The sequence below is a fragment of the Falco peregrinus genome, chromosome 1 (assembly GCF_023634155.1).
Source record: "Falco peregrinus isolate bFalPer1 chromosome 1, bFalPer1.pri, whole genome shotgun sequence".
In the NCBI taxonomy this organism is placed as follows: domain Eukaryota; kingdom Metazoa; phylum Chordata; class Aves; order Falconiformes; family Falconidae; genus Falco; species Falco peregrinus.
The window spans coordinates 73,566,567-73,710,745 of record NC_073721.1 but is presented as its reverse complement, the minus strand read 5'-3'; the positions used below and the strand labels follow the sequence as shown (position 1 = coordinate 73,710,745).

Here is a 144,179-nt window from a genome sequence, read left to right as displayed (position 1 = left end):
CTGATTTTATTTATTGCATTATTTTATGATTAAACTGCACTTTTTCTTCCTTCCAATAGTCTGTGGAAGTGGGAAATGAGAACGCATTGAGACATAGAAGACAGGGAAGCAACTTGGTGGCAAAATTAAATAATTTGTAATCAACGGGAAGGAATTGGTCTCAGAATCTTTGACAAAGCCTGAGAAAGTACTTTTATTTTCCTTCATGTTTGTAAGGAAACATACAAACTGCTGTAAGCGGTGAAGTCCATAGAGTGAACTGTCATGCAGTCATAAAATAATCTCTTACACAGTATATTGATACTAATTTACACAAAGTTGCTCAGGAAGGCAAATGCTCCCTTGAACAAATTATTTCATGACAACAATATTCCTGCCTTCTCCTTTTCATCTACTCATCACCTTCAGATAATTCTGGCTATTACCTAATTCAATTAAAGCAGTTCCAAAAAGAATATGGCTTATTATTCCTCACAGGAGAGTCTACTCTGTTTGAAAAGTAATGGTGACCAGGATTTAAGACAAGGAATGCTTATGAGAGATGAGAAATTCCATTAAACATTGCATAAAACTGAAGAGAGGTCAGAATAGGACAAATCCGATGTATAATGGCCATTTTTAAGTAGTGGTAGTTTCTGAGAAGCTGCCTTCTTTATTGAAACTTAAGAAATTAAAAGTATTAATGAACTGTGCCTTCACCAAATCACAGTATCCTTTCCAAAATATCACCTCTAAAATTATACTGCCGTAATGTTAGGACAGTCAACAGAAACGCAACTGATACAGAAAAATAACACATCAACTTGTCCTGCAAAAATTAAATTATTATTGTTTTTAAGTGTGGTGCCATGGACCAGACAGGACATGTATTTAATTTTCTTTTGACAGCTTGGAATCAGTAGTTTAGTTTGTTTTCTAACAAGTGTTTGCTGTAGAAAATATTTCATTCTACTGAGTAGACATACTGTTGAGCAATACTAAGCAATGTTGGCTTACACAGTATGTGTAAAGCTGTGCTCCAAGTGTTAGATACTGACCTGTCGTGTGGTAACTAGAACTTCAATATCATGTAAGTATATGAATCTGTATATAAAACAAAATATATAGTCTACCCTTACTATGAGACAATTAAGCGTTGCTTATTAAAATGGTTTTAGTGGCTGTGACAAAGACCAAAGACTAAAAATTCAGTATTTTTTGTAATGCTATGGCTTTAGGGAGACTTTTCAAACATTGCATATCTAAGACTAATTTTGAAAGTAAAACAATAGTAATGTATGCACATGACCTGTAGTCAAACCCATGAAATAGTACTGGTAAAGTGGAATTCTGTAGGCTGTGCGCTAAGAATTCATAACAGTAGTGTAACCAGTGGAGCATTATCAAAAGTCAGTGATGTGGTTGTATTGCATATGCTTAAGTCTTATTTCTTATTGTCAGAACTAGTATTAAAGTCATACTTCCATTATCCTTCCTAATACAAATGTGTCAAACATGGGATAGCATAGGCATATGCCAAACTGTATCTTTCTCTATCACAGAGTATATTCTCTGATATTTTTTTCTAACATAATGGGCTAAAGCTAGCAATGTGGAAAGCATGCCAGTCATTTGCATTAGGTGAGGATAACATAAATTTTACAAGTACTTGAAGAATATTGGTTTTACAGTGAGGGTGGTGAAACACAGGAACATGTTGCCCAGAGAGGTGGTAGATGCCCCATCCCTGGAAACATTCAAGGTCAGGTTGGACAGGGTTCTAAGCAACCTGATCTACTTGAAGATGTCCCTGCTTATTGCAGGGGAGTGGATAAAATGACCTTAAATGTCCCTTCCAACCCAAACTAGTCTTGATTCTATGGTAAAAGTTGAAAAGGTACTCAATCTCAAAATGGTTCTTGCTAAAAACATTGAAATTTTACCATGTGGTAAGTCCGGCATTTTTTATGTCTGACTCTATATGAGGAAGTGATAATTTATTTTTTGTGTGTTCATAACAGATAGTTAATATTGGGCCTTTCTGCAAAATTATCATGGATTTCCTTTAACAATAGTGATTCCTTTCCTGGAGTTATCTTAAGGCAGGATAGCTTTGCTGTGCTCTGGCTCACTGACTGTATCTAGAAGACATTTTCATTGATTCAAAAGGTGACAGAACTGTTGGGATTGAAAGACCGGTTTCTGATTGATGGTTAATCAATCTTGAACCAAATCAGAAGAAAAAACAAAGGCTGCCAGCTGGGTGGTCCTCTTTCAGTCCTTATCATATGTGGCTGTGTGAGGTTGATTTCTTTATATCCCACCAGCCAATATAGTCTCTTTTTGTAGGTGATTACAGCTACATCTAGGATGGTGTAGTGCCAGAAAACATTCCCAGCTGTCAGCATTCTCTGTTCTGTCCTATGCAGTTCCCTCTTGCAGCACTTTGTGCAGTTTTCAGGAGGGTTTGGGGCTGGGCAGATAGCAGGTCACTTAGGTCAGACTCCCATTTGCATCAGGTATACATGTTTTCTTCAGTGCTTGTTGAAGCCTTATTGCACAGCCTTGGGGTCATGATCACCTCCTTGAAATTACTGGTTTTACCATTGACTTAGAATGGAGTCAGAATTTTTTTTAATCCTGTTCCAAATTCAAAGTATTTCTTGCATTTCTTGTACTGATTAGTGTTTGCCTAGAACAGATTAACAAGTTCAGTATCAAAATCATCACCATAGAATCCCATACCTACAGAGGACAGTATATGTGAAAGAAGAGAGCTCCAAAAACCATGCAGATCTTAATGATCCACCTACAAGTGTCCCCAGTCCAGATTCAATGTGTTAATGGCTTTTCTTTAACACTCTCCTATGGCATCCCTGAAGGCTACAAGCATGACCTTCTGCAGTCAAGCTGCTACTGCATGCAGCTATTGAAAACTCTTTAGTTGAACCCCAGAATACAAGAAGTAGCAACCTCTTTTGTCAGATGCTTTATAAATGTGTGTGTGTATATATATAACTTTTTTGGTTTTTTAGTAGGGCATTTGGGGAAATATATCACCAAGTTAGTACCTCTTACGTTCACAAAAGCAAATGAAGGTTTACTTGGTGACCCTTAGTTAATAATTATGTTAGCTAAAGCAGAATCAGTATATTTGTCTTAGCTAAATGTGGTTCTTTAGGGCTAAAATTATGTGCATATAGCTTACCTAACGGTGTATATATGAAAAACTTACTTTCTATGGTGTATCCATTCGACTACCTCATCTACACACTGCCCACCCAATGTCGGCACTAAGACGACCATTGCCATGCATATCCTTGGGCAGACTTAAATAGCTTGTTTTATTTTAATTGACATGTCAGAGAAATGTTTGTTTTAAACACTTAGAATTAAGCTTGGCCTAAAGTCTAAATTTAGCCCTGCAGCCATGATAAATGTGAAGACCAATCACTTTTATAAGGGTTTTGAAATGCTTTCACAGTTGCAAAGATAAGAGGAAATGCAGACTACAAAGTAGCAAATCTGGGTAAGAAGCTTCCAGTTTATGTTGCTCTTTTTCTGATTAAACTGCTTCTAATCTATTTCCTATAAACTTCTTCCAAGCTAGAATCACTGAATGCCAAACTTCTGTATTCTGCACCTTTTTAAAATTAAACTCTTGAGCAATGGGAGTGACAAGGAAAAGTTTACTAGACAAAGAAATTTTAATATATCTCTCAACAAAGTATGTCTAAATCGTTCTGCTGTTGCAAGCATTACATTTTAGCTTTATTGTCTTTTATGAACACTGATTAAATTTCCACTTGAAGCTGGTGTTTTAAGAATGGAAAATCATTCCAGAAGATTTTGAAATAGGAAAGATTAACTGATTATTTAATTATTTAATGTAAGGGACTGTGCAATGAAGTTGTCTTCACCAACAACTCAATTAACCAGAGGTCCATTTAAATTCTGTGTTGCTGTTCTAAACAAGAGTGATGTGATTCACAGCTGCCTGGACACCTAGGATAAGATCAATTTTGTCTAACCGCCTAAAAGAAGTTAACTGTTTTGTTTAACCTAATGACCTAGGTTCTTTTTGTTGGGTGACAGACACCTCCGAGGGACCCTTCATCCTATAGTGTATTTTTAAATGGGATTAATAATCTTTTTGGAACAGAGGGCTATTTTTCATTAGATGTCCAGCTTTTTAACTGTTAAACTACATGAGAATAATTCCATCCCAAATTTAAAATAAAATCTGTAATTGGTGCAAACCATTGGTTTTGAATTTGAAATTTCATGTATTAAAAATGGTGTTTATAACACTCATGACTAATATTAATGAATCACTATAAATTCTTGTATAGTCCTCCTAGATGCAATCAAGTCAGAATTAAAACAGTAATTGTGAATAGTGTGAATTGTGCCATTCATTTCAAGGGACATATCATTTTGGTAGATCTGCGCTGAAACCTAAAGCTGTCACTGCAGGTATCAGCCCTACTAACTGTTCCGTGTCTTGATTCTTTTACAGAAGAACTCAGCTAGTAACTTTATTCTGCATCTTAAACAGCCTTAGTATTCTCTCTCTCATCTAGCTGCCACATTTTCTAGCCATTCTCGGACAGCTTGACAAAATTATATGTAAGTAACGAATACTCGGGTTCTGAAAATGTGGTGGTAGTATAAATTACATTAATTTTACACTTGAGTTTTTTGCAGTATATCTGATTACATTATTTTGTAAGGTAAAAATAATATATTTCATTAGGGAGCTGCAGAATTCAAGCCTTAAGAAATATATTAGGTCTTGAGTTTAACATGCCTATACAATTGATTTGTAACTATTTAACTGGAAAAAAAAAATTCAGTCTAATCATTTTTAGCGCATGAGTTATATTCAGCCTGTAAACTCCTTATTATTCATACACAGAGGGATGTGTCCAATGATTAAGACCCCAAGGATTTGGTTGATAGAATAATCTGCATTTCTGAAGAAAAAATAAGCAGTAGGGTATTTAATTCTTTAAAGGAAAAGTTGTGATGCACGTCAAAGCATAACATTGACTCATAGTTTTAAAAACAGTTATCTGCTACTTGCTTTTCCATTGGCTGGTACACTCATATATCTATAATGTACAGTCTTGATCTAATAATTGCTAATTATGCAGTTGTTTATCAGCTCATTTGAAACATCCTGAAATTCAGTCTAGCTCAGCAAATTGCTGTGCTTAAGGCGTTTTTACATTCTAGGAAATTATAATATCCCCAGAAGGCAAAGAATTAATAATAAAAATCCTCTTTTGTAAAAGATTATCATTGCAGAGCAAATGGAGCAGATCTTCCCTATCTTAGTGCATTTAATATTCTCATTTTTTTCTATGAAAGTTTGATGGAAAGACTATGTGGGGATCACTGTTTTATTAACTTGTTAAGAGACAAATTTACTGAACCAGTGCAGCATATTGATTTCAATGTCTGCTATATGGAAAAGCAGCAATAGTAATGGATAACTTCTAGACATTTCCATAAGGAAACTAGCTCATTCTTTAGATGTTTCGTGATCTTGATTTATCTGTTTGGGCTGGCATTAATGATTAAAATTACTAGGATGCTTTTTTGTTTATTACTTAGAAGTTTTTCCTGCCTTCCAAATGATTTCTTCCTAATATGCCCACCCTTATTGAATCCTTTGTAAAGGATTACAGAGGCAAATGCAAAGATTGTCTCATTCTATTGGAAACAATATTCTGGCCAGTAGATTTAAGGTTTGATAAGCAATAAACAGAAATTAGAACACTACCTGCTGCATATCTTTGATCAGTTATCAAACATTATTCAACTGGTCAAGCAAGCAACCATCTCTGGGGTGGGAGAGCTTAATATAATTCTTAAAATACATCAATTACAGATGGCTTGATCTAATAATCTTTGTAGCTACAAACATATAAATATCATACCTAAGATATGTAATGAGGACAAGAAAGGTAGCCGTCAAAATAAATTGAATTGCTATCCTCTAGGTACTTATCATGAAGTGTCTCAAGTGCATACACATACTTATGCACATTTTTTTGCTTGAGGGTTTTTTTTTGGGGGGGGGGGGGGGGGGCGTGAGGGGAATCTTTCTGCTTAATCTAGGAGTCCAGTGCTGGGCTCTGTATTTCCATTATTCATTTTGGCATTGCATGACTCAAGTATCATTAAAAAAATCTCAGAGAGTATGCAGACATCTGTGGTACTTCACCCTACAAAGTGAGTGATCCATGTAGGCAAGGGCTGAAGTCTTAGCAACGCAACTCAGAAACTAATATTCATATATCTGCACTCTTACCATAGTTTTGGACAAATAGAAAAGTTTGTAAGGTTTTTCTTCTCAGCTATGTTGTATCTCTTAGGAGTCACAAGCTGCTTTCCACTAAGAAATCTTAACCATGTAGGGAAAGAGCCTTTGTATTAGGAGCAGTAAGACTACACAGTTAAGTGATTTACAGGAATTGATTGGGGGGGGGGGGGGGGGGGGGGGGGCGCGCCATCAGAAACAGCTTCTGGAGATTTTTATCAAGCCTGACCTTAAAAATGGAAATGGTTTACCTCTGTAAGTTATACATGATGCCTTCTTTTCTATCAATAGTCTCAGCATGTTCAGTGGCACATTTTGTGTGGAAATGGTTTACTGCACTAGTTGATGAAGAATCTGTACCACAGCTAGTTGAAGTTTATATCCGAAGTTTCAAAAATATGAACAATTACTCCAGAAATAGATACAGATGTAGCATTCCCAAGTCACTAAAATTTACTTTTGATGTAAATTTAGATTGATATTTATTATTTTTATTTATATTATCAGCAAAGGATTTTTACAAGTAGCAGACTTGTGTGTTCCTATGGATATACAGTGATCTACTTTGTAGATGTGGACAGAACTGTGTCTGTGAAGGTATGTAAAGTGGGTCTGTAATGTAAAAGGTAGTTTTAAAAAGTCTTATTGAGGGATGCATTGAAGCAGCATCTTTTGCATAAGCTGTCATATATACTAAGACAGTAACAGTTATTCAAGTGATCTCAAAGCATTTCACAAAGGCATGATGGAAAAAAATGGAAGTATGAAATTCAGAGACTGATTTTACAAAGCATCAAGAATTGCAGTTGCTCTGAAACACGAAAATCAGGCACAAAGGTCTTGCCTAAGACTTAAGGAGACACGTGTCTTTACAGCACTGGGAGCCCTTGCAAAATTGAATAAAGCATAACTCCATATGCATTATTGAAGCCAAAGGAAGTTGCCCAAGGACTTCCAGCAACTCAGTGGCAGAGCTGGCAATGGCAATCCTGCCCCTTGGTTCTTTTTGCTGGGTCCTTTCCCCTCAACCACCACCTCATCAGTACATTGCCTGAAATGTGAAATCATTTGTTTTTCCTGTATCAACGTTAAAATAAAATGTAAGGAGAACTGATTATGAAGAGATGATTCATTTGAGGAACACTGACAAGATCTGCTGTACGCAAGTGAGCCAGAAGCACTTTATGACACGTTCAGAACTTGGAGACTGAATTACAGTCTTAGTAATCATCAGTTCCCCTTCTTCTCTGTCATTTCTTTGTTTAATATATTGCATGGAAGAGACTTACCGTACAAGTTTTATAAGCTTGCAATAAAAATATAACAACTGTTGTATTAAATTATTTAAGTTGTAAACCATTGTAAAAAGCAGGAAAAGTTATATCGACATGGAGCCAGAAAAAATGATTATGATGGAGTATAAAATATATTGTGCTGATTACTACAGAATTTTTGCCCAGTTTAGCATATTGTAAATCTTAACTGGTCTTAAGAATGAAACTGCGAGTAGATTTTTCTAAAGGATTGTGGCAAGTAGTTTAAGAAAAATGAAGCTAAAATCAGATTTGTAATTTAAAGACAAATCAGCAAAAATGTGGCAGCAAACAAAAAATATCTGAAAGGTCAAAGGAGAGAATAGTGGCGAAGCAAAGGATCAATGAATTCAAAACTTCCAGATTTCCCTTGAGAGAAAGCTAGAATTCTGGAGGAATAAATAAGCAACTTTTATATTTCAAGCAAGTAGATTATTATTTTATTCTCTTGTGCTATGTTTTACTAAAAAGAGGTGTGCCAATAATTTTGAATCTGGAAGTACTGATGTTAGTGGCTTTTGAAAGTGCTAGATTTACCTAAATTAGTTGCTGAAATTAAAAATGGAAACATTTCCAGGAGGGCACAAATATATCTAGCATGAAGATCTGACTATACATGATAAGATCCAGTTAGTTTTCCTTTTTTCTGCCTCTGCCTCATTGCTCTTGGTAAGTCAAAAATGGTGATGATGATGATGATAATAATAAATTAATAATAATAACAACAACAATAATAATCCTTTAGCATCTTCATGTTTCACCTTTTTGCCTTAGCAGATTTTTTAAGGCTTTAATGACCCTAAGTGTTCTTGTGGCAGGTTGCAGATGAGTTTTCTTTGCCCTGCAAAGTGATTTGGCAAAAATTCAGCTAGGCTGAGCATATTTTGTTGCCACCTTTTCTACCAACACGTGCTTTCTGCAAAAGAGAAAAAGAGGTGGTGGCCTGATTCTAATGAATCTTCCTAGAGCGATGTAATTGAAAAAATACCTTGAAAGGGAAGCCTTTGTAAAAAAAAAAAAAAAAAAACAACAACAACAACCAAACAAACAAAAAAACCCTATTCATTCAGCTAACGTAGTGTGGAAAATACTGGTAAGGCCACTCCAGTGATGATGTTCCTGGAGAGGAGTGGCTCCCAGTGAACAGATGCTGATGGTTTTCCATTGCCTGTCCTTCTCACTACCGTGTTTTGCAATGCAGCAGGTATGATATTCCCTGACAAGTTAAGGCCCATGGCATAAAGTATCAGTGTTGACCAAAGAGAGGGCTGTGTGGGCATCTTTGCTTTGCTTTAAAACTGACATCTCTTCTTGAACAATGCGTTTCCCTCTAGCAGTACTGCAACATTGTTAAAACCAGATCTCATACCTCAGATCACATCTTTAAAACAGAAGGAGGCACAAGGATAGATCAAAAGCATGTTTCGCCGTGCCTTATAGTTTGGCCTTCTGTTTGTGGGAAAGATAAAGGTCACCCTTCCATCAGTCACACTTCATGTGTATTGAAAGTGGTTAGAGCATCACATCCATTTTTCTTCTGAGCATTTTCAATTGCATTAATCCAGTATCTCTTTGAGGTAACATAGTTTTTCATGGAGATGTGGCTTAAGGCTCCAGAAGCAGAAATTCCTGTTGAAAGAGCCAATGTTCAAGCAGAACTGTCAGTGCTGCTGACTGACTGCTCACCTGTGGGTGCTGGCCCACTTGGGGGGTCTGGGGACTGGCCCACCTGGGGGAACCTGGAACCCCTAAGCCACACACCAGATGTGGGCAGCTTTTCCATTCACTGCTGGACTATGCTGTGTACTTTACCTGTCACCCACGCAGCTATAAATCACAAAATGTACAAGAGTTACAGAAGGCAGAGCAGTTTGTATCATTCCAATAGGTCTTCTCCAAAAGTTTTTTTAAAAAAACAGGTGTTTAGGACCATGTATTTTGGTAATGAAACATTCTTCTTCTATATATATGTATATATACACTTTTGTGCAATAATTTAACTTTATTGCAGCCTTTTGTAATACACTTGCATAAAATATATAGTAATGTTTATTAAGCACTCATAAGACAGTCAGGTGTTATACTCCTTTGACAGGTATGATAGACTATTTTGGCATAAAGCCCACAGGTAACTTTCAAATAACCTGTAAACCACCCCAGCTGTTGATGGTGGAAGAATAGCAGAGGCCTCTGAGCAGTGAAGTTGCTTGACAGCAGAGCAGGTGGAACACGTGCAGCAGTGCTCCTCTGGGGCTGTGATTTTAACTTCCAGAGATCCAGAAACAATCCAAGGAAAAGGATGACTCTGTTCTTGGCCACTGTGGTGGTGCTCATAAGTGTGCTCACTGTGGTGTGCTCTCAAGAGGAAGAAGAAGTATATGGGTGGTCAGAATTTGGGATCAGATGTTGGTTTTTCCACAAATCACCTTAACAAATCATACCATTTTAGCAGAGTTTTCTATGACTCTGTTTCCTATCTGTTATACATTCCTTTCAGCTCTCTATTTTTCTGTGTTGATGGTAAACTTTTTGTGGTAGGCCTTGTGTGTTATTTAGTGTTTATTCAGTGCCTGATAAAATGATACGTGGGTCTGGCTGAAAGCTTTTATAACTTATGCTGTTAATAACTTCAAGTTAGAGCAAAAATGACTTGCAGCTCACGTCACTATGTGGCCGAGTTTCAGACCCTTTTTCTTTCATTTTGCTGTCGGTTGACACAGTTGAATGACTCTCCCAGTCTCCCGTTCCCAAATCTGTAACAAACTATGAGCTCACATTACACTGGAAGCACTAGCAGTGAGATTTATTTGTCATCCTTGGAGGCCATGAAGAGGAACAAAAGGCTTTCATCTCTCTCCCTTTCTTCCTTGACTGTAGGGAATAAGAAGGTACTGATACCTTGGGTTGCTGCCATACAGGATAAAAATCCAATTAATGTAAATCTGCCAGATCAAGGGGAGGTAGTTGTGTGGCTGCCAGGAGCCCACAAACTTCTGGGTGCATCATCAGCAACCTCTGGCAGCATGATTTCCCCATTAAAACAGAAGCTGGGTTTTGCTCCACCTCCACATGCTGGGTCTACCCTTCTTTTTAGCCTGCACCAGTTAATTTTGCATAAGTTGTCAGATGCAGCAATAATGAAAATTTAGTCATTTGTAGACTCACTCTAGGATTAAAGTAGTGACCTCATGATGAAAGGCAGTGAATGCCGTGACCACTCTTTGTTACCTCTTCCAGGCAGCTTTGATTAAACTGTGCTGTGAAGCCAGACCTGGATCAATATGAATGATCTTCATCAACCTAATAATGTATTTAAGATGTTCGGTGCACTTTTATCTGGTTTTATTACGATGAGTTGTTTACATTAGTGTAGCAGATTGATTTAAAGTTTCAGAGCTCTTTACAATGGTAAACATCTAGAAATAACCTATGTAATCTACTATGCAAGCACCTCAGAGGTGTAAATTAGCATAGCTACAATTTATAGCAGTTGAGAATCTGGCCTAGAAACTGAAAATGATTATTCCATCAGTGTTATTTTAAATGATCGCAGCTTAACTTGACATAAAGCAAGGACCATATGATCTTCTCCGTACCCCATCTAAGGATGCTTACCACAAAATCTTTTAGAAACCTTTTCTGGTTTTTGTAGACTAAATTCTCCCACCAGCAGATGTACGTGGTGTCCACTAGTTATATAAATATCTCTTCAGTCAGGCATTTCTGATGCACTGTGTCCAGTAAGATATTTCTTAAACCCATTGGTTTTGGAGACAGTTTAGCAGACTTGAATAAACGAACAAATGTGGAAGCTGTACCAAACATCATTTGGGGATGTCAAAGCACTTAACAAACATTGTTACAACCGAGTCCATGTGTAACCACTGAAGGACATATTTGCTTCAGTATGTCTCATGACAGCTTCTTTAAAAATATACTTAAGTGAATTTAACACTTGTGAAGGGTGCCAGATTGACAGGCCCCAGAGATAAAAGTTCTTGAATTACCAGCAGGCACAGCCGAGCTTCCCACACACATTGCCCCACCAGTGTCCCCAACCCTACCTGGAGGGCACAGCGACCAACTGTCCTGCAGCTTGCAAATCTGCGCCATCTTGTGCTCTTGGACTGTGGGCCAAGAGTCAGCAGCTGTAATGTGACCTAAAGGTGAAAAAGCAAGTTCCATAATTACTGCACAGGTGCTGTTGCAGTTGATCATTTTCACACCAAGTTTTCAATTAATCTGGGGGGTGGGGGAAAGTGCACATTTATCTGATTTTGCATACAAAAAAAATGCGTGTGTGAGTCTCTAGTGAATCCTGCAGTTTTATCTGTCCATGTAGGCACATTCAGATGACCATACGAGAAAAAATGTGAAGTGCATTCTTAGATGCCTTTTGAAAAATGGGTCCTTACTGTTTCATATGTTTGTAATAATCTATTTCCATTCATAACTCATCCCTGCTTGGTGTCATTACAGCCCATCCTCCCCAGAGATCCTGAACACAGCTGGCATACAAGTTCAATAACCATCCACCCCATAAAGAGATTGGGTCATTACAGGGTTGAAATATAACACACAGGGAAAACAGGCTCGTGATCTTTGCACTCTGTCATGGTTTTAGAAAAAGCACAAGTTCTTCCCTGAGTGATTATACTCGGAAAGTTCAGTCCTCTGTTCTCTTTGAAATTATATTTAGACCTCACTGTGAGTACTGGAAGGGCATGCTTAAGTGTTTCTTTATTTAGTGCAGAAGGTTAATGACATTTTAAACAAAGGGGCACATTTATAACCTTGTATAGGCTGATTCTCAATCTCTATATAGGACACAGCTAAAAACAGAACACTGGAAAACACAAAGCAATGAGTTTTCATGCTCTGCTGTTTTCTAAGCTATAGCCGGCAGCTTGATAGAATTATTGTGGAAGCTAAATCTTAATTCTTTCTACTGAGAAACAGCCATAACTAATATGCAGAGGAGCTCAGCAACACTTGTTTATCTTTTAGAGTCACATTTCTTTGTGCAACTTGCCGTTGATGCACTTGATAACATACCTAATTCGACTGGTGCTGTGTGTACTTTGCGAGGTAACTTCTGTATATCCCGAGAGAGGTAGGTGACGTGTAATTGTCTTAGGGATGGCATTGAGATTGAAATTGTAATTGTTATACATATTGGTATAAAATCTCATCTGATGATTACAGTTGCCTGATTTGCTTACCTCCTCAGCACTCCTGGTGCATCTGTCACACTGTAAAGCTTTGGGAAGAGTCCATACTAGCCTTCAAACTAAGCTGAAGTTCAGGTTTCAGAATTTTGGAGGAGGGTCAGGAGAGAAGGTATACTTGGGAGAGGATGTTTTAAGATGGTAGCATCCATGAACTCTGCTTCAATACCTCACCTCATCCAGTCTCAGTTCTCCTGTGCAGGGTGTCCACTGGAAAAAAGGGATAGACTGGTTTAGGTCATCTTCTTCACAGGTTTCTTCTCTTTAGTATGTAGTTTCATGTTCTATCTAGTCTAGTTTCAAATATCCAATGTAGCTGAGTCAGGTTTTGTTTTGGGCTGTGTTTTTTGTCTGCTTTTATTTGCATGTACCCCAATGACATTTTCATTTCAGTCGTTTTACTACATAGTTTGTAATTTTAGCTATATCGTGTTATAAATTCCACTTCAATCTGCTGCTTATTACCTGCAAGTACTCCTAAGTCTTTTTTCATCAACCACCTTTTTAAGATTTTTGAGCTAGTAGCTGGCTTTTCACTTGCAGAAAAGCAAAAGGCTTTTCTTGTCTGCAAATAAAGAGGGAAGGAGGGGAATGCCAGGGACCTTCTCTTATAGAATGACAATACTCCCAGGAAAATGAGAGGAAGGGAAATAGATGTTTACCTGTTTTTCCTAAGATATGCAGTAACTTGGGCATCACTGAAAACATTATTTAGAAGCAAAAGCTTCCTAAATTTTGCGTACTCTGTTCTGAAGCTCTCTGGATGTGTCTCAGTTCATTAGTTTGAAAAGTCTTTATAGATGTGAAGTAGTATTTTAATTTTGTTTAGAAAAGGCTGAAATTAGAATTCCATATTAGCAAAGGAAAGGAGAGGGGTTCTTTCATGACTGAGTTAAACAGAAGCCTTCAGAAGAATAGAAAGGGGTTGGTTCATTCCCATCTTCGTGTAACTTGAATTACAGGGTTTAGTAAGTGAAACGGATCATAAGCTAAACCCCGCAGAGTCCAGAAAGCTCTAATTAACGCCCACAGTGAGTAACTTTTCTGAAATTGGTCTTTAATCAAACTTTGCTCTGAAAACAAAACAAGGTATCGTGGCAGCTTGATAAAAGAGACACATTGCCAAGGCTGACAGGCCCACAATCAAACCAGCACTAAAAATAACTGTTTTGTCTGCTCATTTTCTTTCAGATGCTAAAAAAATGCATTAGCTGCAGTCTAAAAAAACTTCCATAGTTACTCAGCCAAGTGACTCAGCTCTAGAAAAGTGAGGGTCCTATAAATGTTAATGCCTTTCCTAATGATGAGTGGGCCCTCCTTCCTTCCCACACCCTCCCATCGAAGCAGAGGAACAGCAGAGAGGTTGGTGAGGCTGGGAGGGGAAGAGGCAACTATTGGGTTCCTTCAGAGCTGGTTGTTTGAGGCCAGCTATCCCTCTCCTCTGGCTGCTGGTGGTGCAGAGCTCAGGCATCCTCACTGATAGTTTGGATTAAGATAAGCCTGTCATTCATCTTTCTTGTATCTCCCATGAACAGTAAGGTCCACGGCTGCTAGCTTGTGCACACACAACTTCTCCTCACTGATTCTGAGGGCAGGAGTTGTCAGTAAGGCACACAGAAACACAGCTCATTTTCCTCTTCCTCTGCTCAGCTGTAGAAAGAGTTGCTCCAACTCCTGTGGGTACTTATCCAAACCTACAGTGACCTTCGTTATGTTTTCACCATAGCCTCCATAAAAACATTGCTAGCACTGTTTTTTCAGGTTCAGGATAGATTCTAAAGGGACAAGGATCCACTGCACAAACAGGACTAGCAGTAAAATATTAAAAAAACATAGTCTTCTCATTATAGCACATTTTTATCTCAGTACAAGAAAGACATGGACCTGCTGGAGTGAGTCCGGAGGAGGGCCACAAAGATGCGCAGAGGGCTGGAGCACCTCTGCTGTGAAGGCAGGCTGAGAGAGTTGGGGTTGTTCAGCCTGGAGAAGAAAAGGCTCCGGGGAGACCTTATTGCAGTCTTTCAATACTTAATAAAGTGCTTATAAGAAAGATGGGGACAGACTTTTTCATAGGACCTGTAGTGATACAACAAGATGTAAAGGTTTTAAGCTAAAAGAGGGTAGATGCAGACTAGATATACAGAAGATATTTTTTACTATGGGGATGGTGAAACACTGAAGCCGTTTGCCCAGAGAGGGGGTAGATGCCCCCTCCCTGGAAACATTCAGGGTCAGGTTGGACGGGGCTCTGAGCAACCTGATCTACTTGAAGATGTCCCTGCTCATTGCAGGTGATGTTGGACTAAATGACTTTCAAAAGTCCCTTCCAACCCAGGATGCTCTATGATTCTATGATTTAATTCGGTGAATGATTAGCTGGATGAAGTGTTACCCTGTTTTGTACCTATCAGTGCCTACAACTCACAGTATTTTATGACCAAAATGTCAGTGTCCTATCAGTTTGGATTCTAACAAACATGTCCTTCACAGAAGAGGTTGCAATCATCTGAAATGGTTCTTTGGTGTTAGGGATGAGCCGAAAGAGGATGGCTAACTTTGGCTTTAGTGGTTCTGGTCCAGGCTGTATTTTAATCTGGTATGTGATTACTTGAAAAAGACTTTTTCATTGTTACAATTAAACTAATCTGGTGTGAAAAGCAGGAAGCCCTTCAGATGGGTCCATAAGTGCAAGACAAACTGAAATGAAATGCGACAAAAACCTTGGAGATACATTTTTATGGCATAATTGTTTGCAAATACAGACATGCAGATTTCAGTGGCTGCTTTGGTATCTGACCAGGCATGTGTTTGTAGAGACCTGAGTTCCAAATGCAACTGTAACTCCTTCTGTAATTTCTTTTTTTTGTTATTGTTTTTTTGGGGGGAAGGGTGGTTATGTATACTTTAGAAATAGGCCTGAAACAGTAAATTGGGGTGGGTGGGTGGGGGGGGTGTGTGTGTGTGTGTGTGAGGGAGGGGTGTTAAGTTTAAGTCATGCCAGTTACTTTTTAAATTTTTTTAAACAAATATTATTATGTATTTACCATTCAACAAGAAAGCTCATTCATCAGTTGTTGACTTAGAAAGAAGGGAGAGAAATCTAGACACAGCTTAAGCAGTCTTCACAACACAGACTGGATTTTCAAAGTTATATAGCAAAGAACACAAATTCCTTTATTGTCATAGTTTCAAAAACTGGTTTAAGTAATCACAGGTTTAAAGCAGTTTCACAGCCTTATCCAAATTCATATTGGCCATTTGTCTCATATATCATGGCAACAGACTTCTGCAATTCAAAGCAGCTGCTTAACTCATATTCAGATAAATATCCCAGGCCAGAATGATTGAAGTGCATCATCAGTATTGCATGAAGGAGCTTATATCATCTCTAAAGCTGTGCTTAATGTGATCTGCCAAAAGGTGCCACCAAACTCCCCTTGTTACCAGTCCTTAACAAAACTCAGTTACACCCTGATCATCATTAGAAGTATGCAAATCGTCACTATCCTGACATTATAAATAAGTCAGGATAAATAAGGCAAAGACAGACTAGAACTCACTCAAAACCAGGACCAAGGGAAATCAGCGTAATAACCAGGATAAATAATCAGGAGTGGTTGGCCTCCAAAGCAAGATCCATTTCCATTCTCCTAAGTTTAGTTATTGTTCATTTCACTCCTTTTGTGGATATGAATATTTCCCACTTGGAAAAAAAAAATCAAGACTTATTTCAAATTTCTGTAATTTTTGCATAAATTTATAAAAACATTGACTAATCTTGGCCACTTTTCTTTGGCCACAAAGACAAATCTTTGGCCACTTTTCCCTGGAACTGGTAGGCTCTTAGTATTTTTGAAGATTAGCTGATATGTTTTGAAAGTGTTGCTTTACAAGGTGTTGCTTCCATTTTTGCTGTGGGCAGAGTGGTTTTGAAAACCCTGTCCCTTAACAGGGAAATGACCCATATGACCAACGTGAAATAACGTGATCGAGAATACTGAAGAAAATGATGAGGTACCATGTGAAAAGCCAAGTACTGAATTATGCAAAATGTCCACGTTATTGTCATTTAAAATATTCACAGCTGCAGCAAAAAATCAGCACAAAATCATATTTGCAAAGGGACTCACTTTTATATTCCAACAGTATATTTTTCTTTGCTGGGCTCATTTTTATTTTGCACAAAAAGGTATTAATTAAAATGAAGCAAGCAAATTGTACAGGTTTCATTTTAAAATCTTATATCCCACTGCATCATTTTATATTATCTGAAGTAAAAGTGTGGGGAAAAAACCTGAATTGTAAAAACTGGCAATTTTTTTAAAGCATGTTTTCCTTCCTTGCTGTGGTTGTAAACCACAGAGACAGTCAGCTGGATGTTTAAGAAAGGGAGGGGGTCTCCAGTTCCTCGTGTTTCACCTTTTCATTGCACTGCCTGATCATTTAAGACAGAAGCTTGTTCCGGACAGCTTTAATTAAACTATGCTGTGAAACTGTATATAGATCAATGGAAGTGATCCATAACAAGAGGCTAATCATGTATTTAACAGTGTTCAGTCCAGTTCAGTCACCTTCTACCATTTCTGTGGCTTTACATTCATGTGGCAAAGCCCTGAATGTGTATATGTATTTTTTAATCCATCTCATTAGTGACCATATGCTTTGGCTTCAAGGGAGACAAGATCTGTCTGCAATCTGCCAGGGATTTAGGGACATCAATAATTTGTGAATAGTCATGTTGGTACTGGTCGAAGGGTTAAGTGTTCTGCACACCAGGGGCACATCTTTTGGGACTGGAACTCTTAGTCAACTGTTAGGAACCTGATCCCCTGTGACGCATCTTTTCAAAGTACATGCTGCATGTCAGATCTCTGCAGCTGAAGCAATGGAGCTTTATTAGCTCAGGGATTTAAAAACCTGCTCTAAGCAATGTAACAATATCTTTTGGTTAAAAAGTGAAGGAAAGATAGTAGTTGTAATATGAAAGTGATTTTTTTTATGTGCTGAGCTAAATATGATCATCCTTTTTGTTACTATTTTCCTTTTCAATATAAACTATTAGATTACTCCTCCCCTGCAAATATCCAGTGAAGCAAGAGTACCCCAGCAATAATGGGGAACTGATTTTGGAAACATAAGTAGATTCTGTGGCCTCACCTCATACTGCCTAAATCCTGCTGAAGCCAATGACAGCACAGATGTAAAAATCGTCTTCCTAATGTTTTGGAATGGCCCTTGAGGGGCTCCCAGGGCACTGTTTTCTCTACTTAATGTGAAAAGCACCTTTAAAAACAATAGCTTACGGTGTTAGGTTGTGCCATGTTATATGGAAGGGCTGCAAAGTCAGTGTGAGAGATCATCAAATTATTGGATCTCAGTATCATGTCCCTACAGAGGAATGGCAGAAACAGATTGTAATGCCAGAACTTCTGGTGAGAAAGACTTGGAATTCTTGTTGTTCATTTTAAGTTTTGGCTATGTCCATATCCCTCAGCTGTACCCAGGTCAGTAAAAAAACGCCATAGTGGTGCAGAAAGAAACTCTGTATGGAACCTGTGCCCAGAACTTCTGCCGATCAGTTGGGATTCAGTGGGATACATCTTACAGGATGAAGCTTGCCTGCTTTCAGCAAATTTCTTGTAGTAATAATAATTAATGGGAACCGTCACAGGAAATGAAAACATGCAGAATACACATCAGTTGTTTGCTGCTTGCTCATCAGCTGGTTTTGTTTGTACTTTAATAAATGTTCTGTATCAGGACAGAATAAGTAACTCCAAGATCGACATCAATCATGTATAGCTCATGACTGAGGCTCTTATTTATCTAAAAGCATAATTTACATAAGTAAAAAAATATAGATTTTGATTTATTAGTGTCACATCATTAAAAATATACAGTTAGCATTGGAGGATTTAGAGTAATTTATTATAGCAGGTAAAATATATAGCTGTCAAATTTTGGATTGTGTCAGCTATGATTACCTAGGCCACCACAGATTTACTAATTGTGTATTGTCTTCTGTGGGACCTTAGAGTACAATTTTGCTGTTTTAGAAGACCCAGTCTCCTCTTTCCAGAGGAAATTTCCATAAGCAGACTTTTATCCACAATTTTTTAATATATAAAGATGCATGTCTAAGGTAGAATGCTTTCATATGAAACTATTTGATTTATAAGTATGATAAAACATTTAGAGGCATATGTCCCAGATTTTCATCCACATTTCAATTATACGTGTAGGCTTTGCTGCAGCAGTTTGCATTTGCAGTAGAAAAGGTGGTGGTCTTTTGGAAAGGTTGCTCTTTCTGGCTGGCAACCAGGTCCTCTAGGGCAGGTTCAAAAGTAAATGTTTATCGCTATTTTGGCCACCTCAAAAAAACAGAGGAATGGAGTTATATTTCCAGTTAACCTCACTTTCAAATTCTCCCTTTGAAATTAATAGCTGGTTTTGTTACGGTAGCTCTTAGCACTGTTTCACAGCTTTTAGGCCTGTGAAAAAAGTTAAAGACTAAAATTATATTTTCTCAATTTTAATTGAGGAAAAAGGGAAATGTAATTTTAATCGGGTAGAATCGGTGATTCTTGAAGTGGCTTGCCTTCACCCACTTCTGCTTAATGGCCTGTGAGCCAGCATAGCTATAAAGTTTTCTGAAGTCAAAGCTGAGAATGAAAATGTTAGCTGATGCTTAATTACTGGGTCACTTACTGATGAGTATTTGCAATACATAACCTGACTACCTTTTTACACACAATGTCAAGTCCTCTGACCTTTCCGCTGACTGTTGATCTTTGGATCACCCTTGCCTGTTTTCACCTCTAGTGTCAATGATACCAATACGAAAGGAAGTCAGCAGAACTTGAAAGACCGGTACTGTCTTTGCAATATTTTGTAGGTAGCAGAGCCTGTATTACATTACTTTGTGCTACTGCTGCCAGGTAACAAGAAAGAAGATTTTTGGCTTCAGTGAATACAATTGCAGAATTCCTGTTTTATCCTGGATAAGGTAACACTTTGACTGAACTGCCTATTCACAGTTTCACAGGCAGTGATGCCAAAAAAAACCCTCTGACAGTCTTCAAGTTCTGCCCTCTTTACACTCTCTCCAACCAAGATTGCTTAGTGTTATAAAGAATTGCCATAATCATAGAAGCTGCAGACAGAAATAACTTAATGAAACCAAAACCTATGCAGACCATACCTTACCATTAGGAAACTGTCTTTTGTAGGGTCATTTGGAGAGCTTTCAGCAGTCTTCTTTAAGGGTTCTGTGTGGCTGGATTTCTAGCATGTCCATTCCCTGCAACATGACCAAAAATGTCTTGATACTGAGGTTTAAATTTTCCATTCTGTAGTTTTCTTCCATATTCTACTAACTAGATCTTCTTTCTCTATTATTAATTCTGTTCCCGTAAAGGACTTGAAATTTACAAACTTCTGCCACACATACCAGTCTCTTTAAAGCTCTTTATAGCTAGATTCTGTATTCTTAGCAGTTTGAATCTCTCTATAATTCTAAATATTCAGTCGTATACGTTGCCATCCCTGTACTTCCTCCATTGTATCTTCAGCATGGCATACTTCTACTGATTTCAAATGGAAATCATGTTCATAATGTTTTAAAAAATGGCTCCTTTTAACTTCTAGTAGATTGATGCACCACAGTGGGACTTGAGAACAGAATTTCGTTTACAGACAACTACGTGCTGATCATCCCAATATCAAGTATGACAAAGAACTGAATTTCAACTAGCCTTTAGTTATTTTTACTACCTGCACTTAGTTTCAGGTTGCTGTGTCTGTAACCAGCAGACCACTCACTCACTCACTCAAGGTTGAGAAACATGCTTTTAACTGTGTTGCTGAATTATGGCCTTAGGCAACGTGTAACGTTAATCTCAAATTAGTCAACAAGGAGGTGGGAGATGATGATTTTTCCTTCTATATAAAGTGAAAACTTCAGAGTTGCGTTTCACTTCCTTTTGTTGCTTGCCACTCCACAATAACTTTCAAAAATGTATTTAGAAATCATTTCTAAGAGATAACACAAAATAGAAAATGAGACCAAAAGGATTCATTAATTGTTTTGTTTCTATTTTAGGACTGCAAGAACATCTTGAAAAATATTTGGACAAGAAGAAACCAGCTCTGATTTTAGTACCTGTGGTGGATTTACCTGGCAAGGAAGTTATTCATATATCGTGCTGGCTAAGCTAGTAATTTAAAAGAGATGAGCTGATACCAAAACACACATTCAATCCAGGAGAGAACAAAGAAAAGAGTTGATCATAACTGTGTTAGATACTTTCATTAAGCTATATTGTTTGATTTAAGCAAAGTCATATTTAGCTTTTTAATGATGCCTCACGATATGTGACAGTGCCTGCTTTGTATGAACAATAAAGGTTTCTCTACAAATTATTGTGCTTTTTTCTCACTTATTTTTAGATCTGTTCTGGTAGTAGCAGGTAGTCTTTGGGAGATGTCATTTGCTCTGATTACAGTTGTTCTTTTGTTTGATATATTTAGGCCTGGTTACAATAAACTGATTATAACTTCAGATCTTTTGGATGAAGATGAAACCGGAGTATTAGCTCCAATACTGCTTTAAAGACTTGATTCCTTTCAATTCTGTTATGAATTTACTGACTTCTCTCCAACTTCTGAAGACTTTATTTGTGGCCAGATTTTAACCCTTATCTTGCACCAGGAAAGAATTATTCCAGGGGTATTCAGGATGCACATTTTACCAAAGCAAACAATAGAGATGATGGCCACACTGTAGGATCTGCCATCTTGCTTTCTGGGGCAATAGCGGGTATCTTTGTGCTTTACATCTGGTAGACAGCTCTTATTAAAGAGATACCAGTATCTCCCCCTTCAGAAGACTTGAGTCTTCTCCAGAAAATCAACATGAGTTCTAGCACTACTTTCATTAAAACAGTCTCAAACCACAGTCAGCTGTGTGTCACCTGCTCCTATCAATTTCATTGCAACTGATATTTTACTCATAAGATCAATATAGGAGAGAACGCCTTTTGGACTTTGCTTGAGGCAGTAAGGCACTGTAGAGAAATATTTTCAGACAAAGGCTATAAAGTTACACCTTCAAGAAAGAGTATCAAACCTTTTCCTTGCCTCTGTTCTCCATCTATATATTCTCATATCTTCTCTTCCAGTGTGTGTGCACTATAGCTACATGACCAGCACTCCAGCTGTCTTTCTCTTACACCACTGTGTACCTGAGGTACCACTACAAAAGTCAACTGCATGGCAGTATGTTTACGTTACGGTTACTATGAGGTGGACGTAGCACTCCAGTTTTATTTTCTTACCCACAAATATGCACTTGGCAGTAGCTGATACAAAACCAGTGACTAAAGGTAAGAGGATCTTCCTCTGTTAGATGCTTTGCATGTCCAGCATACTATGGTGATGATTACTTGAAAACAGAAACTGTTACATGTTAAATCCTCAATATTATATCAAGTAATACAGCAGAGCTGCCATACTTTTTAATAAGAATCACTCTTTCCACAGTTATTCAAATATTTTAGAAGGTGGAAGGCAAAAAGCTTTTTATATACCAGTGTATAAATACATGGAGGTATTAAATTAAATTTCTTAATAGAAAACGGAAGAATCTGTTAACAATACAGTAGTTCATTAACGTTCTGTATCATTTTTATGTTAAATGTATTTGATCCTTGTTCTTTCCTATGACCAGAAAAGAACTTGTTAATACTTGGATATGCCTGTTTTGTTTGAATTCCACTGTTTTAGAAGGCTAAATTATTTTCTTACTTTTCCCTGGAAATACAAGTATTTTATTTCTCTCGGTGTGGAGTGCCCACAGACCAGACGCACAAGCTGGACTGAAACAGAAGAGAAGGAGACTACTTTCAGAGAGCTGAGGATGAAGCTTAATTTTTCATCTATTTGAAGCCAAAGAGATGGTATAGTTTGACTGTCTCCTGTAGCAGTCATGTTTTTCATAGGGAGTTTAAAAAAGATACCGAAACATGTTGATCTTGGCTTTTGTACTGTGCTGCATATTTTAACATGACAGGATTTTTGCTCCTAAAGAAACCAGCTTTTCCTGCAAGTTTTCCTGCAAGACTCGTGACTCAAACTATCTTTTTCCCCAGTAAAGGTGCATTGAAAAACGATAACACAATGCATTGGTCTGTAAAAGTATGATCTTCTTTTTTGTCTCAACAGAAAGCAAACCTTTTCCTTTTTTGAGACAACCTGAACTTCAATGGGCTTACTTTGTGAATAGCTAAAGAATACTTTGCTGACTTTTTCTCCTTGAGAGGCTTCATGCAGCTTCTACGTGGTGTGAGTAACTAAAACTATAAGCTGGGTCTGCAGTGTTTTAAGTATGAACAAGGCAATTTCTTCAACATTGATATGCAAGGTAGGTGAGTAAAGTGCTGCTCCAGATAGAGACCTAAGACTTTTATAATAGAAAAAAATAACATAACACCATTTTATCTGCCTTATGCTGTCACACTTTCATCATAATTACTGGGTCCTACTGTGAATAAGTTGTTTCACAGAGCTCTTTTTCATTTTCTTTGTAACAGAAGTGCTAGCTGAAGATGGGAGGTGGGGAGATAGGCGCACACACACACATGCACACACACATACAGGTGTTTTAGTGAAAAGATGGAAAGACATCTCATACTCAAAATTTACAGATGCAGGGTTTGTTTGGTTTGGTTTAGTTTTTTTTCCCCCCACGATTATCTTTGTTGAGTGGGAAAAAAACCAGCAGGTTTTAATCTTAAGACTGTAAATTCACATCTGTGCTAAGACACCAGTTTTGAGGACTCTCTGTATTACAAAAATTCTTCTGTTTCTCTGATTTTTACTAAGCCTGCAGGAAAATGTTTCGTATGCATATTACAACACGAAAAGTTGGCTGATCTAGGTTCCAGCACTCAGAATACAGAAAGGCTATGTAATAGGTGGGAAAACGTCTTTAAAAATGTAACCTTAGGTTTTATTTTTAACTTCTTTGCTGTAACAAGTGTTAGAATATGGCTTGCACATCTTTTCTTCTTTTTTTCCCCAAAAGAAATCTGTCTTGTTATAGTTCTCTGTGACAGTAAAATGTTGTCTCCTGCCTCCTTTAAAAATCTCTGTATGTCAATTTCTTTAGTTGTTTGAAAGCACGTTAAAGTGAACTGGCCAAATAGGACTGTAAGACCAAAACTGATTTAATAACTTTGCATTTTACTCATTTCAAAACCCAGTGATGGCTACAGTACCAGTGAGTCCTTACAATGCACATGGCTAAGCTGCTATAAAGGCACCAGAGCTGATCTTCCTAAATAGATTTTAAAATGACATTGAGATATTTTAAGCAGAGATTATTTAATTTTTTTTCCCTGTGAGTTTTATAGTTAGGTGATTCGGGAGCTGATTTGTTACACCAGATAGCACGGGTGCATCTTTCCTCTTAGACTTCCGAAGTCTGACAGGCATTGGAAGCAGGATGTCTCCTGAGTATTAGAGAGGTGATCTGAAGCAGCTCTTCTCCTTCAAGGACATCCTGTTCATTATCTCCTGTCTATGTGCAGTACTCTAGTCAATCAAAATACAGTGACTGAATAAAACTTTTATTTCAAATAAATTAATGCATTGATTTAATAAAAGGTTTGTACTGCATGCTATAACAGTTCTCTAAATGAACACTGAAATCCTAAAATACAGAAACTTTTCATGTGTCCAAGTTAAATCTCTGTTACTTCTTTCAGGATGAGTTTGCTGCAGCAAACCTAGTTTATTCTGCCTCTTAAAGTAAAACTGTTCTGAGCTCTCTGAGTACTAACTGGCACTTATTATGTAAGTAACCTCCTTTTACTATTATAAATGTCTGGCATTGGGAATACATATTAAGAATACTTGACAATTTACTAATTTATGATCTCTTTAGTTGTATTTTAATATTTTTGGCAAGCCAGCCTGTGTTGATGTATTAGCCAAACATTCAAAATACAGACTTGAGATCTTGAAAGCTTCTTTTTTTCAACTTTCATCTGAACACTGAATATTTTTGACATATTTTAAATTTTAATTTTAAAAAACAGACTGGGTACCTGTGAACTGAACCCGTATGTTACATGCAAGTGCCCTTTTACTGATGACTCACTGCTCACAATCTCTTGGCTTTGACTTCTGTTGGATTAATTCACGGCTAGAATTTGCCTGTGGTTTCCTGCTTTTCTCATTTTTTAGAGCAATGTCTGCTTTTTCCCCGTATTCCCAAATAGAGAGGTTGGTCTGAGGAAATTCTCACAGGATATGTCACTGGAAGCAGTCTCCCTGTCATTGCCTTGACTCTCCATTTCATTTGCAATGTTTGGAAACCATTTCTTGGATATGTCTGCTCATTCTCCACCTCCTATTATATTGCTATTTGTGATTTTATTATTTAATCTTAAATCACTTTTAAATACTGTTTGCATAATTTAATCCAGTTGACAAGACTTACTGTCCACAGTAAAAACAGGATGTGCTCAAAATAGGTCAGATCTCACTTCTGCTTTTCCCAGCTTTCAGAGATTCCAGCTCTTCTCTAAATTATCCAGATCTCCAGTTCAGAGACATTTCAGAACAAAAAGATAAGCTGAACTAAATGCCCTGAACAAATTTACAGGTGTCCCTATCTACTAACCTCTTAGGGGACACCAAAGCCAGGAGGCATGGGTCAGGATCATACCACCCCTTTCCTGGGTAGTTTAAGCGTATCCATTAGTTTTCTTGGGCCTCTATTTCCATATTTGTATGTGTTCTCACCCTTTTAAAGATGTTGGCAAAGAGATGCTATGTTGTACTCATACAACCTGGAATAACAAAAAGTTTAGACTGAGTGAGCAGCACACGAGAGTGTGAAAGTAATGTTGTAGTGGGAACCAGAATGAATGTGATCACAGATAGCGATTTGCATGAGCACAATCTGGAGAGCTTTTCTCTCACCACACTGCCTGCAGCAGTCTCAGATCACAGGAGAAGTCTGTAATACATCTAGTAACATTAATGATATGTTTTACAGCATGATTCATCCCCAATGATCCCAAAGTGCTTTACAAGTCCATTGCATAAAACGTGCTTGGGCCATCGCTAGGACACCCACGAGGCCTCCCCTGCAGGTGTGGATGTAGGCAGGTCTCTGCGGTTGTGTTGCTGGCAGAAGAGCTCCTCCGCTCTCTGCAGTCCCCTGAGCAGGGGTATTTGCTTTGGCAGAAGCACAGTTACCGCCGAGAGATTTCAACCTCAAAGCCACATCACCAGGCAGCTAACATTATTACTTTGTTAGTCATGAGAAGACTTGTTCCACTTTAGATTTTGCCATGATAGAGGGGGAAAACTCCCTTCTGGGCTCCGTCAGGCAACAGCCTATATTCTCATTCTGCAGCTCCTACTACTGACAGCTGTTGACAGTACTCTATAACCATAACATCTATGGTACATCAAATTATTGCCATACCCCCACTTTAAAAGAAAGACATCGTTTGCCTGAGATAGGAGTTGTGACATTGCATTAGAGGTGAAAGTTTGCGCGAGCATTGCTTCACCTTCTCCGATTCCTGTGATTTTGTTGGTAGCTGCGTTGACAGTAGTTTATTTTGTTGCTTATAGAAGAACAGAGGTCCAGAAGGAAGAAGTACATTTCTCTGATGTAAGAGTTATCTCGTTGCAACAAAGTTCAGTCCTACTCCCACACAGACCCAACCGTTCTGCAGCAAGACCCAGATACATGCAAATGTAGAGCCTTTTGTAACTGAACCAAATTTCCACAGCTCCAGAGCCGGATCTGTTAAGGTTCAAAGCAGGAGGTGTTAAATGATATGAAATAATAGAAAAGAAACACAGACAAGAAGTCAGTGCCAAAGGAGTGGTATCATTAGGAACCGGTGAGGGAGCCAAGCTAAAAAGGCAAATAGGTCTAGGAAACTGAGGGGTTTATTCTGTATTTATAGGATGTCTGTCTTTGAAGGAACGGACCCTGGACTGCCTTCTCACTGTTGCTAGTTGTAACTGTAAAAGATTAACGTATGAAGAACAAAGAGGAATAAATAAGAGTTTCCAGGAAAGAGATCCAGAAGTTTGCTTTAGAATGCATCTCTCGTCCTTTCAACAAGGTATAAAATGGTAAATGATTTGACTACTTACTGTGTGCTTTGGTCTGGCATCCGAAGGTGCGGATGCCTGACATGAGGGTAATATGCAAGAGGAGCCACCAGCTGTGTGCCATCCTGCTGTTAGGGGACATTTCTCCTGGGCACTGCCACAAGGGACCTGGCTAATAGGTCTTGACTGGAGGGCTGTAGCCCACAAATGTGCTTCTCATTTGTACTCCTCGTTCATCAAGGCACTACAGCATACCAAGACATTGATTCGGGACTTGCCTTTCATTGTGATGGATCTTGTTTAAAACTAACTATTTAAATACTAAAAGTCACAATATCTCATATTGCTGCTCAGATGAGGCAAGCCAAATGTGATTCTCTTTACACAACAGTCCCCAGTGCAGACAAAAAGCTTTCTCAGGTTGAGATCCTGCCACTCACGTAATTATTTAGAGAAAGACAGCTCCACTACTTCAGCTCTGGTACTTCACAAGAAGAATGGAAACATTAGGAAAAGTTTTTTCTTTGATGTAGAATATGCTGCCAATTTTTTGTTATTAAAAGAGGAGCTAACTTTAAATAAATAAAATTTTGCCTGGAGGCTTCTGAAAACTAATGTTGTGTTTTGACAGTGTCATTTTTCTGATTCCTGAAAGCATTATGTGAGTTATCTCAGGACTTCATCATGATTTTTATTCTGTGCTGCATATAGTGAATTAGTTTTTCAGCTCTGGATTTTATTTGATTTCTGTTTCTCTCTCTCACACACACACACGCAAAGTCATATCCCTGTGCAACTGACAGGTGCTCCCCAAAGCTGTTTTTTCCCCCTTTTAAGGGACAGGTGGATCAACCCCATGTAGAGGAAGTGAAAGACAGGGTGTAGTAAAGTGGAGGCAACTACCATTATTTTTTATTGGGAAAAGTGGATGACGAGCAGTCATCTTTGAAAGTCTTTGAAAAGGAAAACAAACTAAGGAAATAGAGAAAGGTCACACAAAAACCCTGTGAAAAGACAGAGTTTTGTTTACCAAAAAAAAAAAACCAAAACCACAAACCACACATGCTACCTTCAATGTGCCATTTCTATGCAATGCCTTTTTAATTGAGATTGTAGCTTTAAATCCTCTGAATTCATGCTTTGCCATAAAGGATATTGCTGTAAGGATGATATAGGACTTTAAGAAGAAGCAGATAGTCTTCAAATAACAGCTGATTTGAGACCCCAGTCTTTGATGATAATTTATGGCCCTCTTTAAAAAAGTAAAAATTCGTTTAGGTGTATGCTCAACTAGAAAACTCAAATAATATGTGCTTAGTGAGAGAAAAAAGATTGCTAACAGCACAATGTGTCTTACAGCATAAAGTGCAACCCTAAAATTGCACATTGCTGAGCATTCTTAATGTGCTGTGAGCAATTTCGTACACCACATTTCAAACACTGAGTGCACACTCTAATATGTACATATATCAAGGGTGGCCAAACTTTTTGATATGTGTCAAAAAATGATTTCAAGAGAGAAAAAGAGCTGGCCAAAGGCCCTCAATTCCACTTTACAACAACTATCAAGGTTTCAAATTCATATTTATTTCCTGTGTGAATGCAAATAAAAGATTAAATGGGCATTTTTTTGGTCATGGTTGGTTGGGGGTTTTTTTCCCCAGAAAAAAGGAGTTGGGTCAAAATGTTTATTTTCTTATTGAAAAGGTCAGATTTTCTATTCAGATTCTTTTTTTTCTGAAATTACCAGAAAGTGTTGGACCATGGAAACCTTTCTGTTGCAGAACTTGTTGCAATTTACATCTCTTAAAATGTTTAGCTGGAATGCCAAGTGCTATTTAAAAGGTGGGTTTTTTCTATGATACTTTAAGACACCTTATTTTCAGTAGAAAAAGAATCTCCTCTCTGGTGTAGAGTTCAGAGATGTAAGCACAGTCCTTAAAGACAAGAACTCTTGAATTCTGATGTTATCATTGAACTTTGCAATAGTTGCAAGTAATATATTTATGACCTGTTCCTCCTGTAAAATTAAGACAACAGTAATGGATTAGATTAGATTGTTGTGAAAATTCTCTTGTAGGGAGTGATAGGTCTACAGTGAGGTATCTTGTAAGTGTTACACGTCATCAAAAAGGAGAATGTGTCCAATGCTCTTTAATTGATAAGATGGATAATTTTGAGTCCTGAGTCAGCTGTAGATTACAGAGACTTTTTAAAATACAACACTGAGAGTTTTTCACTTGCTTTCTGGTCTACATTAGGAGACTTCAGGGTGGTATGGGGGTGCTCTTGCAGGTACAGACTGGCCCAGGAGCCTGGAGCATAGCCCAGGCTCGTGTACCCTGTACAGGGGCAGGGTAACTGTCTGGACTGTGTCTGGATTTGTTTGTCTCTACGCTACACAGCAGCACGCAGCATAGGCATACTTTGACTTTGGGGCTTCTCTTGCGTTTTCATGGGTTTCGGTGTATCCTCAAAACTAGAAAATAGTGGGTTTAATATTACTGAGATTTAAAAAAAAAGCTTTTATACAGAAGCTGGGGTTAAAAACTGCAAGTAGGGCAGGAGGACTGAGAAAACTGCTTTTTCTCATCTGTCATCACACACTGTACACCTTTCGTCTTTGGAAGACTTCTCCTTTGCTACCACTGTGTTTCTCTTTTCTCCCCTTTCTTTCCCCATCTGTGTTCCTATTTCTCCTTTTTTAGTTTCTTTTCTTCCTTCTCTCCCTGATACTGATTTATAATGTCCAGTGTCTGTTCAACAAAAGGAAAACCCCATGTGAGCTCTTCTTTTGCAGTCACAACTAAGGACCTTAAAAACCCATGATGAGAACCATAAGCCTAAGTGAGATGGCACACAGAAAAAAAAATTGGCCCCACTGGCATCAGGTGTATCTGGAAATACAAACTGTGAAGTTACATAGATCGAGGTAAGGTAAGCAAGCCTTCCATGCTTTTACTCAGGTGTTACCTGCATCTGAATAATGTGACTCTGTAGTGAAACATCATCTGTTGCCTTTACCAAGTCCAAGCACTCCACATACATTTTTAAAAAGCACTGAAGTGACTGGGAACAAAATTTGGATTTTGACTGAGTAAAATTTATGCTCCCTAGCCATGTAAGCACCTTTGACAAAATGTTTCTTGGGAAGGCAATGTTTTAATATGTGGTAGCTTGAATGGAGATTTGCAAAGTTTACCGGAGCAGACCTTCTAGATAAACTGTGCTGGCAATCTACTGCAAAAGGTGCTAGAAAAATTCTCATTATTCCTTGTCTCTTTTGCTCATGATATTGGGGGGGGGGGGGGGGGGGGGGGCGGTTGAGGGGCTGCACGAAGAGTGCCACCCCACCTAGGCTTGCTGTCGAAGAGCAAAGCACTAGCACGGTCGCTCGGAGGCGCCGATTTCCTCAGTGGCCGCAGTGCTGGGGCAGGCGGCCTGGAGAGGCGGTGGGTGCCCCATGCTGGCAGCACCGAGGGCATTTGGGCAATGCCCCAACTGTCTGCTGTGGCCAGCCCTGAAGCGGTAAGGGTGTTGGACTAGATGATCGTTGTAGGTCCTTTCCAACTGAAATAATAGTCTAGCGTATTGTGTTGTGTTTGGTTCGGTTCTGGTTTTCTGAGACTACCCGGCCTGGTTCCAGAGTACCGAGCAGCCAATGTCTGCGTCTGTTGTTCAGTGTAAGGCCCCAGGTTTTCCGTGAGTATCTTACCGGTTAAGCACCTCACAAGTTAAAAATCCTGGTGAAAGCCCTTGTGCCTGTCCCCAGGCAGGGGTGTCACTGTCGCTACAGTGATCGCTGGGTGCTGGTGCCGGCCCGCGGGGAGGTTTCTCTCTTTTTTTTTTTCCTTCGTAAACTCTCGCAGCCTCCCCCGAGAGAGCCGGGCGGTGCCGCTGCCCCCGAGCACGCCGCACGGAAGCCGCAGCTGGGCGCGACCCGCCGCAGACGCGGGGATTCTCCCTCCGCCCGCCCCGCTCCCGGCCCCTTCCCGCCCGCCGGCGGCCCGCGCGCGCCGCCATTCCGCGGGCAATGCTGCCCCCGCCCGCTCCCGCCGCGCAACTGCACCGCGCGCTGCGGGCCGCGCCGCGCCGGGGGACAGGGCTGGGGACAGGGCTAGGGACAAGGCGGGGGGACAGGGCGGGGGGACAGGGCAGGGGACAGGGCTGGGGGGACAGGCGGCGCGCGGGGCTGGGGCGCGAGCCGGGCGGCAAGGGCGAGCGTGCGCGGCTGGGACGTGAACTTGGTGGCATCCGCGGTGCTTTTTGCAGCGGCGCCTTCGGTCCCCGGGGTTCTGCGCTCGCTCTGACGTCGTGCAAGCACGGGGCACGATAATTATGATCAGCGATTAATGCTAATGATCACCACTGTACGTGAGGGGAACGTACAGTCAACACGCACAAGACCTTACCGTACAGCTTGCTGCATGGCACACCGAGTTTTTCGTTAATTCTGTGTTGCCGGTAACATTGTTGCATGACCCGTTCGCTCCCGCAGCTATAAATACCAGAATTACATTGAAAGCAAATACAGGGACCTGAGTACAACTTACCAACAAGGAGGTCAAGAGAAAAAGGTTGTAGCGTGAACCATTGCCAAAAGGAGAGTTAAAACTTACTAAGAGGAGGAGTCTGCTTTGTCTTATACTTTTTAAAACACTTCTGTTGGTTGCTTTGTCGTGCTGCAGTTTCTTCATATGCTCCCTATACCCACTAACACACCCACCTACACACACTCACAATTTACCAACATATTTTATGTCTTTGCTGAATTAAAATCCACACCGTCATTCAAATAAAATAAAATAAGCAGCTGTGTTCTTTCCACCAAAAAACTAACATTTCCTGACTTGGCACTTGCAAAGCGTTTGAAGGAAACAGGCTGCTGGAGGTACTTTTATACCAAGACATTGCACAGAAGGCCCAGGGCTGGATCTAGACGCATACCAGTGCACTTAGGACCACTCTGCTTTGGAAGGGGACCCTTCCCAGGAGGAAGGACCTACAAGTTATGCAAACCATGGCAGGTTGTCTCAGTGGTCCCTGAGAGTCCAGAATAGGCATCAGTTGCCTCTCCGGGCACTGACAGGCAGGGCAGCACAGACTCACATTGCAGGTATTTATTTCAAGGTGTCTCTTCCTACTGGAGGAGTCCTGCTCCCAGCAGTGCCGGCACTGGAGACTGTGGCTAGCATTCAACCCTGCCTGCGGCATCTTCAGTGCTAGCTCCCAGATTCAGACTGAATCCCCAGGTGAAATTTGAAAGGACTCAGCACACAAACAGTAGGAAGGCAGGGCCTAGAAAGAGTCTGCAACAGATTACATATCCCTGTGAATCCTGTGTTGGCCTCCATTCCTGCAGTTTATCAGCCATGGGCCATTGCACCTCACTCTGAAGATCAAAAGGGTTGAAAACAAGACAGCACCTCAAGTTGCCTCCTCAGTGTGAGTAGGTCCCTTTACTGTACCACTCCTTTCTGAGCAAGCATTACAACATGGCTGTGGCAGGAGCCGCTCTCTCAGAGCGCGTCACTGACAGCTGAAGGAGCAAGGCTGCTGCACTGTACAGATGGAAAGCAGATAAAAGAACAGTGACTAATTCAGAGATTCCTTGTCATCTAGTAGAATCCAAACACCTAGTTTACACTCCTGGTTTATTTATAAAACACATTGTGAGACACAGATCCCAAGAATGCATTCCTTAAATCGGCTATGTCAATTTCCCAGGATACTGAGTAGGTACATACCAAGCCAGCTGGTGGGAACAGCTGAAGAAAGGAAGGACTCTGATCCTTCCTCGCAGCTTAGGTGCCTTTCAGAGGTCATAGCCATGAATCCTTTCCTTGGATCAAACATCTAAGCCAGGTTGGACTTCGCACAAATCCAACCCAGAGAAACAGACAGTGCTCTCCTCTCGTTTGGCATACAACTCACTCTGATATGTGACAACCATAATCAAATGCTTTTACTGCAAAATTTGGAGAAGGGATTTTGAATCGGTATTAGCTGTTAGAATACTGTAACCATCAATCATTGACCTACTGAATTTCTGGCCCTTGCTGTAAGCTTTAATCAGTCCATCTAGTCTTGGGTGCTTAGTGTCACTGCTGTTGATGGGTACAAACTTCTATGCCTAGGGAGGTGGAGCAGCAGCCAGTGGTGCAGGACAGGGCACAAAAGCTGCCAGCGACTCTGCCAGAAGCCTTTGAAGATCAACAGGAACAGTTTGTGGCAACTAGACTAAACAGGGGGAACGAACTGGGTTTAATCCCTCACTCTAAGAAGGACAAAGATGTATGCTCCACTACAGCTGTGGAACAAAGGAACTCAGGTGGGAAGAAGAGCATTCCAACAAAGCGTACCATTTGCTCAGATGAGTACGGACTAAGACACTGCAGGTCACATTAGTAGGAGCTTGTCATGTATTGATCAACAACTGACAATGATGGCAGAGGACCAGAAAATCTCTGTTCATAGAAAAACCCGAAACTTCAAACCATGTATGCTATTGAAAGACTGTTTCCTTGCTTATTCTTTTTTAGCATTTGAATATTTTTGTTCCCTTTCAGGAATGGGACAGTGGATAATTATACAAGGAAAAAAGAAAACAAATTATTTCTTTCTGTGTGCTTTTTCTCTCAGTCTTTGCTCTTTCAGGTACAACTCCTCAGTAAAAAACAAACAAACAAAACCAAAAAACCAACATCACACTTGTTCATGTTTCTGAGCTATTTTGTATCAAACTGTCAATGATACTCCTATTTCCTTAAGAAATCCTCCTTTTCATTGAGAGTTACTGCAATGACATTGGGCTAACCTGTTTTAATACTGATTTGACAGTAAGAATTTATTCCCTGAAGTACATAAAAACTGCTATCAAAGCCCTAATTCAGCAAGACACTTAACATATGCTTTCCTGATATTAGTGAGATATTTAGATGCGTGCTTATACACTCTGACCAACTCAGATCAAAGTGAATGCCAGTAAGCAGCACAGTTCACATCAGCACAGAAAATGAAGAGACCAAGACTTCAATAATATTATCTAAGAGGCTACTCCTTCTACTGCATTTAGGATACTGGAAAGTATTTTATGATACTGGGTTTAGGATGCTGGAAGCTTGCATTTCTGGGGCTAGGAACTGAGCAGATTATTTTAGAGAAATCCTGGCTCTCCAAAGCAATGGAGTATTCAGCCTCTGCACATGACATGGACGCACTGTCTCCAAAGCTGAAGGAGAGCAGTGGTGAAAGCTACTGGTCTAGTGGAGCTATATAACTTGAAGAAGGGAATGTACCAGGGAGAATTAGAAAAATGAGGTTGCAGGAAAAAGAAGAGAAGCAGCCATGGCGATAAATTATAAGGTAGCAACAAAAGAAATAAGGAAAATGCAGAAAACTAGTTTTTTGCCTTGTCAAAGCCACTGCTCTTCCTCACCTTATACACTGAGGGCAGGCAATGGGAGTTATATATGAGTGAATGCACTACACTGTGAAATGAAAACAGAAACATTTTAAAATCAGTATCTTCACTCTTTCATTTTGTTATATTTTCCAGTGGTACCAGTCATATTCAGAATTTATAAGTAAATAGGTCCACCACAGAAAATGTACTGGGTCTGGCTGGGATTAACTGGGAGTTACTTTCTAAATAGCAGTCCCCATGGTGCTGCTTTTTTGGATTTGTAGCTAAAACAGTGTTGATGACACGCAAGTGTTTTGGCTACTGATGAACAGCACTTGCACAGCATCATGGTTTTCTCTTTCCCACTCTGTGCCCCCTGTGAGTAGGCTGGAGGTGGGCAAGGAGATGGGAGGGGAAGAGCTGGAACAGCTGACGTGGTGACCAAAGGGATGGTCCATACCATAAGGCACCATGCTCAGAAATAAAAACTGAGGTAGAAGGCAAAGAAGGGGAGATTATCTTCCAAGGCAGCCACTGACTGGAGATTGGCTGGGCATCAGTCTTCTTATGGGACATGGTGAGTGAGTGCCTTTGCATCACTTGACATCACATCTTTTGTCTTCGCCTATTAAACTGTTTTTACCTTGACCCACGAGTTTTCTCACTTTTGTTCTTTCTCTTGTCTCCCCATCCCACTACGGTGTGGGGTCAGGGTGGGGAATGAGTGAGCAGCTGTGTGAGTGCTTGCCTGGTGGCCAGGGTCAACCCACCATAGCAACAATAACAGAATTTCATCAAGTCAGTCAAAATGTCTTGAAATTACTCAGATTGCTACTTGAAGCAATGTAATCTGGCATCCAGAAAATCAAACCAGCTACCATATCTTCAGACCCTTCAGTTTTCTTCTCCATTTTGGTCCTGTTATTCCTCTTATATAAATCAGGTTGTTGTGGAAGGCAGGGGAACCTTTGCATTGCTTTGACTACATGATGACCTGATGAAAGGAAACTTGTTACAACAGGTCTTCTGGGATGGACATTAATCTGTATTATTTGCTGAAGAAGCCTAGGAACTTTGTGCCCCAGGCCCTCTTTACTTGAGACACAAGTATAGTAGCTGGTGAAAACTAACCGTAGGAAGCATTCTGCTTCCAAGGCTGATGACAATAAGGGGTAAAAGAGAAAAGAAAATGAAGAAAAACTCTCAGCACTCCTTCCCTGTGTATTGGGAAGCTGATTTTGGCAGCTCTGAAGGCTCAGAGCTCTGCTAAGATGTGTTGTCTCTTAATTTTTTAATGAGCTGAGCAATTGACAGTCCCAGCTGAGTACTCATTTTTGTTGCTGTTGCTAAGCAAAACAATGGTAAAAAAAGTTCCTGTTTAATTTTCTAAATCATAAATACAACCAAACCATTTGTTTGATATGTGCAGAAATTCATTCTATCTCCATGCCAGCTCAGCCCACATACCTCTGTTCACTCTGTTGTGTTTTTCATACGTATTTTTTCAAGCTATCCAACATATCCCAGGACACACCCAGATCTGATTGTCCTGCACATCCCATATACCCTTCAGGCCACACAGAGGTCATTCAGCTTATCCTCTTCATTTGCACTCCAGCAAAACCCTTGGTAATACAAATTGATGCAGGTTGTCTGTTCTTCTCCATAGTGGCTGAATATCTTGCCTTGCCAGTGCATATAGTTTTAGACACCAGAGATGCTGGGAGCTTTTTGCATTTTCTCTCTCTCCTCCAGTTATTTCCTATTTTCTACAAAAAACTTCCTGTCTTGTCAAATATAGAAACCTTCCAGACCCCCTTCTCTTTGTTTTCCATTTATCAAATACTTTTTTTTTTCTTTTTTATTCCTAATTTTCCCTTTCCTTTTCCCTTCTCTCTTACATTTTCTTTAGCCAGCCATCTGTCTACATTTTCCTTAGCCATCTGAGTTTTCACTCATGGATAGTTAAAAGAAGTTCTAGTCTCACATACATTTTGATAAGGGCTGATACTATCTCTCCAATCCTGTTCTTCAATGGCTTATCTGCTCAGAACCTGCCTTGCAATATAAAGAAAGTTTATCTAACATGGTATTAAACAATTTTGTCTGTAATGTGAGTAAGGAAATTCCCACTTAAAGTGTTAATGAACTGTAACTGACTGCAGGATCCCACTTAGCATACTCAGAACATATTCCTGGTTCCACTCTTCAATCTTCTCAAGATATATTTTTGTTTACTGTAAGCTACACTTAGAAGCTATTGGTAGGAAGTTCCCTCCACATCAAAAATGAAATTGTCCCTTCCTGACCAATTCAGACAATTCTCTGATCCTGAACCCTGACCTGCAAGGCACAGTCAGCAAGCATTTTGGGGGCCATAGATAACATAGCACCAGTTAAAATGGGGAGGCAGAGCAAAATGAGCAAGCAATTATTAGCCCTCACTGCTAATAGGGCAGCAAAAGGGGAAACCTCTGCCCCTTGGTGAAACTGCCTGATGTAAGTGCCTTTATGGCAAACAAAGATGCTGAAGAAAGAACAGTAAGTAGGAGAAAATATTTTCAGTCATACTGAGTGTTTAGCTTTGATGGATCTTCCTTTGACTATGGAGTTCAACATTACAATTGTGCTACTCCCAGGTTTTTAATACACTGAGGTTACCGTGAAAACACCACCAACAAAACAAAACACCCTCACATAGCATTATTTTTCATGTTCTAGTATAGCAGCACTTTCTGTTCCAGCAGCAGAACTCTGAGTACTCATGAGCTCACTGTCAATGAGCACTTTGAAAAAATGCTACTGAACCTCAGAAATGTTTTCTATGTTCACCACAGTTAGCTTTTTGTCTGTCTGCTGGGCAAAAATCTTAAGCAAGCTACAGTTCTCTACTCCATTTTCTTCAGCCTTTTTCTCTCTTCTCTGGAATCCACACCTTTCAAGCGCAGTTAACCGATTACACAGGGAAAAGGAATTTAATAAATCATATAGGCACACTGTAAAGGATTTTCATGCATTCCTTTTCTATGTAAATGGTCTGTAACTTTTTCATGAATCAGGCCCATAGACTCGTTATTTTACACTTCCATCTTCCTTTCCCTGTAGAATTGCAATTTAAATGATCCTGAAACATTTGAAGACAATTAAAGGTTAGCTTTGCATATCAGTGACCTACCAGCAGTTCCCTGTAAAGCTCTGATGTATGTACAACGTTTGATCTACAGCTACCTGACTTCAGGAAAGTAGAAGTGTTTCCATATTGCTCTGAACTCCAGGTAGGGTTGGAAAATAGGCTCAGAAGGCACGACAAAATAGCTACTACTTCCTTAGAGCTTCACACAGTTCTAGGACACCATGTGGATCGTCAGGACTTTTGACTTCCTTCAAGTTTTGAGCAACACATAAATCATTAGGAGGGTTTTGACTGCCGTGCTAGCAAGATTTAAGGGAGGTTCAACAAATACTTTTGGTTGGTTATGTATGTTTTTTCTTACATCAAGCCTTAACTGTATTTTTTTTAGAAATTGTATAACCTTTATTCCCAGAGGCAGAAATGGAGACTTATAACTGTGGCTCTCTTACAAAGAGCAAAGTTATGTTGGGGGAGGGATTTACATCAGTATACTATACTGTGCAAAAAAAACCACCAACCCGAAACTTGTGATTTTGCAGCAGCAGCCCCACCAGGCCTGACCTGCATGGGTTCTTAGAGGAAATGAAGGCTGCCTGACAGCTTGGAGTGACCACGTGTGACTTGATCAAAGGTGGAGTAAGAGGTACCAACCAGTAGAGACTTCTGCAGACATTGGAACAGCACATGTTTTGAAACAAGGGCTGAAATATAGTCAGGAAAGTTGACAGAGACTCAGCACTTAACTGGATTTTGAGTGAATTGTGAAATAATTGGACGAGATTCTTTTCCTTCCTCTCCAACTCCTTCCAACTTTCTCCCTCTGGAAAAGCACTTTAATATGTAGAATATAAATTAACGGGTCCCAAAAACAGTTGATACACATTTGAGAAAATATTGTTGCACAGCATGACTGGACAGTTTTATTCCATTTGAGACATATTCAAAAGATGGAAATTATTATAATATTGGATGATGGAATAGCTCCAAACTCTTTCAGCTTTGTCTGGAACAGGCACAGCTTAGCTACTATTGTCTTACATTCTGACTAAATATAAATACTATCAAATATTTATAAATAATGAGTGCCAAATCGATCACATTGTAGAGTTTTACTTGAACATGTAAGTTCTGTCCTTAATCTGACATTTATGAAATTTTTACTACCAATCACTTAAGACAGTCATCTGTCCATATATGTTGTCTTCTGAAAAAATAAAAATGCGGAGATGGAAACAGCTCTGTAATTTATTCAAAATCTCTGAGACTGTTTCTGTCAGTGTTCGTGCTGATAAATGTTATGTTAACAGGTTCCCTGTTTGTTTGACATTCCCCTAAGGAGGGCTCAATATGATTTAAATAGTCTCATATATTTAAAGTACAGCATTAATATCTAGTCTGCAATGAGAAAGACAGGAAGGGTCACAGATGGCCCAGTCATCAGTCTTGCAGTTGATAGCCTTAGTCTCCCTTAGTAAAAGTTTATTTACATCACAAAATACTACTGATCTTGAAAATCTTGATTTAGGAAAATACAGTGTGGAAATTATGTCCTGGATTGCAAGACTAACAACATTATAGGAATTTGTCCAATAATAGTCTAATGTCTGCTTTCCACTTTTTTTGCCTAGATTTGCATGTAGTTTGCTATACCTTAGCTCTCCTCAAAGGAATAAGAGGCTTTTTGCAACAGATTAATACTTCCCCATCCTTAACACACACACAGAGGTACACATTTACACTCATATCCTTGGAAGCTATTTTCTAGAACATTTTTCAATGTCAGTAATACAGATGTGATGAATCAGGCCTCAATCATGATTGCAGTTGCATCCCTGTTTTCCAGAGAGCATTTGGAATTGCTAAAGTAATTCAAAGTCTCAGATTATTGCCTTTTTGTCATGAATATTTGTTATGCCTTGCCTCCATTTGATGGGCATCAGATTAAAATGAAAAAAGTTGAATCCATAGAGGCTCATTTTTATCACTGTAGACAGACTGAAAGTAAAAAACGCTACTATAGAGAGCCCACTAGATCAAGTAATCCCACTTAGGTTATACAAAGGTGGTTATTTTTTTTCATCAGACATTACAGAAGAAACGTTATCATTGAGCATCAGCCATGGGAAACCCAGACTGTCAGAACTTTGTTAAATACTTGGTGAGAAGAGCTAATGGAGACTACTGTGTGTCCATGTTTTGATTCACCTGCAATCACCAAAAACCACACACCAGGCTCCAGGGGGAGAGTGCTCTCTGAAGGAGGACTTAGAGAGGAGATTATCTAGAAGCTGTCAGCTTTCCTTTGAGTGAAATGATAAAGTTGACAACCAGACAGTTTTAATTTTGATGAGCTGGCTCTGAGGTTGCAGAAGTTAACAGAAACTGAGGTTGCTGTAGCCCCTCTGACATCCTCCCTGCTGAATTACCTTTCATATAATGTAGTGCCTGGTGTGTATAAATGAGATTACTCCTAAGAGATGTTAATTCCAAAAGCCGGGTCTTCTGTTTAGTCAAAGATTCAGATAACTTTCTCTTGGCCTTCAAGCCCACATGCTAACTAAGGATTTCAAAAGAAGGTCAGAGATTCAGCGCTGCAAGGCTTTTATGATAAGACACACAGCTGCCCTTACACATTTTTCTGGACTTTCTAACATGGTTTTTGGCAACTGCAGTTGAATCAAAACTTGGACAAATACATCATCTGTACTACAGAGGCCAAGATGATTTTTTCAAATAATATCCTGAAGATATTAACAACTTTTGGTGACTTTACTACCTTCAGTTTGGGATGCTGGTCAGCAGCATCCTCCACTACCTGAATAACTGCTGGTCATCATCATCATTCTCTGGAGTCCACAATGAAATATTAGGGCAAGTTCAAATCATGATCTATTTTCAAAATCACAAGAAGGGCTTTACTACTTCTCCTAAAACATTGATTCAGTGACTGTTACACACATAACCAGAAGTCTTGATGTATTTCAGTTGAGCCACACTTCTAAACAAACAATTATTCCTATAACTGATGGACCTTCCAAAGGAAAAACAGAAAATGTCTGTAACATTACCACTGAGGTCATGTTTTTATTAGATGCAGTAAAATGTTTCCAAGGTGCAAAAATTAAATTATCTTTCATTGTAATATGTTTAATTAGAAGATCATGTTACGTCCAACTACACATTGCTTGTAAAGTCCCTTTGGCAAAAGTTCTTTTAAAGGAGAAAGAGATGACACAACACAAATAACTGATTACCTGATGATCCAGTTTATCATAGCTCTCCATTTCCCCACTTTTTATTCTTCCTCATCTGAGTTGGATGAAACCTACGCTTGGCACTTGTGGATTTAACTGCTTTAAACATTTCTGAATAGGGCATGTTATTGGGGTTTTTATGTCAGTCTTAATTAGCTGTTCTTTTTGCCTTCATGTTTGCTGGTAATTGTAATCATACCACTGTCTGTCAAGATACTGTTTTCTCTAATAGGTGTGAAAATATAGTAGGCTGACAACTACTATTGTCACTAAACCCTTAGCGTGTCTTTGAAGTAGACAGAGATAATACTTTTTTATTATTATTATAATTATTATTATTATTTCACTGAAGTTTCACAAAGTGAAAGTCCAGGTATAGGAAGACGCATTCAGTCTGTGCTTTAAACCCTAAGCCTTACAGGCCAATGCCCTCATTTCCTACGATCAGGAACATGCTGGAATTCATGGCAAACAGCTTCAGGGGTGCAACCACATAAAATATTAGGTGTGAAGAGACACAGAAAAAACTCAAGACAGGAAAATTAGAAACATGTATCCCCAAAGCCTTCTTAGTGGTTGCAACTAAGTCCAGTGAACTATATTAAAGTGAATCTGATATAAAGGAATCAAAGGTCTGGACACTCTTTAAAATTTACCATGCAATGGGCTAAGTATTTCAGTTAGAACATCAACAACTGGGAAAGCTGCTTGTCTGAGCCAGACAATGAAGACAGTTTGCCAATATGGAAACAAGCCAGAAATGCCACAGTGAGGGAGGAGAATTTATTTAGCAGATTTCTAACAACTCTGACAAACAGACAACATAATAGCCCTTTATCTTCTGTGTGGATCTATGGGCATCTGCCACTCAGTTATACCTTGGGGTTTTTTGTACTTCTCATACGTTAGGAAAAAGGAATCAGTTGAAGAAAGCATATTTAGTTGGCATTAAATGATTCGATTGGGTCAACGTGACTCATCAGGGACTTGGAGCCCTATGGTCATGTATGTAACTAGTGAAGATGAAGAGGAAGCAGAAGGAGAAACTGCTGTGGGGATATATCCTGCTCCTGATGAGCCTGGAACTAAAATCTGCTGGGTCCCACTCAGTGACAGGATCTCCACATTTTAGACTGAAACAGTATTTCTCATCTGCTGTCCTTTCTGCTTAAGCCACTTCTGAAAACAAGCAAACCACATCCTTTTGTTTATTCTTACCACACTGTCACCAGCTTCATCTGGTGGGCCATCGTTTCTTACACAAGAAGATATAATAAGCAGTGGATACCTACCCAGATCCTCCACTGCTGCTCATTCTGGAATGTATAATGATTTATACTGCAGAATACTGCACCATATAGAGATTTCAATACCACGGCCATTACTACAGTACACAAGCTTCTGTCTGCAGTGCATTAAGCAGCATATTCCAATATCCATGTATAGTCTTCAGCAACAATGTAGAGCTGGAGTGCCTTGCTTAGGTGAAATTTGTAAGGGCAATTCAGTTACTGACATGCCATTCTTTTACCTCAGACTTCTAAATAAGGATCAAAACAGAGAGATTTTTCTGGTAACTTGCTCAAAGGATCAAACAGTTCCTCTCCCAGGTACGTACCTATCAGGTGATAAGGGATGCTGTTAGGCTGCTCATACATTGAGCGCATCTGCTGGTGACCATATTCTCCACTTCCTTCTGCAGTCAGCTTCTGCAGTTTCTTCAGACAATTTACAATGCATGCTTTCAATATAGGGCAGGACCGTACAGGAGTATTTATGAGTGGAATGAGTTCAGTTACTATTATTTTTATCATACCAAAACCACACAGAAGTCTCTCTGTTCTTCCTAGGAGAGCTGAAAATCCAATTTAGACATGATGTAGCAAAATGAAATTTAAAAAAACCAAACCCAAAACATAGAGCAGCTGGAAGAGGGTTATAGCATTACAGCTACATGGTTAGGCAGCAGAGACTAGCATGTAAATGTAAATTTAACAAAGTAAATTTATGATAATAAAATAAAATAAATCTATGTCTTTTATGTAATGGAATTTAGTAATAATAATAACAGAGATCTCTGTAATACACGAAATGAGGTTATCCTTGCTATTAGAACGTTCAATTCAGAAGAAATAAAAGTTAACAACTGATCAAATCAAATTAAAATATAGAATCCCCAGCATACCCTTTCATCATGCTTTAATGGCATGTAAAAAGCACGTACTTAGATAACCAAGTGAATCTGAGCAAATCTTTATGCACAGATGTCATGGACAAGGACTTACCTCAGCTTTTTACAATATTCTTTTGAAGAGTTGCAAATCTAAAACTAAATCCAAATGTATAATTACCTAGGGATTCTATATCCAGAGACCTGACTCAGATCATTTGTAAGAGAAAAGCCAGTCCAGCATGCAAAAAATCTTTGAACTGTACATCCCATTTAAGTGTACGTTAAGAGCTCATATATAAAGAACAATACACAGCTGAACAGTTGAATAAAGAAGGGCAGGAAAGCTAGCCTTTTCTTGAAGGAATGCAAGGTATCTGAAGGAACTAGCTTTGTGTAATTATTTGGAAGGTGGATTCAAAGCATACTACTATCATCCTAAAATATTCTTCTTTCATGGAATTAAATTTTGTGTATTCATTCTTCATTTGTCTCTAAAAGGAGAATCTACTTAAGTTACTCTCCTGTCCTAGCTTCAAAATTCTGGAGGTTGTTTCTGTCTTCATTAGGGTCTATCTGAGTTTTGCCACTAATTGCAGAAGGAACAGGACTTGATTTTAATACTACTTCAGGGACCTCCTTCAGATGCAGTCACTAATCCACTTTTATATGTAAATCACATAAAACACTGACTTATATGAAAGTGAGGGGAAGGAGACGCCTGTGATTTTGCTAGGTGGAGAATCAAGGCCTAAAGAATTGTCAGCTCTCAGAGTTAAAAAATTAAAAGAAAAACAAACCCCTTCAGAATAGCAAGAGTATCCAGTTCATTATCACTGTGCAAACTGGTACCCTTTATGGGTTTTGCTCTTTTTCTTTTCCATCCCCACTGTTCTTAATAATTCAGTACCTTCTTTCTTTAATCATATTATTAAAGGCAATGTACTGATGATTCATTTCACTTTCTTTGCTCTCTCAGTGATGTCCATTAATGAAGACTTACTTTTCAGCGCCATTGACTCACTTATCTAAATTATTTATTTGGTTGAGCAGTTCAGTGTATCCAACTTTTTTTGCTCAGTATAGCAACAACTTATAGCTCAGATTAGAGTATCATATTGATTTTCTCCTGGAAAATGTGTATGAAATGAATTGTGCTTTAATGTGCCAAAAGTAGTAAATGTGAGGCTGAAGAAGGTATGGCTAAATAGATAACAATAATTCCTTGTTCTGTAGCAATTTTTTACATTTGTTCTCATTTCCATTTTGAATGAGTAAAAGACTTTTTAAAACCTTAATGGTGCTGAAATGCCCATAAAGAAGCCCATTCCCTGCTGGTTAGGGTACTGGTCTAAGGTATGAAAGTCAGATATACAGGTTTTGCCTTTTGCATTCAGCGCCGACTATTCCCTGGCCACTCCGAATCAGAAAAAAAGACATTTGAAAGTCTTCCCCACCCAAGGCCTATACACTAATCATCACCCCCAGAAGACTTCATGTAAATCTTCAAGGAAAGGACATGTTTTCAGAAAATTTATTTCACAGAAAATTTTTGACCTGTTTCTCTTGTGTCAATGATTGCCCATTGCCTTGTTTGCCTTGACTGTAAGGAAACTGAGGTTGTTAGTGGGATATATTGGTGTGGCTCAACTTCATTTGATTCCCCTTTTTCTCTCCCATGGCCATGCAAATTCATAATGCCTCCGTCCTTCAGCTGCTTTCACAACTGATTGTACTATCTTCTCCTACTCCTATCTCCTAATAAAGATAATTTTAAAAGAAGTTAGCTGCTTTCAGTCTTTCATGAAATCCAGCCAACAAAAGTGTTGCAAGAAGGGTTCGCCAGAGTCAAGAAGACGCTCAATATGAGTTATGCATCTTGCTCAACTTTATTAGTTTCAAACACTACTTATATAGAACCAATACACATGCTTATTTGTAAAGCAGAAATATAATTGGTTAGTAGTCTCTAAACACACGCGGTTCTCACACCCCTAATTATCATGACTGAAATAAGCATTCTATCCATGTAGCTAATTGTGTTGCTGTGCTTCAGCCTTGTAGTTTGTTACTCCCTATTTTCCCATACCGGTCCCTATCTTTCTTGGCCCTGCACCTGCTTTCCCAGCAGCTGTAGCTTGTTACAGCCACGGCCTGTTGGCACAACATAATTACTCAGTCTCAGGATTCAAGAATAGCTTAAGGCTACCTTTCTTCTTAACTTCAGCACAGCAACTTCAGTGCAATTCTGATTACAGGCCTATTCTAATACCAAGCCTGGATTGTGCAGATCTTCAGAGATTCTAAAGCCATGCTTCTGCAGCCATTCTTCTACACAAAAGTACTTGTTTCTACTTGAATATTGGGGGAAAAAAATCTAATAAAGTTCCAGATACCCAAATTTTCTTCATTTGCTTCATGTGACATTTGGAAAGGTTATTTTCTTTGTTATGCCTAGACTCATAGATTTCTGCATAATGTTCATATCCTGTTTAAAACTCTAACCTATAGATAACTATTAGGAAACCTCTCTTTCAGTCTCAAAAAAAACCCAAAAATCTCTGTGAAATCACACTTCACATAAAGAACAGTATTTTTTTCACCTAAACACAGTAGTTTGGGATAATGGGAAAAACTTTCCATTCAAAGTCCTTGATCATCTTGTGTTTAGATTCCTAGGACTATTGGTACAATTCTGGTACATTCTGTAGGATCTGTGTGAAGCAGTTATCAGAAACAAGCGTGGGAACTTGACTATGAATAAAAAGGAATAAAATTAATCAGAATTTATAAAAGAAAAATGGAAGGTGAAACTTCTGAAGAAATGTGACTGATATTTGGCAGACGGAAACGATCTTTATTAGCTGTTTAATTTGTTATGGAAATGATACAGAAAAAGCTTTGAATGCAGAAGTATTGGAAATTTCTTGACTTAAGACTTAGTACCACCATCTGTAGATACGTCTGTGGAATGTGACTCTGGAAGAACGGACAGAAGCTACTGTACATTTTCCAGGCAGCAGGAATGTTTGTTCATAGGCATTATGTGATGCTAAGTATCATGGTGTTTCAGCACTTCACAAGTAATAACAGATTTTATTTTAAAGTGTGTTTTGTTCAAGAAAAGACTTTCTCCATTTTACAGAAACAAACTGAAACACAGAGGAAGTCTAGAATTCATATTTTTCTCTGTACTAGATTATGAAACCATTTATATGTGGAAGATGAAGGATATTTCTCATCAGACTGAATAACATTTACTGCACCTTTGTAAACAATCACATATGGGAGCAAGACCAACCTTTAAATGACTAGTTCATAATGAAAAGAAAACTTTAGCAAACAAACCAAGAAATGTTACCCAGATCCTTAGAGTACATCATATTAAGAAGCAGATTGGCAACACTAAGTTTTCAGTGCATCCCATTACTGTTCCTTAATTCATAATGCAGAGCAGATCCCCTCATTACTGCTGGAGTAAATTACACGATAGAAGTAGCAAATAAATAATTTTCCATTTAACCTCACAGAAAATCATGTACTTATTACCAAACCCAGTCCAGGCCATACAGCCCCATGCTTTCATAGCCTAAACTCTCCAATATCATTCTTTACAGAAAAAAAATTGAGACAGAAAGTGTTTTAATAATGTTTGACTGATGAGTTTAAGTAGCTTTTATTAAATATTTGTTGAGCTTAAATGGCTACTGAATACTTGGGAAAAGAGTGCCATTGTTAAAATATCAATGCCATAACTTCTGAATTAGTGAAAGCTGCATAAAATTCTAGGTGCTTCTTAGAATGTATTTCCTCCCAGCCACCATTTGCACAGTACAGCAACCTCCCCTCTACACAAACCTTAACTCAAAATGAAAGACTAGGCATAACACTGTTCATCTGGACTCTTAAATGTTTCAGCAGGAAAAGCTAATCAATATGAAAAGAACAACAAAAACAGAGGTAGGAAAAAATTGCAGACATTTACCAGTACCCTGAGTGCTGCCCCATGCCCCTGCTCCGAGGGATGTGGCTTTCTGTTCTCAAGTAAACACAGACACAGTGCAGCTGCATAATCTGGGTTCAGACTGTTGAGGAAAGAGCTGTGTGAGAAAGATCTGCAGGAAGGGGGGTGGCTGTACCCTCCTTGCATGGAAGCTGCTTTCAGACCCCTGCCCTTGCCCTTGGCCCTTGTTAAGGGGCCCTGCCCATGTATCCCACTGATCCAGACCTGACCCTGAGCCACTGACTTGACTTCCCGGATTGGACTTGCACCCGTCTCACCACTACAGATTGTCTGGCAACCCTTGGACTGCTGGCTGACCTTCATTACCATCACCAGACTTGCTGTGCTCTTCTTCTTCATGTACTGCAAGGCTGGACCTTTGTTAGTGCAACCACAGCCCTGCACCTGCCTTGGGTCACCCTTGGCTTGTGGCTTACCTTCCTTTAGAGAGCATCCTGCTCTTGCTGCTACCTAACATCTTTATATGCCATAAGAAGTCCAGGCCTAACACACACACACCCCTGCCCTCCAAAAAAAAAAAAAAAAAAAAAGAGAGATTGAAAAACTAGAAGACAAACAAAGACAAGACAAACAAAGACAAACACAGCAAACGATAAAAATCCTTTGCAGGTCACCTTAGGCACTGCTTTTTGGCAGAAACCAATTCAAGTATTTATAGCCAAGCTAAAACCCATTGAAAGCACAGGTCAAAATGGAAACACTGACCCCTCCCTGCTGCAGGGTTAGTGAGTGCTACCCTTGTCTAAGTACTTGTAAGCTGCTTGCAATAAAAAAACCTCTTAGTTTCAGTCGTCCAAGTGTCAGTCCTTTGTACTGGTTAATATTATCAAGGGAATCCTTGCCTGACAGAAAGTAATTTAGGATCCATTAAATATGATTACTTGGCCTTGAAAATGATGGATATTGAACAGAATTATAGGATCACTTTACAAAAGAAAGGTCTCTTTTATATCCTTTCTTGTGGGGCATTAAATAAAGTCTGAGAAAACTCCTAAGGGATTCCTGGCATTTATAGGTTACATTTATGAAAAGAAGGATTGATATTCATATTAAAAACTCTAAAAATTTAACAGGGTGATGTGGCAAGCACGTGGACAGCTGTGACATGTCTAAAAAGTGAGTGACATGTTCACCAACTGTTTTCCTTGCTTCAATTATACTAGAGATATGAAAAGTGCCTTTAATTTGAGACTAATCTTTCATGTTCTCTATTGGAACATTAACCCCAAGTGGTTTCCTAAGTTCCCCATACTTCTTACTATACCTTCATTTTTAACTGAAGTACTTATGCCAGAGGTTTTCAAAATTCTCAGGCCACTGTTTTCATCATACCCTTTGCTAGCCATATGTTGAAAGTGAGTTTGTATAGAGACTTGATATGTTTATGCTGCTTTAAACCAACTGAAATATAATCTTCAGAAGACTGTATTTTAGGTACAGGGGAAGTTTGACTTCTTCATTACTAAAGGATCTGTCCTGAAGTTCAAACATGCAATGAAAATAGGCAGACAGTTTGTTCTTCCTCACATTTGTCCCACTTGAATTTCTGACCAAAACTGAGGAATTGAAATCAGCTAACTTTTCTTTGTATTGTTTTTTCCATGAGGAAGGTGAGTTGGCTAATTTGTCCCATGGAGAAGGCTGGAAATACAGCCCCAACAACTGGAAAAATAAGTTTTATGGTTGGCTTCCCCTTAAAATAAATCATTCTCTAGAATGCAGGGACAAAAAGGAAAAATAAAGAGAATAAGATAAAGAAAAATTAGGTCTTCTGCTTTGATCTTTCTCATCTCACTTTGTTTCCACATAACAAGCTGCCCTAGAAACCACAGTATCCTGAAATGCCCACCTTCACTCTGATATGTCCCTACAGATAAAGGTTCACTTTACAGGCAGAAATTCCAGACACTTTACTTGAATCTTCTTCATTAACCATAAGGCAGCAGTTTCATCACTAAGACTAAAACCACATTCATCATCTACTTCACAAACATAAACAAAACCACAGTATGCCTGGGCACAGCACAAGACATGGCCCACTGACAAACCTTGGCTTATATGCTTTATATTTTGAAATGGGAAAGAGCTTTAGTATATTTTAGATGTGAAATTTTCAAGCCAGTATTGTCAATGAATTCCCTGACAACTAATTTCTGATTCCAGTATATGCACTAAGCACACATTCAGACAATACAAGATTGTTGATGCATACTTTGAACCATTTGCATACACTGGCATCTAAATTTTATTTTTAAAATTTTAATATATCATCTCAATGACATTGTCACCTCTCTTTTTTTAGATCTGACTATATGTAGTGCACACCTGAAGCGAGTTTGACCACTTCAGAGGCAGCCTTTCTACTTCATATTATGTGTGATCATTTGTACCTGCGTAAACATGGCACAATATTTTATGGGACTACAGTGCTTTAATTTATACTGACAACAGCTGCGACATACATCTAGAACTGAGCAGATTTCAGGAAATGTCTGATTCTACAGTAAAGTAGGTTAACTCTGAGCTGATTTTTTTACTAGTAAAATAGCAACACTCAGCAGCCTTATGCCTCAGGCACACATCACATACATACACATGCATTTAAATTCTCATCGCCAAATTCAGAGCAGAAATCTGAACTGGGATTTTCCACATCCCCTAGGAATGCCTCAGCTATTTGTTTGTTCAGGAAGAGGGGCAGTCTCACTTTCCAGTTTCAATCAGAAGAACACGTGCTTGACATGACATCACTGAAGAAGGTTGTGTTAAAAGTGATAGATGGCTCAAAAAAAACAGTTTTAGTGAATGAGCATTTCTGATAAAAAGGTGGTTTCACCAAGCAGTTCTTGACCAATTCCACTTATGTGAGCTTTACACTAATTTGGTGACTTTATAATATGTAAGGAAATGAAGAATAAATGCCCTATATTACTAATTAAATTTATACAAAAAGATTCCTGATAGTATCATTATAATTTCATAATCCTTAGCATGCAAATTAATGCAGTGCTTAACCTCTCCCTTTTTTAAAGGAATCTGTGATTTCACATCTGGGAATATTTAGCAACATATGAAGTTTCTTTTCATTTAATTTTTCTTTTCAGTAATTAACTGGAATCATCTTGGAGATAACAATACCTGAAAAGTTCTATCAGCTGAGTATAGGAGGAGATGCAGAAGAAAAAAAAAAAAAGATAGGTGGTTGTAAAGAAAGGAGCATTAGGCAGCCTTTGATCTATGTACTAAAATCTTATTAGCTATGTTCCAATGTATGGAAATGCACATAAAACTATGTTTTTAATTATGCATAATTTCATTATTCCCTAGACAGCAATCCTAGGTAGCCAGACTAGGTCAGAAGCACGTTTTTATGATTGTGACATAAACCTTGGCAAACAGGAGCTTATAATGGAAGTGCTAACACAACCTTAGCACTTCAAGTGTAAAGGGTATAATCAAATTTTAAAACAATTGTATCGCATCCATTAAGTATATTGTCACAAGCCGGCTATATGACAGGAAAGTAGATGACAACAACATGCAAGCAAAATGAATCACGATTAACTGATGTTGTTTGTCATATGTATTTGGTAAATTGTAAAACACATCACACAGTTTTCAGTGTTGTATTTTTTTATAAATGCTGCTGACTATGATGCTAAAGTGGTCCAGCAAGTTGTATTGCAGCATGCATTTTGTTTGCACATTCCTCCCTCAGCTCTGGAGGTGAACCTAATGAGAAGCTGCAACATAGACTAAAGAGAACATTTCATTCTGTGGGACAGCTTAGAAATGTGTCCTCTGCTTCACTTGCATGCATCAAAATAATATCCTACGGTTTTAGTTTCAGGCCTTCCTAGGGTTACATCCACATTTGAAAGCTGCCTATATTTTTCTAAGGGTTAGATGATTTGCAACACCAGCTCCCAGCCCGCTGTGCCCATACATACACATCTAAACATCTTTCCCTTGCACTGTTGTGAGTACACTGCACTTCAGTATATTCAAAAAGGTTCTGCACACCATGGTCATACATTATACTGCTCAGCTATGTACTGCATATGTTGCAGGATTTATCACATCGTGCATCATTGGATCTCTATCAGAAATCCACACAATTTCAAACCAGGAGTGAACTAAATAGTTCCTATAACTTCACTCCATCATTAGTCCTCTTTTTTTTTTTTTTTTTTCCTCCTTTTCCCTAAACTGTGTCATTTTCAAGGTACTGGTAAGTGGCATGGAGAAGACATTGAAGACCTATTGTTCTTTGGAGTGACTAATATAGATAGGTTCCCGAACAAATATCTGAAGTTGTGCTGTGACATTAAAACAAAAATTCTGAAGATACGAATGATGGTGTGGGTCGGCAAACGCTGAGTGGGACTGAGAAGAATCCTATAGTCCACTCAGACAAAAACAGAGAACGGTGCAGGACTGTGGTGAAGAGCAATAAAGCCATTATGAATTGGCCAGCTCTGAGATATTGCTGATTAGCAGGTAACCATGACAATGTACTCCCAGTTAATCATTCATTCATCTTGAAATTAAGACATTTGAGACTACTGAGTGAGTGCCTTTTCTCTGACTCATAAACCTGGGTAAAACATATGAGGTTCTGTTGGTTTGTGGTCATTGGGTTCCCAAAATGTACTAAGGCAAGTAAAGGGATACATGGAACCATCTTCCTTCCACACGTCATCAGTACTCAACAACAAAAAGAAAACCTCCTCTTTGGACTGGTATTTTGTTTTCTAATCTTTATATATATTGTATATATATTGTATTGGTCTCTGCCAGGTGACTTTCAGGTGCTACAGATTGTCTTCTTATTCATCTGTTCATTGGTGGAACTTGTACAGGTTATGAAGTCTTATTATCTCTTTGAATTTATTAAGTTGTTGCTATAGAAAAGAGGATGGGTTTATAACAAATGTCTTATGTAAACTTAGAATTTATCATAGGATGGCAAAATCCTGTCATGCTTTCAGCAGACTGAAGAAAGACTCGTCAGAGTGAAGCACCTTCAGCTTTTGACTTTCTCAAAAAAGAGTTTGAATGGAAAGTTACTAAACTTAGACCACAGAGCCCAGGAAGTTGTTCATAACATTATTTGCTTTCTGAGTAAGAGATAAAGCAGAAAAAATTGCAAACTAAGGAATGCATCACGGTTTTCAAAACACCTCTATGACACAGATTCTTCCTCTATGGGCAGAGGCAATCTCAATGTCAGTTTTGAAGCCAAACATGTTATTTATCCGTACTGTTCAACTACTAGAAAGTTTTCAGTAGTAGCACTTGGCAACCTACTCGGTACTACTAGTAAGAAAACTTCTTCTGGCTAGCTCAAGGATGTACTTCATGTGAAGATGGGTGCTGGAACTTCGTGCCTAAACCTGGCGGCTTGCTTATGCAATCAATCTGTGCAGTGATGTCAGATGACTTTGTCCTAGAAAAGCCTCAACATCCCCACTCGGGCAAGGATAGACAGGGTTTGTGAACAGATGAAATTCAGATTGCCAAAAATGGAACATGACTACTTCCATATTGTATGAGGATCATATGGAGCTCTTAGGATTAGCTATATTCCTTTGCTTAAAGGACTTCTCTTAGGATTAGCTATATTCCTTTGCTTAAAGGACTTCAAGAATACTTAAACTACAAATAGAAAGCTGACAACTTCAATAACATATGCTAAAAGGTAGGCAGTTTGTGGAAGGGAGGGATGTGAGCCTGAAAAATCAGAATTTTCTAGCTCTCAAATGCAAAGGGCAGTAGACAGCTGTGGGCTAGCATTTGAGTGGAAAGGTGTTACACTCTCATGACAATTCTGGGTAGTCAAGGATGCACAAGTAAATGTGTAGGCTGGCATGAGTACCCATAAGATATCATCGTAACTGGAGGACTTGAAGGCTGTGTAAAATTTACAGATTTTCTATTTTCTTAACTATTTTTGTTACTCATGTTAAGAAGAAGGTAATTTAGAGCTGAAGTCAGCAAGGTGAAGCACTGTGAGATGGAAAATACCTTTTACATTAATATCCATCCCTACAGATCTTATGCAAGTAAAAATCTATCCTTAGAAGCCAAAAGTGTATTTTTTCCCCGAGTTAATAATTTTATGTTCCCTGCAGTATGTCTTTAGCTGGCATTAAGCACATCTATTCAATTTCAACATATTACTTGAGTTATCAGAAATACTCAGGCTACTTGTAACTCTATGTGAGACTCAGTTCCAGATTTTGAGTAGCTTTAAGATGAAGATTCTTGTATCTGCAGAGAGCTCAGCTGAGTTTTAGAGGACTCTACATGTGCAGGCATCTGGTTGTGGAAAGGCTTGCAAGAATGAGTCTAGACTGTCACTAAACTCCTGATTTTCAAATTTAAACCACTTAATTATTGGTTACCCTGGTTAAATAATTATACCACCTGTGTTCCACTACATTTGCACGCAATGATGTGTCCATACTTTCTAAACTAGAAGATCAAATCTAAATGAAAACTTTTATATTACAAATCAAGATAATTTGATTTGCCAAGATTTTCTGTGGTGTAGAAAATACTAACTGAATTGATGAACAGGAGGTTTGGGGCAAGTCAATACAGGAGAACTGGAGTTTTAAGAACAGAAAGGATTTCTTGTCTCATTTAATCCAATTTTCTGTTGTCAGGTGGTCAGGTGTTTCATGTACTACTTCTACTACATTTCTGGAAATATAAACATACAGATTTCCTAACTGCCCCATACCAAGCCTACAAGTTTTGCTGCTATTTCATATTTTCAGTCTCCCTTCCCTTTCACCTATATTGTGATCAATATTGAAAACTGAGGCAAAATACTCAAATACATTTTGAAACATGCATAATTTATCCTCTGTTGTCCTTCATCATCAGTGTACTGTTCCCTTAAATTTACATGGCTGAAGAGCCTTTTGCTATATATATTTTTATGACTAATAAAGTTTGGCTCTTGGCAAATCTTATTTCACCACTAGACTTGCCATCTATGAGGTTTAGCTTGCTTTGCTGACCATGCTTTGATTTAATTAATTCTCCTAACTTCTTGAAGATCACTCTTTCTTTTGAAATCAAGAAACCTAAACACCAACTTTTATTAATCCTCCAGTTAATCTAAATGTAATCTATATGTGATCACTTAAAAGAAGGTTGGGTTTTATGACCAACTATTCTTTAGTGCACTTACTGCTTGCCAAAACCAAATGTAAATTAATTCTAAAATATAATCACCTATAATTGACTCAATAATCATTCAGTATTGGCTATGACAGCCAGGAATAACTGGCTCCAAATACTCTTATTGATACTTGTTTCCCAGGGAGTGGCATGGAAACCAGCCTGTCCCATCAGTAATTTTGACTACTGTGTTCCCAGCTCACTTACTTCTCCTTAACTTAGGCTGTGGTCCCACAGAACTATAAGCATGTTTAATTGCTAGTTCCTTTGGTCTTTCAAGCCTCCATCCACCCCAACTGTGATTCTTTTCTTCTCCCTTGTACTACTTCCAATGCTCTTCAAACCTTTAAGAAAGCCATTCCAAAAAATTAAATGACAAATAAAAATCTCTGCTCTGAAAAAATATAAAAGTTACTTGCTGTCAATGCAGGAAAATTCAAGTCCTTTGTAGACTTAGATCAAGATTCTCAGTGAAACCATGGGCTTAAGAAGTTATAGCTGGACTCAGTGTCTTACTCTAAAAGTGCACTATTACTAAGCAGGTAGATGGTTATGCCTTCTTAACTACACAGGCCTCAGAAACTAACTACTTCTGAAGATAAGAACCTACACACTTCATGACTAGAAAGCAAATTGAAAAATGAAATATTACAAGTCCCTTACATAAACCTTAAACCTGATAGCAACACCCATAGAATCACAGAACAGCTGAGGCTGGAAGGCACCTCTGGAGATCACCTGGTCCAAGCCTCTGCCCAAAGCAGTCAGCTAGAACAGGCAGCTGGCTCACAGACAGGTCCAGCCAGGTCCCGAGTATCTCCAAGGATAGAGACTCCACAACCTCTCTGGGCAATCTCTTCCAGTGTTTTACCACTGTCAAAGCAAAAAAATTTTTCTCATGGTAGGTGACACTTCTGTATTTCAGTCTGTGCCTCTTGTCCTTTCAGTGGCCACCACCCAGAGGGACCTGGCTCCAACTGCTTTAATCCTTCCCATTACGTATTTATACACATTGATAAGATCACCGCTAAGTCTTCTCCAGGCTAAACAGTCCCAGCTCTCTCAGCCTCTCGTCATATAACAGATGCTTCTTAATCATCTTAGTGGCTCTTCACTGGATTCATTCCAGTATGCCCATCTCTCTTCTGTACTGGGGAGCCCAGCAGTGGACACAGTACTGAGGACATGTTTGTTTTCTCCAGCTGTGTTTTTATGTTCATTTTACTGGTTCCATGATAGGAATTAATTTCTATTTTACATAAAGTCATTTTCAGCCCCACTCCTGCATACATGATATTGCACAGTTTAATGTTTCAGTGTTGTAAGGAATGCTTTATCACTGAAAGGCCACCTAGGCTAGCAAATGGCACCGAATGCGAAAAGTCAGAAACAAACACATATTATACACAGCATGGGCAATTTTATGTTGCATTTGAATTTTTCAATTCTAGATCATCAGAACTTCCTTCTAAATTGAAACAAATGAATCTTCAGGAAGCAGGTGAAGGGGAACTTTCTATGGAGTATGTCAATCTGTACATTAATTAATACATTGATTCCATTTGAGAGTCTGCATGTACCTGTCTTCCCACTGAGATACCCACTGTGCAATCAGTGGTAATTTAAAAATCAATTGCTCTTCTGTAGTAATTAAATTTGCCCATTTGAACAGATATAATTGATAGACCCTGCAACTAATTTCAAAGCAGGTTTCTTAAGGGATTCTAGAGATTAAGGACTGTGAGCCAGCAATTTGTGGGGTTTTTACTCAGCAAATGAACATTAAATAAACTGTTTTGTGTATCGGTTTTAAATACACTATACCAGATATTAAAGTTATCCTGAAATATTCTGCTAGACACAGCAAAATATATTGCTATTCAAAGCCACAGAATTAACGGAAGAGATTGTAGTCAGGCACAACCACATCTTACAGGTACTGAGATATATCTTTTCTTACATTTCACAGAATTAAATGTGTTGCCTATAAAAGGTCATATTCTTTAAAAATTTCTCATTTTTTATATGATGCTCTTTTTTATAAGTCCAGTTTACCTTTCTTGAAAATGTCATTAGAAGTTGCTTTTTGTTTTGAGCATATAGAGTGAATTTATGCAATACACAGTGCTTAAACAAATCAAGTATGATGCTTGCACATGTAGAATACATATTTCTGAGATTCATTAAACAACTAACTCCCCTCAAGGCTATTCACTGTTATGCACCAGAGGGCTTTAAGATGGACTTTTAGGGGAAAAAAAAAAGGCAGAAAATAGGACAAGAGAAAAAGGCAGAAACCTAGGACTAGCATGAAATGCGTATTTACAGTTTTAAAAGTCTTTGCAATTTACTTCTGCCCTGAGGTGGCATTAATTGACACATTAGCAAGTTATATACTGTGTTATGTGCCTATTTAGCCTAGAATTCAATATAAATAACACCAGGGAAATCACTGCAACACATTACAAATACAGAACATGTTTAAAGTAGGGAACACCTTACAGAAGCAGACACATTAATAACAACATGTTGCAGTTAACCACAAACTCATGTATTTGAATGCAACTCATGTATTTGAATCACCAACTTTCTTATAATTCCTAAAAATCAAAGAGAAATAATTTTTTTTTTTAATGAGGTGTGGTTTTCCATATCAATGTACTATAGCATACACCCACAAAAAGATTAGTCACCCATTTTTTGTTGACATTAAAACTGAGATGCTAATACCTATTCCAAACAGAAGTAATACACATTTAGAATAGTAGGGTAAAAAAGTACATAGCTTATGTTGTTGCAGCAAGGGGGAAATAAAGTTTTCTTTCACAAAATAAGGGTATACCAAAACACACACATTCTGCACATTCTCAGAATGTAGAGAATTGTTACAGAAATTTTAAGATTAATGTGCATGGAGAATGAATAGCAGTATCTAGGTGTGGAAGCATCATAAAGAAAAAACAACTGGAGAACAGTTACAAGAATGGCCTGTATTCATAGCACCTAGATTAGTAGATTATCAAGATCCTAGGACATATCTACCTACAGTTTAGCAGGACACCCAGATAAGGAGGTAAAGGGCAGTGAGTAAACTCCAATGACTTCACAAAATGGGACAGGATGGTGAAAATAATCAGTCAGGTTACAAAAAGACATAGCCAAAACAAACATGTGGGAAGAAGGTATAAGTGAATGACTGAAATCAGTTTAGATTTAAAAGAAATCTGCTTTACAAATCCTAGGAAGGCTTGCATTGTTGCTACAATGTTGCAGTATTATTTCCTACAAACGGTGCATATTTTATTCGTTAGCACCATAAAAGCCAATCATTGATTCCATGTGTTGGCAGCACTTTCTACAAAAACCTGCTGAATGAATTCACCTGTTTTGTTATAATTGCACCAAGACTGAATTTAGTATTTCTGCATTACACTCTCTGTTAACTCCCAGGCCTATACAAGGAGATCCTCAGCTGGTATACATTGGTACGGCTTCTTTAAAATCAAGAGTTACAACAATCTACACCAGCTGTGGGTCTGCTCCATTAGTTTATTTGGCACAAGCAGAATCTAGTGGCTTGCACACTTGCTTCAGACCAGACGTTTCATGAAGAACAGACTGCTAAGACTGGATATATTCCTTTAAAAAGGAAAAGATACATAATCAGGTGATCTGCAATTATTAAATGATTAATAAATTTTCTGAATAGCTTTATGAGACTCATGTGGCAAATATTAGGCACTTTTTATAGCTGTGAAACTGACATCTAGAAGCGTTGCCTAAACTTCCCAGTTACCCAACTCTGATTTAGTTAAACAGGAATTTCAAAATTTTTGTTTGCCCAAAGTTTAGGTCAAGCTAACCCACCCTCTCAAATCATTAATGCTCAAGAACCAACCCTCTCAAGTCGTCAAAACTGATGACTGAAAGGACTTCTAATCAAGGGACTCACTCGCAGGACACAAAGAACAGACAATTATAAGAGAGGATCTGCAGCAGAAAAAGGCCGAGCTGGTTCTGCAGTTTGTGGAGGAGTGCTGAGTATTGGGGCTTGTGCGAGAACTTTGGGGGAGTCGTGGGGCAAACAATGGGGTGAAGAGTAGTGAAGAAGGGATAAGGACCATCAGATCGTCGAGTCAATCACCTGGAGGTGTAACTGCCCAGGCATAAAAGGACATTAATGGAAGTCCTGAGAAGGCTCATACATATGTAAATAACCCAGAGAAATGTGATGAATGTCTATAGCTATGTAACGTAAAATGGGACTCACGAAGTAGTTCAGCATGCACATCAGGTGGAGCGATCCACTGTGCATCCTGTGCCGCAATAAATAATGCCTGCTTCTTAATGCCACGTGATGTTGAGGAGTTTTATTCCCGACTTTGGTAACAAAAGGCTACCACTTGCCTGTGGTCACATAGTGTTTCCAAGCCTTCAGCTATATGCTGCTCCTATCCCCATTTTAACTGTAAGACTTGGCAGTCTTTCAATGAGGTTAATAAATGATTGCATGCCATTGAAGTAATGATCGACACTATTTAAGCTGTTTTCTTGAGCTTTTAAGCTTAGCTGCAAATAAATCTTGTTCTGCAGTGTTAAAATTTGGCTTATGTGTTGCAGACTAGGTCAGATATTATTTAGTATCGCTGGTGATGAGACTGATTTGATTTCCAATAGTACTAAACTAAGAAGCAGCAATTGTTCTACAGACAGTTGTTCCTAGATATTAAAAGATACATCTCAAGGGCAGTTCTGTAGTGATACCGGGGCCTGCAAAATTATCTTATGCTTAGGCCTGTAAATGCTACCAACTTCTCTTTCATTAATGTACACAAAATTAATGAGTAAGCATTTATTTTTTTTAATATATCAATAGGATATCTGTCTTTATTCATTATCAGTGAGTGAGAGGTGATTGGGCGTATCTTCTAGCCAAACTAAGAATTATGACTGTCAAATTCTATGTTTTGTTATTGTTTAATCAGTTGGCATCACATTGCAATGACTTGTGTTAAATAAGCTATGCGTCAGTGAAAGAGGACTGATTCTCAGGTTAATTCATTCTTGAAAAAAAAGAAAGGTGTAAATTACTACTCTGATTCTGCCTGTGTCTGTTTCATTACAAGTAGGAAGAGTTCTACTCTATGAGTGGGGAGCATAGGATCGGGCAAGTGACAGCTGTGTACCTACATGCTTCATTGGGGCTGTTTAAAGCAGTCTGCTAGCAATCCAAAGGTAATTTAAAAGCTCAAAACCAAGCAAAATATCCCAGCAATCTGGATGAAAACTTCTCTGCATTAGTGTCGACACAAGACAAAATGTGGCCGGATCTTTTCTGAACTACTTTGTGAGTAGCAAGGATGTGGATCATGCCTTTGTTGGAAGAGAAAGCTGAAATGTCACCCTGCAAGCTAACAGAGTTCCTCATTGCCACCTGTTCTCAGCTTTCTTATAGCCTGATTTCCAGCAAGCTTATCCAAACAGTTTTGAAAGAGCCATGCTGTCGGGAGTTTTTTCAGCATACATGATTGCCTCTTGAATTTCCAGTAGGGCTCCACACACAGAGCAGAGAGACAATATAAATTACTGTGGCCATCTCTTCTCCTGGATGTTGGAGAAATGCAGTGGAGACATACTGGCTGTTCTGTGCCAAGACTGCTGCCTCCTAGGATGGTTTCTAGGGTGTATCTCCCTATTACATCAAGGGGTCCAGCCTTCCACTGATTTAAATCTTTGGTTTGTTGTCTGTTCTGCCCTCTTCCATTCCTCCTGCTAGGAGTCAGATTCTAACCTCACCCATCGCACAGAGGCGTAATCTTAAAAAAAGGAACAGCTGAAAGAAAAGTATGAATGAGCTGGCACTCCTGATTTTTTCTCTGAGAAATAAATGTTGCACATGAAAATACTTACTTTTGTTTAATTCCAGTCTGCATGAACAAAAGAAAGAAAATAAGCAAAGCTCTTAGGAAAATGCATCTATATTAAAAAAAAAAAAACTTTAATAGAGTGCTATCTAATAGAATGACTTATTTTGTCTTCAGTCTTGCAAATTCACTCACAAAGGCGGTCTAATAAATTATGTGATTTTTAAGAAGGTGCAATTTTGTAGGTTTTGTTGTGTTGTTGTCTTTTTTGGTTTTGTTGCTTTTTTTAAGAGGAAAGATAAAAAACACCTTCTACTGGCTTTCTGTAATTCCTGGGCTAGGGCAGATTTCTTAAAAGAAAACATTTTTTTTAAAAAAAGCAAAAAGCTACAGGATTTTTTATGGGGAAATTTTGATATAGAGTTTAAGATTTGACTAATGAAGTACTTACTGGGCTGAGTCAAAACTCAGGTGACTGTCCCAGTAGGACTACAACCTAACCAGCCTCATCCATGTTCTTGTGTTCTATTAACTGACTTTTATGGTGGATCTCTTACCCTTTGCTCAGCCATATGCGTGTTCTTTTATGAGGCAGAATCACAGAATCATAGAGTGGTTTGGGTTAAAAGACCTTTAAAGACCATTTAGTCCACCACCCTGCTGTGGGCAGGGATGTCTTCTGCTAGACCAGGTTCCTCACAGCCCCATCCAGCCCAGCCTTGAGCACTTGCAGGGATGGGGCATCCACAGCTTCTCTGGGCAACCTGTGCCAGTGCCTCACCACCCTCGTAGTAAAATATTTCTTCCTTGTATCTGATCTAAATCTATCCTCTTTCAGTTTAAAACTGTTGCCCTTTGTCCTGTCATTATATGGGCCTTGGCAAGAAGTCATAAGCCCCCCTTTAAGCACTGAAAGGCCACAATGTGGTCTCCCCAAAGACTTCTCTTCTCCAGGCTGAACAAACCCAACTCGCTCAGCCTTTCCTCACAGGAGAGGTGCTCCAGCCCCTTGACCATCTTCATGGCCTCCTCTGGACCCGCTCTAACAGGGCCGTATCTTTCTTGTGCCAGGGACTCCAGAACTGAATGCAGGACTCAACTGTAAACGGTTTTCTGTCTTTTCAGGGGTGTTTTCAGCCCTTTGCCTGCTGGGCCTCTAAGGTAACCTCAGCCAAGCCGAGCTCACCAAGGGGGCTCCAGCTGCCTCCAGCCCATGAGCTCTGCACAATTTTGATCCTGCTTTCCTGCAGAGGTGGCAAAACTCTGTGAAACTGTTACTTTCATGTGCGTGTTATTGAAGGTCTTTGTAGACTTTCCAGGGAAATGCCCCTGTCCTCCTCCCTCCCTGGCACCGCTTCCCAGCCTTTTAGGTCGCTGGACTGGGCCTTGTGGCACATGTATTGTGTCGCAGGGTGACCCCCCAGCATGCTTTAGATGCAGCCACTGGGAATCAGTTATTTGCTTTTAGGATGAAGTAGGAAATGTGTCTTATTGGTAGGGAATAACGTGCCACCAGCGCCTAATAATTCACCACCAGTGCCAAGGGACATCTCCCCTCCGGCCAGGACTACAGGCGTGGGGCGCCCGCCCGCCCTGGCCGGCGGAAGGCGGGGCCGGATGGCGCGGGGGAACGGAAAGCTCCAGCCCGGGTTTCCCGGCGTCCCGGCATCTCGGTGCCATCCGGGGGGAAGCGTTTAGGCGGCAGCAACCCCGGGAGGGATGAGGAAGGTGGAGGTGCGGTGGCAGGTTCTTCAGGTCGTTCTCTTCGCCGCCGGTCCCTGCTTGCCGCCCTTTCCCTCGGCCGGCGTCAGCGCCGCTGAGGGCTCCGCGGGGCGGCCCTGCCGGCCGCTAGTGCGGCGCGCCGGGGCAGAGCCCGCGGGTGCCGTGCCGTGCCGTGCCGTGTCGGGCGGCGGGCGGGGGCGGCAGGGCGCGCTGGGGGAGTCGCGGCGCGGACGGGCGGGCCGGGCCGGCGTGGCCCCAGCAGGGAGCCCGCGTTCCGCTGCGGGAAACCCGCCCGCCGTGGGGTGTGCGCGGTCTGCTCCGGTGAAGGGCCGGCTCACTAACGGCGTTCAAGTTTGTAACTGGATTGAAGTGTGCCCTGCTGGGAGGCGCGGTGGTGGTGGTGGTGTCGGTCCCGGGGGGCTTGGGCCCCTTCAGCAGAGCTTAGGTTTGGTCTTAAACCAGTCCTGCTTCAGCGTGATACGTCTCTTTTCTTGCTTCAGAAAGTGTTTTGAAAAATACATTGAAAATAGGGGGGAATGAGAGCTGCTAGCTTTGAGGAGCCGTAATGTGTGATGTGGATTTCTGTACAACTTGCAGGTGAAGGTTACATTTCTGGGTATTTGTGCCCCCACCGCAGCGATCTGAATGCTTCCCTAGGGAAAGCTGGTGAGGAAATCCAGCGCGCAGTGTGTTTGCCTCAGAGCTTAGGTTCCTATCTCTGTTGCATGCTATGTGTTTCATACATCAGCAGCTAGATTTTCACTTGTCTGTTTTGTGGTTAACATTACAAGAGACACGGTACACACCTTTATTATTATAATCAATTTTCTTATAATTGTGTCTAGAAAGCTATAAGCATAAGCTTATTCCAAGGACCTGAGGGTATACTAATAATAATGTAGGAGTCCTTCAGTGGCAAACTTGGAAATATATTGAATTTTCAATTCTTAAGTGGCTTGTTTTGAATTGTATTTGAGTCATAGGAAAACAAGCCAAAATATTTATCTTTTATAGGGCCAACTATATGGGTGTGGGAATTGGAGAGATGTTTGTGCAACTTTGGTTTTTTGGGGTTTTCTTTTTTTTGAGACCTCTGGTGCTGGGGGCAGAGCGATCTCCACGCATAATATACTTATAAGCTCATTAAGAAAAAACTGTGACTGTAAAGACAATAACGTACTTGAATCCTCTCTGCTATAATTTGAAACCATTTCTAGTCACAACTGTAAATGGCTTGGGGAATGGCTTAAGTCTTTTTCTTTAAAGCTGGCTCTTCTGGTTTTGTTTTTGGGTTTTTTGTGTTCTTTATAATCAGGTTTCTTCTTTAAGTTAAACAGCCCAGTTAATTTAATCTTTTCCTGTATATTATGCATTTAAGCTCTGATCGATCTTGATCCTCTTCTCTGAATTCATTCCAATTCATATACTTGACTAATTTGAAGGGCAGTATTCAAAACTGGATAGAGCACCCTAGTTGAATTTTAAACAGGAGTGACTAGTGTGGAATAGTTACATGCTACCAAAGCTTTACTTCTGTTTACACATCTTGGTATGGATGGCATGCCATTGGCATATTCAGCTTCTGTTTTAGCTTAGGCTCCAGGTCTTTTCTGCATGACTATAACGTAGTAAGTTGTTCCCCTTCCATTCGATTGTTCTTGCCTAAATTGAAGATCTTGCGTTTCTTCTGATTAAAGTGCCCTTCCCATCTTTTTTTTTCTTCCTTTTTTTTAAAAAAAACCTTCTCTGATTAGTAAAGACTGGGTTTGAATTCAGAATTTTCTTCTATCATGTTCTCATTTTGTTGCAGCTTGCTGCCTTTGTAATATTAATAAACAAAATCTTTACTTAATCATTAAATAATGCTAGATTTAGGAGGGTCCTCTGTAGACCTTTAATGATCTTATTGATTATATTTTTCTGCGTGTCCTTGCAGCCAAGATGAAAAGCAATGTCAACTTAATATTGAATTGGACCTAAACTAAATCTTTATCACACAGGAAAGTACATTTTCTGACTCTTAATTAGGACAAGCCTGTGTACTTCCAAGGCTGGCAGGAGACAATATTGCAAGTTTGTTTTTTGCTCTTTGATCTTTAGCAGCAGCATGTTTACTCCTTAGATGTGCAAGGCACAGAGCACCCTGAATAGATGTGGAGAAGTCCGTCCTTAGTAAATAGGATTTGAAAATGTATTTGGGCCACACAATAATGCCTGTCTTAGCTTCTTTCTCATTCCACTGCATCCCCTAAATTTACCTCATCTGAGCCTTTAGTGTTTCACAGGGCAAGACGACCCCAGCAAGAAGCTCTGGTCTGCTTTTGACACCTTGTACTACAGAGCATTTTCCTCATTCACCAGATAAAATCTTTAAAAAATTTATAAGCTAAATACAAAATCCCTTGTGTAATATGCCACAGCTGTCTCTTACTTCGGACTGTTTTTTCTTTGCGTGTCAATATACTGTTTGAGCATTTTCCTGATGCGTAAATTAGAGCTGTATGACAGTATGTTAACTAAAATTCATCAGTCTTTACAGTTCTTTCTCAGGAGGTTTTCCTTCCTTGCTAACGGAGGCTGCCTTGAGCTGTACAGAAACTTTCAGCGTAGCAGAGCAGCTTTTCTCCTTTTCTCAGCCTACCTGTCTCGAGCTTCACAGTAGCACAAACTAGAAGGCATTTGGTGTCACACACTTACACTCTCTGAACTCCCAGCTTTTACATGGTGTGACAACTGGGAGGAAAAGGAGGTGTCCTAAGAGTGTTGTGTTTTCTTGCATCTTCAAAAGGCGGCTGAAACTGAGTAGCTGTTAAAATTATACAGGAAAAGAAACAGGAGAGGAAAAGTTGACTTTCTCAATTGCTTTATAGCATTGATAAATCCTATCCTGAACTATTTCATTAGTGTCATTAGGTAACTCCAATGTAGTGACAACTGCAGTTGTACATGCATATATAAGGCATAGATCCAAATGTTATTTAATAAAGCCCACAATCATACAGCAACATATCTGTTAGAGGTAGAATGATCCTACCAGATGGCCAGGTTTCTTTCCATTAAGCGTAAGAAAAACCTTGATTTACCAGGTATTTTCAGTCTTTTGAGTCTCATTGTAGCTTGCTTTAAATTGCAGTAGGCTTTTTTTCTTGGCAGTGACTTTGAATGGAATTTTCAAGTATTTCTGAATTCTTAAAAACTAGGGACATTAACTCTTTGTGAAGAGGCAGGGGTTTTGGAGACAATAAACGATTTTTTATTATTATTATTCTGCTGTTATGTAGAAAGGATATAAAACTTGTGAGTTATAGTATCAAAATATCAGCAATTATAGTTATTAGAAATGTCTTGTGTATCTCAAAGTTACTACAAGTCCTAATTATTATGTGGTTGCTTTAAAGTTTGCTCCCTCCATCCCTTTTTTTTTTTTTATAAGGAGATACAGGTATAGCATAGAGGTATTTTTATTCTGCTGTTTGTACTGCTCTTGTGGACTGGAAGACTTAATCTGCCCTAGATGCTGCAAGTTGTTGTGTTTGTGGGTTTTTTTAGTGGAACTAAAAGCAATACTTAAAAAAACCCCAGAATTTTCCCAGTTTACCAAAAAAAAAAAAAAAGGGGGAGAGTTAGAATACATAAAGTTGTGACAAAGAGCAGTTATTTTCCAAGTTCACAGGAGAATGGAAATAACTTTGTAGTAAAGAAAGGCATAGCTGAGTGCCAGGAAAAGCTTTGTGGGAGGGTGCGATGTTGGAGTAGGAGCTCTGCTGAGGTTAAGGAACCTCTTTCAGAGGAAGTTAAGACCACTTTGGAGGCTGTCTAGACGTGAGTAGGCCTCGCAGTGGACGGCTTGGGTGAAATGGTTACTTGGAGTGATTTTTAGCTGTTCCTATGAATATCTTAATAACTTTTCATGCACTCAGGTACTTATAAAGTTTCTGTTTCTTGTTTGTAAGTCATTATGCCTTAGCTGAGACACAGTAGCTTGCCCAAGTGTGTTCAGTCTGTTGATAAACCAAGGAAAATTAAACCTATTTAATGGGTTTGGTTTAGACTAAAACATTCATTATGATGAATTACGGTAACGACCTTCATATTTATGATGATTTCAGAGTATATGCATGGTTAGGTATCACTGATAGTCTAGCTGTATTGTGAAACAGTGAGTATAAACCTGTGTTCGTCCTTGTTTTGGGGGTTATCCTTATTCTGGTTGCAGTTTATGGTTAGCGTGTTGTTGCTTTATCTCAAACTGGCAAACACCAGAACCAGTCAGCAAAAAAAAAATTATTACTGGATACAGTTCATAACATGTAGAAATGTGAAGAGTAACTAACAATACATTGAAACTAAGTATTTTTACTCCTCACTAACACTGCATTAATTTCTTATTTTCGATGCCCAAGAATCCCTAGTTTTCTCTTTCTCTCATCTTCATAAATATATATGGGAGTTAGTTACTGCTGTAGGGGAGAAATTTATTTCAGTAAGTTCTTGTATATTTTGTTAAGAACATGCTTTATTTGTAAATAACCTAAAACATCATAAGGTAGCTGAACTGAATATTATGTGGAAGTATAGCTGTGTTCACAGCACAGATGACTTAGACTACTTTCCGGAAGAAACAAGTTTATTTTTTCCATATTATGTAACATAACAAGTGATTACTCTGTTAGAAGAAAAGCCTTTTAAGCTAAGTTAAATCAGGAGTATTCTAATCTAGATGCTTTTGGTCTTTTATGTAGAAAACGAGGCAAACTTAGACAATTACATATTAATGTAGGCTAAAATAATACTCTCTCTCTTATTTTAGGGACCTGTGGGATTTAAGAACATCTAAGAAAATCTGCTTCTTCTACATCCTTCCATCTTAGCATGCAATTGATTTCACTTGAAATACCTATCTGAAGAAACTTAACAGTAGGCGAGGTGTAATTGCTTTTTAAAAATGGTAAAAGTAACAGCTGACAGGATACCCAAAAGAAAGCCATATATTTGTGACATTTGCTATAAACAGTTTGAAACTCCATCCAAATTAGCTAGGCATTATCTGATACATACTGGTCAAAAGCCATTTGAATGTCATGTATGCCATAAAACATTTAGGCAGCTAGTCCACCTGGAGAGGCATCAGTTAACCCATAAGCTGCCTTTTAAGTGTACTGTTTGTTATAGAAACTTCAAAAACTTAATCACTTTCTTAAAGCATCAGCAGCTTCATAACGAAAATTATCAGAATGATACGAAACAAGCAGAAAACTCTGTGGATTCTGAGCAAGACAGGGTCACTTGTGGCATATTTCAATGTTCTGCGTGCTGGAAATCTTTTACAGCTGAAGAACGGTGGACACTGCATCAATGTCTGAAGGCAGATCATCTACGTGGTGCCAGGAGGAGAAAGAAAAGTCATGCTTGTGAATCATGTAACAAGACATTTCCGTCAAGATCTAAGCTAGAAAGACACTTCCTTATTCACACTGGCCAGAAACCTTTCAAGTGTTCTTCATGTGGCAAATCTTTCAGACAGTCAACGCACTTGAAAATCCATCAGCTCACACACACTGAAGAAAAGCCTTTTCAGTGCTGTTTTTGTCAGAAGGGGTTTAAAATACAGAGCAAACTCATGAAGCACAAACAGCTCCATGCCAGAAATAAGACTTTCCCCAATATTGTATACAAAGCAAAGACTCTTAAATATGCCAGACCTCACAACCTGCTCGAAGGAAAGAGGGATAGTCTTGAGAATGCTGACACTTACGAGTCACAGGAGAAAAACCCACTTGATGTTCACTCAATTTATGTTGTACCATTTCAGTGCCCTGCATGTGAGCAGTGTTTTGAAACAGAGCAGGTTCTAAGTTTGCACAAATGTTACTTAAGAGATGGCAAAAGTTCAAATAATGGTACAACAGCATGCAGCCACGCAGTCAGTATGAAAAATAAGATCCTGATGAAGCTGAAGTGTACTGGAGGAAAGGCAACAGACTTTGCTTTGACTGATAGAAAAAAAATAAAATCGGGTCACTTTAAAAGTTCTGACCTGGTTGCAGCTAGAGATCAGTGTTCTGATCAGCATGCTTCTACTAAACCTTTCAAGGATTGCCATAGCAAGCTTGACATGCACAAGGTACTTAGTAATCGGATGAAAAGAACCTTAGCTGTGCCATTACCTTGGCAGAAGCACCTGCAACCTCACGACTTTGGAATTAATTTAGAAGGTATGCTTCCTGGTGAAAGCATGTTAAACATTGATGATTCAGTGGATAATAAAGAAGATGCTTTTTATGGTTCATCAGATGATGGTTTCTTTGATAATTCAGAAGTACCTCACTGTGCTTTTTCAGCTTCTGCTAAAAATATACATAACAGACGCAAAGTGTGTAAATGTGACAGATGTGAAAAAATCTTTCCATCTTCATCCAAACTTCAAAGACATTATCTTATACACACGGGACAGAAGCCCTTTGGCTGTAATGTTTGTGGGAAGACATTTAGACAGTCAGCTCACTTAAAAAGACATCAGCTCACCCATACTGAAAAGAGACCCTATAAAAGCCCAGTTTGCCAGGAAGAATTTGAAAACCTGAACAAACTTTTCAGTCATCGGGGAGATCACATTGAATTTAAGTGTTCTCAGCCTGTGGGTTATTCGGGTTGTTCTCAAACACCTTCACAGGCATCTAGCTTTCAAGAATTTGAGCTGATTCAGTCAAACCATGCAGCTGAAATCAAAGTTGAAATCGAGTCAGGGGACTTTGTTCTTGACACCAGCAGTAGAAGCACAGAGCCGTCGTATTTGGGTAGTAAATTGTTGGAAACAGAGAAAAGCTGTTACAGCTGTTGGCATGACTTTTCTGAAGATACTGAAAAAAATGAAGATGTTAACAAATTGTATCAGTGCAGTATCTGCTTTAAAATTTTTAAGTCTCCTTCAAAGCTTGAAAGACATTATGTAATGCATGCTGGACAGAAGCCTTTTGAATGTTTAGTTTGTGGTAAAAATTTCAGACAGGCCCCACATTTGAAAAGACATCACCTTATTCACTTTAAAGAGAGCTTAAACCTGAGTTCCACTGCGCAACAACTGAAGAATACATAGTTTTTATCAAAACTGGATAATGTCCTATGAAATTATATACGTGGTTGCATAATTATTAAAAGGCTTATGTTAGACCGAACAATTGGCTGAATGGGATTATCTTTTTTTCTATTATGGGGATGACTATTACGACTATTCTGTTATGGAGGTGAAGAGTTAATTTACTGTCTTTGGAACTGTCTACTTGATATAAATTGTGGCGAATGTAGGAAGATGTTTAAAACAAAAAAAACCTTGCAACAGAAAAGCCACTTTGCATTTATTTTCCTAAATTAATTCATAAGTACAGATTCTCACTGTATTAATAGTGTTGCAGCAATCTGCAGTGCTGCACGAGTCATATATTTTAAAAGTTATACCTTTTTCTGTACAGGATTTTATGTTATGCTGTCCAATTATAACTACCAGAAAAGTAAAGATAAAAAGCTTAACTTCTAGAATAGAGAAAAAATGGTCCTTTTACTTTCTTCTGGATCCCTATACATTGCACACAAAGGACAGTTGCTGTATTTATTTCATACTTCCTAAAAAAAAAACAAATAGAAGATGCAGAAAATAAGTAAGTAGAGAAGGGGGAAAATAATGAGAAAAAAATATTGATGTGGCATTATAGAGGAGTTAATAGAAAAATGTTACCTGCTTTGTAATGTGCTTGGAGATCTGTGGATGAGGAATTGGATCTTTTCCCTTTTTATGATAAAATATAAGTAGATAATGCTAAAATAGCAGGGTTTCTAATCAGTTAATCCACTTTACCACTTCTTTGTGTATCCCTTGCCTTTTCTAGCTTTTTTGGCCAGTTCAAGCAATACCGAACTATTTTTCTGCAAGAAAAGAAGACAAGAAATTATCATTAACATTGTAAATGGGCTTACTATCTGTTCCAGTCTCCTGTCTAGCACACATGTTGCACCAGTAAAAGAAATGTTCTCTGAAATGTGGTAATAATTCAGACGAGCAGTTTTGTTGGGAAGTCATGTTCTTGTTACATTAAATATAAGAGACTGAAAATAACTTTTAGCTCAAATTAAGTAATTCCAATTTTGTATTAATAGAATCAGTAGTTATACTTTCTGGTAAGTAGGGAGCTTTGCCCATTGTTCCTGTAGGGCTGGCAAAAAGCGTAAGTGCAATGGAGCTTTATTAATTATGAACAAGAATAAAGTTTCTTTTTTTTTTCCTCTGAAAACTACCTTTTTAGGATATTTTCCTTTGTTATGCAATTTTTGAATAGTTGAACCATGAAGTTTTTAATCCTATTTCTAAATTAACATATCTGTAAGTAACATGACATTCTTTTCATGATTTAAATAGATCTATATTTATTTAAGTAAAATGGTTTTGATTTTTGTAAAAAAAATTTGAAATTATTTATCTAGGTTTTGTTGTGGCATGAGCTTTGTAGTATTTGGTATAAATGAAGAGTGAAGAAAACTTTTATTTTATTTTTGTACATGTTACTGTTTCTCATTTTCAGAGAGAACAAAACCAGGAAAGATAGTTGGAAACAGTCTGTAGTTACTGTGATTTTTGTATGACAGATGAATTCAATATGTTAATAATATAGTTACATATTGAGAATTTTTCTCCCTATGTGAATTGTTTCATATTGAAAGAGAATACTGTATAAAGTGTTTTGAAAGTGTATTGTAGAGCTCTTGAAATACTTGTAATAAACTATTTTGTTTATGTTGTACTTTTATTGTACACTTTACATACAGCCGAGTTTTGAAACGATGTAACTTTCACTATGCAGAAAAGTTTTAAGACTACATATCAAAGTAACTAAATGTGCATGTTAAAACAATAGGTTTTGCTTCAGCTGTTGTTTTGTCATAAAATAGAAATACGTTCAAAGATAGTATGATCTTTCTTAAGGAGTCACAGTTATTTTACAAAATGCTATGTTTGAGAGGAATGATTAGAGAACACCAAACTTGGTATGTTTTGAAAATACCAATTTGAGTAAAATGAGGGCAAGGTAATACAGAAAGCTGCTTTTCAGGGATGAATAGACATATGTGGGAAGTGTTATTGTCTGATTAATTTGGAAACCAACATAATTGGGCCATAATGGGATTTCAGAAGGGCAGCAAGGGCCACTGTTTATCTGGCGCTCTACCCCTTTTTGAAAAGTTTTCTGTCAGTATAAACTCAGAATTTTAGGGGGATTATAGCATAAACCAAATAGAACAGGTAAAGCGGTTTCTAAAGAATCAGAAGAAAAAAATATTAAGGTTGGAATCCTGTCCCTTTGAAGCTGACAGTAAAATTCTCTGAGTACCTTTGAGAATTTGAGCTAGAATGGTTCTCCCAGTGTGTTGACAATGACATTTTGTGTTGCTCGTTAGTATGTTAGTCATTTTCCATAACGCTTCAAGGAAAGTTCGAGCCATCAATCTTTGAAGTATCTTTGGTGGCAGAAACATTGCCTGTGGTTTTGTTAGAATGAGCTGATGGCTAATAGTAGTGGTCTCATGGTACTGAATTTGTGGATTTTTTTTAAGACTATATGCAGAACCAAAGCACATTGTAAGCAGGAAAACAGTGGGTCCTCCTGTGTTGATATTGAGCTCCCCTCAAGGAGAACTTCTCGAACTGCCTGTATTCAGCTTTGAGGTATTTCTGTGTGGAATAAAAGAAGGGTCAAATATTTTAAAAAAAGCAGAAAAAGGTAAAAGGGATTTTTTTAAAAAAGACAAAGTATACTAAACTCACTGGAACTGTAGTGCTAACTGATCACATCTATTTTCTATTTAGGAAGTGTGGCTACGGATAAATGAAAATGTGTATGATTTTGGTTGCTGTGCTATCCTTGCAATGCTTGCAGAAAGTCAAACCTTGCAAAATATATATAAGTATTCCTATATATCTCTAAGGAAAAATTCAAAAAGGAAAAAAGCCATCATAAACTACAGAAAACCTGTTTAATCAGTTTTGTAGTTCCTTCTTACTGAGTGGTTTCTCACTTGTCCGTGATGTGCTCTCACTGTTATACCCAGAGCCAACAAGAAAAGTTTATGAGGCAAATAGGAGATAGACACAGAAGGAGCTAGACGGAAGGTAATGAGACCTTAGGTTTCAAACTGAGATGCTGGATCTAATGTTTAGTTTTGCTGGCTGCCTTCTAGTATAAATGTAAAATTCAGTCATAATCTTGCAACAGTAGCTCACTTGAGTAACACGTAGATAAGTACAGCTGGATGACTCTTAAATCGATAAAGACTACGGATTTGGTCCTTCTAATGGCCCCTTGTAATAATGTTGAAAATGTCTACATCTCCTAAATAACTAAAGGGGTCACGGTTCGTGTTCTTAGTGCAAGGTTTTGTGGATTTTTAAAGTGCAAGTTTTAACTTAATAGCCTAGTTTTATGGTCTGATGGCTATGGATGAGATGTGTCTGAGAGGCAGTTATCATAAGGAAAATTGAAATTACAGAGCTCTTATATACCTTATTTGCTCCAGGTTGAGCAAATTAATTGTTCTCCATATGGTAACTGGTTCTGTCAAGCAGCTTTTAAATGGCATCTCTTTTAGTATCTGTTAAAAAAGTTTATCTTCAAAGTCCATGCAAGTGAAGGAGAAATCAGCCTTATGCCAACAAAACCCTCACAAGTAAATTGATCATTTGCTTGTTCAGAAAGTGCCATTCTAACATGAAAGTGTCACTATGTGTGACCTGAGTTATCACAAGTCTTTGAATGCTGTTTTACTTCTGTACTAAGCCATTCCAGTTCTTGTTTGCTTCCAGCATATGTTTCTGCATGGCTTGATGCTGCTATACACCTGACGTAGTTTGGATATGCAGCTGAAATCTTTCCTTTTCACTGAAATCTTTCCAGTGTCCCTGGTCCCAGTTAGTATGGATCTGTGAAACCCCGTATGTGACTTACGGAGAGTCACAGAGATGGTGGTTGCACGTGTGCTGCTGTGGCATGCAAAATGGTGCCTGAGGATGTGAGTGCATGAAGATGTGAGAAGCTGACCAGCTATGATGTGTGCTGGGGTCTCTCATTCTCCACTGAAAGTGGTCTGGGTATGTAGGGTAATAAGAGCACAGGGAAATGGTGGCTGTCCAGCTTTGCCTATGGCTGCTTCACTGGATGTGGCATTGAAACATGCCTTGCTGACATAGTGAAGGAGGGGAATACAGAAAATTATGTGGCCGCTGCTATATAAAACATAAAATTCTATTCATAAGCTAAAGAAACAAACTACGGGTGGTGTCCCCATTTGTACAGCTAATGCACTGCACTCAGTTTCTCTTGCCATCAAGGAACGTGCTATCTTCTTAGTATGCAAATTTGCATTATTTTATTTGTGCATTTTTTTTAAAGAGCATACATTTTAATGCTTAGTATGTGTTTGCAAAAGTAGCTTGCTGAGCTACAGAAATTCAGATGATTTCCTCAATTTCTACTTTATTTTGATTCTAAGAGGACCCTGGAAAATACAGCTGAGCAGAGATACTCCTGTTAGTGACAATACAGTCCTACTAAACCAAGTTGGAATCTGCTAAGCCATCTAGACACCTCAAGTGCATCAGTCAACTTGAGGATAAATTTTAAGCTCATATTATGATTTTTTTCATGACATTGAGAGTAACTTTGGATTAGTATCTTGTAACCTTGTTTGCCATAGTGCAGTTTATCTTGTACTCTGGTTCTTAATAATAGCAGGTACTTAGGTAGTGAGAATAACTTTGTAAGAATTCCCTCAGGCATCAAATAATGTGTCTGATGTTAGTGCAATTAGCAGAGGAAAAATGTCCATTTGCCAATAAGCTAAAATCATTTGTTGTGTGATATTCTAGTTTATATCACAGTAGAAGGGTTTTTTCGGTAAAAGGAATCATTGAAAAATAATTTATTAACTTTTAGTATTAATACCAGTGTGAATTTTGCTCTTTTCAGTAGGTATTCTGTTTAATTGCCACTTTATCCTCTTAAAATCCTGCCATGCTAATGGAAATGTCTACTAAAAGCCTAGAAAACATGGAGAAAGACAAGGATGAAAGTTTTAGGAGACTGGACCTAGCTCTCAGCATCTTACGGGTTGTTCTCTCTTGATTAAGTTTTGTGCTGCGTATCAGATATGCTTCAGTTTTGTCTGCAATCTTTTTTTTTTTTTTTACTGTATTGTGAAAAAGGATGTGTGATCGAGAATCTACTTTTACAGTGATGCTGCAACAGACTTAACTTTCCATAACATTTCTTAAGCTAGCACTAGCAGAAAGGAAATTATTTTCCTTGGAGTCTCATTTCAGTGAAGGCCTCACGCTCCTCCATCAAGCAGATTTATCTCACGTTATTTTTTCGCCCCATAGAAATTGTATCACATAACAGCCTCTTGCAGGATTTCTAGCCAATATTTCTACAGCTTTACTGATCTCTTATCTTCATACCACTGTTCTGCTCCAGTTGGTAGGAACCTAACTAAAATTCTCTGCAGAGAATTAGTATAGCCCAGAGTCTGCTCTAACTTGAGCAGTTACCCAAATGTGTGCCCAGCAACAGAAAGCAAAGGATGATAAACTCCCGTATTTCCCCTTCTCTTTCACTAGAGGCACTGCTTGCTATTCTGGGATGTAAAAACAGCTGGGTTGCTGAATTAACCATATTTTTCTCTAGTCATGAGCTCAGAATTTCCACTGAAGTTATTGTAAGTTTTGCACAAAAATCAAGGGCAGTACATTGGCCAGAATGTGTGCTAAATAAATATTTATACACAAATCAGAATGCTACTGACGGCTTCTTTACACTTCAAAATTCTAAATATTTTAAGAAGCATCTGTTACTAAACTGAGGCATCATTTTTGAAAGTACCCATATTTACTGAGTGGAAGTACACATATTTACTGAGTGAGTACCCATATTTAATGAGATTAACACAGTGACAAAGTCTTGGACTAGAAGAATGCACATAAAATAGTAAAAGCAATGTGATGTGATTGAATTAAAACTGTAATAAACAGGCTCAACATTTAGTTTATGTGGCTATTAACTGCTATGAAGGATAAGCTGTAAGTAAAGGAATAACCCCAGACATTGTGCCTAAGCTTTTCACACGTTGAACGATTCCTCTGATCTTTTCTGAGCAGCTTTTCAAAATTTTATTTACCTGAAAGCAGGTTAAATCAGTATGTTTCTTCTATCATTTGAACATGTAAGATACACAGGAGGTTTCTGGTCATCTTTGAATAATGCATTATTCCATAAATAATTATTCCATTTCTATGCCATTCATCTCCCTGACCCTTTCAAAAACTTTTTTCTTATAACTTTGCAAGTAATATTTAAAAGTGCTGCATATTCATACGTCACTTTCCTTCTTTGGTTAGAAGAAAAGCTGTATGTGCAAGTTTGTGCATATACATGATAAGACTTGAACTTCTCACGATTGAAGCTTTCTGTTTCAGAGTTTTTCAGAGGGAGGCCTCAAACCCCCTTGTGTTTATGTGTAAAAGTCAACAAGCTAGAGATAAAAGCTGATTTTAAAAAGATGTAGTCTCCCAAGCTTTACAGCCTTGCTTCACAGAAAGCCTACCCAACATATGGCTTAATGTCCCTGGGGCTGGGATTCATCTGCCCTAAGTTAAGGTATCCAGTGTGTAGTTAGGTACTTCTGCAAAGCTAAGCTTATGCATTTAATAGAATGTAATTATATTAGGCCAGACAACAAATTCCCGTACAGCAGTGAGATGCACACAGGTATCTAGGCCTCCATCCTGAGAAGCATAGTTGTATTAAAAATCACCTGGACCACCTCGGTATTTTTAAGTTGCAAAGGGAAAGCACAATTCAGCCATCTCCCTTTAGGACGTAAAGTTTTTATTCTTTACTTTCTGCATACATTGCTGTCAGAACAATCGCAGCTCACTTTTGAAAAATGTAATGTAGACTTCCCTTGGTGTCTTGAGTTATGTGCCACAAGGTCCAAGAAACACTAACGGTATTCAACATACTAGAAAAGAGTAAAAACTGCTATTGTAAGCAGAAGTACAGCCTCATTCGGTCATTTTGGAAGGAATAAGAGGCTCCGGCATCTCTCAAGAAGTAATGCGGATCAAAGACTCAAAGCCTTGATCATGCACTGGAGCTTTAGGCCTAGCCTGAAATCACATTGGTTGACCAGCAGGAAAACAACCCCTGGGTGGGAGAGTGTGGAGCAGGACAACAACGCTGCCGGTGAGCTGCTCTTCGGTTTCATCAGAGCAGCATTAGCGTGCCCTCAGCTGTGAGGGAGCAGAGTCCCCACCCTGGCAAGGTTTCAGTATCTTCAGTTCTGTTTTATGTTAGGGGAACCTCTGCCGCCTTCGATCCCCTGGCAACTGGGAGTTCAGGCAATAGCAGAGTTGCGATAGTAGCCACTCTGTCATTCCACGTCAAAGAGCCAGGAGTAATTGCTGCACTGCAGTGACCAGGCTGAGGCATGTGGGGAATACCTGTCCCTAGCACGCTGCTTGTGTGGAGGAGAAGTCACCTGATGCCCATTTATAACTTTGAAGGAACCTGATGACTAGAATGCGTAAGGTAATGACATTTTGTACCCTGAGCACCGTGGTGGCATTTGTTACCTGCTGTGGAACAAAGATTTCTCACCAGTTTACATAGGTGCAAGATGGTATCCATACTGAGCCTCCGTCTCTCAGTGCAGAGTTTATTTACATCTAAGAAGCTGAAAGATGAAAGATTCAAAAGGTAAATCTCTATATTTGTGTGAAAGAGAAACAGTAAAAAAATGAAAACACTTTTATATTAGAAGTATGTAGCCGCTGAATCTAGTTTCACTGGTCATGTCTTACTGAAGACCCTAAACCAATAACAACCTTAAAATCAATTAATATTAGAAATCCTTATAGAGAAATTATTTGGAGTGTTCATTGCTAGAAATTAATAATTTCTATAACTGTGTAGAACCTAAAATAATCTAAAAGGTAGGCAGGACAGAACATAGAATCAACCTCTGCTGATTATCACTAGATACTTCCTGACCCATTGATTATTCTGGAGAGAATCACAGAGATAAAAGCAGTGGCCAGCTTATTGATGACCTTGGCTTATATAGTATACAAAGAAGAGGAGAAAAGCATATTCTTCCTGGCTACAATAATATTTAAGGGCAAGCATCCAAAACAAGGAGAGCTAATTAAGCAAGAAAGCAGCATTGAATATAAATTGACCAGGACTGTATGCAGCCTAGAAATGAGTAATAGTCTTGAAAACTGCATCTACTCAAATGTGTGACTTTTTAAATAATACATGCCTTCATGAATGAATTAACAGATTTTTGAAGAGAAAGAATATTTGATTTTCTTGACATGTTAAGTCAATGAGTACTGAAAGATGGAGAACTTCACAGAAGACTGTGGGGACGATGGGGTGCAGGGTTTTATTTTTCCCCTGACTACAAAACAGTTTGGGGTGGAAAGTGACAGATGTGCCTCCACTCAGGGGGAAACTGAGCATAGTGTTCAAGAAACCAGTCTTAATAGACAGTTGTGAGCTGGGGTGAGAGTTGCAGATGGGTACACAGGTACAACACTGTGTGTCATTATGCCTGGTCTCACCACAACTTCTCTTTAAAGGTTCAGCTGCTCTTTAGGTTTGAAAGCGATTTATTTTGCCAAAGTGCTAATTTACTTTCGCTATTCATTTGTAGTCCTACTGTCCCAGCACTCTGTAACAAAACAACACCCCTTACAGAGAAATATTTAATGATTATTTATAGGGAGGAGATCTCTATCACTTTACTTGACATTGCCACCAAGGGATGTAATCATATTGCCTAACATTAGGCATCTAATATTAGTTTCTGATATCAGAAGGTCCTTCAGAAAATGAGTCAGAGCACTTAAATTAGTTCTCATTTGCCCTCTGGAAGGACCTCTGTCACCACATTGTAGTGGGTTTAAGACCTCACTGGGACACCCAAGTGCCAAAAGTTAGGTAAACATGGATTCCTCCTTGAGCTTTCATAGCCTTGATACCCTATGGAAATTTGTGGGTTCTGACACATGCCTGATGATCTATCATAAGCAGAGGTCAGAAGGTTTAAGTCAGCCTTGCAAGGCTGTTCTAGACAATTTACCAAGACCAAAATCTACTTGCCTGCCTATTTTTTGATATGGGGATAATTAAAAAAAATGTCACCTTCTAGGTAAAACTTGAGCATAGGACTAGACAAGAAATCAAAGGTCATCAATTACTGTCACCTCTGATCCCAAGAAATCATCATAGCCTCTCCTGATTGTCCCATGGTCCACTTAAGCACAAATCAAACCTTTAGCTCCCATATGAAAGCCAGTTTTAGAAGCCTTCCTATTTTCAGCTTATATTTACAGGTAATGAACTTGCATTCCTTTGTCCTTTTATATTATTGATTCATAGCTTCAATAGTTCTCTCCTTTCCTGCCATTTAGCTCTCTAGTCTACTCTGATGGTAAAAGTACTGTTTGTTTGCCAAACTGACAAGCTGTTACCTTTCTACTTGTTCTGATACATGCAAACATAAGCTATGTATGTTGATTTCTGAGGCAGTCAAATATAGAACAACCTAATTGTGAAACACAAATTTTCTGGATCTTTTAAAGCAAAGGGTTGGAGCAGGCGTATTTATTTGAGTGCTGCCACTGTCTGATCCTATTCAAGGTACTGTCATTACTTTTTCCATTCCCATTGTACATTCTAATTCAACTTCAGAAAGAATATTTAGTTTAACCTCTGCTTGAAGAAATGAAACAGATCACCTTGATATCAAAACAAAGGAGGTCATATTCAAACAGACTTCAATGGTACCTGCCTGGAAGCTGAAAGCACTCAAGTGGCAGGTGCTGGATAATGAGCACAGAAACAAAGCGCTGGGACTTCTCTAGGGAGTCCGTTAATTTCCTCCTTAATTAATCTGTTTACCAAATAGAATAACTTCATCGCAAACCACTCTATAAGTCGTTACCAGACTGCTGTGAGCCTCTGATTCCTCCCTCTTGCTTCGCCTCTCCTCCCCGGACCCCCGGGGAGGGGTGTCTGTCAGACCGAGCGGGCAGCTACGCCCAGGCCTCGGCCCACGTTTGGCGTGACGGAAACCTTTGCCCTAAAGGACAAACACCGTAGGAGGAGTAGCCTTAAGCGGCTTTACAGCGAAGGGAGAGGACAGAGGCCACCTGGTGCCTTCACCGCCTCCCTCTTCTTTCCCCTCAGCCCTCCGGCTCTTACAGGCTCCCGAGGGGCTCGTTGAGGCGCTCCCGGCAAAGGGCGGGTGTGCTGCCGGGGCCGGCCCGGGCCGGCGGGCAGCCCTCCACCGGGGCCCGCTCCGGAACCCGCCTCGCCGCCCGGCGCCCGCGCCCGCCGGCTGCAGTGGCGGGGAGCGCGCGGCAGGTGGCGCAGCCGCCGCCCCGCCCCGCCGCCGCTCTCACGCCCCTCGCCCCGGAAGCGCTGCCCGCTCCGCGGCTCCCCGCGCGCACGGTGCTTCCGCTCGGCCTCCCCTGCGCGCGGGGCCTGCCCGGGCTGCGAGCGGCGGGGGGCGGCGGCGCGGCCCGGCTGTGCGGCCCGGCGGCTCGGGACGGCGACGCCATGGCGGCGCCGGCGGCCTCGGCCCCGCCGAAGAAGATCGTGGCGCCCACGGTGTCACAGATCAACGCGGAGTACGTGACCCAGGTAGGGCCGGCGGGGGTCTGCGGGCCGCCTCTCCCGCGGCTGGGCCGGCTGCTGCAGGGGCCCGGCCGGCAGCGGCGGCGCCTCCGTGTTTAATAGTCTCTGCCGTCGGTGGGTGTGAGGGAAAGAGCCTTGGCTCGTCCTAAATGAAGAAAGATTTGACACCAGGGTTACATGTGAGGGGGTGTTTGCCCTCCGCGTTTCCAGACCAGAGGAATCTACAAGGGCAGCACTACAACATCAGTCAGGTTTGTTCCAGGCCGTGGAAAGTTGCTGAGAGTTTCCCGTTGCTGAACATTTTAAGTCGTTTTATACAAGTATTCATCTTCTGTGCTGGAAATGCCACTTTCCTTCCTGTTCTACAGCATGAGGAAGGTTGAATGAAGTTGCTTAGGAAACTTGCCACTGGCTCAGGAGTTTTGGTGAAGTGATGGCTACAGTGAATAGCCTTGAAATTTTAGATCTTTATATATAGCTTCTGGTTCCTTAATAATTTTCAGCCTCGGGTTTGCAATCTCTGAAAGATCATGGGGTATTTTTGAGGGATTTGCTAGAAGTAATGTAAGAAAAAAGGTGTTTATTATATACCAGTCTATGCAACTGAAATTTTTACAGGGACTTGCATTTCTGTTGGGTTGGGCATAAAACCTTACGTGGTTGAGAATCATTGCTCTTGGAAAACATAATTTTGTAACCTGCAGTTACTGTAAGCTGAAATGAAGCAAGGTACTAGTGAAATAAAGTTTTGGAATGAGATGTGCTACAGAGTTATTGTATCGCTACAACTGAACATGTATATATTTACATTTTTTTTTATATTTTCCTCCATGCAGTTAGCAAATAAATACTGGGCTCCACATGTGAAGAAAAAATTGTCTTTTGATTCAAAGGTAAATAATTTTACTGGAATTGTGTTGGGATATAAAAAAATGAGGATCAACCCTTTTCTGATGTGCCAACGTCCAATGGTGCTTTTTTAATGTAAGAGTGTAGAAGACTGCTTGTAAGGTCAACAGTTGCTTAACACGCTGTATTTATATATTTTTACTTTATAAATGTAGGTGCTGTTATAAAGGTGTGCTATAGCACTGCAGTTCTTTTGTATGCTATTTGTTCAGTTTATTTTGGCCAAGACCATAGGAGAATACAAGATTTTTGAGCACCTCCTTTGAGCTTAAAAGATATTTGAGGAGGTGTTCCTCTTAGAAATCAAAGAAGGATGAAAGATGCAGGTATTACTAAACTATGTACTTCTTTCTAAAAGCTTCCTCAGAGAGTTTTGATCAGGTAACTTTAGTACTGCTCTGGTGGATGTGTGTGTTTTGAATGTTTAAAATTTGGCATGATGTGTTTGGTTTTGTGTTGGTTTTCTATCATGTGGGGTTCTTAAGCATTAGGTTTCTTTCCCGGGTGGTTATTTGGCTAACCCTTCCTTTCCAGCCTCAGTATACTCAATCTCACTGTAGTATTTGTGATACTGTTTGTCTGCAATTGTTAGAACTAGGAAGTACATAAGCAGCTGGATTGTCATGTAATGTAAGAATGTATCTGTTGTAACAGATGGTGCAGATTCTTTCATTCCTGTTGGAAGAACTAAGTAAAAATGGCTGGATTTGGTTAAATGTCAGTTAAAAGAAACAGTGACAACAAATGACAAAGTTTCTGCAGTTTTCGTTCTTGAAGACTGTTCTTTAAATTCAACAGTAAGCCAAAGATTAAAAATAAAAAAAGGTTTTAATCTCTTTGACGTTTGTATAAAAATCTCAGTGAGGTGTAGGTTATTCTTTCAGAATAACTTGAATGAAGGTCCTGTCAGTTTTCTATCGTTGTATGCCTTCTCCTAAGTTGATTAACTTCCTTTGTGAGAGTGTATGTCTATGAAGCTTTAGGACTCTTCAGAGCTGAGACATAGTTGTTACAGCATTTTGGTCAAATAGCAGTAAGCAGAGAGTAATTAATTTAGAGTAACTTTGAGTGCGTAAGATGTTTTAATGCATTTCTAATCACTTTATGAAGTACATAAAGTCCTTGACCATTTTTTTGGAAATGTTCTTTCCCACAGGTTATTGAAGATGTGTATACAAAAGAAATTGTCAGGTCAAAGTAAGTACACTAGTCACTTTTGTTTATAAACAAACATTCCAACATTTTCTGCATTGAAGTGGTTTTTAATGTTTTGTAAAATATTTTAAAATGCATTAACATGTTGAAAGCAGATGAAAATTACTTGAGTGTGTTTGAATCATTTAATCATTATGGCGTTTCAAAGTCTGAATGTGGCAAAAAGAAAGTTCATGAGCTCATAATCCTTAAATGTGATGGGTGGACATAGTATTGTTTGGTTCCTTGATCTGGTAATCTTTTGTTTTTTATGTTGATTTTGTTGTGATAGTTATAGAAGACTGATCCCTTCTTTTGTCACTAAGGTGTGTAGAGGAAAAAAAATACCTGTTGAGCAGTTGCTGCCTCAAGTTTTTTCGCTTGTTCTCTGATTATTGTTACTGGGTTTTTAAAGGGCAAGTCTCATTTTAGTGAATTGTAATGTTAGATGGAAGAGACAAAAGAATTCAAGATGAACTGCATTCTATAGCTGTGTACAGAAAAGTTGTAACTGTAGTTCTTGGGAGCTTTTCTGGGGAAGTTTGAGCTCTGGAGAGAATTCTGTTTATTATTCCTTCATGAAAGTAATTAAAGAATTGCCATACAGGATCAGAACAAGCTTTCATTTCCAGTCAGTAAGAAGAAGTACTATTACAAACTGATGAAATATATAGTTGTATTTTTCCAGAAGACACTCTCAGCTTCTAGCAATTTATCTCTTCAAGGCTATTGGAAGCAGTGTCTTCATATTTAGAAGATCTATATGGATTTTTTTTTTAATGTAAATCTGTTTGCTTAATGAACCACGTGAACTTTAGCTTCCCCAGCAGTTGCTTCTGCATTCAAGTGGTTGCACTTGCATGGAAGTGGGGGGAGCAGAAATAATTCCTAGATGTTTCTACAAAGGTGTGTATGGGAGGCTTTCTTTCCTGTGTTAATTGATTGATTTTTTTTTTTTTTTTAGGTTTGCTATTAGAAAGATAATGCTTCTTGAATTCAGGTAAGCTAATTGGAGTGAAATTTTAGGCTATTTTTTGATAGGAACCTATAAAGATGAGAAGCAGATGTAGTCAGTTTGAAAGTAGTATACTCATTTGTTCCTACTTGCTCAAGCCTTGAATTGTGTACCTAGGAAAATTACACGAGGAGAGCTTAATTTAAGGAAGAAATAATTTTATAAGCATAAGTAACATATCAGAGTATCTTGGTTTATGATTCTGAATTTCTCGTGAAAGTGAAGCACCAAAGAAGAAACTATGAATGAATTGGACCCAAGGTTTTGACCTGTAATTTGGGATGTGTCATTAAACCTTAGATCAGAACTGACTGAAGTCAGAGGAAGTTTTTGGAGTAAGACTCTTTAATTGTGCTGCAGCAACATTACTAACATTTTCTTCACTTGAAATGGAAATCTGTTTAGAAGATTCTTACAGCTACTTCAGACTTTACTGGAAGAACTTGTAAAGAATGTCTAAAATGATGTAAAATAAATATTTGCAATATTTACATGTTTAAAACCACATTATTTAATGTTCTGTTTGTCTCTGTTTTATCTCTCAAGTCTTGTAAGCAGATAGAATGAAATGGCTTTTGGTTGAGATAGATTCTTTATTTCAAAAGGCTGAAATATGTGAGTAGTACCATGTAGAACAAACTTTCCTCTGTTTCCTGCTTCTTTATTAGAAAAGGCAGAAGAAAAAACAAACTATGGTTTGAGACTAACAAATGGCATGCTGGTAGCAAGACTTTTAGAATTTGTATGCCAGCAATACCATGGGAGTTAGAGGTGTTTATTGTTTTTGTGAGCGTTCTTAATATTACCAGCCTGTAATGTAACTTCAGTACTTTACTGGTCTATAGCCCCATCTACTGCCATTTGTCCTGTAAGTGATTTTCTCCCCACCCTTGATCTGTCCATTAAGCTATCCTGTCTTCACACACGTGGTATTTTCCTGTCCTTCATGTTTATCCTCACTTGGAGGCATAATAGTATTTTTACTAAAATGTAAGTTTATTGGAATTCTGGGGTGAAATGATGTGTGGAGCTCTGTGGATTTTTGGGGAGGGGTTCCCCACTCCTGTTGGCAGATCCAGGCTCTTGGGAAGCAGTATGTATTTTATCTTGTATATGCCTGTTTATGTGTCTCAGCTCCATCTGAAGCTGCACATTGTGGCTGAGCTCCCAGAAGGTATAAATCCCTGTCTGACCACTAGCTAGCCTTTTGCTTCTGGTTACATACAACTCTCACTGCCTTTTTTCACCACCATCTCTGGTACTTGTCTTATGTGAAACTATTGAAGTAACTTACTGTAAGACATCAGGAACAAGGTGAAAGTGTGCTGTTGAGAATGATGGATTTAGGGATTGCCTCCTCGGGAGTAACTATCTTGCGTAACTTCAAGAAGAAGTTAAAGGAGGGAGACAGTTGTTTGTTCAAATAGTCTGTCGTCTCTAAGATCTATTTTTAAGAATTTATTCTATGAGAAGTGTGCCATATTCATGAAGAAGAAATGCTCATTGCTGGAAAGCTGCTATTTTCCAGTGTCCGGTAATTTTTTTTCACCTTGAAAACAATCACTCTGATAATATTTTAGTCATACAGTGATGTGCTATGTTTATTACCTTTATATGATAAGAAGCACAAAATCTTTCTAGATGATACCTAATTTTTTACAAGAAAGAGTATTTAATTATACAAATACTGTTGTGCAGTAGTTGTCCTTTGTGTCTTATGCTAGGAAATGCTGCATGTGGCATTCTTTATACAAGGGTAGTTTTTTCTATTTTGTTCTCCTTTTGGAAAATCAGTATGAATTCATGTTATGATTTTGTACTTGGCTGTGGCTACTTGTTACACTTGAAAACCTGGTGAGTATGTCTTCCCGGTAAGAAACTCCTCTGTCTCTTGTAGCAGTTACTGACTCTAACTAAAGTTTTGCTGCAGCGACCTAGATGAGAGGTAACTTCAGGGACTACTCACAAACTATAAAAGATGGCTTTAAGGAGAAGGAGGAAAAAAACCCTGTGAATAACTGCGCTCTTAAATGAGTGACAGATTGTGTGGGTGGCAGCATCTAATGAAATATTCTTTGTCTCTTCACAGCCAGTACCTTGAAAATTACCTATGGATGAATTATTCTCCAGAGGTGTCCAGTAAGGCATATTTAATGTCAATCTGCTGTATGGTGAATGAGAAGTTCAGAGAGAATGTCCCTGCGTGGGAGGTAACCAATTTCAATTACAGCTAGAATAGACTTTGATCTGCAAGTTGCAGCTTTTGTGGTATGCTCACTTATACTGACAGAAAGTAGCAAAGCTTGTAGTGTTAAAAGTAAATGGTACCTCAGCTGGAATGTCTCATGTGGTGAAGTGTGTATTCTTTTTGGAGGAAGCAATGGAAAATCACCCGATTCCTTCTAGTGCATGAGTCCTTTGTTCTGCTGTGCGATGCCTTTACATCATCATCATCATCATTTGCTTTTTTGGCACCTGACAGAAGTCAGGCATTTGGAGAGAATTCTTGCTCTGATATTGAAAGAAAAAAGGATTTTTGTATCAGTGGATATAAGAAGGCACCGCTAGAAGTCTAACATACTATCCAGTAGCATCTTGCTTAAAACCTGTGGATATGCTTTTGTAGCTTTTTTGCATGAAATTTTATAGTAAGATAATCTTTTATTCTACTTTTCTGTGTACTGTTTTTTGTAATAATAGGTTTAGAAATTATTTAAGTGCTCCTGCAAACGGTCCAGTCCTCACAGGCCATCTCAACAACAAGAGCTATGCAAGCATTATTTCAAAAGTGCAGTTACTCTGATCGTAGTGTTATTACTTTGGTGCTGGCAAAGCCAAAGGATTAGTAACTTGCTCATATGATGTCTGTGTCTGTCTTTATTCTAGCATATGTACTAGATGCAAAGTGACACGTGTCTGTTACATTCCAAGCAGCTTAATTAAATTTGTTGTTTAGTACATGGCTGCCCTTGTAAAGACACCATTTTGTCTCAATGATATCCTGTTTCCTGCTGAAGTAGCTGAATTGGGGTTCCGCAACTGTGATTAATCTCTGGTGGGTTTTACCTCCTTGCTTTTTTATAGATCACTAAACAGCTGCCATAGTTTTGGCCAAAATCTACCAATTCTCTTCTAACCAGTGTCATTGTATGATAATTCTGTGCGATCGCCAGTTGAACATTTTGGACTCGACGATCTCAGAAGTCTTTTCCAACCTAAATGATTCTGTGATTCCCACAACACAATCTACTCCAGTTGTGCTTCTTGTTGAGTTTGTCTTATGCGTCACTTGTGTTAGACTATGCAGAAGACAGTAGTCCCACTAAAAGCATTCCCACAGTGTGAGGATATTGTTAAGTCTGTTCTTGTGCTGCTTGGTCAGAATAAATGAAAAAGAGAAAAACTAATCCTTCCTTCTATAGATTTAAGTGGATTTAGAGAGCTTAAACTGTGTTACGTGAATGAAGATTGAAATGGTTTGTATTGACCTGACTCAAAATCAACTTCCTCTTCTCTTTGTAGACGTTCAAAAAAAAGCCAGAATATTTTCCCTTCTTTTTCAAATGCATACTGGAAGCATCACTGGTTGAAAGTGACAGTGAATACTCTCTGCATGAACAGACAGTCCTGCTACTTTTCCTTGATCACTGCTTCAATAGTTTGGTACGTTAAAAGTAACTAATACTTCCAGTGTGTTTATGCTGTTCTGTGTTAATAGCAATTTAGTTTGAGCAGTTTAAGAGACAGATGAAGCAAAATTCCCGTTTAAGGAAAAGATGGTACTGTGGAGGGCTTTTACCTCTTTTTCATTATTGCTTTATCTCTGTCATCATGTTTGCTGTTTTCTAACACAAGGTCATAGAAAAGACTTGAAATTGGAGGGCTGGCACTTACTGCAGTTTAAAGGCATGTATTTTGACTTGATTTTAAATGGTGCTTAAAAATAATATGTATTTATATTTTTAAAGGCACTTTACACTTAAATCAGATGACATAACTGCTATGCTCTTTTTAGTTTGTGAAATTGCACAAAATGATTTCCATTAACTATTGAGAAAGAGAGTAATTTTTTTTGCTTTTAAAACCTGGTTTAGATAGTATTTCTATCTGCACTTCTGCATTAGTTTTAACAAAGCATTTGACCAAGTTGTGTTCCCAATCTACAGTTAAAACACAGTTATAGATCCCAACTAATGAGTATGGAGAATAATTTACAATTATCTGTTGTATGAAACAGTAGTCTGTTACCTCTCTTGCTACTGGGCTTTTTCTTTACTTACATTGCGCGCAGGATGTATCAAGGTTTGCACAAATAAAGAAGAAAATCATGTGTCTCAGACAAAACAATTTAGAAAGTCTAGTATTTGATTTTGGAATTAGGAAGGATTACTGGAGCCAGTAGTCATCCTGAACTTTAGGCGTATAGTTTGAGGCTGTATTTTTCTGTAGTGGCCATGGTAAAATGGATCTTAATCTTAAAGGAGGGTTTGGTGGTGATTATATGGAATCCTACTTAAAGAAGGCATTTCTCATACAACATTTATGGAAGCCAGTAAAAAAGTGCCTGTGAAAGCATATTGCTGTTAGAAGCTGCCCTTTATGATACACAGAACAGGGTAGTCGCAGTAGTGTTGTAAGTAAGGAGCACTGAAGTGTAAGGTTTCAGAAAGCTGAGGGTTCAGTATTTGTCCATAAAGACATATTTAAAATGACGATGGAAGTTTTTCAGTAGTTTAGGAAAAAAAGAAAGACTTTGTGGGTCCAGATCACAGGCAGAGTTGGAGAGGGAACATTTGAAACAACAGTTGACGTTACATAAATTATAGGGAAAATTCAGTTATTTCAGATAATGGGAAGAGTGTAGATGAAGTGGGAGAAACTAGATAAATGAAGAGCTTTGGGAGAGAAAGAATAGAGTAAAAACATAGAGAAAGCACAGTAAGAAAGCTCAGGTCAAGAATAAGAAATCACTGAAGAAGGAACATCAGTTCTCGTCAACTTCTATGCTAAAAATACTTACCTGACTGTGGCTGCTGCTGAAGTATTACTAAGAACTGAAAATCCGTGAAAAGAACATAAAATGCCAAAGTCGTCAACAATTTTTAAGTGTTACTGGGTAGGGCTATTATGCAGTTTCCTGTTAGGCAATTGTGGAATATTTTTGTGAGATGGTAATGTACATTGATGTATTTTTGTATTATAGGTGCATCAGAAAACATAAGAATTCTAAAAACATGGTTTCTGTCTGTAACTTTCTAACAGGAAGTGGATTTGATCAGAGGTCAGGTGCAGCAGCTCATTTCCTTGCCGATGTGGATGGCTCTACAACCTGTAAGCATAACCCTGTAAACTGGCAAAGCAATCTTCTAGGCATTATCGAAGTCCTATAAAGTGAATTCTTAGGGAATACCATCATGGAAATCTAGTATTTAAAGCTGCCTGCATTGCTGTGGAATTATATTTTTGTGTGCTTGGTAAAATTCTCTTTCTTATTTGTTGCTAATTTCCATGTAGTTATAATTACTAATTAATTATGTAATTTTTCATAACACTAAGTTCTGTTGCTTGTAGCTTCTTTAAGCTATATTGTAGATAAGGCCAAGAGATCACAGGGACTAGGGAGTGGAGCTGACATCTAGCAATGGCTGGACTCTCTAGCAGTATTACTGTCTTGTTTTATAGCGGTACTTCCTGAGATAAATCTGGGACAGCTATTTATTTGCTTGTTATATTTTTTTTTCTGTTTTAATGAGAAGACTGGATTGTATTTTTAATCTCTTGTGAAAACAAGGTTCCTTGGTGACTGAGTAACATTTTAATATTTCAGAAACGACTGGAACAAGAACTGAAAAAGACACCAAAACTAAGAAAATTCTGGAATCTAATTAAGAAAAATGATGAGAAAATGGATGAGGAGGCAAGAATGCAGTATGTTACAGAAACCTTTTTTTCCTGTTAAGTCCAAAGCCCTTAATACATACTTTTATTATGTTTCAGCTAAAATAAATTATTTCAACTAAAAAAAAAGGTTTTTTTTAAAAAAAGATGGCCAGTAAGAGTAGATCATATGTGGTCTCCTGGAAACTATTTTGTTTTCCAGCAGTCTTTATGCAAAATTCTGTTATAGAACTTAGTATTTATTTTGATCGGTGAATTTGTGATACCAAATCTTAAAGCCATACAATGAAAGGCATAAGAGAGTATTCATGTAGTTACTTGTGTTTTTTCATGTTTAGCTCTTAAGCAAACGGCTTACACAAGAATTTGAATAAATTTGTGTATATCTCACCAAAGTTAAATGTTCCAGTACTTTGTGTTGCAGTGTGGTAAGGTGTAGGTGGTGACATACATCTCCTCTTTGACTCAATAGAAGCATGGATTGCTACTCAGTTCTGCGTTAAAAATGTAGTCTCTGCTAATCTGTCTGCCTGAATGCAGAAAGAAAATTTATTATCTAAACAGTTTAGGTGTCTTTCAAAGCAACCTGCTACCATTATATAAAATTTAAAGGAGCTAAATTTGTATTACTGAAAGAAATAGTTTACTTCTAGTTTGCATTTAAGGAATATTAATGTTTTTGTCATATTATTTTAGAGCATATCAGGAGAGAAGATTTCTTTCGCAGCTCATTCAGAAATTCATTTCTGTGCTAAAATCAATACCTGTCTCAGGTAACTGTGGTTCTTATGTTACTTTGTTATCTGGTAGTCTGTCTAAAATTCTTCCTTGTTGCTGAAGCAACAACCTCTTAGGATACCAACCTGAGGTTGGAGACCTTATCTGGATGGCTTTTAGTGAAATCCATGTCTGCCTGCATGGATTTCATTGTAAAATTAGTACTCAAATTTGTATATGCTTTAAAAATAAAATAGCAGAAAGCTACTTTAAACTTCTCTTTCTGTTCAGCATGGACTTAATAAAAAAAAATATACCTCTGGGTACTGATATTTATTGTGTGCTTACAGCCTTCTTAACAGCATTAAAGCATTTCACACATACTCTGATGCCTTGTTAAACAGGTGGTATAAATGCATATCGTAAGGCTCTATTCTGTTAGTACTGTTGATTTGTGGTAAGAACAAAAGCCTAAGTGAATTGAAATTCTGTGAGATTTGACTGTTTTAGAAGTCATCGTGACAAGCAAAATTACATGCTTGCCTGATTTAGAATGGAAAAGTGTTTATACAGGGAAGTGTTAGCCTTTTGACAAAAAAGGCTTATTATGCTCTAAGCACAGCACAGTTTAGGTGAAATCACTTTCTGGAGTTCTGCTTTTGCTCTTAAACTCTTAGCAAACTTCAGCTCTTAAGTGAGCTGTAAGGGGAAATTCTGTGTATTGTGTCTTCCTCAGAAAGGGTACCTATTCCCTCTGTTTTCTCAGTTAACGCAAGACCTTTTAAAGAATATTTACGTTAACAGTTCTTTAGAGGCTTTAGGCAACAGATATTCATTAAAGCAGACTTGGTATGTGTTTTGACATGATTCTGAAGGCTTCTTAGTAGTCACCACTGAGTACCTTTTGGATATTGTTAAGGCCTTTTGCACACACCTTGATTGCAGCTTTTAAACAGGTATGTTTGAGTACCCGGAGTTAGACGTTCTTAAGACACTTAACAGGCCATTTGGTATCTTTCTGCATTTTTATATCTCGCGTTGCTTGGGTTTCTTTCAGGGTGGATAGTAATCACTCCTGAACCTCTGGTTCCGTTACATTCTTATAACCAAAATTTTTCTGGTTTGCAATGGAAGAAGATTGTTTCAGAAAGAGAATAATGTGCTAGTGAACTTTTCAATCTTGTTAAAAGCTAATAGTGGTATATTAGTAGCACTTGCTAGATTTTGAAAGAATAGGTCAAGTACGAACATACTGTGGTGTGGATCAATCACAAATAAATTACTTTTTTTTTTCTGTCTAGGTCCAATTTCTATGGACAAAGTTCATTATTGTGAGAGATTCATTGAACTCATGTTAGATCTTGAGGTAAGTTTTTAAATTGCTTCAACCTGTTTCCAGGTGTACTTATCTAGATTTTAAATGCATAAAGTCATTATTACAGCCTTACTCCAATTAGCAGGTCGTTATGTCGCAGTTGTGCATATGGTTGCTTTTGTAGCAGTGCCTCCACATTGGGAACTGACCAGTAATGTTTATAAACCAGATGAACCGTTAGAGAAAGCTAGCATCCTAAATTGCTCACCAAAGAAGACTTTGTTAATTGGAGTAGTGGTGATAATTCTGGCAATTGATGAAAATGTGTGACACTTTAATCTGCTAGGAATAACCCAGAAGTGCCCTTCCCAATGCATCATAGGTCACATAAAGTATCTTTTGTGTTGTGGGATATAGTCCTAGAAAGCATCAGCAGTTCTGAAATGCAAACTATTGTTATTTTACTAGAATTCATTACTTAGAAGTAACAGTTTTGATGATCTAGGTTTGTTACAGAATAATAGGAGGCAGAGTGAGATTTTCCAGTATTTTTCAGCAGATACTGAGAAAGCGGGACAATTTTAAGCTTCACAGTACCAGAATTAAAAATAAAAGACATTAATTTACAATTTCTCACGTGAGTAGCAATTTCTTTAAAATAACTTCATTTAGAAGACATTCTGAAATAAGACAGTGTTCTGAAACAGTAAGCCTAGGGAACTTTAAAACGTCTTGATCTTTAACTGATACAGACTGTCCTCTGCTAAATCACTTAAGTAGCCTGTGCACTTGGGAGCAATTGAATGAATTCTTTAAGTTAGAGGTGGTTGTCTTAGGGATGTGTCTTAGGGATACTCTCATAAATGAAAATACGTATTTGAAGTTAAACTGAAGTCTGGCTGTTAGGCAAAATGCTTAGAGGCAGGACACTTAATGTCGGTTTTCACTAGGTACTACAGGAAGGTTAGAATTCAGACAGTTTGAAGTGTGTTTAAGTGACGGGAACATGTCAACGAGCTGTAATTCCAAGTGTTTCTGCCTTGGTAGCATGTACTGTGTTAATGGGTGCTTTTACCTATGTTGAGGTCTTTTTCAGAATATTACTGTTTCATCATATTACGGTATATAGACTGCCATCAAAACCTGGTGATTTGATAATTTGAAAGGAATGAGCCCATGGAAAGTTCTTAGGGTTTCCCGAGTTTGGTGTTTATAGTTACTGTGCAGGGCAATTAACATTTTCTACTAGAGATTATTTTCTTTATCTTAGTTCTAAACACCATGTTGATGCTTTTTGGCTAAATTCAGTCTGTAGATTCCATTGAGAACAACTCATTTTTCTCTTGAGTTCTTGAGGTGTACTACTGTATGCTGTTGAACAGTTGCTACATATAGCAACTTAAGCTATTTACGTTGAGAAGAAATGTTCTCCGTTTTGTTTACAAAGAGCTTTTATAGGTTTTTAATTAAAATTTGAAAAATTCTTAGACCTAATTTGAATATCTTACAAAGAATAGTAGAGACCATACCATATTTAGAAGAAGTACAGTTTGTAGTCTTGAGAAAGACAAGCATGAAATTAATGAGTATGGAAACCAAACATTTAAAACAATGTTGAAGACGCTTAACATATCTTTGGTAGCACATAGTCATTATGTAGACAATAGTACAACAATTGCTTTATTTAATTTACTTTTATTACTGGCAGGATGCAGTCTCAGTAATGGCAAGTTTATGCTGTGCTCATCAGTCATATAAAAGTTTGTGTTCATAACAGCTTGCCTGCATAAAACCGATGGCTTACATAAATGCTGCTTTAATATGAGAACCTCTGTTGGGGTATTAGATATGTAAATAACTGCAGCATTCTATCTTGATATGCCTTGAAATGGAAAACTATGAGAAACCATTTCTCACATTTTGAAGAATTGCTTATATTAATGTGAGGTTGTTTACCACAGGCTTTGCTTCCCACACGGCGATGGTTTAATACAGTGTTGGATGATTCCCATCTTGTTGTGCACTGTTACCTGTCCAGTCTTGCTAAAAGAGAAAAGGAGGGTCATCTGTTCTGCCAGGTGAGATAAAAAGATGCTGAAAATAACTTTTTCATTCTTACGCAGCTCTGAATACTGCACTTGTTTTGGTTTATATTTCTTTATTAAGACAGGCTTTTCTGTTGGATGCAAACTACATGTTTTTTTAAATCCTTCAGGCAGTATTTCTTACCTGTACCTATGTGTGTTGCTTGCTCTTACATTTCTTGTCCTCGTTTTGAACAGTTCTTAAAAGGACATTCTAGAAAACAGTGCAGCTTCTGCATGCTTTACCCCTCATGTAGCAGTTGTCACCAATGCATTCTTCAGCGCTCTTTGACCTCGGACTGTTCTACAGTGCAGCAGTTTTTCACTGTTGTCCTTCTGTTTACTCAGTCATAGACAGTATTGCTTTTTATGGCAGGATCTGGAGATCTGTCCCCTTCCCTGCATTGCAGTTGCTTTTCCTGCTGCTTGCTGTCCTTCATCTCTGGCATTTGTTCAGTTTCTCTGAGGGTCGTTATTGATGGAACACAAAGCCAGCAGCATATCTGAATAATTTTCTTCTTCTGAGCTATATAATCTCATTGAAATGTACGATGAATTCCAGAGCGGGCATCAGAGAGGGCAGGAGGGAGCAAGACCTCTCCCTTTTGATAACAGCAAGCTGTAAGTTGGGTTCAGTGTCTCAGTGAACCTCTGGCTAGATCACCTTAGTGCAATTAGTTTCAGTTTCAAGTCCCAGTATGTAAAAGAAACTAGGTTGGTTGTGGGCAGTGCTGTAATTTCTGTGGCTTGCAAAATTTTGTGCATCAGCCAAGTATGAAATTCAGATACCACTCCTTAGTCCATTTCTTCTAAAATTTTGAGGAGCTGTTGTTTGCGCATGGTGCCCAGGTTTTTCCTCTTGAATTGTGTTTTTGTTTGTGGTGGGGTGTCTCTTAACTGTTAATCCACTAATTTATATGGATGATGATGTCGCAGCTTTTAGATATGCTTAAATTCTACACTGGCTTTGAAATCAATGATCAGACTGGAAATGCTTTGACAGAGAATGAGATGACAACAATTCACTATGACAGAATTACTTCGCTACAGGTAGGCAGGTGATTAAGGGCTTATGGGAGGGAAAGTATTTGGTTTTGTTGTTTTAGTCTAAATTGCATCTGGAACAGGCAGTAAGTTATTTCCCAAAGCAAACCCCTTACTTTTCCTCGTGTGTTACAAAATAGTTTTAACTTGAGTTTCCTATACCATGTCAAAGACACTTTGGTGTTATGTGACTAAATAATGTGCTCAAGCAAAACACGACCACTTTTGATTTGATATTATTGAGATGAACTGCTCCCATTAAATCTATTCAGAAGGGAAAATTAAGTGCTGTAGGAAATGAATTTACAATTACACAGTAGGTGGCACCATTTCTTCAAGATCAGCACACATGGTAGCAGTAGTGGTCCCTTGTACATAAGAGACGAAATAAAAATTCACATTATTTGTAGTCATATAAAGATGGTTACACTTTTCAGAATTTTCCCCATCAGTTTTAACAAAAAAGAAAACCCCAAAAAAACCACAAGGAAGCATGGTGAAATTAAACTTGTTCCTTGTTTTTTTTAGTTGCCTACATGGCTACATGTCTGCCTCTGTTTCATTATAATGATGGAACAGGTGCTGATAGGAGAGTGTATAGAAAAGACACTGTGTGGAAGCACAGGAGTAAAGATGGTGCTAACTAAGAAAAACAGATTTCACCTGGTTTTTATTTCTGTCCTAGTAGTGTCCACAGGGTGCTACATGTTATGAATCAGAAGAAGCTGTGCTTTTTTATAACTATTTATGTTGTTATTAAGTTGTTTCATTAGTATACTTACATTCAGTTTTGGGGAATTGGTCTTTTGTAGAGAGCAGCATTTGCACATTTCCCAGAGTTATATGACTTTGCACTGTCAAATGTAGCTGCAGTAGATACTCGTGATTCTCTGGTGAAGTTATTTGGACCCCTTAGGTAAGTGATCACAATGAAATTTAACATGAAATCAAAATTCTTTGTTCTCAGTCTGCTTTAGTATAACAAATTTGTAGCCTTTTTTCTTTCTGACTTCTCATGTGACTTCTCAGGTCTTTCTGCCTCGTCATGGTGCCTTTAGGTCTGCTGAAATAGTGAGACAGGGAGCGTTTGTCCACTAGTGGTAGAGTACTAGAATTCCAGTATGAGAAAAACATTTTTGTTCATCTTTTTTCTAATGAATGTGAAAAAGTACTAACTTTCTAGGAAATAACTAGCTGCTTAAAGTAATTGTAGCAGTGGTTAACTACTCTAAGTTAATTACTAACTTTTTAAATTTAGCTTTTTTTCCCTCCGTTCTGTACAAAAACTACAATAGAAATCTTAGAAGTATACCCCAGTGTTAACTGTACTGTATTGTAAATGCTGTGATTAGAAGGATAACAGTCTGTATTGTGACAGAGGCAGTGTGTGCTCTGTTGTTTGATTCTGTTTTAAGCTACATGTCTTGAAACTATAAAAACCACTCACACCTTGCTCTGTTTATTGCAGGTGAGTGGTTAGGCTACACTTGCGGCTGAACGGGCTTCGCCCATGAAGTGCTCTAGAGCGCTTTGTAACAATGCAAAAAATAACGTATCTCAAACTTCAATTAAAATCCTGATCTACAGTTGTTTGGTCGCTGATTAAATTCATAGTTGCAATTCGCTTCTTAAGAAAAAAACCTAAGCTGTGGTAAGTGCTCTTCAGTTTCAGTGTGTCACAAGCTTCTGTTCTGCCTTCCGCTGTGCAGCTCAAATATTCTCCACCGGGTGGCGTCATACCTCTGCCTACTGCCGCCCCTTGCTGAGGGGGAAGACTCGAGCTATGACAAGGAGTTTCTGCTGGAGTTGTTGGTAAAAACATAATTAATATTGCTTGTATTTCTTCTTTTGCAAACTGAAGACGTAGATAAATTTAGTAACTACACTGTAGTAAAGTAGCCATTTTATTACCTTTTGCTGAACCGCTTGTGAACCACAGCAGTGTTATAGCAGTGAAAGGCGTAGTAAGGTGAGGTTTAAAATCATATTAATTATTTGAAAAGGTTTATTTATAAATGTAGTTCCCCTGAGAAACTAGTATGTGTTGTAATTGTAAAGGTCAATAAGCAATCTCAGCAATGGTTTTGAGTTCTGGAAAGATTTTTGATCTTTATGTAATAACCTGTTTGTCCCCTTTAAAAACAAAAATACCTGCTAAAGTGGATCTAGATATTCAGTACCTATTTGGTTCCTCAAGCCTATTTGAAATACTGTTTGATGCACATAATGGGGTTTTTTATAGTAAGTGTATAACAGTAGTACTGTAGGCTTCTAATTTGATATCAGTATTAGAATGGCATAGCTGTTTTTAACATCTTTTTTGTAGGCTTATTTTGTGGCTGTTGATTTTTCTTAAAAATTGTTCATGTACTTCCCTAAGGTTTAGACGGTAGTAATACGATGCTTGTGGATGCCATGGAGAGATACTTATTCAGGTGACATACTGTAATATGGGATGAGTTTTTTTCTACCCAAGAGGAAGTTAAGACTAGCTCTTGCTGAATGAGCAGTGTTTGTTAGCTGTTGACCGTGGAAAGCAAAATAAATTTTATTTGAAGTTGACTGTCTGCTAAGCCTTGACTGAATATTTTCTGTTGTGCCATACTCTGCTGAGAAGCCAAATGATTGACTCTAGTACTATGATCAATAGCTGGACTGTATGTTTGTTCATCTTCTGATGTCACTGTGTGCATTTATTTATATGTAATTAAATAAAAAAAAATCAAAACTTCTTAAAAGAGAGAAAATGGCAAGTAACCACCAGCAGTCTTATGCCTTAGTGTGCATGTTTCAAAAGAGCTTTATTGTCCCTTTTTTAACTTAAAGAAGTTTAAAATACATCCTTTCTTTTAGGTATCCCGTCATGAACGACGAATATCTCAAATTCAGCAACTCAACCAGATGCCTCTTTATCCCACAGAGAAGATTATTTGGGATGAAAATATTGTACCAACTGAATATTATTCTGGAGAAGGTATGGTTAGTAGTTTGGTAAATGCTGAACAAGACAGTAAATGCTGCAGAAAAAGCAGTTGTGATGTCTGTGTTCATTCTGTCTTCAGAACCTACTGGAAGATGCCTAAGTACTGCATGTATCTTAGAGTAAGGTCAGCTTTTTTTGAGTTGTAAATCGGGAACCCTGAGATGAAATTGTTAGCAAGTTTATAGTTGATTTAAAGAAAAATCCAAAGGCCTATGTTTAGACAAAAAAATTTACTTGCTTGTAATCTAGGTAACAGATGTGCTGTACCGCACAGGAAGTTACTGTAAGGTGAAACAGGTTGTCAACCTGCAGCAGAAAAGCTGTTGTCTGTGCTTTGCTCTTAAGTACGCTGAGGAAAGCTTTTTTAAAAAGAGGGGGGAAAAAGGCTGATGATGGGAGGAAGTTAACACTAATTATCTTACTCTTTTAGTTCAAGGTGGAAGTGTATGCTTAGTCACTGAAAGGTAGTGTATGCACCTGAAATTCAGAATCTAGTGTTACTGCTCAGTGTGCTCATGATCAAAGTAGCAAACTGCAGGTATTGCAAGCAAGGAGTTATTTGATTTTAAGCTTTGCGATAAACGGCACATATTTTTGTTCACCAGCTTTAAAAAACTGTTTTAATGTGGATCAAGAGAATTTTCATTTGGAATCAGAAAATTTTAATTTGGAACATGGAAATTCCAAATAACAACACATTTTTGAAGACTAGTATAAAGTATGTTTCTAGTTTGAGCAAGGAGTGTTCCATACCTTCCTCCATGTAGTTTTGATTCAGAGGGTTTTTTTCGTGTAGGTACAAGCCTTAAGTTCAGCTTCTTAGCATAAATGAGGTTTTCAGGATACATTCTCTGTGAACAAGTATTAATGAGAAGAATGAGATTCCTGAAATTTCATGCCTTTAGGTAGGCAGGGTTATAGGCAGCAAAACATCTTTTTCCAAACACATCTGATACAAATGCCATCTAGAGATCTGCCCCAGAAGGGTATGATGCAGGCAGTTAAAAGCTGGTTCAGGTTCTTCTGAATAATAGGTCTGATGATGGGGTTTATCCTTTAAAAAAAAACCCAACAAAACAACAAAAATGAGACAAAGCCACTCCAAAACAAAAAAAGTGCAAAACCACAAAGCAAAAACCTCAAAGTAATTTCTGGGAAATTAATACATAAACCAAGATTATTTTTTTTTATTTATTTTTAATGTATGTTCTGAAACATTCAGGTTCTTAAATACAAGTTAAGGCAGCTTTAATGTAATTCAGACCGTATTGAAAGGCAGCCTTTGCAGTACTTGTTCATGCAATGTGTGTTTATTTTGTGTTTTATTGGCCAGAAATATTAATCACATTATATGTATTATTGCTGGGGCTTGGGGGGGAGGGTGGAGAAAGCAGCTCATCACACCTGTTTCTGTGCTGTTTTGTGACTTTTAATAAAGCATTAAATGTTGTTAATAGTGAAATGTAATTTTGGCAAGTAACAGTGGTTGCTAGTGGTTTCCTCCTTCTGTGGTGATCTCTTTTGCTGTTATTATCTTGTATTGATAGCAGTGCTGTGAAGCATTTCTGTTGCTGTCAGACTGTTACAAATATTTTCCTATTTTGCTTCTCTTAGTTTCAGTTTACACTTTCTCTTTTTAATCCCCATGTATTCTCCAGCCCTGATTTCAAGCAAGACAGTTTTGCTTCTGTGGTCGTGGGTTTTGTTTGTGGTGTTCTCTCCCTCTCTCTCTCTCTCTCTCTCTCTCTCCATATATATATATATGTATACTTAGCTAAAGTAGCTAAATTATTTTGGTCTAAAACTTAAGAGTAATTCAGCCCAAGAAATATGAGCCTTATTTCTATTCTTTTTAAAAAAATAAGGAAGACCAATATCTGTCTTGATAAATGCTGTGCAGCCTTAAGAAGTGTTGCTGCAGGCCCTGCCCTTTGCACATATAACTGGCTTTATAGCACAGGGTTTGTTACTTGGTGTTGGGAAATGCGTTAAAAGTATTTTATCACCATGAGGCTTTCCAGAACAGAAATTACTGTGTTCTACCGCCTCTATTCAATGCCATTGTACCTCAGTGCATTTGAAAGCCAATAGGTAGTACATATAGCAGTGAAAGGTTTCAAGGATAATAATGCAAATGACAAAAGCCTGATGCTTTCACAGGTCTTGAGTATAGGTGTCAAACTGGGGTGTTAGTTAGTAATGTTAAATGAGTAACATTCAAGAATTTTTATTATTGAAAATTTGCATCTAAGACTACCCTAAAGCTATGCAAGCTTTAGGACCTGTCTAGGGGTTTTAATGCTCCTTGTTTAGTTAGAGCTAGTCTTCACAGGTTTTTCATTCTCATAACAAACAAAAAAAAATTAAAAACCTATTATCAGTAACAGAAACTTTTGAGGAAAGTTGTATGTTAAAATTTGGTATCTTGGCTTAAAACTTTTTTCTACATTAATGATATTCGTGGCCTCTAATAAACATAAAAGATTGGAATTGGGGAATTGTTGGATAACAAATGGATGTTATTAGTTAATGAGCCTTTTTCATCATTACTTAATGCTGGCTTAATTCTTGTATTCCCAAAGTACCATTACTTTGCCCTGCATTTGATTTTTACAAAATCAATTTTGTTGCAGTCTGAATGCGGGGAAGGATTCAGTCTTTCAATAGTTCACTGTATTACTGCCAGAAGGATGAAAACTACTTTACTCTTGTGTGAACTTATGTAGAGAAAACCTGAAAAATGTGTGCTTTTTAGTAGTATGTATTTATAAAAGTAGTTCTTAAAATGTCCCAGGATAACAACTATGGCTGTTTCAGAATAACGTGTGTATGAATTTGTAGAACCAATATATTAATTCATCATCCTTTTTTATTTATTCTTCAAATACCTCTTCCCTTCCACCCTTACCCCCTTAGGCTGTCTTGCGCTTCCCAAATTGAATCTACAGTTTCTCACTCTTCATGACTACCTGCTGAGGAACTTCAATCTTTTCCGCTTAGAGTCTACCTACGAGATCAGACAGGACATCGAAGATAGTGTCAGTAGGATGAAACCATGGTAATATTAATTAAGTGATGCAAACCAGTCAGTTAACCTTGAGTTGTAATCAAAGTGCATTCAAGAATGAGTAACTGATGTTGTGTATATACTGAACACATAGTAACAACTATATTTTAAGTTATTACATAGATACTGTGTTTTATACTAAATTCTTCCATAAGGTGTTGCCATCCTGTGGGATCATTTTGCAAGTGTGTGTTAATACATATCCCTGTAGATGTGTTAGGACAGTATGTTGGATGCTAACAACCAACCTTTGTTGTGTTAAGATGGATGAGTTAGTTTTCCAAAAGTACTAAGCCTTGGCTGGCATTACAAAATCTGGAAACTTACCACCAACTCCTCTGGTTTATGAGAGGTGTTACGTTACTGAGTATTCTTGGATTTGCCATCTGCTACATTTTGATCCTCTTTAGATTTCAAAGGATCATTTGGTGCGATACCTGTTGTAATCAGTAGCTGCTTTTTGTTATCCTCTCTTTTTTTCTTCTCTCTGTGAGGTGCTGGGTTTTTTTATAATAATGCCACCATAAGCTACCTTTTGTTTCTTGAAATGTAAGAACAAGTCAGTTCATGTTATGCTTCAGTTCCAAAATGAAGGATTACGTGAATCTACCTCAGTAGCATGTTTTAAGACTTCTACTTTTGTCTTAGAGCTGACTCAGGTAAATTGTTTCATGGTTTAAAAAGAGAACTGAATCTTATCAGATAATGACTAACAAGCTTTTGTGTTTGGGATTTTTTTTGTTTGTCTTTTTTGTTTGTGTTTGGTTTGGGGTTATTTTTTAGGTTATCGGAATATGGAGGTGTGGTCTTTGGTGGATGGGCCAGGATGGCGCAACCCATTGTCTCTTTCACAGTGGTGGAGGTGGCAAAGCCCAATATTGGTGAAAACTGGCCCATGCGAGTACGAGCAGATGTTACAATTAATTTGAATGTACGAGATAACATCAAAGATGAATGGGAAGGTACTTATATTCTTTGAAATAAGGTGCTCATCAAAATACACTTTGATGTAAGCTTATTTGTAAGAAAGGTGCTTTTTTTTTATCTGAGATACAAACTGGATGACATCAGTCTTGAAATAGTAAACATTCTGTTCCTAATGGACAAGTAAATAGTAACTTCCATCTTCATTTTAGGAAAGTATAAACTTCTTAGACTCAGAATTTGGGTAACTGACTTTCAAACAGCGCATTAAGATTGGTAAATTTGTAACTGTTAAGATTCTGGCCTTTACAGGGAATATGGAAAAGTAACTTAGCATTGTAATTAGTATGCATGCTAATAATGTCATATTAAAAAGTAGTGGGGAATGTGGTATCTGTCTCATATGCAAGTGGAGAGCACAGATTTTGGTTTAATTCAGACCAGTGCATTTTAATAGTTTTCAGTATATTTGAATGTTGTTAGGAAGTACTGACTGTACCAAATACTGTTTCCTGTAAGGAGCCACAGGTGTTGCTTCTTTTGCTTGGGGAATTGAACTTTAGTTGACTGCGTTGGCAGGTGGCATAGAGGCGTGTACTTGGATTATCAGTAAATGTCATTCCCTTCTCTTTTGTTAGAGAAACCTATTAGATGTGCTGGAGCTGCATAGTGTGATTACAGGACATGTAGTACAAATGCTAAAGCTGGAGCATGTGATAAACAAGCAGATATAAGTTTGGGAATATAGATTTCTATTAAAGTACAAAAGCTGGAAGGATGGCAGCAGACTTAACTATACTGAAGGTAGCTCTATAGTGGTGCACCTAGCTTTTTAAATACTAGAACAGCCTCTGTGATTTCAAAAGCAGTAATGCCTTAATTTAATCAAAATGGTGAGGAATTAATGAATTCATTAAGACCTAACAAGGTCTTAATGAAACTGCTTTAGTTTGGATAATATCCAGTGTGTAATGAGAAACTATTTGTTTCTTGAAAAATACAGCATGTTTACTAAATTTTGAAGGTGTCTTAGATCTTTGAGCATCTGTAGATATGCTGGAGAAAAGGATTAGTGTTCAAAATTACGTTAGGGAATTGGAGAAATTCTTAAAGTAGGCTGTGGATTAACAGGGATGAATATAAAGATTCTAAACTTCAGAGCAAGTCACAACAAATGTATGTTGGGAGAGTAACTTGTTAGACAGTAGCTCTGCAGAATGAAGATCATCATCACTCAAAAGCGAATATTACTTCACAATATATTACTGCTGAGGGAGAAATTAAAACACTCAACCAAGTCATGTCAGGATTTATAAACCGGAGTGTAGCATAGAAAACTAGTAACTTTCAGTGACCTTTTACCCTATTAAGTAGATAACTAAAGTAACTTTGTTTAGGATTTTGTGCCCAGTTCTAAGCATGGCACTTAAATTGTAAGAAAAACAATAATAAATTGGAGATAGTCCAGAAGAAAGCAATGAGAACGAGAGAGTAATGATACACATGACCTTTTGAGATAGGTTGTGTAACCTAAGTAAGATTATTGGGAAAAGAATAATCTTGAAATAAGTTTATTGTCATAAAACAAGCAGTCGGTTTTTCCTTTTCATATCTGATAGTAATGTGCAGCAATAGTGAAAAAATGACAGTATCTTGTGGTTCTGTATCATCAAAGTTAAAGGCATATTTTGAAACGGAAGACATTATTGTCTAAACAGGTGGGGTTTTATTTAAAAGATTTTTTTGTATGTATATATGGAATGGATAAGTGAAATGACTTTCAATCAAATCACTGAATGTTCCTTTTTGGAATCAGGTCTGCGTAAACATGATGTCTGTTTTTTGATTACGGTACGTCCCACGCAACCTTACGGCACCAAGTTTGACAGACGACGACCTTTTGTTGAGCAAATTGGCCTGGTGTATGTCAGAGGCTGTGAAATCCAGGGCATGTTAGATGAGAAGGGACGTGTTATTGAAGAAGGTACGATATACCAAAACTTGTTAGAAATAATTTTGTTGTTGTTAACAGCCTAATCGTTGACTTGCTTCTCTTTTAAGCAGTACTCACTGAATTCATTACCTGCTTGAAAGAAACAAACCAATTCCTTAAGCAGCCTGAGAAAAGTTAACTAGTTTCCTCTGGTAAAATCTGATGCAATTTTATTGATTAAATAAATACAGTACATTTCATTATTAGGAATAAAATAGCTTACATTCAAAACCTTATTAGAAATGGGATGATAGCATCAAATAGGAATGCTTGTAATGCAGAAATTGGTTAAATCAATGGAATTTGTCTAAATTTCACTTCAGGAATGATTGTGTATCACTTATTTGAATGATAATCTGCTTTTAGCATTAATTCAAATTCTGATCTTACTGTTCCATTATGGGCAGGACCGGAACCCAAGCCAAGACTTAAGGGGGATTGCAGAACATACAGAGTGTTTCTGGACCCAAACCAGTATCAACAAGACATGACCAATACAATCCAAAATGGAGCAGAAGATGTATATGAGACATTTAATATAATAATGAGAAGAAAACCAAAAGAAAACAATTTCAAGGTAAGGTACTTGCTCCTTGACTCTTAGGATAAGCGTTTGTCTGAATATGCCGTACTCAGCAGTACTGAGACATGTTCATTTTAGATGCACATAGTTAGGCTTTTGCACATGGTTTGGCACCGGATTACTTCAGGAAGTTAGAGCACGTCAGCTGGTTATAAGTTGCTTCTGCAGGTAAGTACTAAAGTAACTGGAAATCAAAACACTCCTACTTAAGTGTATAATAAAACATAAGTTTAGAATTTCAGTCTTTTAGCAGGTAACTTACAGGTTAGTGTATTTGGCCTTTTGGGTAAAGGGAGTATGTGGAATGTTTTTGTTACCTGGTATCATAGCGGACTGTAGGAAGAGGAAGTAACTAATCAAAAGGTGTGGATCAGAAAAGCCTGTTAGCTTTTGGGAACATCACTGGGTCAGTTTCTTATCAGGCTTTGGAGGGTGTCAGATGAGGATTTTAGCACTTGATATATTTGATAGTCCTTAAAGAGAATGTATGCTAGCTTTGTGGAGTGAATGATGGGTTTTTTGCCTGCCGTAGCAATTTTCACACGGTTGCAGTGCATGATTCTTCAGCATTTTACTTCCTTGGTATCTTTTGTCAGGAGATTTTTCATGGAATTTGGTCAGGGTTGCAGATAAAGCTGTTGCTAATACATGATGATACTCTGTATTGCCTATGAGTAAGATTAAAATTAGGCACACGACTCTAATTCAGTTTTACATATAAATTCAGCAAATGTTGTATTTCAGGAAGCTTATCGGTACCTTAGCCTTCCTTGCCTTCTGTTAAAGACGAAAGTTTTTCAGCAAAGTTGATGTCTTTGAATTTCTAGAATTGTGAATAGGTCAAAATTAAATCTAATGTCAAGTGGTCTGTTTTTTTTTATTAGGTGGCGTAATTACAGTATCATAGAATCACTTAGGTTGCAGGGCAACTCTGGAGGTTATCTAGTCCAAGACCCCTGCTCAAAGAGGGTCACCTGCAGCAGGCAGTCCGGGGCAATGTCTAGTTGGGTTTTGAGTATCTCCAAGAACTAAGAATCCAGAACTTCTCTGGGCAACCTCTTCTAGTGCTGAATTGTCCTCACAGTAAAAAAAGTGTTTTTTTGTGTTCAGATGGAATTTAATATGTTTTAATTTGTGCCCATTGTCTCCTGTCACTGGACACTACTGAGAAGAGTCTGGCTCACTCATCTTCATTTCATCCTATCAGGTATTTATCATGTTGATATAATATCCTCTGAGCTGTCTCTTTTCCAGACTGAACAGTCCCAGTTCTTCTGGTTTCTCCTCATGTGAAAGATGCTCCAGTCCCTTAATCCTCCTTATGGCCCTGCACTGGACTCACTCCCATAATTCCATGCCTCTACAGTTTTTTTTCTTTTTTACTAAGTAGCCCAGAACTGAACACAGTGCTCTGGATTTGGAGATGGTCTGCCATTCAGAGGGGCCTGGAGAAGCTTGAGGAGTGGGCCCATGTGAACCTCAGGAGGTTCAAAAAGGCCAAGTGCAAGGTCCTGCACCTGGGTCAGGGCAATCCCCAGTATCAATACAAGCTGGTGGATGAAGGGATTGAGAGCAGTGCTGCAGAAAAGGTCTTGGGCATACTGGTGGGTGAAGAGCTGGGCATGAGCTGGCAACGTGTGCTCACAGTCTGAAAACCCAACCACAGCCAGGGCTGTATCAAAAGAAGTCTGGCCAGCAGGTTGAGGGAGGTGATTCTGCCCCTTTATTCTGCCCTGGTGAGACCCCACTTGGAGAGGGCCCAGAGGAAGGTCCCGAAAGTGATCAGAGGCATGGAGCACCTCTTCTGTGAGGAAAGGCTGTGAGGGAGTCGGGGTTGTTCAGCCTGGACAGGAGAAGGCTTTGAGGAGACCTTATTGCAGCCTTTCAATACTGAAGGGAGTGTTTGTAAGAAAGATAGGGATAGACTTATTAATAGGGTCTGTAGCAAAAGGATAAAGGGTAATGGTTTTAAGCTAAAAGAGGTTAGATGCAGACTAGATATATGGAAGATATTTTTTACAATGAAGGTGCTGAAACACTGGAACCGGTTGCCCTGAGAGGTGGTCGATACCCCATCCCTGGAAGTATTCAGGGTCAGGTTGGGCAGGGCTCTGAATAACCTGATCTAGTTGAAGATGTCTCTGCTCACTGCAGGGATGTTGGACTAAATGACCTTTGAATGCTCCTTCCAACCCATATTATTCTGTGATTCTATAGTTCAGCCTCAACAATGCTGTGCAGAGAGGGGGGAGCACCTCCCTTGACCTGCTGGCAACTTCCTAATGCAGCAAAAGATACTATTGACCTTTTTTGCTGTGAGGGTGCATAATTTCATGTATCTGAAAATATTTTGTGTGTGTATGCTCAGTTTCTTTGCTGTTTAGACTATTGAATCTTCAATGTTCCTTGAGCTTTCCATTATGAAAATGCAGTGTGCATGAAAAACCACCTTTACTTTTGGTGCCTTAAAATCATGCTTTGCATAATTGAAGTGGTTTTCATTTTAGAGGAATCTGCAGCAAGCTCTGACCAGATGGATACAGAGGGAGGGAGGAAGACTTTGACTCTTCTGTATCTAGAAAGATGCCTCTGGTGTGAAGCAGTAGTTTGCAGTCTGCAGAGAGGATTCTGGTGCCATCCAGCTGTGGATTGGTATACTGGAAGTAATTCACAGAGAGTCTTTTATAACTTTAGATTTAAAAAAAAAACAGAACTGATTGTTAATGCTATGTGTCTGTGTCAGATTAATTTTACATTATCAGCACAAGTGCTCTCTGCCAAAGCCTGTTGGTGTTCTGGCACTGTGTTTCCTCTGCTGAAGAGCAGATGCGTGGTGTTCTAAACCAAGTTTCAAGTAGGGTGGTTGCTGGAGACTTGCCACTGAAGTAGGTCTATTAACAGGAAGACTAAAGTCCAGCTACCTCTTAGTTAAAATTAACATCCTCTGTGCGAGGCCAGGGTCTTGAAATTGGTGTTTTCATGGGAGGGGGAAAGGAGAGAAAATACTGACATAACCACAGATGAGTAGAGAAATTAATCTGGGGGTGAAGACCAAGGTTTTGGAGGGAAACAAGCTGGCTGGAGGGATGGAATTTATAGGTTTGAAAGAGAAACTTTAAGATGCTTGAGGGTCTTCTGTGTCATTTGCCTGTGTCATCCCCAACCCCCACCCCAAGTGTTCTGGAATGAAAACCTTACTGGTGATTATGGTCCTCATTACTAACAGGATAGCTGAAGAATTACATCGTTTGACACTGGTGTCTTGTTGCATATATATACTCTGTGTGTGTATCTATATATATACTCAATCTAACAAAGCACCTGTCAATTAAAGACTGTTACATACTAGCATCTTAGAATGGGTTTGATTAGTCTTCACTATGTCATGTTTTCTTGGTAAAAAGTCAATCTCTCCAATCATATTTTTTTCTATTTTTCTAATTTGTAGGCTGTTTTGGAGACTATTAGGAATTTGATGAACACAGATTGTGTCGTTCCTGACTGGCTGCATGACATCATTCTTGGATATGGAGACCCAAGTAGTGCACACTATTCGAAAATGCCAAATCAGATTGCAACTCTGGATTTTAATGACACTTTCTTGTCCATTGATCACTTAAAAGCTAGCTTTCCTGGATACAATATTAAAGTGACTGTTGACAATCCAGTTCTGCAAATACCTCCATTCAGGTGATCTCAAAATTTCAAGTACTCCTGGTCTTATATTCTTGCTGAAGTGCATTGTCAGGTGCAGTTGGGTTCCGTGGTTGAAGTGAGGTGCTGCTTCTTTAAGGAAAGACGTTAATATGTTAATATTAAGATTTAGATAGCTATGTAACAGTTAACTGTACTGCATTTTGGCTCAGGACCAGCTTCTGCTCTGTTCTGTGCAAAAATGCATCAGAGCCTTGCTTGTAGATCAGCCTATTGAATGTATGGGAAAAGCAGCAGTATGAAATAGAATCAAGACATGTAGTATTCGGTACTGCATGATGCTATCTAGCCTCCTCAAGTTCAGCTTAAAGATTTTTAATTACGTAGTTCCCTTACATGTCTCATTAAAGCAAGCTAAGAGCAGCAATTTCAACATCAGTTAAAATATGAGCTTTTGGAAAGACCATTCAATCAAAATAAAGAGTTGTCTGAAATCCCATATTGTTTATTTAATTTAGAAATGGTTCCTGAAATAAGATTCCCACCTTTGACTGCTAACTGAGATATATACATGTTTTGTTTCAGTGGTACTGTTGTCCAGCATATTTAGACTTGACAGTTGTGTCCCTGCTGGTGGACCTCCTTCGACTCTGGCAACTGAGTTTCACAGTGCATGGTGTAGGAGAACAGTTCCTTCAGTCCAGCTGAAGAAACTATATGTTTCTCCCTTACAAGTTAATGAGAGTTGAAATATTTTTCCTTTTGAAGGAATAGATTTGACTGGGGAGGGAAGAGATGGCTTCCCCCTGCACCAGTCAGCTCTTATCACGGCTAAACTGAATCTTGAAAAGCAGGGAGGTAATCTTCCTTGCTTGCTTTTTTTTAAACACTGCATGTAGAATATGTGTGGAGAAGGCACTAACATTATATAATGATACAAAAATAATCTGAAGGTATAAAGACAAGACACCATGCACAATTTCCCTTGATGGACTAGTGTTCATTTTCAGTTCATGGATTAAAACACAGATACCCCTCTTTATGAAAAGTGATTGCTTCATTTGCCCTGTAAAGAGAGTAAGATTATTGCTGTTAAGGATGTCTGCATTGTTGTCTCAAGATAATTCGATAGCCATTGGAATTCCTTCACCATGATTTGTTTCTGAATTGTAGAAGCTTGCTAACATGTAATACAGAGGGCTATACAAAAAATTGAAAGGGAGGATGAAAGGCTTAATCTGTTGGGGCAGTTTAGAACATTGATGTCTTTTTGTGGGGAAAAAAAATTGTGCAACAGTTCTAGAACAAAATCAAGTTATTACTGCTGAGCAGAGTGTGTTGGTGGCTTTCTATTGCAACTTTACTCCTGTCCCTTCCATTTTCATTTATGAACTTTGTGCCTTCAGTGCTTTTCCAGCTGGCTGTCAGCACTGCTCCTGGCTTTTCAAGCTATGTAAAGAGCACTGTTGACAAACTTTCTGTCAAATACGCTTTCTTAAAATCTGCTTCATCAATTTATTTGTCATTCCTTTTCCTTATCCTCATTAATACTTTGTCATTTGCAGCTCTTAGTTTCCCTGCTGTGTGAAAGTTTGACTTAACAAAAAAAAACTTTTCTGTATAAACTTCTAAGACAGTCTGGTATCAGTGAATGTGTTGAAGTGTAGTCTTAAATTGTGTTACAGGATAACTTTCCCAATAAAGGGAGGTAAAGGAAAGAAAAGAAAAGAGGATGGGAGTGAAGAAAAATCTGAAGAAGCTAAAACACTGGTTGTAGAGCCTCATGTCATTCCAAACAGGGGACCATATCCATATAATCAACCAAAACGGTAATAAACAAATGAGAATTTACTTACAAATGGTAACACGTGCATAGCAGTTAATTTTCAAAAGTAATTAAAAAAATAATATTGTTGGTTATAAACAAAACATTTTTATTTCAATACTAAAAGAAGATTTGAATATGAGACTGTTTTGTTTTTTTACATTTAAGTGAAACTCTTACGCCCTGTCTGTTTAAAAATTTCCCCTGTAGAACAATGAGAAATACTGTCTTTTAGTATTGTGTCAGGACTTTGAATATTAGGAGAATCACACCTAAATAATTGTACGGCATTCTTGGCAAATAATAACAGAAGACAGACAATCTTTTAGATGGGGTGGTTTTGCTGTCACGTGGACAACTTGAGTTACTGTCTTGCTTGGAAATTGTGAGATTGTCATGTCTATAAAGATGATAGTTGTTGGTTTAATCTAAATAAAAGTTTGCAAGCATGTAGTTCTAGACAAATGTGTGGCAAATTGATTTATAATCAGACTTGTTAAAACAATTGCTTTTATCAAAACTGTTGGCAAATCAATCAATTCTCTGATCTTGTTTTTCTTTGTTACAGCAATACTATTCAATTTACCCATACTCAGATTGAAGCTATACGTGCAGGAATGCAGCCTGGGCTAACTATGGTAGGAATATTTTTAAGGATTTTATACTCTATTTATTTGATTTTGGCTTTAGAGTCTGTTTTACATTCAGCAAAATACCAGTAGTGCCCATTTCTGTAGCCTTGCTGCGGTCACTTCTATTAGTAGTTTAAAAATAGGAAAAATTAATGTACAAAGGTTCAACATCCTCCCATCTTATCAAAATAATACAGAAACACAATTGTTTTCTGTATAACTGTAGCCTGTGTTTCAGTGGCTGAAGACTTCCGACAACTGAATTTACTTTTTCAGTGGTTGGATTGCAGGTTTTAGACTGTAAAGCTTTTGCCATGTATGTAATTTTTGGCTGTTTTAAACTACTGGCATTATTTTTAGTTTGATCTGACTCCATTAAAGGAAATGAAAGTCATTGAATTGTCTCCAGGGAGCTTTTTTCTGCTGTTTTGTGAAATCTAATGTGCAGTCCTTTATACCCTACTGACTTCTAGAACTAGAAGTTACAAACCAAACCAAAGCTATAGATTTGTTATGAAAATAATTTTTGATCAGTGAGTTTCTGGAAAGGTCTTTAAGGTTTACCACTCTCAGTTAGACTTTGACTTACAGGTACCTGTCTCCCACTGAAGTGCAGTCTATCCTGGTAGTGACTCAGTGGAATATTTGAATGAACTTTTCTTTGATATTCTTAATTTCTTCTTGGCCTATATAGGTGATAATGCTAGTTTTTAGGTTTTTGTATTGATATTTATTAGTACCATGCTCTTCCTCATTTGTTTTACAACTCGCTATACACTGGCACCCAAAGGTGCAAGGCAAAGGAAAAAATAAACTTAAGGAGAATTGTATGCCTTTTTTTGTGTCCCTGACTACATGTTCTGAAATTAGTAGTGTTGTAAATGTGCATAAAAGTTACCTGAGTTCCTGGCAATTTTCTGAATAATGGTATGTTTTCTAGTAGAAGATAGAATATCAACTTTAAGGTCTATTTGGAAATTAAAGCTCCTTTTTGAATGCTGTGAAAATGACACAGTGATAGATGCTTCAGATTTGGTTATTAAACAATGTTGGAAGGGGTTTACATAATTGAAGTGCTGGGTTTTACATCATTGGAGTGTTTGTCTAAGAATACCCATGCCAGTGTGTAGGAGTATTGTTTTATGTCAGTAGTATTGTCAATAGAAAAGAGCATTGGGAAATTTAAAATCTTCATTACAGTTTTGTAATATGTAATTAACACATAAAAATACTAGAGAGGGGGTGTCTTAAGTCACCTAGTTTTTTTATTTTTGTATTTTTTTAAAAATAGCATTGCATACTGTTTATTAATGTCATTTAATATTTGTTGAACTATTAATGACCTTCAAATGCAGGTATGTAATGCATTATAAACAACCATCTACCTCACTTTTGGAGGGTTTAAAGAAAAGTAACTTCCTGCGCCTGGTACTTAATCAATTTTCATAAATGTTTGAGGTGGCTGTTACATAATTTGAACTTTTCTACTAAACCAGCATTTGCTCATGTTTTAACGGGTTAGAGAATGAGAGTCAAAAGGGAAAAACAATGACAAAGTCAGCTTTTTGATTTTGAGGATTTATTCTGACTTTTTCAACTATAGCACCCACTTTTTTGCAGGGAGGTAAGGCAGACTGAGAAAACAGTTACATAATATAGGCCTATGATTTATTTTATGTCATATACTTCTAATATTTTTGAGAAGTGCAATCCTGATTGCTTTTGAATCCAGTGATCAATGAGATTCTTAAATAATGCAAGTGTGATGTCATAGCAGTTTGTAATGTGTAGGTACATATGAAGCCTGCTGTTCTGTGCTTCTTGATGCTGAACAAATTACTTTGAGATGCTCTGTAGTACTTGGATGCCTTTGAAATGTCTCAGATATCAAATTTTGAATGTTGTTGGTATAATTGAACCTGTAAAAACTTAACTGTTGGTTACTTCTGTATGATCAGTGATAGAATTTTGAGTAAATAAAAAAAATGGAGGTTTTTTTCCTGTTCTTTATATCTATCTCACATTAATCTTTCCAATTGTGTGTTTTGATGCTTTTTTCACTGTTTTCCGTGTGTAGCCTGTCCCAGGACTTCTCTGAGGAGGTCTGTTTTCATGGGTTGTGAAACAGGATAGTATTTCATATGTTGGATTACCATATTCCTTTTAGGCAGGAATCTGCCTAACTAATATGAATTAATCTTTTATGACATAATGTACGTGTTCTTGAAGTTCACAAAAGCCAGCCAGTGATTGTGGAATTACCATATTCCTCTTGGGCAGAAATCTCAATTAGCATTAGGCTCAGTCTTTCATGGTGCATGTACATATTCCTGAAGTTCACAGAAGCCAGCGAGCAACTGTACATGAAACAGAAGACTTTTTTGTTGTTAATGTATAATGTCAGTGTCTCATGAGATTGTTCTGGGTTTTTTTCCCCAACTGGCTATATTTTTGTATTGTGCAATATTCAGATAAATTGTGTGTTGATTTTTGGTTTTAATTTTTTTTTCAGGTAGTGGGTCCACCTGGTACTGGAAAAACTGATGTAGCAGTCCAGATAATTTCCAATCTTTATCACAATTTCCCAGAACAACGAACTCTTATAGTTACCCACTCTAATCAGGTAGTGTCAGTCATGTATGAAACTTTTCTGTAATTAAAATCAAGAAGAACAGCAAGTATTGAGATCAGTAGGTCTGGGATTTCAGTTGTCTCAACAATGAAAACTTGAGTTGGCTTTGGTGCAATTTTGCCAGTTTCATAATGTGAAATTAACTTTTTAAATTTAATTCTGAACTATTCATCAGAAGTTTTCAATAGATTTAACTGGTTGGGGTCAGAAATTTGGAAGTATTTTGAAAAAGTGTCAGCACAGTTCTTACAGTTGCACATTTACTGCATGTGTGCCAGATTTTCGCCGCTTGGCTTTTTTGGACACTGGCTGTCCTGTGCTTCATGCTTCTAAGGAAAGGCCTCCTGGGCGGAATGCTTGCTTCCCAGCCATTAGAAATGGAGTCTAGCTGCTAATTCTCAATCATATGTAAAATAAAAATGATAAAAGTCTTCAAGACTCTTACTCTAAATCAGCATCTGGTTTGGAAGGGTTTGTTTGGAAACCAAGGTCACCTATTTTCTGGTCTCCCTAATTAGCCTACCCTATCTCAGTTGTGAGCTATCTTAACTGAACATACCACTTTGAAAACATTTAATCTTTTTCTGTCAGAGTGAGAACAGGCACTTATGCTGTTGATCACTGAATGGTGGATGGGGCTTCCTTTTGGTGAGGAGTTACAACCTGGAATAATACAGGCCAGTCTGCAGTGGGTTGTGGGAGAGTAACAGGCAGTGAATGTGAGAGCATGTCCCTTGAGGAGAAAAGGAAGTGATTTGAGACAGGTAGGAGACTCTTACCAGACAAGACTTACATGAGAATATGAACTTGAAATTTTACTTCAGGAAATAAACTGTATCTCAGCAGGGTTCTTTCCCTATAACTTGATGCTGTTCTTCAGCATGTTTGATGACTTCCAGCTGACTTGAAGTACAAGTGGAGCTTGGTCGTGTTTACTCTTAGTTTCATAACTTGATCCAGTACTTACAAATTTACTCCTTTGAAAGACACTGAATTGGGCAGTTGATGTTAAGCTGTTAGAGAACTGAAGAGTTTAAGGCAGGAGATGTAGCACACCTTGAAGTTTAGTTCAGCAGGATTTATTTATCCATATGGAATAGAGTCACAGTACCTGCCAGTCAGTACTGGATCACACTTTTCTAATGTACAGTAGAAGTTTAAGTCATTTTAAAGTCATCTAACAAAACCAGTGTTTACCAAGTGTGCTTCTTGAGGCAGTTTTGTAAACTGATAGCTTTATCAACTGAATTAACTAGGTGATAAAATCAACTTTTAAATTTGTCTTAAAATTGTAAAATCAAATTTGATAGTTGTATAAAGTATGCAAATACAGGAGTTTTAGTAGGTGGATTTCCCTGTTGTCAAGATTAAGAGCTCTAGTTACAGTGTTAATTTCATGTTTGCTTTGGCTTCCATTTATACCAAAATAAGCATAATTTGCTAGCTGGCTTACTAGTAATTCTTCAGTTTTTCCCTGCAAGAGCCTCTGAACTTCTAAAAACTAGTTTCTCCTGTTCTTGTCAATCTTTAGGCCTTGAACCAGCTGTTTGAAAAAATCATGGCCCTAGACATTGATGAGCGCCACCTCCTGCGTCTGGGTCATGGAGAAGAGGAATTAGAGACAGAGAAAGATTTCAGCAGGTGAGTGGCCTGGTTTCAGCTGGGATGGAGTTAATTATCTTCTTAGGAGCTGGTATATGGCGTTGTGGTTTGGCTTTGAGGTGAGACTTCAGTTTCTCAGGGCTTGTTAGCAAAAAGGCTGGAGGGGCACAAGGATCGGGGAGGGGACACAGCCAGGGCAGCTGGCCTGAACTAGCCAAAGAGGGATTCCATACCATGGGACGTCATGCCTGGTGTATCTACCTGGGGGGGTTGGCCGGGACTGCGAGGTTGTTGCTCCGGGACTGGCTGGGCATGGGTCAGTGGGCGGTGAGCAGTTACATTGTGCACCACGTGGTCCTTTCTTCCTTTCCCTCTGGATTTTATTCTTTCCCTTCCCCTTTTCATTATAACTGTTACTGTCATCATTGTTATTAATGTTTCATTTTTATTCTCTTTGAATTATTAAATTGTTCTTTCAACCCTTGAGGTTTACATTCCTTTCCAACTCTCCTCCCCATCCCTCAGGGTGAGTGGGGACTGAGAAAGTGGCTGTATGGTGCTTAATTACCAGCTGGGGTTAAACCAGGACAGTGAGAAAGGAGGTGCTAATGATAATCTCACTTGCATAAACATTGTAGCAAGATGTATGTGTTGAATCCATCCTACCTTGTAAATGAACAATGAGCTGTGCTTGAGAAATTTTACCTTTCTACCTTGTAAATGAGCAATGAGCTGAGCTTGAGAAGCTTTTACCTTTCTCATATTATTGAATCCTAGTAACACAGAGTTCACTTGTTTTCAATACAGGAGTAAGTAATTTTGGCTCTTATTCAGTAGAGAAACTGTGTTCCCTTGAGAATCCAAAGGCAGACTCGGTCAGTTCCTTGTTCACAAACTTAGCTGTTTGAATAAAAGTAGTTTGTTATTTTCTGGGCCCATATACACTTCATAGAATTAATTGGTTGTGTGAGAGAATTTTGAATAAGAAAAGTAACTTTGTGCAGTTACAAATTTTTTCTACAGATACAAGATCACTTCTGCTGGCATGGTGAATATCGCATTAATAAATATAAATGTTAAATTAAACGTTCTGCTTTTAATTCTTCAGAATGATGCTTAACTACAAAGTTGCTTATTTCATTGGCAAATAACACATTTTGAAGAATATATACATAAGGAAAGCTATCAACTCTATATCGATAAAGACTTAAGAACCTGTTCTTGTAAATATTTGAAAGTTTGTCACTTGTTAGTCCAATTGACATCAGTAGCACTTCACACATTCTAAGTGGGGGTATAATGGTCATGCACTGGAAATAACTGAACTTTCCAGTACTAGGTTATAAAAGCAATACTTTGACTTCAAAAGCTGGAGTAAAAATTAGATATAGTCACTAGAAGCTACCCACATATGCATGGTTGAGTTTCAGTTAGCAAAATAAATACTTTATGATTATTTTTTTTTAAAAAATGAATGCTTTGACGTAGTCACGTTATTCCAGAAATTTGATAGCCAAAATCTTAGTGCAATGATGCCATGGAAGGTATTTATTTAGTAATATCCATGGTTTAGTATATTCCTTGAACAGTAGGGCTCATCATTAAAAGGAGTTTTCTTTGAGTTGCTCTACATTTTCTGTTTTCATTCTTTTTCAAGGTAACTCCAGACCTATGGGACATTACTGCAAGTCCTGTGGGTTCTGGCAGTTTGGGAGGGAGAGATAAGGGTTGAGGAACATGTTTAAAGGTGCACTGCACACTGAGAGGATAGGTTTATTTCCTGTATGTCTTTCATTTGTTTTTAGATTGCTTCTGGGTTCATGGTTTTTCTGTGTCAGGCTGCTTTAGAGGGCACAGTACTGCTCGAGGAATTTCTACTGCTTGAGAGCTGTGTTCCTTTTTTGCTCCCTCTGCAGGCACAGCAAAGTGGGGCAGGGGATATAAGAACATAAGGTGGAGAGGAGCTGATTAAACTGGTACTGCCACCTAAACACAAAGGGAATCACAGCTAAAGAAAACTTACGTAGCAATGGACAAATACATATAAGAGGATGTACGACTTAGGTTGTGAGAAACAAGAGGACATTGGAAGTGTGAGGTTTCCAACAAACTGGTTGCAGTCACTTGTGATTATAATAGATTAGTTTTACTGAAGAAGAAAAACCTGCTTAGTATTCCAAGGATCTTAACTGTCATAGTTCCTAAGGAAATTGGTTTTTTTCCGGTTTTCCAGAACAATGTCGTATTCAGTTGTGTCTTAGTAAATTCAAATCTCCAGTTTTAACTACTCTTATCCTTCTAAATAAGACAGTAGAACCTTGTGATTACCAGGGATTGGGTTGGGTTTTTTCTGTGCAGAAAGCGTATTTTATGAAGGGTAGTTTTAATAACCTGAAAGTTAGCCTTCATTCACATTTGAGCTTCTAACTATGTATGCATTTTTAAAAGAAAGTGTCCTGTTCCTCTCACTACTTTAAATCCACCCATTTATACTACTTTTTAATCTGTTTTCTTTTTTAGTAATGTAAGTGATTTTTGTTCTTGTACTGCTTCTGGGGGTGGGGGACTGTATGGAGTAAAAAAATTGATTTGTAAAGGAAAAAAATTGAGCTTAAACTGTGTAAGAGGAGGAAGAACAGAAGGAGTAGGTTACAAACTAATCATAAAAGTCATAAAAGTTATTCAACAGGCAGTGATGAGTACAGGACTTCTTATATGTGGATGCAGACCTGTCAGTTATGGTGGGCTAAGCATTAGTGCAAAATGTTTTGTGTATTGCCAAAGGAAGTCAGCCTTATCATACTGAAACTTGGGATGTAGGTTCTATTTATGATGGTCCACAGACTTGTATAACTTGCTTGTATTTGTGTAAGTTGTAGTGTACCATAGTTCATGAATGGTACATTGGAAGTAATGCTTTTCTGCTTTACAGATTTACTAACACTTAGGAAGCTTTTGTTATAGCGATGGGATGAAAGAAGCTTTTTCTACTGTAATGGCTTTTGCATAGCTCTGTAAATTATTAGGGCTCAACTGATAAAAATACTATGTGGCAAGTTGTTAGGTTTTGGAACTAGGTAGTAGTTATGGGGTTTTTTTTTGGGGGGGGTGTTGTTTTTTTATGATCTCTCAATGTGATATTTAGATAAAACAGTTGCAAATTAAATACATTTAAACAAAAATTATATTTGATACATTTTGTAGGTACGGAAGAGTTAATTATGTGCTAGCTCGAAGACTTGAACTTCTACGAGAAGTTGGGCGATTGCAAGAGAGTCTTGGAGTCCCAGGAGATGTTTCTTACACTTGTGAAACAGCTGGCCACTTTTTCTTATACCAAGTAAGGACAGAAATACTTCTACAGAGACTGTATGACCTCAGCATGTTATGAAACACTTTTGTAGAAATTGGAGCGAATTTTTGAGAATTGAGTCAAAAAAAAAAAAAAAAATGCATTTTCTTTGGTGGCTTAAAATACAGTAACAGCCAAAGTTACAATTGTGACATTACTTACTTGTATTGCTGTTGCTTTAAATCCTGCCTGGTGATTCACCCATTGAAAGGCTGTTGCTGCTGCACATCTTGACTGCTAGCAAGGATTCTAACCTGAAGTTTCTCCTTCAGATAGGAAGATCTGTGGGCTGCTTTACATTTTGGACAAACATTAGAACACCTACTCAGTGGTCCCACTAGAAAGCTTTTATGGCGTTACATGCCAGTGTGAAATCAGATGCATAATATACAAAATGTTGACTTTCTATATATTGTATATCCCTCATTTCCCTTCCATGTATTTTTCAGTGACATGCTTCACATTAGCAATTAGTGTGGCTTAAGCAGACTTGTAGAGTGGTATTTACGATCAAATGTGTGCACTGTGTGTGTTTTTAGAGATGTTACTGTAGGTTAGCTGTAGTGTGCACGTAAACACTAAATGGAAGTTAGGTGTTGAAGAGTGCTAGGAGCACTGCTAGAGCTCATCTTTTGGTTCAGCTTCCTCCCAAAAGAATGCCGCTTGGTATTTAAGCCAACGTACTGTAAGTGGAGGTAATCAAATTATTAGCTTCTGTATTGGATTTATGCAGCAAGGTTTTGGTAGCAGGGGGCTGCAGGAGTGATCTCTGAGAAGAGGCCAAGGGCTGCCCTGTGCTGGACGTGGCCAGCTCCCACAGACCCACCACTGGCCAAAGCTGAGCCCATCAGTGACACTCGTGGCACCTCTGTGAAAACATCTTCGAGAATACGTAAAACCCCAATGAGCAGTAGCTGAGGGCAGAGGGCAGTGTGAGAAACAACTCCACACGTGAAGGTCAGAAGGAAAAGGAGGGCCAGGAGGTGCTCCTGTCACCAGAGCAGAGATTGCCCCACAGCTGATGGAGAGAACCATGGTGAGGCAGGTTGTCCCCCTGCAGCCTGTGGAAGACCCCATGCCAGAGCAGACGAATGTGCCCTGAAGGAAGCTGCAGCCTGTGGAAATCCCATGCCAGAGCAGGGGAGAAGTGTGAGGAAGGGCTGGCAGAGATGCGGTGTTATGAATTTGAATGATAAGCCCCGTTCCTTCTGCACTCCAGGTTGACACACTGCTGTCAACCCATGGCAGCTTGAAAAGTGTTGTCCTGATACAAGGTCAAATGCTAATTTAGACATAACTTTGTTTTGTGATATTATTTTTTTTCAATATTGCATGTGCAAGACTACACTTTGCAAATGACTTTATGATATAAAAATGTCAGAATGTCACTTTTGTTTGCCATAGGTAATGTCTCGTTGGGAGGAGTATATCAGCAAAGTGAAAGTTAAAGGTGGAAAATTGCCAGATGTTACGGATGTCTCCGGTTTCTTTCCTTTTCACCAGTATTTTGCAAATGCGCCTCAACCAATTTTCAAAGGCAAATCCTATGAAGAAGATATGGAAATTGCTGAAGGGTGTTTTAGGCATGTGAAGAAAATATTCACTCAGCTTGAGGTAAGACATGTCACTGGAAGGTAAGTGGATCTGCTGATCCTATAAAAAACTTCACACAGTTCCAAAATTCTCATTTGCTCTACATCCTAAAAGGAGTACCTATCTCTAGGTATCTTCATTAGTTTGCAGGACATTCAGGTGAGAGTTAACACCTTTGAGTAATATAGACACATCTCACAATAGAGGCAAGGGGCTTATCTGTTTGTTGTTTTTTTTTTAATCTTGGGAAGCAGCCATTCTGCCAGTTTGGTTTTCACTGATTAGGTTACTAGGGTTGGTTTCCCTATCACTGTTCCTCTGATCCTCACAGGGTCATTGTATTTACAGTGAATTGCCTTTAATCAGGTAACCTAGAAGTAACTTAAACAGATTTTCTTCTGTTTTTCCCAGAACTGCTTGAGAGGCTTTTAAAAGTTAGGGTAAAGGTGACCTGTGTATCATTTGGTTATATTAACTGTGTTGGTCTTTCTAATACTGAAGTTGATGTGATGTTATGATACGGTAAAGTATGAAACAGGAAGATAGAGTAGAACAAAAAATTGGGGGATTCTGGAAAGGTTCCTCAGAATTAACTGAATATTTGTTTGCAAATTTATATATGCACACAGGTTGCAGAATTCATTGATGTATTTTTAAAACATTGTTTTTTGTAATATTGTGGTTTCCAGGTTTAGCTTTAAAAGTATTATTCAGATGGGATTGTTAACAGCAGATACCTCCTAACTCTCTTACCTAATTACATTAAGAAGGTGGCCAGATAGTTTGAGTGAATACCTTTTTATAAGCAATAATTTTTTGTATTCTGACTTTCTTTTCACCTCCATAGGAATTCAGAGCATTTGAACTTCTCCGCAGTGGCCTGGATAGATCCAAATACCTGTTGGTGAAAGAAGCAAAAATCATTGCCATGACTTGTACTCATGCTGCTCTGAAACGACATGACCTGGTTGAATTAGGTTTCAAAGTAATGATTATACTACACTAATTGGTTTCTGGGTTTGATTCCTCCTGCCACTTGTATAAACTTTTTGTCTGTCCTAAATCTAGGCAACTAGATTATTTTGAGTTACAGCTTTTTTACCAGTTTCAATTTGTAATTTTACTGCTGTAAGTAAAGAAAAATTTAACTTCTGTAAGTAAAAGATGAGATCACTTGTAAGCTGTTGCATACATGAAAATGCTTAATAGTGCATGTCTATTAAAGAAGTTACTTTTGCCATGTTAGATGGAACTGCAGTGATATGACTGAGTAATAAAAGGTGGAATTGAGGGAAAAAAACATGGCCTTTATAACTTTCTTTACCTAAAAAATGAACTATGATGCCATGCTGTTTTCACTCTGCAGTGTTAATGATAGGTATTAATTTAGTACAGACTTCTAGATGAAAGCTCACCACCAATAATTCCTTCGGTATTATTTTTCTCTGATAATACACTTGCATTGAATCACGAAAGTGCTGCTTTTCTGCTTCAGTGCAAAGATACCAAATTAGTTTGTTCCACTGCAAAAAGGTTTTCTCTTGTGGATGGGTTGTGGCATATGGGAAGCATGTCATGGATTCCTTCTAGATGTAAGCCGTGATTGGTACAGATGGATCTGCCATTGATGTAGAAGGATTTTTGGTAATACTGATACTGTGCCTATAAGGTAAAATCCTGCAGTAACTGTCCCGCCCATCAAAAACCAAATGCGGAATTGGTGTTGACTTTGGGTAGGCTGAATAACAGCATTATTATGTTATTAATTGTTATTAATTGATGGACATCTCTTTTCTTTCTCAGTATGACAACATTTTAATGGAGGAGTCTGCTCAAATTCTGGAGATAGAAACCTTTATACCTCTCCTGTTGCAGGTTAGACCTGAATCATAAAACATATTACAAAAGATGATAAATGAAAGTCTGTGGTTTTAAACAATACAGAATATTAAAAGGAAAATGTCTTGTGCAGAAAGTAACCTAGAACAGATGTTTGCCATTAGAGTGCACAGTTAAGAACTTTCATATTGTTCTATATTAGTTGTTTATCCTTGGGTTTTAATATTACGGAGTAAGCTACTATGGTTCTAAATATGTTGGTTTTATTGACTAAATAGTAGGATTAGCAGATTTTCATTTTGAAAATGAGAAAGTGAACATGTTCATGTAAACTAGGTCCTGGCTTTGTTACTTTTATTCTATCTCATTTGATAGTGATTATTGCTAATTTTTTTTTACATTATTACTTCTTATTAAATAATGGTTTTGTTTCCCAAGAACATCAGACTTACATAATTGCCCTGTGTTATCCTGTCTGCTTGTGGTGTTTGGTCAGTTTCAGTCAAGATTAACAGAGCTGGAGAGATACTAAGTACCTACAACTTTAAGGAAACTTGAAGCCAGAGAAAGAAGAGAGATTCTAATTGATATTATACCTCCACAGAAAGAAAAGAAATGGTTACTGGTTCTGCTTCTACTGTTGCCCAATAATTCCACAACTTTGGTCCAGCTCATTCGTAAATGTTTAGCCTGCAATCAGCTGCAGCTTGTACACTGGCAAACCAACAGTTGGTAGATAAAGGAATGTAGTTGTGATACAGTTGAATGGAAGTCTTGCAGCTGGAAAGGTACTGCTAAGGAAAAGAAGGAAGGAAGGAAACTGAAGCTCATGTGGCCCATAGGATACTTACAGTACAGTCTGTAGGAAGCCAGGTTAGCAATAGCTCAGTAACACAAGGGGTTGTTGTGAAAGAGGGTCAACACTGCCAATTTTAAAGTTGAGTATGTTTCCCTAAAAACATTTACTGTAATCATTTCTAAACTCAACACGTTCACTCAGACTGTCTTGAAATATTTTTTTTTTGTGCCTCCAGCGAAGACTATTTATCTGTGGTTGCTTTTAGCAACTTGAGAGGCATCACTCTCCTCTTTTTAAGAGCTAGAGGATTTCATAAGGAAGGAAAATGTGCTTCTCAAACATCTGTGGCTCTGTAATCTCAGATTATCATGAGATAAAATTTCACCTCTTGAAGTGAAGTATGGGCTCCCTCAGGAACTCTGTGCAAACTCTTTAGCTGCAAATCAGAAGCTGATGTGTGGGAAGTCAGTAAAACAAAGACAGTCTGTACTGTGGACTTGATTCTTACTCAGCGACTCTGAAAAATACACAGTCTGCATTTGCTCATGATCTGAAATTAAGCTTCCTTCAGAAGTTTTGCCTGGAGGAGATATTTTTATTGAAAAGGAATATTTTTAAGTCTCTTAGAAAACCACATCCAAGCTTTTGGATTTTCATTCTGAAGGAAAGTTAATCTCAATTGGAAAAGGCGTTCTACTCCATGAAATATTTGATATGATTTCTAAATGCAGCTCATAATTTTTCACTTTGCTGTTTAACAATGGAGAGTAGAATACAATCGCAGGAAAGTAACTCAATATGGGCCTAGTGCACAAAAGAATGTGTGTGTCCAAGTTAACTGTATTGCTGTTAAACCCAAGTCCTGTTTTCAGTTGCTGCTTAACTGTAGGTTTTTAAGTTTTAGGGACATTAATGTAGTACTGTAACACCTTCTTGATGTGTTAAAGACTGCAGAGTTTTGATAATTATGAGCAGGTAGGCAACTAATTCACTCTCTAAACTCCAAATACTGCCTGAACTCTGAACAGGAGCACATATTTCTCTGTCTTGTTTGGGGTGTTTGGAGAGCAAGCCTCTGTTGGGTGAGGCTTCTCACAAATCATAACACAACATTGTACTGCAGTGCTATGTAGTGAATAAATTGTGTGGCTTTTACCATGGGTTTCGTTACTATATTTCATGAAATAAGTATCTTCCAGTGTTTTTCAGATGTTTGAATGAACATTTAATAACCAGGTGCATCAGACTGGTGAGGGGAAATAAGTGTACGTAAGCAATGCAGAAGTTGGAGAGTTTTGTGTTATTAAAGCAGATTATTTCATCACAGAGCTGTATTTTGGGGTTATTCCATCTACAAGACCTTATTTACAAGAGCCATCCAAATAGTCCTGGAATACTGAAGGTTTTTTTTTAACAAAACCTAAAGAACTAGGCTTACAAAGTAGTAGTACCTGATTTCTTGCACTTGCAATTCAGAGTAAGAAATTTTTTTAAACAGAGTTCTTTATAGAGAGCTCCTTGAGATTGAAATTGATGATAAGAGCAGAATGGTTATATAGAATGGGAAAAAAATTAGATCTCTTTCCATGCCATTGAAAATTACTTCTGTCCTCTTACTTTCTTACTAAGACATCTTTAGGGCTGAGGAGCTAGACAGTCCAGAGTTCAGTTTTCCTTCTTTGCTCTCTGATCAGAGAGGGCTTAAGAGCTCTTCCATTTCAAGAGGCAAGAAAAGGAACTTTAGGCTTTGTCTTGAATATGCTCCTGTGGGGAAAGGACAACAAACATACTGAAGCACTTTCAGTCCAAGAGCTAGGGTGAGGATTAGTTAAGAGGCACATCCTGGTCACGGAAAAGGCCATGTGGGAATTCCAGAGGTAAACAGGTGAAGCATGTGAACTAAAGAGACACTTGAAAGGCAGGTTTGGTTTGTGCCTTAGGTGTGTGAGCACTAAAACTGTTTCAGATGCTTCAGGCAGTTCATATTCACTGTCTCAGAACCCAAGAAATAAACGTTTAAAGGTCTGTCCTAGGATAACACTACTGTGTAGGAATCAGGAGTATTTTTACTATTGTAACTTCTGTAATTGTGGTTCTTCCTTTTGTCACCTGAAAATATATTACTTTTGGCCTTTAAAATAATACAAAATTTATTCTGATGTTTCTCTACTGATTTTAATAAACTTACATGTTGCTTTGTAAGAAACAAGACTTTTTTTAAACACTTATTCTTTTACTCCCTTTTTCTGGTAGTAGTTTGGAAAGAAGCTAAAAGTCTTTAAAATGGCTGCAGTTCAGTGTAGCTTAAGAACAAATGTTGAAATTTGTTTAGGGCTTAGACTAAGACAGCCAGTGTGACTATTAATGTGTTGTAAACTGAGTGCCTTGATTATATTGTAATAGTTGTAATTGTTTAAATCTAGAACCCCCAGGATGGATTCAGTCGTTTGAAGCGGTGGATTATGATTGGTGACCATCATCAGTTGCCACCAGTCATTAAGAACATGGCTTTTCAAAAATACTCCAACATGGAGCAGTCTCTTTTTACACGGTTTGTTCGTGTTGGAGTGCCAACTGTTGATTTGGATGCACAGGGAAGAGCAAGAGCAAGGTAAGACAGAGAAAATTGCATATCTAGCTTGTAATAAATCACCAGATGAAAAATTGGAAAAGTGCGTATGTAATTTTGTAAGCTTGGTTTTTATTGTTAGGATAGGAGTTTGCAAAACTTATTTAGTTGTTTTGTTCCGTTTGTTTCAGCTTAGACTGGAAAGGCAGATTTTACTTTGCTGAAATGTAATCAGATTTACTTTCTTTTTTGTTACATAGTAGTACTCTGCTGTTGTATGAGTACTTTAATGAAAATATTGAAAAGAATGGTAGTAGTCTTAAGTGTTTAGGGTTTTTTGCAGTTGAGACTCTTTTGCAGAAACTTCCTTTTCTAAACTAATGTATTTAGTATAATCAAGGCTAAATAAAGATTTGATTTGACTATAAAATATTTCCCTTAAAGTCTGCAAAAGGATGCTTTCCTTGTGGTATTTCAGCAGAGCTTTAGCTTTGATTTGAGACAATCAGGTTGTCCATGCAAAAGTGTAAAGCCTTTTTTATATTGAAAGAGATACTGTGTCTCTCTAGTAAGATACCTTTTTTTTTTATCCATGTATTTGTCATTTCATTGTGGTAATTTAGATGTCAAATTTATTTATTGTGTAAAGTGCATATTTGTGGTGTCGTATTAAGAAGGGAAGAAAAAAACAAAAAAGAGAAAATTACTTCATATGAAATCTTGTGGCTCTTAAGTTTAATTATAAATCCTAAATTTTTAGGCATAAAATGGAGTGAACTATACAAATAACCTTTTTTTTTTTTTTTCATGTAGGAAAGGTTAGGGGTGGTAGAATATTACTTCCTAGTCACATGAACAACAGTTGAGTATGATTTTTAAAATGCAGATTATATCTGAGTATGATGATAAATTAAATTCATTTTGCCATCTACTACTTTGCAACATCTCAGCAAATCTGTTTGAGATAAGAGAGCAGAATTCCTTCTCTTTGCAGGCAATTTCAAGGATTTTTTCCACAGTTCCTTATGCTTTGTCTTTTCTGAATGTAGGTAGTAGCTTCACCATGAATTATCTGCTACTTTATCTGGTCTGGACATTGTTGTGCATTTGTGGATGAGGCATTTTTGTTATATTACTGTCCCTATAAGTACCAGAGATGATTCAGAATTGGGTAGATTTTTGATTGCTTTCCTTCACATCTCATGTTAATACATGGCAGTACACAAAATAAAATAAATTTCTTTTTGCAGTAAGAAGCTTTACAGCAGATAATGCAGAAAATCCTTTTTCTCTTACGCCTTCCTTTTGGTCAAGAAGCATTAATAATCCTTAAGTTTTGTTACCAAAGAGAATTCCTACTAGATTCCTTTGCAAAATTTGTACCCTTCGATGTAAAGCTGATGAACTGGAACAGGCTGAAAAGCTGAGTGTACTGCACTGCAGTGAAATCTGAAGTTTTCTGTGATAGAACACCAAACGGAATCAAAACTTAAAAATAAAAAATTGCTGGATAGCTTGTGTATGTTCATTTATATATATATACAGGCTATCCAGCAAAATTATTTTTTTCATTGAAAGCCTACACAGAACCCCTCACTTTCAAGATCAATGCTTCCATATCTGAACTATTTTGAATGAGTTAAAGAGCCAGCTTTTAACTATTCGGGGTTTGTCTGTGTGTTTTTGAACAGTTTGTGTAACCTCTATAACTGGCGTTACAAGAATCTGGGTAACCTGCCTCATGTGCAGCTTCTGCCGGAGTTCAGAACAGCCAATGCAGGGTTTTTGTATGACTTCCAGCTTATAAATGTGGAAGACTTCAATGGTGTGGGAGAGTCTGAACCCAATCCTTATTTCTATCAGGTAAGGGAAGTATTATATGTATAATTTACTTGATTTGGTTATGGCTTATTAAATCTGCAATGAAGACAAACTATCAAAATACAGTAAACTGATGTTTAATTCATGTTCTCAGATAATTGAGTCATATGTGCGCATGATTTTTTTTTTTTCTGCTTTTAATGAGTTTTGAATGTTGAAAATGGTAAGTTATTATGTTGTACTTTTTGCTTAAAGTGAATGACTGTGCTTGATATCTGTGTTTTCTCAGCGTTATGGGAGGGGTGAGATTTGGTATATAATTCATTGCGAAACATTGTTTTGGCCTATGGCAAATTAAAAGTTCATTGTAATTCAGCTGTACTGCCACTGCCATGATAGTGAAATAAACAGTAGCATTTCCCCTGTACAAGAAGGATTGAAGTTTGCCCTGTGACACATATATGAGTTTGAAGAGGTGCTGTATTGATGTACATGGAAGAATGCTGAAAAGCCCAATCCTCAGAGAATGAAACAGTACTAAAAGAAATATACCTAAGAGGCAGAGAGACATTGAGGCTGAAGGAAATTGCCAAAAAACCCTAGCCTTGGCATTTCTGAACTAAATTTTCAAATTAAGCCATCAACAACAGCTTCTGTCTGTTTCCCTTAAATATAGGAAAACCTTGTAATGAGGTGCTTATATTTTCAGTCTTCTTACTTTTCTTGTTTTAAAAACAGTGATGAAACAGACTCTGGTGCCTAAATCACCAGTTTGGGTTTTGGAAAACTTAGAAGCTGGAGCTGTGTGCAGGTTAATGGTTTAATTCAAATATGGAATTAACACCTTATATTTTGCTTAATACTGTGGAAAGCAAAGAATAGGCTTTAACATGATAATATTCATGGTCATTTTTTTCCCCCTGTGAAGATCATTGAGACTTATATTAATCTATTCTTTTAAAAGGTATGAAAGTTATTCGTAAGTTTTGCTTGGGTTCCTCTCAGGTGTTTTTAAATACAAACTAGTATGCTATTAGTGAAGAAAGCAATGGTGAGTCATAATCCACTCACATCTAAATTGAAGGCAGAGTTGTTTGGAGGGCAGAGTTTCTTTTGATTTTGTTTTTTAAGCTCTAACACTGTAATGTACAAGTAGTAAAAAAGTTGTCCTGTGGAACAGGAACAGCTGAAATTAGCGCCTTAAAAATGGGTTTCTGGTAATTGAGAATCTGAGCACTGCTTTAGACCACTCCTGGGCCAAAGAAGATCTTGAGGATTGAGAGATATTAGCAGAGTATGTTTGTGGCATTGTATGCTTTTTCATGAGGTAACAGTTTGATGCCATGTATTATTTCTCTTTGTGAATTTGGGTGTTTCTTTCCAGACTTAAAGGGGATTAAAATTTGCGGAATAGCTTTACACCCACAGGTGTTTGATATGCCTGCCAACTGCATTTCCCAAGTAATGCAGAGGCCATTTAATAAGAAAAAATAAATGAGGCTGGTATGTCCAGCCTAGTCAAATGTATGCCAAGTGGGGATAAGAGTCTCAGTATAAACAGAGCAGGAATAAATGTCGGCAATTGAGAACAGCTTTTTAACCTGAAAGATAATTTTTGTTGACAGACAATGGATTTAAACAGGCTGTGAATAACTTCAGTCTGGAAATAGAAGAAAATTTCCTGTAGCCAAGAGAGTGATGCTTTGGGACAGACATTATTTCTTATTATGGCACAGAAAAAAAGTTAGGAAATACAAAATAATAGCTGGTCATTTGAAATTGAGTAAGCATATGGCCTGCTATAGAAATAACGGGATTTAATAATCTAGATGTCTTTTTCCTAATTAATAGTTGAAAGAAATTTACTTACTCGAATTCAACTAATTTTTACTTTCAGGTTACTGGAGAGTGAGTTACTGCAACTTGTTTGCATGCATATTTGGAACCATGTTATATTGGCACTAAGTGTTTTTTTAAATGCCTGTATTTAAATACAGGTATCTGTAGATTATCAGCTTCTAATACTTTTTAACAAATAATTCCAGTTTTACCTATCAGGTGTGGGGGTTTTGGGCATGGGACCTTTAAGAAGGAAAAAAATGAAATGTTGTTTGAGTTCTGCAATAATAATAAAGGTGGCAGTTCCTTTGTGCAGACAGCTATGAGCATTTAATGCATGTAGATACAAATGTGTAAATATTTACTGGTCCATAAAACTAAATTATATTTAACATTTAATTATTATTGTATTTAAGCACTATTAAGTATTTAGAATTTAATGTTGTTGAAATAAAACTGGGAGCTTCTGCATGAATATTGGAAGGTGTCAATCAGTGGCTAACAATATCGATGTAGGTATTTTCAGCAGTTTTCTGAAGAGGAATCAAAATGAAGTTAAGTGTTCTTTTACTCTTTCAAAATGGCTTTTATTAAATGAGCAAAAAACCCACCAGATCTAGAGACATTTATCCCAGCACTGAGGCTTTTGTCTAAATACATGTTAACATCAGAGGTGGTGTTCTTTTCAACCCTACAAGTTGAGTAACCCCTTTTTCTCCTCTTTTAAACTTTAAGAATCTTGGTGAAGCAGAGTATGTTGTGGCAGTCTTCATGTATATGTGCCTGCTTGGTTATCCTGCAGACAAGATAAGTATCCTGACAACATACAATGGACAGAAGCATCTGATTCGTGATGTCATTAATCAGCGGTGTGGACATAATCCACTGATTGGACGGCCAAACAAGGTGACTTTTAAAATATCAGTCATTAGAGTGGTTCTGGTTTGTTTGTTTTTAAATTGTTATATTATAGAACAGACTAATAGATTCACAGCTTTCTGCACAAGTATTCCCTGGTCAACTACACATTCAATAACCTACATTCTATGGAATTTCATAGAGTAGTACCCTTGTTTCTGCCTGTTGTAATTTGACATACAAATTAAGTGAAGTCGGTGAAGTTGGAAAGGCTACCGACTACATGAGACAGAATAACTGTCGCTTATTTTGTCCTCAAAAAAACCCCCAACCAGACAAAAACCAAAGAAACCCCAAAGCCACACCTTCAGGAAGATCCACTCAGTGGAAATGACTTGATAAAATCTAATGAAACAAATAAAAAACATGGTTATAAAAGTCTGATACTAATTCTGCACATTAAAACTCTGTGTTGTAAAACTGATGGCTTTCAACAATCTTTCAGTGTTAGTACCTTACTGTTAGCTGCCTGAATTGAATAAAAATGTAACAGAAACTTTATACAGTCAGCCAAAAGCTCCTCCCAACATCTCCCCAAAAGAACAGGGTGATGATTTTTTTTGTTAAAGACCTACTTAACCAGAGTTAAAGTGCTTTCCTTTCTCTTCTCCTTTACTGCAGTCTCAGTCTGAAGTTGATGTTAAAATTTTGGTGTCACTGTTAATTGAAATGGCAAAGGTTAACCTATGGAGGTTTTATCTTGGTTTTTGATTCCCTAGGTAACAACTGTGGACAGATTTCAAGGTCAACAAAATGATTATATTCTCCTTTCACTAGTGCGTACCAAAGCTGTAGGCCACCTTAGGTATGTAAGAAGAAACTCTTGTAGTGTCATTAAACTACATGTTTTCTGTACCAGAAAGATGTTCATAGTCATTATACAAACATGTTCAATTATTTTAGTACGTAGTAGAAATGAAGTTTAATGTTATGTATTGGAAGTTCAGACATACTTCCTTTTATAACTGGTACCCTCTTCACAACCACTTTATCCTTCGGTAATGGCTCTTGTTCTATAACTAGTTTATATTACTGCAGATAGGCTGGACTTGGATTTCACCCTAGTAGAACAATAGGCATGTAATGCTTGTTCAGTGAATGCAGGGTTAAATTTTCTCATAGACTCCTCCCTGTAAGCAAGCCTTTGATTTATTTTGTCTCAGAACTGTTTGGTCACTGCTCACATTACATTATTATGTGTAGTTTCAAAAGTTGGCACTTCAGTTTTGGGGTAGGGTGGAGGAAGACTTGTCTAATCAGCAGTATTTAGATGAGTTACCAAACTTACATTTACTCGTTCAGGGATACAGAAGTGCTGTTATGATTTTTTTCTCAGTGTCTATCTTTTCTTGTGAAATCTAGGAAAACAGTAAAGGGTGATTTTTTTCATAATCATTGTTGGTACAGTGAACCCCTTACATAATGGTTCAAGGATTTGATAGTTACTGAAACAGTATGTAGGGAGAAAATCTAAAGACAAAATGGTATTTTAGCAGATGATTATATATTTCCTTTAATTCAGACTTCTACATCCTTCTAGTTATTTTTATTGGAGCTGTGTCATCAGTGAAAAAGAACGTGATTGATTTTTTTTGTTTTCTGAAGGGATGTCCGACGATTAGTTGTTGCCATGTCAAGAGCCAGGCTTGGGCTTTATATCTTTGCAAGGGTGTCACTGTTCCAGAACTGTTTTGAGCTAACTCCAGCTTTCAGCCAACTCACAGCTCGACCACTTCACCTCCATATTGTTCCCACAGAATGTTTTCCAACAGCAAGACAGGTAGGAACAGCTGCTCTGAATTTTGCTATCTGTAATGGGGGGGGGGGGGGTTTGCCCACTTTGAGTGGGCTATAAGAGGTGGGACCATCTTCTTTGCTAAACCAGTGCCTCTTGGATAATTATGTACCTAGAGTTAGCTTTTATCATGATACACGCTAACTGTTTTTAATTGATCTTTCCACAAAACTTAGTCATCAATATGTTGCTGCATCTGGTTTTTTTTCCTAAGTTCTGCCTGTGTAAGTCAATAAATAATTTTCATTTGTGATAAATAGGTAAATTTTTAGTTATGAAACAAAATAATGTTCTCTAAAAAATAGAAGAAGGGCCACACAAAGCTAATTGCTTCTCATTAAAAGAGGTAAAATTACATTTGACTGAGTAATTCAGGGTAACCAATCAACTGTTTTTTAAATTGAGGCCAGAATCACAAAAGAGTTTTGTTGCTGAACTAGGTTCATAAATAGGAATCATAATGATTTGCACTAGATCTTTAGGGAAGGGTTTTTATTGATCATCTAAGCACAGGACACAGAGTAAGATGCTAAATGAAGAAATGGAAGAGCACATCTGCATTGCTTCCTGAGCTTTGAGAAGGGGTGCCTGCACGAACTCAAAATTGTTACAGATCTTTCCCTGGTCTTAAGTGCTGTTGACAAGTTTGGGAGGGAGCCCTTCATTGGAAACCTTCAGGTCCACTGTGCAACAAAGAATGTGGTGTGCACGGTCAGCGAGTGTGAGCAAGAAGGAGCTGGACTGTGGTGGACAAGTAGGCTAGGTCCTAATCTGATCGTAAACTATTTGTGCCTTAATATGTTAAGTGACTCAAGTCCACGATGTACTTTATAGAGTAAGCATCAGAACCTGACCTTTCCATTTGAAGTTTCTTCCTTGGGCTGCAGTATTGTGATTAATCCAGTTCCCCAAAGTGTAAGACCTATACTTCCTATCTTTCCAAAGAATTAGGCTTTTTTTTTTTTCTTTAAAAGCATTTCTTAAGAGTTTGTTTTCTAATATAGTTAAATAACATTTGAATAATGGTTGTTTTGCTTTACTTGCTGAGTGTCTGCTTGTTTGCCCCTTCCTTAGAATGGAGAAAGACCATCTCATCAAATACATGTTATTAAGAACATGCCTCAAATGGCTAACTTTGTGTACAATATGTATATGCACATGATACAGAGTACACGCCACTATCAACAGGTAAGGACCTTCTAACTTTTGGAAGATGTGTGTTTAAAGTAAAACTGATTTTTTTAGCAAGTGACGTGAGATGCTGTTGAGATTTGAGACTTCCTATTATGTGTAAAATTCAAGAAAGTTTTATGACTGGGAGTGAGAACATGGAAGTTTTTAAAATCTTGCAGTAGTAACAGCTGTGTCTTTTAGTAATTTAAGCCCCATTTTAAGTCCCCAAAACCAGCAGTAATTGATACCAAGTGCTAGACATGGCTCTGCCTGGGCCCAAAAATTCATCATTAATAGTAAAGAACTAGCCTGACCAGTATTTACTTGAAGTGAACTTGTGTGCTGTGTTTCAGGTAAGTGCAGCTAGTAGTGTTATAGCACCACAGCATGGTGCAACAATGTTTTGCAGTAGAGGTTCTCATGACAAGCCTGTAGTGTATAGAAAGACCAGATCATGTCTTGGAACCATTTTAACCATGTTAGTTCACTCTATTATCCCTGCTGGTTAGCAGCTGTAGCGTTTTTATTCTGGAGCGGTTTTTTTCAGCACTAGTTCAGCACCAAGCAAAGTAGCATGAGGTTGGAAGCAGTTGTAGATGCTTTCTCCCTTCTGTACCCATTTTTGTTCATGTTTAATCCCTGAAGCCGAATTCAGAACCCAACAGAAACATCTTGTCATCTTATGTATGTAAGCAGAGCTTTAAGGTAGTTTAGGTAATATGCTGAGCAGAAAGCTGCCTTTACTCAGCATACTTGGATCCGTAAATGCCTAGAGGTAGTTGATAGTAAACAGAAAGGGAGAGGTTTTAAATGCTACTGCTCAACTGCATCACCTTTCACTTAATGTGTGGGTGTGTCATGATTATATCACCACTAATTTGTTCTTTCATGGTACTCTGCAGTTCCCTCGTTTTTTTTCTCTTCTGAAGGATTTTCAAAAGTGGAAAAAATGTATGTAAAAGGGCACTCCTCGCTCTGCATTAGCTGACTGTGGGAAGAGAGTGTGGTAGCATGGCTCTGTATCCTTAAACAGATTAGTCCGAGGAACTTGTCTCTGAGGTCTAGGTTCTGTTCTTTAATACAAGGATTTTTTGCCATCACCTTTCTTCCTTCCGCCTTCCACTGACTGTTTCACCTAATATGGAACAGTGTAATCAGTAGAGATCAGAACCCAAAACTTCTCCTTTTACTGAATGTCAGGCTTTCAAATAGTAAATTTCTTTTTCTCTGCAGTTCTTACCCAGTGATTTGGTTTTTTTCTGGGAGGCATAGCTTCAGCCAGATTTGGAGTATTTTGCTATGCAGAGGAAGCCTTTGCCAGGTGGACAGGATACTTTCTTGCTGTTTTGAGGAAGTGCTCTAATTATCTGCTGTAAAGAAAAGGGGATGGAGAAAGAGGAGTGACACTACTAAAATCTCTTCTTGTAACTGTATGGTTTTTTTTAAAGTAGTGAGAACTCACACTGCTGTTAGAAACCCAGTCCTATAAGCATATGATGTGACTTGTTTTGGAGCCAATTTGTCTAATATAGTTTGAGTCTTCATCACATACAATCCGCACAGTTGAGAGATCTCCATGGACTGTGCATTTAGTCACATTCAGATGTAAATGAATAGCCCTGTCAAAACTAAGAAGTGAATACATGTCCTGAAAAGCAGATGACAGCATCTAAATTTTACCAAAAGATGGGTTTGTTTGACATCTTTATCAGATATGGATCCAATCCTTCTGCTAATACCAGTTACTTTTTAGCATCCTATTCTTGTTCAGTACTAGCTAAAATTAGTTACAAAACTGCTGTTTTCCTACTGTGGCAATGAGTCACATACTCCTTGCAGCAGAAGCCAAAAAGTAATCTGGGGAAAAAAAAAAAAGCATGCGTTATGTTTCTTTTGCCCTATTTAGTACAACATGATATTTTTCCTTTTCTTTTACGCTAGTCTTAACAGTAGTAGTCACGAAGCACAACATGCATCTAACTAAATGTAAGAAGAAAGAGTATGAATTTGTTTCATGCATCAAGAATATATTTTTGTAATTAAAGCATATCTGGTTTTGAAAAACAATTTTTCTGTGAACAAATAATTAGAGACACCAGTATGATAACATCAAAGTCTACAAAAAAGCGCTTTTCATATCTCTGCTGGCAGTTATAATTGCTTCATAGATTTGCCTATGCTTGTCAGAAATTTGTAGTATTAGTGTCATCTAATTGGCAGTAAGACTTCACTGTAATTAAACATTTAGTCACGTGAAGCCAAGTTGCTTTCAAGCAAAACAAAACTAAACAACCAACCGTGGGAGGTTTATCGACTTTCATTTAATTAAAATGCTTCACAACGTTCCAAGGAAAAATCCATCAAGTCATCAAATAATGTCAGTCTGCAAGAAGTATGAGTGTTTCTGTACAACCTGGAGTTGTATAGCATTCATCCATCCTCTTCAATTCAGTGTATTCTTGAGGGTTTTTTCCCCCAAAGTCTGTGACACAGTTACTGTTGCTGCTTATAATAGTTTGCAAACTACTCTTTTGGTTGTGAGCAAAACACTTGGAATATATTAAATTACTTTTCTAGAAGTATTACGTGAGAAATGTGTAAGCGCTTCTTTAACTGTTACTGGAACTTGACAGCTGTGAAACTTGTGTACCTATGGGTAACATTCGCACAGCATTTTATAAGGTATTTCAAGGGGAAATTACTGGAATGAGTTGTTAAAGACAGGCCTGTTAAAGGCCTCAAAAAGCAAGTTAAACATATATAGGAGTTTGAAATGGTAATCAGTGAGATTACGGTAGGTATGTGCCTGTTGCTCCAAGTAGGGATTTACCATAGCCCTATTACTTGTCTGGCTGTTTGGGATAATGAAATGTGTTTGATATACTTGAATCAGAAGTACTGAGTTCTTAACACCCTCTTTTAAGGCTAAAAATGTGTCTAGTAAGACCATTGTGTGAGCCAAGGTTATTCTTAATTTTTTTTTTTTTATATAGGAGTTAAGTGCCTTCAAATGTTTAGGGCTTCTAAATTTTAAGTCTTTGTTAACTTGTTATCTAATGCAAAAACCTAAATATAAGGTGAAACAGTCCAACCTAAATTAGGAATAGGCACCCGAATAGATGTATTTGTTGTAAAAACTGAAAATAAGTTCTTTTTTAATCATCTAGCGTTTACTGCCCCCACCTGCCATGATTGAAGAACCAGAAGTTACTCAGACTCAAGAGACTGAAGTAGAAAGTGAAGTGCAAGACACGCAGGAAGATGCAGAAGAAAAAGAGAATAAGGTAGGGGAAGAAGTGGTAAAGGAAGGAGAACTGAAAGTGGCCGAAGTGGATGAACATCGAACAATGCCGGAACACCCGGGAAGAGACAGTGATAGTGGAGACAGCGAACCTGAGAATGAGACTGAAAAGTGATCCACGGGATGTTTGTCCTCTACATGTTTTGGAGAACAGATGGGGGAAAAAAGCAGTTAAAAGAGTAATTGCTGTTTGTGCATTGACTTTTTAAAATGTTTGCTTGTGTAACATCACCTGTTGGGTATATTTTTCACTGAATGCTTTGTGGACTAGCCGAAGGTTTGGCAAACATTTTACTGAATTCTTGTCAGTATCAGTAATTTGCTTAATGGATACGCAATTTCATTCTCAGAAGTTTTTCAGTAAAGATGCTTTTTATACCAGTTTTGAGTGTTTGGCTTTAATTCAGTCACTGCGTTACCCGTTAAATCTCACTGATTAAGTGTATTCGATATTAGTCAGACACTGCTTGTAGTTTCCTTAATATTTTACAATGGAGAATTCCTTATGTAGAGCTGTGCTCAAATACACTGAGATGGTATCTTAGGTGTAGGCTCAAGTTCAGTGAGGTATTTGTGTGTGTGTGAGTAATAATGTGAATTACCATGGGACTTTGAAGTGTGTAAAAGCCTTTTTGAACGGGGACCTTAGCAGGTTCTCAGAATTTCTTGAGGCGCAGGTATTTAGCGACTTCTGATGCTGTTTTTAATTGATGGTTATTTACAGAAGTAGTAAGGATGCAGCTTTCCAACAGTACTGTTGTTTAAATAGTGTTTTGAAATAAATGTATTCCGTTTTAAGAGGACACAGTAATTGCCTAGCATAAAGCCACATGTGGAAGAAAAAGGGAAGTAGTTTCCTGAATGCAGGATTTGCAGAACTACGATATTGTTGTTAATGACATAGTGGTTTAATGTTTTAGGTTTTTTTCTAGGGTAACTTCCAAGTGTGCATCCTTCATAAAGTGATTAAAGAAAGGTTTCTCCTTGGTTCATTAAGAATACCTGCCAACTTGGCAAGTTAGTCAGTAGTTCAGTAAGACTTAGGAATTTCCAAGTAGATTTTCAAGCACACCTATTATTGCTGCTAAAGGGAAAATGCTTGGTTTTCAAGTGTTGCAGCTGTGAAGCTGCCAGGATTTCCTTATTAAACTGACTAGAGAATAATTAACTTACAGGCTTTTATTAATAGCATTGAGGTTCTTTATTTTTCTTAATACTTTTGTATTATAGTAAGGAAAAAAGAAATAGTATGAAGTTAAATATAAGCCAAGCTCCATGAAACATGTCTATTGCACACCTGTGGGTGCATGCTGAGGTCTCATCTGTGCTCCCCCTGAAATCATTCTCTCCCCATCAGTTACAGGGGAGCTCAAGAGTAACAAATCCTAATACTTGCTGTTGGTACACAGTGTTCTATGTTTTTCGTTTGCTGAAATGAAGTTTTCCCAGAGGAAACTAATCATTTGAGCAGAATTGGTATTCTTTTATTGCTTGTTGGAATTTGGAAGGGATTGTACTGTTTATTACCAAACTGACTGCCTTGGGAGAACAAATACTAGTGCTGAACATTTGGCTGTTAAGTTTAATGCAGTAACATTCACATATTCATGCAGGGTCAAATAATACAGGGCCTTAAGGCCACAAGTGGTTAGCTCTGTTGAGGGTTGTCATCTTTTTCTCCAGCTTATTTTCTATAAATATTTGAGTCCGAAAGTCACTTATTGTGCTTTGGTATTTTAGAAATTGGGTTCTGGAGGGTTTTTTTTCTAGAATGGATAATTTCACTGACAGTCGAATATCAATAATTAGGACAGAATGACTATCAGTAAGCACCAGAAGCTGAAAGGAGCTGCGAAGACCCTTTTGAGCTGAGCACAGTTTGCAATGAGCTGTGACTCCACCTGCCTGTGCGGTGCTGTGTCTGTGTTCGGGCCCCGGGCACACGTGGTTGCTTCTGGCTCAGCCCTTGTAGAACAATGGCCAAGTATAGTCATCCTAGACTTCAGTGTTGCCCTAAAATGGTGAGTGGAGTTGTAATGGAGGTTGTTTCTGGCTGGGGTGCAGGAAGAGACAATTGAACAGCGAACAACTGAAAACGTTTGATGAGCCTTAATGCACAGCTTTCCGAGGGACCAAGCACCACCTGTGGAAGAGGCAGAAGGTTTTGTTGAGGTGACTTGAACTGAGCAAGTGGTTCGTTATTCTTGCTGACATCTTCCATATGATGAACTCTACTTTTTTCAGGGATGTGATAGCATTAGGAGAATGCATTTTCAATAGCCTGGAAAATGATGTTTTCCTGTAGCAGTGGTTGGAAAATTCCTGAAGTTTCAATTTGGAGTACAGGGTTAGGGGCTGCTTTTCCCCCAGAGCTTTTTGGTTCTACTTTTTTTTTTTTTTTGTAAAGGCTGACCTTTGTCTTTTCCACCAAAATAATTTTTATGTTCTGTTTACATTTTCTTATAAGAAAGGTGGGAGAAGTGAAGCAGTCTGAAACTGTCATTTTGATCCTTGTGGTTTGTTTTCCAATGGCAATATTTAGTTGGGATTTAGCATCCCCTTCTGACGTCCCTGTCTATTCTAGTGAACAACAAGATCCAGTTGTTAAACTAAATGTATTGAAATTAAAGAAGACATACAAATTTAATTATTCTTAAAAGACAGAATCTGTAAGTAAATGAACAAAACCATAGCTAAAATAGCTTTTAAGAAAATCTACTCAAGCATTATTGCAAAGCACTATTATAGCACTGCATGAAAACCTAGTGAACAAAATCTTTGTGAGGACAAGATCCTTTAAGGGTATATAAACTGGAGGACAAGATATAAAATTACTTTATTGTTCCAAAGCCATGTAATTAAAAAAAAGCCCTAAGGACTTTTTGAGTGAAACTAAAGAACTGTTAGTGGCTTTTCTTCATATTTATTTATCCATCACTTCCATGAGTTCCTTAATTTTTCTCTGTTGCACTGAGCCTGTAAAACAACGTAGGCACTACTTTCAAGATTTATTTAAATAGAGACTAGTTTAGAAGCAGCTCAACCCTTGGACTCGAATATTGTGCTGATATAAAAGTGATACTGTAATTCAATGTACTGTTCCTTTCTGTAATAGCTAGAAAAACGAGCACAAAGAGCAGTTTACTTGGGTTCTGTCATCCATACAAAGCTGAGATAGTACTGTATAAATACAGGCCCCCTTCCATCTGCAACTCTGAAGTAATGCAGTAAGTGGGTTTAGGTATGATCAAAGAAAATGCCTTAGTAACACAGAGCATGGCTTGCTTTAGCCTGTGTGGGAGTTTGAAATGGCTTGGCGGTGTGGCAAAGACAGTGGATAAGTTTTAAAAAGTTCAGGACAAAGTTTGCCAAGGGGAAAAGGAGAGGCAAGCTGAGGGTCTCAGTAAGCTGTTTACAATAATGAGTATGTCCATAAACTCCTAAAGATAAGGCCATGACTTTTTTCCTAGCCTGCCTTGGATTTGTTTTAATAGTGGATACCAAATACTGCTCTAGGTGTTAGATAAGGTAGTTTCAGACTTCCTTCAAAAGGGAAGCAAACATCTGGCTCCTTCTCTTCCCTCTTGGAATGGATCTCTGAGTTTCCTGGGACGTAAAAGGGTAAGAATCCTGAAGTATTTTCATGGGGAACAGAATTTTCCCTGATAGAATGACGAGAGACCGGTTTTATTATCTAAAATCACAGAATTCTTTTAAAAAAGAAGACCTAGAGGCAATGTTCATCACATACTGGATAAACACGATGACATACAATTCCATTGAAACAAGAATTAGGTAACGCTTGAAATCTTGTAGAGCGAGCAGACAAAAGCGACTGTCCTAGCCAAGAAATGAATCACAACCCACAACAGTCAAGAAGCTGTGAGTGTCATTATGGCATATAGCCCTTTGCCAAACATGGTAATCCTCCCAGCAGAAACAATGAAAAGAAAATTAATGTTTTCAGGGAAGTTTTAGAGGCTGTTTTTATGGCCGTTAGTGCTTCTTTTGCAATGTGGTTTCTCGTGTTACTTCTACAATCCTTTTTCTCAGAGGGTTCGTTGTTTAGGTACCTGTCAGAAAAGCCCAGTAACTGTATAACATTCATGTGCTGTAGTACTGATAAACACATTTTAAGAATGCTGTTTCCATTGCAAACTGAAGAAGAACTTTCTTAGAAGACTTTCAGCTAAGCATCCTAAATAACTCCCAAAATAAAATTCCTCCTTGCCAGCACAGGCATCAACAAAATTATTACAGTGAAGAGAATGCAAGAAAAGAGGCAGAAATAGTACCTGCAGTACTACTCCCTCTCAGTTTGTAGGTAGTAATATTTCAGGAGACTAAATACTACTACTGTAATGAGTAAGTGACCTTTTCCCACTCTGATAGGTGACAAGGACAGATTATTTCTCTGGGCCTTGCTGTGGGAAGGCTTTAATCAGCTTAATCTAGCCTACATCAGGGGTAATGTAATATGTTGCTATTAAGAAGAATAGTATGTTTCATTCAGCTTCTGTTAAGATTTTTCACTTGTGTTGGGGAGAAAAAAAAGCAAGGACAAGGATCTTTGAATCAAGTAATAGCATGACTTAGGTGTAATGCAGAGAAGCGTGTTGCTCTACTGTTGTATCTGGAAAACAAGATAAAAATAAAAGCCGAAGAAGAGTTACTTCAGCTATAGGTAAGAAACTTTCCAGAGTTCAGGCGTTATCTCTCTGTCTCTCTGCTTGAGAAACACTATCAGAGCAGAGTATGTTTCTGTACGAGTATCTTTTTGCTTGGTTCTACATTTTCTTAAAAGTTGTCAGCTGCTGTCAATCGCTGACATCTATAGAAAACCTATGTAAAAACACATACACAACTACGGTGCATGTTTGCCTAATGAAACATTAGAATGTTATGATTCCAGAGAACAGCATAAAAGAGTAAGCTGGAGAGCCAAGTAAGGGTCAGGAATATATTAGTCCTGGCACAGTTTGCAAGAGATAAAAAGAAGCCGCCCCTATTTCAGTTATCAAGTGTGAATTCCTAAATCACTGAAACCGGTGTAAGAGAAGCCCTGCTACGCATCTAGAGACGCTTCAGCATCCTGCTGTGCTAGCCTGACATCTCGTGTGTGTCAAGAGCACTTATTTTTAGATGGGATAGTCATTAGGGACATAACATAACTACTGTAAAGGAAGTAGTTCAGGGGCAGCAGTACTGGGTAGGGAGGAGCTCAGTACAGAGGCATGAAGATTCTGTTTCTGACCTTAATCCACCGCAGTATAGATCGCTCTTGTTTTTTCAGAGAGATTTTTTGGCAGCAGCAGTCATGTCCTATTGGGTGAGACCATGTTTCCTAAACTGAGACATAATGACACGTTTTGCATGCTGAGTCAGGGGAGAAAAATCGGGAGAACTGGGGGGAAAAAACCAAACAGCCCAACTGCAGAAGAGTTGTCCTGCTGTCACTGACCCCCTCTGGAGACGTGATCAAAGTTACATTGCAATACAGCATTTAATTACTTATATAAAGATTACCTGAGTTTGAACAGAACTCATGCATATTCAAATATTGCCTCTGTATGGCTCTAAATTAAGACCTAATTAATGACTAAAGAAGAGATAATGTTTTGCTTATCGGAAAGATGTACTGAAAATTACTCTTTGATAGAAATCTACTAAAACTAAAGTGTGTAGCGGTTTTGTGGTCTCACACAGATTCTAGATGGGAACCTTGTGTATTCACCTTCTAGAAAACGCTGAGTTCTTGTTTTGCGGACTGGCTCTCACTGATACCCCATGGTGTATCGGTCTGAATTTTCTCATCTCTGTCAGCGTGTAGTAGTGAAAAATGATGTGGAGTAGAAGGCCAGAACACATGGCATCCTGGTCAGTTCTGTATTTATTATAGCATTGTACCTAAACTGTTGTAATGAATGTGATCTACATAAACCTGATGTGATAAACTAGGGATTTCCATAACAGAAAATATGTTAGGGAATTAGGAAACTGTTGGGGGTTACTGTTTTAGGAAATAATGCAATTACAGAGTGATGACAATTTTCTCAAAGCAATGCTTTTCCCAAAATGTTAGTTAAATGCTGCACTTTGTTGGTATATTTAAAAACAAACAAACAAAAACTGTTGAAGCAATTGGTTTTAGTAATGTACTTTTCCCTTACATGAATCATGTTATTAAAAAGTCAAGTGATAAAATAGAAAGCAAAAGGTACAGTATTACCAATTAAAAAAGAAAACTACACAAAAAGTTCCATACCAAAAAAACCCCTAAATATTTCAGCGTGTTCAAAAATTCTGATTTTGTTGTTGTTGTTGTTCCAACTAGTACTGAAAAGAAATCTTAAAATGTGGAATTTCACACAAAATGAAAACTTGAAACTCTGATCAGCTCTGTTAAAATGCATTCAGATGTTGAACCCTTCCTGCAGTACCACTTGAGTCCCAGTTTTGAAAACTGACCAACCTTGGCACAGAAGTGAATGATTCACTATAATCATCATGAAGTTCACACTATTAAAATTGTCCTCAGTGCCCTGCTTTCCTATCCTGGTCCAGGCTGTAGTAACTATGTCTTTCCTCGTTTGGACTGACCATGTTTCAGGCACCTGCTAGTTTTATTCGGAGCTAAGAAATGCTTCAGGGTAGCTTATTATTTTCACAGGCTCCGTTCTTTATCTCATTTGATCTTTAATGTACTATGAACTAACCTTGCTCCTGCGTACACAGATACTTCAGGGATGGGGCAGTTGTCCTGGATTGCTCCCTGCTCCTGCAGTGTTCACCCGCTGGCGTTCTGTCAGTCCGAGCTGCAGGATGAGATGAGGCGCTGAGGACAGCTGCTGCTCCTGACTCATCTTAGTGCTCAGTCCGGTGCACAGCACCTTCCTGTAACTCTGTGCTGAAACAAGCCCTATAAATGGAACTAAAAACAGCAAACACAGTGGGTTCAGTGCTTTAAATTTTATTTATTGAAACACGGAGATCAGTGGAAATAACGTGCACACCTTGTATAGCAGTGGATTTATATAAAGTTGATTCTTAAGATGTTACTATAACCACAAATGTGATATACTTAATTTTGTCAGTATGAAACCTGGTATTTTACTTCTATTTATAGGGTAAAGCCTATTCTGTAAACTATTACTTTAAACCAGGACTTAAAATGGTTTTGGTATTATTTCAGTATAGGGAACTATGAATTAATATATACCCATGCTTTCTCACTGTGGAAAGATATGAAAACACTTTCAATTTAAACAATTTAATGCCTTTGTAAGTGATGTTTTGGCATCCCATTTTCCCAAAAAGGGTTTGTCCTGCAAATTTAAAGTTACTCTATTTGGATTTATTCTATTATATTTAGAAATTATGTAGTATTCCAAGATGAATACAGTAGAATAAAGAGCCAATGTAAATTGTTGCTAATGTTTCTGTACCGTGTAGGAGGAGGTGTGAAGAAGGCAATCCCTGTCCTAGGTTTCTGAATTCTGCCAGCTAAGGAGAGCATGTTCCACCCAAGCTAATGCGGGTTTGGGTCAAGAATTTTTCTCTTAATCCTCTAGACCTTAGCTAAAGATGCTGAGTTTACATATGTACAAATATGAAGCTGTCCTGAAAATTGCTGTCCAGACTTTTGTACAAGGGGTTGCATGACTGGGTAACTGGGACCTGGAAGGCAATAGGTAGAAACTGGTGGGGCTATTAGATCAAAGATGCAATAAGCATAATATGCCACGAGCATATTATGAGGAGATGCCCAGTAATGTGTAGCAGTAAGATATATATATATATCAGTGTTTTAGCTGTAATTTATGAATGTAACAACAGTTCCACGGTTCTTCTAGCAAGATCTTTAAATGAACTATAAATGCATCTGCTTTGATGAAATATTTTCACAGTTGGCAGCTGTCTCCACTTTAAGCTACCTTTCTCCTTTGAGAAGGGAGGGAAGCGATTGTGTTCGCAGCTCTTATACTCACGCCTGCAGAGCAAAGCTCTCAAGTCAACCAGAAGAGCCTTAGTGGGAATTTCCCCTACCCTCCACCTTCTGACACAGGTTCACTGTCTCATTCGCCCGTGATAGGACATTATTTCCCTACTTGGTAACCGTTTGCCAGATGAGTTTTGCTAATTTTTGCTGCAGCCTTTTGCAGTCTGGATGTGGTCATGTTAAACAGACAGTTGAGGGGAAAGAAAGAAGCCTTGTCTGCATTTTGGACTGGTTATGGTATACCTCTGGAATGTGAAAAGGAATGAATGTGCTCATAAGTAGAAATTTGTATTAGGGTAATTGGCCTGAATTGCCAAACTGGCAGTAACCTGATCAGCCACTGCCCGACTGAGCATAGACCTTGTGCATCAAGGTCTCTCCTGAGCCATACAGTCTAATCCTTTAGGATTAGGTAGGAGCTATGTGCAGATTTTCAGGTTACAGTTTTAGATTTTGATGTTTACATGATGTTGTAGTCATGCAGTATTTTTGTTTGGGTTTGAGGGTTTGTTTTTTGGGGGTTGTGGGGGTTTTTTTCAGATCTAGCTCTAGGCTGTAGACATACCAATAGATGGAGAAAAAACTGAGTCTTGCAGCACCCTTTTAAAAGCAGCACTCTTGGAGACAAGGAACAATTATTCATAACAATTTGTTTGGTAATTCTGACAAAAGACTTGAATGTATTTGTAGTGTGTTCTTTAAATTTTTGGACTATCAACATTTCAGATACCCTGAAATATTCTTAAAATAGGGAAGTCATTCAATAGAACAACAAAGACTGTACTTGTCTTGTTCTAATTTGAAGGCAGATTTAGGACATCTTGGATATATTGGCAACTGAGATATCTGAAGACACTTCCAGTTAGCTATTGAACTGGTTTGTTTATGAAAGACAATCAGAAATTGAGCACTAATTTGCAATATTATATCAGTGAGTACATACTCAGAGTGAAGATTAACTTCTTTGTTTTCTAATGGAAGAAAACAAAATAACCATCTGCAACTGAATTTTAGGGGCCTGTGCAGCAAAGACAAGACTGAAGATATTGTACCACTGTTTGTGATGTCCTGTGCAATTTCTTGATTTGAATTCATTCTTCTGCTTAAGTTTAAAACATGTTTAAAATTCCAGCTGGCAAGCTGCTAGGCTTGCAGACAGCATTGTAACTGTGAATATCATGACATCCATATACTTACATTTTCAACCATAATATTTGTTTAGCAACTTCAGCGCTGAAAATATTTGTGAAAAAAAACCCAACCACTTCATCTACACCATAAAAAAATGTTGACATAACTCAGACAGAATTTTGACATAATTCAGATGTATTCACCTTGTCTACAAGATGTTTTTTTAAATGAAATGCTCAAGTCTCTTTGATGCTCATTTTCTTTGAGATACTTGGATAACAAGAACTTAGAATATCTTAAAGCGTTTCACTCTGATGTGATTTAATATAGCCTAAGTGTATCTTACCAGATCTTTATGAAGCATAAACATAGGGGAATTTTAAAAAGCTGCCTATACAACAGCATTTGTAAGCTGTCTTTTAAAAAATTGCCAAACATGGTAACACACAGTGAAAAATTGGAAATTACAGAATGTT

The 144,179-nt window shown here is 38.2% G+C and overlaps 3 protein-coding genes and 1 long non-coding RNA gene across 7 annotated transcripts in view; 3 read left to right on the top strand and 1 right to left on the bottom strand.

The window, feature by feature from the left end:
* The window catches only part of DPH6 (diphthamine biosynthesis 6), a 210,394-nt gene extending 189,128 nt beyond the window's left edge, over positions 1-21,266 (top strand). For both annotated transcript variants that reach the window (XM_055812818.1, XM_055812825.1), the window contains one exon: positions 20,950-21,266. In XM_055812818.1, coding sequence (XP_055668793.1) covers positions 20,950-21,065 — 116 coding nt within the window. In that variant the 3' untranslated portion in view covers positions 21,066-21,266. The remainder of the gene's footprint in view (positions 1-20,949) is intronic.
* A 40,406-nt stretch (positions 21,267-61,672) lies between these two features.
* On the top strand, positions 61,673-70,548 carry ZNF770 (zinc finger protein 770). The gene is made up of 2 exons (XM_005234611.4): positions 61,673-61,789; positions 66,567-70,548. The coding sequence occupies exon 2, from the start codon at positions 66,702-66,704 to the stop codon at positions 68,850-68,852; it is 2,151 nt and encodes a 716-aa protein (XP_005234668.3). The 5' UTR covers positions 61,673-61,789; positions 66,567-66,701; the 3' UTR covers positions 68,853-70,548.
* LOC114011376 (uncharacterized) lies at positions 69,087-79,187 on the bottom strand. 3 transcript variants are annotated; one of them, XR_008745453.1, is made up of 4 exons: positions 79,069-79,187; positions 78,652-78,757; positions 76,431-76,531; positions 69,087-71,477 (listed from the first exon to the last, which is right to left on the bottom strand). It is a non-coding gene; the product is annotated as an uncharacterized LOC114011376 (long non-coding RNA). The 3 variants fall into 3 exon arrangements; XR_003553237.2 differs by having other exon boundaries at positions 78,652-79,171; XR_003553238.2 differs by lacking the exon at positions 78,652-78,757 and having other exon boundaries at positions 78,809-79,171.
* Positions 79,188-79,297: 110 nt separating this feature from the next.
* Positions 79,298-134,954, top strand: AQR (aquarius intron-binding spliceosomal factor). The gene is made up of 35 exons (XM_055793782.1): positions 79,298-79,509; positions 80,340-80,396; positions 81,569-81,609; positions 82,571-82,606; positions 84,711-84,831; positions 86,144-86,284; positions 87,884-87,952; positions 88,449-88,549; positions 89,216-89,292; positions 90,538-90,602; positions 92,513-92,629; positions 93,572-93,685; positions 94,492-94,595; positions 95,389-95,491; positions 96,533-96,653; positions 99,579-99,720; positions 100,513-100,691; positions 102,470-102,637; positions 103,054-103,223; positions 106,678-106,919; positions 108,569-108,712; positions 109,277-109,346; positions 111,853-111,963; positions 113,504-113,613; positions 116,779-116,914; positions 118,331-118,540; positions 119,367-119,504; positions 120,323-120,394; positions 123,581-123,768; positions 125,418-125,589; positions 128,122-128,292; positions 129,024-129,109; positions 129,910-130,084; positions 131,174-131,287; positions 134,440-134,954. Exons 1-35 carry the CDS (start codon positions 79,426-79,428, stop codon positions 134,686-134,688), a joined length of 4,398 nt encoding a protein of 1,465 aa, XP_055649757.1. The 5' UTR covers positions 79,298-79,425; the 3' UTR covers positions 134,689-134,954.
* The last annotated feature ends 9,225 nt before the right edge of the window (positions 134,955-144,179 follow it).

Coding starts and splice junctions, on each gene's coding strand:
- ZNF770 (XM_005234611.4), top strand. CDS start 66,702: ATGGTAAAAGTAACAGCTGACAGGATACCCAAAAGAAAGCCATATATT.
- AQR (XM_055793782.1), top strand. CDS start 79,426: ATGGCGGCGCCGGCGGCCTCGGCCCCGCCGAAGAAGATCGTGGCGCCC. Junction 82,607..84,710: donor ATAATGCTTCTTGAATTCAG/GTAAGCTAATTG, acceptor GTCTCTTCACAG/CCAGTACCTTGAAAATTACC. Junction 125,590..128,121: donor CCAATCCTTATTTCTATCAG/GTAAGGGAAGTA, acceptor TTAAACTTTAAG/AATCTTGGTGAAGCAGAGTA.